The sequence below is a fragment of the Adiantum capillus-veneris genome, chromosome 13, assembly GCF_014529385.1.
Source record: "Adiantum capillus-veneris isolate H3 chromosome 13, ASM1452938v2, whole genome shotgun sequence".
NCBI lineage: Eukaryota > Viridiplantae > Streptophyta > Polypodiopsida > Polypodiales > Pteridaceae > Adiantum > Adiantum capillus-veneris.
In genome coordinates this window covers 111022332-111166510 of record NC_140943.1, presented here as the reverse complement: position 1 = coordinate 111166510, position 144179 = coordinate 111022332, and positions in this window count along the sequence as shown.

Sequence of the window (144179 nt, the reverse complement as noted above, 5' to 3'; positions counted from 1 at the left end):
CTTTCTTCCCTAATGCAAGGGTTGAAATCACATCTCTAAAATCGGGATCAATAGCGTACTCATCTATCATTGAAGATAGATCATTGTGAGTTGCTATGGAAACCGCATTCACTCTTGGCCGTCTTGAGAGTGCATCAACTACTTGATTATGCTTGCCAGCAATGTGAGCAATATGAAAATGAAATTGCGAAAGGAAATTTGCCCACCTCATTTGTTTGTCGGAGAGCTTGGTCTGCGCCATGAAGTACTTAAGACTTTGGTGATCCGTTCGCAGAATGAAAGGATTCCCCAATAAATAGTGCTTCCATGAGTCTAAGGCATGTAGAACTGCAAGGAGTTCCTTTTCATATATGCCTAGCGCTTGCTCAACAGGGTCGAGCCTTCGACTCTCATTGCCTATGGCGTGCCCTTCTTTGAGCAAAACAACTCCAAGGCAATCACCACAAGCATCACATTGGACCTCAAATGGTTTTGAGAGATCCGGTAGTGTAAGCACAGGTTGAAAGATAATCTTTTCTTTAAGCTTTTCGAAAGCATTGTTCTCCTTAGCAGACTATGTATACCTAACGCTTTTCTTTGTTAGGTCATTTAATGGTCCCGCAATTTGTGAGAACTTTTCTATGAAGCGTCTATAGTATGCACACATACCTATAAAGCTTCTTAGTTCATGAAGATTCCTTGGTTTAGGCCATCCTTTTATTACCTCTAACTTTGATGGATCCATTTGGATGCCATCTTGGAGATAATGTGACCTAAATACTGAATCTCTTGCAAGAAAAATTCACTTTTCTTTCGATTAACATAAAGTTTATTCTCTCTCAAAACTTGAAATATTACCTGGAGGTGTTGCTTGTGTTCGTCTAATGAATTAGAGTAGATGATAATATCATCAAAGAACACTCCAGTGAACAGCTTCTCCATCAAGTGGTTGAATGTGGCTGGTGCATTGGTCAAGCCAAAAGGCATGACAATGTATTCGTAAAGACCAAATGTGGTGCAAAATGCGGTCTTTACAATGTCTTGATCAACTATCCTTATTTGATGATAGCCACTTTTTAGGTCAATCCTACTTAAGTAGGTCGATATCATCAGAGAACTCTCAAGTAAAGGTTCGGTAAGGCCGCCTGAATAGCTTCTCCATCAAGCGGTTGAATGTGGCTGGTGCATTGGTCAAGCCAAAAGGCATGACAAAGAATTTGTAAAGACCAAATGTAGTGCGAAATGCGGTCTTTACAATGTCTTGATCAACTATCCTTACTTGATAATAGCCACTTTTTAGGTCAATCCTTTTGAAGTAGGTGGATCCTTGTAGCTTATCAAATAGGTCTTCTACCCGTGGAATGGGAAACCTATTCTTGATAGTGATCCTATTTAGTGCTCTATAGTCGACACACATACGATATGTGCCGTCTTTCTTTTGCACTAATAGAACAGGTGAGCAAAATGGAGATGAGCTAGGCCTAACCATGCCCTTCTCAACTAACTCATGCACTTGCCGCATAATCTCCTCTTGTTGAGCTTGAGAAAATCTATAAGGAGGTTTGTTAGGCGGTGAACTTCCTGGAAGAATTTCAATTTCATGTTCATCATTACCTCATTTAGGAGGTAGCTCACAAGGGATGTCGTCAATAAAAACATCTTGAAACCCCTTGAGAAAATTGGATAACTCTAATTCCTTTTGGTTGCTTTTATTTTCTTTTGCTAAAGCATTAGGTTCATTTTGAGAATCTTTAACAAAAATCATGTACACGGAAATAGAGCTCTTTATTGACTTGTTGAAAGCTGGTGTGTGTACAATGGGGATAGTGTTACCCATTTCCTTAGTATCTATATACATGTCTTTTTCCCTAAACTTAAAGGAGATTCTCCTTTCAAGAAATTTAACATTGGCAGCCAGGCGGTCAAACCATGGTGCCCCTAGGATTACATCCTCATTCTTGAGAGGAGAGATAAAGAAGTCCTCTTTGTCCACATAGCCTTGGACATGAAGCCTCAATTTCCCGATTAAGGGAGTGACTGAAGCTTCTTGCCCCTTGAAGGCACTGGCTGCGGGTAGGACATCTCCCATCTCGTAAGCTTGTATGCCTAGCTTGGTAGCCAACTCTATAGATATAAAATTGTGAGTAGAACCACGGTCAAAGAGAATAAAAGCATCATGTTCTCTTACCTTTCCCCAAGCATGGCATAGAGGAGATCCTTTGTGATGAGTTTGGTGAGTCTCCTCCTCTTGGATTTCAACCAAGGAAGCTCTAGGAGGATCTTGGCGGTTGTTCTTTTGGGGACAAGCGCGGTACGCATGCCCTTGTTCGCCGCACTTGAAACACCGGTTATCCTTACGATAACGCTCAAGCTCTTCAGGAGAGAGTTTGTTCTTACCTTTGTAAACTCCCTTCTCTTTATCTTTGTTGGAGTTGCCCTTAGGAGACTTTTGGAAATTTTCCTTCCCCTTAGGCTCATTGGAACCCTTGTTTTCCGGGGGCTTATTATTTCTTTTAGCCCCCATTTGGAAATTGATTCGAGAGGCCACCATAGTATGGTGTATTACCGCCGATATGGTGCGTGGCCTTTGGGAGTTGACATACTCCGCTATTTCTTCGGTTAAGCCCGCACAAAATTGCTGCTTTTGCTCTCCAAAATCCAACTTTTTAAAGACAGTGTCTTTGAGTTGTAGGACCCAAAACTTGTATACATATTTGTGGATGGATTCATTGGGAGAGAGCTTTAAGCTTCGCCATTCGGTGAGTACTTTGTCTTTGGCATTGGTGGCCAAAAACTGCTTCATAATGAAAGCTCTTAAAGCTTTCCATGTTCTTGGAGCTTCACCGTTGGCTCGTAGGCTAGACCACCATTGCCTGACGGACTTTTGAAAGTGCATAGCTCCATGGCGTAGCTTAGAGGACTCCGTGAAGCCCTCATCTCCAAACGCCACATCAAATTGCTGGATAAAGGCCAAGACTTTGTCTGTAGCACCAAAGGTACTATCATAGGTAAGGAAAGAGATGCTCTTCCCTCCCTCTTTGAATTTCTTCAACTTGGACGACCTCTTCCATGCGGCATAGGATTTCCTATGGCCTCTTCTTTTTGATGGTTCAAAGGTTGCACCATCACTTTCTTCAAAAGGTGAAGAATTTGAAGAAGGTGGGGAAGAGGGTGACCTCTTTCTCGCCTTTTTCTTGTCTTGATCTTCGTCGTCTTCACCATCACTTTCATAAGAGGAAGAGGATGAAGAAGATGGAGAAGAGGGTGTCCTCTTTCTCGCCTTTTTCTTCTCTTGCTTTTTATCATCCCTCTTTGAATTATGATGTGGAGAAGAGTGCGATGGTCTTCTCTGCTTTGGTGGTGATGGAGAGCGTTTAGCCCGCAGTCTTCGTGGAGCCATCTCCACCGAGGTGGCGGGAGACTCACTTATTTCTCGTTCCTTCGATGGAGGCTCTTGAGTTCTCCTTTGGGAAGGAGATGCATCATCAAGAAGTAAATTCTTGATCCCTTCGTAGGGATTCTCTTCTTCTTCCCGAATCGGAGAGAGACCTCTTTTGGTTGTCATAATAATCAATATCTAATTCTCCTAAATGATTTTCTCATATTAAACTGATCATTTAATGTGGGGAAGTGCCAAGGGAGAAAAAGCTAGAATATTGGTTAAGCTAGCAGATCGGCCACAGTAGGGATCCAAAGGAGGGAAAATAGGGATCCAAAGGGGGGGCCATATGCAAAAGAGCCATGTGAAACAATGGGCCAAAAAGACCCTAAGGTTCAGCCCATTAAGACTTCCAAAATGCTAAGGTTCCAAAATTCAAAGGTTGAGTCCAAAGGTCAACCCTAGGGAAAATTGGATGCTTTGTGTGTGCCCTAAAAGTCTTTACACATCCCTACATGGGAGGGGGCGAGCCCCAAAGCTAGGGGATGAGAGAGAAAGCCACACACACACACACAGGCTCCCTTTACACAAAGGGAATGAGGGACACATGTCAGCTTCCTAGGCCAGATGCCCACAAGGTGTGCCCAGTTCCTATTGGAAGACCCTTGAAGTGGACCAATGAGAATTAAGCTAGAGTAAATGTAGTTTAATTAATTTAAAAACATTTAATAAAAGAAACCAATGAGAAATAAGTCTCCTAGAAGACTATTGGGCAGCCTCCCAAAGGGTCCAATGAGCATTCAGAAGCCTCATGGCTTGCCTGATTCCTATTGGCCAGGAGACAAAGGGGTCCAATGAGAGTTTTGTTTAATTATTTAATTATCTAAAGCTCTCACAAAAGGGGAAAGGGGGACACATGTCTAAAGGCTATCACTTATGCTGCTTAATTCCTATTGGCTTGACCTGGGGAGGTCCAATGAGGCAAAAGCCAGACCTTTTTAGCAGCTAGGGCTCGCCCAAGAGAGAGAGGGGGCTGATTTTTGGCTTGGCATTGACACACACACACTCACACTTGACCATGTGTGAAGGAAGAATACTCTATCTCCTCCCAAGCTTTAATGGAGAGCTCATCACCTACTCCAAGCTTGTGAGATAGAAGCCTACATCAACACTCTCTTGGCATGTGGATGCAAATCCAACCAAGAGCCAAGCTTCAATGCATGCTCATCTTCTCTACCAAGCTAATTACTAAGCTAAGCTATGCTAATATGAGTGATTATGTGAGGAGATGTACATCTTTCTCGTAAGATACTTCTTTTTCCTCTCAATCTACTCTCATACCCTGCTAGCTCTCACCATCTTCGAAGGTGTGTGAGGTCTTGGGTCTGAGAACGGGGATAATTCAAGTTGTGTTTGATTAAGTGTTTTGCTTGGTGTATGAAGCTTCCATCTTCATTGCACTAGCTAGTCTTGAAGGAACACAAAGAATTGTATTGTACAATGTCTCTCTTGATGGGAGAAACCATAATACAAAGCCTTTTGGAGGGGGGACCGGCTCCATGCAAATCCGGTCCTCAACTGTTGTCAATAGCTTAATTGCTCTCTCTTTTGAAAGTATTGTCGATGCTATCTAACTAGGTGTTATGTTTTTTTTGTTGCTCTCTCCACCCAAGCACTCTTGTAATTCTCATTAGGAATCTATTCTAATGAAATGCCCACTATGTTCATGCTAATTTCCGCTACACATAAGATTTTAGGCCATTAAATGTTACATTGGTATCAGAGCTCAAGGTTTCTCTTTTCTTGCTCAAGAAGGGAGGTCCTCAAGCTAGCTACAAATGGTTGGTATTATTAATTGCCTGTGAGTAAGTAGAATAGGGATTTTTCAGCCTTGCAGTGCGCCTGCCTTTGTGCAGTTAACGGGGCATCACCGTCGAGAGCTATGGTCTTAATAGTGGAGTCCTACGGGGCTTGCCTATGGCTTAACCACTATTGAGCTATTAGAAGCTTGACAGGAGTCGGTGCTGTTTGGTGTCGAAAGACCCTCTCTTCTATTCCTTGCAATTAATGGTATTCGAGCCGCGGGTACAGTAGCTTGAGTGCTTTTTCTAAAGGGGTAAAGAGGAGTAGCAACTAGGGCTTGAAGTGCCAAAGTACACCTAAAAAGTTTACACCTAAAAGTTGTTAGAATGGCTGACAATAGTAAAGAGAGTGAAATTAATGTTGATAACTTTGATTTTGCTCATGAGCAAGCTACTAATGATGCTTCAATGCTTGTTAACTATCTTGTTTCTAGGCTTCAACAAGCCATGGGCAATCCATCTCTCCAAAGTGAAGTGCAACGGCAGCTCCGTGCTCACGGGATTCTCCAAGCTCATCACCATGACGAGAGAACACCTAGGAAGCCTCCTTGTGAGACTACCAAAAGAGGTCTCTCTCCGATTCGGGAAGAAGAAGAGAATCCATATGAAGGGCTCAAGAACTTACTTCTTGATGATGCATCTCCTTCCCAAAGGAGAACTCAAGAGCCTCCACCGAAGGAACGAGAAAGAAGCGAGTCTCCCGCCACCTCGGCGGAGATGGCTCCACGAAGACGGCGGGCTAAACGCTCTCCATCACCACCAAAGCGGAGAAGACCATCACACTCTTCTCCACGCCATATTCAAAGAGGGATGATAAAAAGCAAGAGAAGAAAAAGGCGAGAAAGAGGACACCCTCTTCTCCATCTTCTTCATCCTCTTCCTCTTATGAAAGCTATGGTGAAGATGACAAAGATCAAGACAAGAAAAAGGCGAGAAAGAGGTCACCCTCTTCTCCACCTTCTTCAAATTCTTCATCTTCTGAAGAAAGTGATGGTGCAACTTTTGAACCATCAAAAAGAAGAGGCCATAGGAAATCCTATGCCGCATGGAAGAGGTCGTCCAAGCTGAAGAAATTCAAAGAGGGAGGGAAGAGCATCTCTTTCCTTACCTATGATGGCACCTTCGGTGCTACAGACAAAGTTTTGGCCTTTATCCAGCAATTCGATGCGGCGTTTGGAGATGAGGGCTTCACGGAGTCCTCTAAGCTACGCCATGTAGCTATGCACTTTCAAAAGTCCGCCAGACAATGGTGGTCTAGCCTACGAGCCAACGGTGAAGCTCCACGAACATGGAAGGCTTTAAGAGCTTCCATTATGAAGCAGTTTTTGGCCACCGATGCCAAAGACAAAGTACTCACCGAATGGCGAAGCTTAAAGCTCTCTCCCAATGAATCCATCCACAAATATGTAGACAAGTTTTGGGACCTACAACTCAAAGCCACTGTCTTCAAAAAGTTGGATTTTGGAGAGCAAAAGCAACAATTTTGTGCGGGCTTAACCGAAGAAATGGCGGAGTATGTCAACTCCCAAAGGCCACGTACCATATCGGCGGTAATACACCATACTATGGTGGCCTCGCGAATCAATTTCCAAACGGGGGGTAAAAGAAATAATAAGCCCCCGGAAAACAAGGGTTCCAATGAGCCTAAGGGGAAGGACAATGTCCAAAAGTCTCCTAAGGGCAATTCCAACAAAGCTAAAGAGAAGGGAGTTTACAAAGGAAAGAATAAACTCTCTCCTGAAGAGCTTGAGCGTTATCGTAAAGATAACCGGTGTTTCAAGTGCGGCGAACAAGGGCATGCGTATCGCGCTTGTCCCCAAAAGAACAACCGCCAAGATCCTCCTAGAGCTTCTTTGGTTGAAATCCAAGAGGAGGAGATTCATCAAACTCACCACAAAGGATCTCCTCTATGCCATGCTTGGGGAAAGGGAAGAGAACATGATGCTTTTATTCTCTTTGACCCTGGTTCTACTCACAATTTTATATCTATAGAGTTGGCCACCAAGCTAGGCATACAATCCTACGAGATGGGAGATATCCTACCCGCAGACAGTGCCTTCAAGGGGCAAGAAGCTTCAGTCACTCCCTTAATCGGGAAATTGAGGCTTCATGTCCAAGGCTATGTGGACAAAGAGGACTTCTTTATCTCTCCTCTCAAGCATGAGGATGTAATCCTAGGGGCACCATGGTTTGACCGCCTGGCTGCCCATGTTAAATTTCCTGAAAGGAGAATCTCCTTTAAGTTCAGGGAAAAGGACATGTATATAGATGCTAGGGAGATGGGTAACACCATCCCCATTGTACATACACCAGCTTTCAACAAGTCAATAAAGAGCTCTATTTCCGTGTACATGATTTTTGTTAAAGATTCTCAAAATGAACCTAATGCTTTAGCAAAAGAAAATAAAAGCAACAAAAAGGAATTAGAGTTATCCAATTTTCTCAAGGGGTTTCAAGATGTCTTTATTGACGGCATCCCTTGTGAGCTACCTCCTAAACGAGGTAATGATGACCATGCAATTGAACTTCTTCCAGGAAGTTCACCGCCTAACAAACCTCCTTATAGAGTTTCTCAAGCTCAACAAGAGGAGATTATGCGGCAAGTGCATGAGTTAGTTGAGAAGGGCATGGTTAGGCCTAGCTCATCTCCATTTTGCTCACCTGTGCTATTAGTGCAAAAGAAAGACGGCACATATCGTATGTGTGTCGACTATAGAGCACTAAATAGGATCACTATCAAGAATAGGTTTCCCGTTCCACGGGTAGAAGACCTATTTGATAAGCTACAAGGATCGACCTACTTCAGTAGGATTGACCTAAAAAGTGTCTATCATCAAATAAGGATAGTTGATCAAGACATTGTAAAGACCGCATTTCGTACTACATTTGGTCTTTACGAATACATTGTCATGCCTTTTGGCTTGACTAATGCACCAGCCACATTCAATCGCTTGATGGAGAAGCTGTTCAGGCCTCATCGAACCTTCACTGGAGTGTTCTTTGATGATATTATCATCTACTCTAATTCATTGGAGGAACACAAGCAACACCTCCAGGTAATATTTCAAGTTTTAAGAGAGAATAAACTTTATGTTAATCGAAAGAAAAGTGAATTTTTCTTGCAAGAGATTCAATATTTAGGTCACATTATCTCTCAAGATGGAATCCAAATGGATCCATCCAAGTTAGAGGTAATAAAAGGATGGCCTAAACCAAGGAATCTTCATGAACTAAGAAGCTTTATAGGTATGTGTGCATACTATAGACGCTTCATAGAAAAGTTCTCACAAATTGCGGGACCATTACATGACCTAACAAAGAAAAATGTTAGGTATACGTGGTCTGCTAAGGAGAACAATGCTTTCGAAAAGCTTAAAGAAAAGCTTATCTCTCAACCTGTGCTTACACTACCGGATCTCTCAAAACCATTTGAGGTCCAATGTGATGCTTGTGGTGATTGCCTTGGGGCTGTTTTGCTCCAAGAAGGGCACGCCATAGGCTATGAGAGTCGAAGGCTCGACCCTGTTGAGCAAGCTCTAGGCATATACGAAAAAGAACTCCTTGCAGTTCTACATGCCTTAGACTCATGGAAGCACTATTTATTGGGGACTCCTTTCATTCTGCGAACGGATCACCAAAGTCTTAAGTACTTCATGACGCAGACCAAGCTTCCGACAAACAAATGAGGTGGGCAAATTTCCTTTCGCAATTTCATTTTCATATTGCTCACATTGCTGGCAAGCATAATCAAGTAGCCGATGCACTCTCAAGACGACCGAGAGTGAATGCGGTTTCCATAGCAACTCACAATGATCTATCTTCAATGATAGATGAGTATGCTATTGATCCCGATTTTAGAGATGTGATTTCAGCCCTTGCATTAGGGAAGAAAGAAGAACCATTTACTTTACAAGATGGTTATCTTCTCTATGGCAATAGACTATGCGTTACTAACTCACTACGTGAGAAAGTAATGTATGAATCTCATGCTCCCCCATATGCGGGGCATAGAGGGATTCAGTCTACCCGAAAGGGAATTGAAACATATTTCTATTGGCCTACCATGAAAGTGAACATACACGAGTATGTTTCCAAATGTGTGGTATGTCAAAAGACAAAATTTGATAGAGGGAAGCAACTTGGATTGCTTCAACCCTTGCCAATCCCTAATTCACCTTGGGAGAGCATATCCATGGATTTTATCTTTGGATTGCCTAAGTCTATCCATGGGAATACGGGAATATGGACGATAGTAGACAGGTTCAGTAAACAAGCTCATTTTATACCTGTCAAAAAGACTATCAAAGCCCATCAAATGGCAACCCTCTTCATTTCACAAATTTTCAAGTACCATGGCTTGCCAATGTCCATAGTGTCGGATAGAGATCCTAGAATGACCAGTAATTTCTGGAAGGGTCTCTTTGAGAATTTAGGAACAAGGCTAAACTTCTCTTCGGCCTATCATCCACAAACTGATGGCCAAAGTGAAATAGCTAACCTAACTATTCTCGATCTACTAAAAGCCTATGTAACGGAAGTAGATCAAAGATCCCAATGGGAGAAGTACTTACCTTTAGTAGAGTATGCTTACAATAACACTGTACATACTTCCACAGGAAAAGCACCTTTCGAGGTAATTGAGGGAAGATCAAAAAGTCCCTTGCTACTTAAGGTACATGGGAAGATCTTCGCTGCAGATGAGTATAGCCGAGACCTACAAGAATCTTTCCAAAAGATTAAGGATGCTATCTCTATCTCACAGCAAAGGCAAAAGGCTGCTGCTGACAAGCACAGAAGAGCCCAAGCCTTTAAAGAAAACGATTGGGTCTTGTTAAAGTTTCCCAAGGCTCGATTAAGGCACACGACGGGAAGAATCCTACGGGCCACCAAAAGTACTATGCTAAACTAGCAAAAAGGTACTATGGTCCCTTCCAGATTCTTAGGCCAATCAATGAGATGGCCTATCAACTTAAGTTGCCCAATCATTGGCTCATACACAATGCTTTTCATGTGAGCCTCTTAAAGCCTTACAAAGGAGAGCCACCTCAAGAACCAACTATTGAAGACCCACCGGAGATCGAGGACCACGAGGAGGTGCTGCAGCCCGAGTCCATTCTCCGACATGAAGACAAGGTATTAAGAGGTGGTAAGACTATCCGACGATATCTTATTAAGTTTAAGAATTATCCTTTTGAAGATGCTAGATGGATGCAGGGCATACAATTAAAGGATAACCTAAACCTTGTCAATGCTTACAATGCTTCCCAAGAGTAAGCAAATGTACAAAATGTTAAAAATGAACAAAATTTTTTGTCTTATAAGACTCTCTTTTTCTTTATTTGTGCACAAAAATGAAGTAGTATGCATGCTTAGATCAAGTTTGCGGAGACGACGTCTCCCAAACACCAAGTAGAGCTTGTCACTCTACTATGGAAGACTGATAGGACTAATGTGCAGACATGCTTGCGGCAGCCTCAGGCTCTCAAGCGCCAAATGGACTAGTCATCCATTATGGAATGATGTCGTAGGGTAACATAGGGATCCTCTACCCGCTAAGAAAAGGACTCATGCATATGCTTTATCTTCTCTACACCATAGTCGAGGACGACTATGATTTTAAGAGAGAGGTAATGTCATAATAATCAATATCTAATTCTCCTAAATGATTTTCTCATATTAAACTGATCATTTAATGTGGGGAAGTGCCAAGGGAGAAAAAGGTAGAATATTGGTTAAGCTAGCAGACCGGCCACAGTAGGGATCCAAAGGAGGTAAAATAGGGATCCAAAGGGGGGGCCATCTGCAAAAGAGCCATGTGAAACAATGGGCCAAAAAGACCCTAAGGTTCAGCCCATTAAGACTTCCAAAATGCTAAGGTTCCAAAATTCAAAGGTTGAGTCCAAAGGTCAACCCTAGGGAAAATTGGATGCTTTGTGTGTGCCCTAAAAGTCTTTACACATCCCTACATGGGAGGGGGCGAGCCCCAAAGCTAGGGGATGAGAGAGAAAGCCACACACACACACACAGGCTCCCTTTACACAAAGGGAATGAGGGACACATGTCAGCTTCCTAGGCCAGATGCCCACAAGGTGTGCCCAGTTCCTATTGGAAGACCCTTGAAGTGGACCAATGAGAATTAAGCTAGAGTAAATGTAGTTTAATTAATTTAAAAACATTTAATAAAAGAAACCAATGAGAAATAAGTCTCCTAGAAGACTATTGGGCAGCCTCCCAAAGGGTCCAATGAGCATTCAGAAGCCTCATGGCTTGCCTGATTCCTATTGGCCAGGAGACAAAGGGGTCCAATGAGAGTTTTGTTTAATTATTTAATTATCTAAAGCTCTCACAAAAGGGGAAAGGGGGACACATGTCTAAAGGCTATCACTTATGCTGCTTAATTCCTATTGGCTTGACCTGGGGAGGTCCAATGAGGCAAAAGCCAGACCTTTTTAGCAGCTAGGGCTCGCCCAAGAGAGAGAGGGGGCTGATTTTTGGCTTGGCATTGACACACACACACTCACACTTGACCATGTGTGAAGGAAGAATACTCTATCTCCTCCCAAGCTTTAATGGAGAGCTCATCACCTACTCCAAGCTTGTGAGATAGAAGCCTACATCAACACTCTCTTGGCATGTGGATGCAAATCCAACCAAGAGCCAAGCTTCAATGCATGCTCATCTTCTCTACCAAGCTAATTACTAAGCTAAGCTATGCTAATATGAGTGATTATGTGAGGAGATGTACATCTTTCTCGTAAGATACTTCTTTTTCCTCTCAATCTACTCTCATACCCTGCTAGCTCTCACCATCTTCGAAGGTGTGTGAGGTCTTGGGTCTGAGAACGGGGATAATTCAAGTTGTGTTTGATTAAGTGTTTTGCTTGGTGTATGAAGCTTCCATCTTCATTGCACTAGCTAGTCTTGAAGGAACACAAAGAATTGTATTGTACAATGTCTCTCTTGATGGGAGAAACCATAATACAAAGCCTTTTGGAGGGGGGACCGGCTCCATGCAAATCCGGTCCTCAACTGTTGTCAATAGCTTAATTGCTCTCTCTTTTGAAAGTATTGTCGATGCTATCTAACTAGGTGTTATGTTTTTTTTGTTGCTCTCTCCACCCAAGCACTCTTGTAATTCTCATTAGGAATCTATTCTAATGAAATGCCCACTATGTTCATGCTAATTTCCGCTACACATAAGATTTTAGGCCATTAAATGTTACATGGTAGTCTCACAAGGAGGCTTCCTAGGTGTTCTCTCGTCATGGTGATGAGCTTGGAGAATCCCGTGAGCACAGAGCTGCCGTTGCACTTCGCTTTGGAGAGATGGATTGCCCATGGCTTGTTGAAGCCTAGAAAAAAGATAGTTAACAAGCATTGAAGCATCATTAGTAGCTTGCTCATGAGCAAAATCAAAGTTATCAACATTAATTTCACTCTCTTTACTATTGTCAGCAGCCATTCTAACAACTTTTAGGTGTAAACTTTTTAGGTGTACTTTGGCACTTCAAGCCCTAGTTGCTACTCCTCTTTACCCCTTTAGAAAAAGCACTCAAGCTACTGTACCTGCGGCTTGAATACCATTAATTGCAAGGAATAGAAGAGAGGGTCCTTCGACACCAAAACAGCACCGGCTCCTGTCAAGCTTCTAATAGCTCAATAGTGGTTAAGCCGTAGGCAAGCCCCGTAGGACTCCACTATTAAGACCCTAGCTCTCGATGGTGATGCCCCGTTAACTGGACAAAGGGAGGCGCACTGCAAGGCTGAAAAATCTCTATTCTACTTACTCACAGGCAACTAATAATACCAACCATTTATAGCTAGCTTGAGAACCTCCCTTCTTGCACAAGAAAAGAGAAACCTTGTACTCTGATACCAATGTAACATTTAATGGTCTAAAAACTTATGTGTAGCGGAAATTAGCATGAACATAGTGGGCATTTCATTAGAATAGATTCCTAATGAGAATTACAAGAGTGCTTGGGTGGAGAGAGCAACAAAAAGCATAACACCTAGTTAGATAGCATCAACAATACTTCAAAAGAGAGAGAAATTAAGCTATTGACAACAGTTGAGGACCGGATTTACATGGAGCCGGTCCCCCCTCGAAAAGGCTTTGTATTATGGTTTCTCTCATCAAGAGAGACATTGTAGAATACAATTCTTTGTGTTCCTTCAAGACTAGCTAGTGCAATGAAGATGAAAACTTAATGCACTAAGAAAAACATTTAGCAAACACAACTTTAATTATCCCCGTTCTCAGACCCAAGACCTCACACACCTTCGAAGATGGTGAGAGCTAGCAGGGTATGAGAGTAGATTGAGAGGAAGAAGGAGTATCTTACGAGAAAGATGTACATCTCCTCACATAATCACTCATATTAGCATAGCTTAGCTTAGTAATTAGCTTGGTAGAGGAGATGAGCATGCATTGAAGCTTGGCTCTTGGTTGGATTTGCATCCAGATGCCAAGAGTGTGTCGATGTAGGCTTCTACCTCACTTGGAGTAGGTGATGAGCTCTCCATGAAAGCTTGGGAAGAGATAGTCTGCTTTGCTTCACACATAGTCTGTGTGTGAGTGTGCGTGTAATAATGCCTTGCAAAAATCAGCCCCCTCTCTCTCTCTCTCTCTCTTGGGCGAGCCCTCTTGCTATGTGCTCTTCCTCAACCCTCATTGGCCCTCCCCAAGTCAAGCCAATGACTATTAAGCAGCATAAGTGATAGCCTTATGACATGTGTCCCCCTTTCCCCTTTTGTGAGAGCTTTAGGTAAACTAATAATTCAATTAAACTCTCATTGGACCCCTTTTCCTCCTGGCCAATAGGAATCAGGCAAGCCATTGGGTTGCTGAATGCTCATTGGACCCCTTGGGAGACTGTCCAATAGTCATCTAGGAGACTTAATTCTCATTGGTTCTTTTATTAAGTGTTTTTAAATTAAATAAACTAGATCTACTCTAGCCTAATTCTCATTGGTCCACCTCCAAGGCCATCCAATAGGAACTGGGTACACCTTGTGGGCATTTGGCCTAGGGAGCTGACATGTGTCCCTCATTCCCTTTGTGTAAAGGGAGCTTGTGTGTGACTTTCTCTCTCATCCCCTACTCCCAAGGATCGCCCCCTCCTATGTAGGGATTTGAAAAGACTTTTTGGGTCACACACAAAGCATCCAATTCCCTTAAGGTTGACCTTTGGACACAACCTTTGAATTTTGGAACCTTAGCATTTTGGAAGTCTTAATGGGTTGAACCTTAGGGTCTTTTTAGCCCATTGTTGCACATGGCTCTTTTGCAGATGGCCCCCCCTTTGGATCCCTATTTTCCCTCCTTTGGATCCCTAGTGTGGCCGGTCTGCTAGCTTAACCAATATTCTAGCTTTTTCTCCCCTGGCACTTCCCCATATTAAATGATCAGTTTAACATGAGAAAATCATTTAGGAGAATTAGATATTGATTATTATGACAACTAGGGTGCACACAAGGCTAGGAAAAGCAAAAAGGGAGGTGGTCACAAGGACACGTAGAACAACCAAACAAAAGGTTATGCATGCCCTTGTGGCCACACCCCTTTTTGCTTGTCCTAGCCTTGTGTGCACCCCCCAAGGCCCGGGGGATTTACCATGGAAAACTTACCGCACTACGTAAGTGCAGGGGAGGGGGTTTCTTCTACAAGTTATATAAGCGTATAAGTTAGGGGTAGACCCCAATAATTTATCTCCCAAGCTTAAAAATAAGGGAGGGGGTATCATATTTATTGGGGGGGGGGGGGGGGGGGGGGGGGGGGGGGGGGTCAGAAAATGGAAAAATGAGAGAAAGTTTTTGTGTTTTAAAATGATTCCCAAAAGAGTTTTCCCTCGAACTTGTTAGTCAATAGTTGCAAAGATACATGCAAGAACTAACACTTCTTTGTATCAATTTCTTGTCTTCTAATTATAGTTCATTTGTTGAGGGATGAAAGCTATAAAGAGTTTGTATAGATGCAAATTTACATGCAGAACTGAACACAACTTTATAACCATGTTTTTTGAGTAATTTAGATGGGTCAAAATTGGACGAGTAGCTAGAGTGCAGGCTAAAGGGGCACATAGTTTGAAAGTCAAATTAAGATACATTGAGGGTACATATAGTTATCAATAGAAATGGATCCTTAGTATGTGTCCAATCACTATGTTGCATGCTCTTTGACTAGTTTTACTCAATTAGATCATGTGAGACCTAAATTTTATATGTAAGATAGGGGTATGATAGTTTTCTACATTGATTGTCGTATAAGCGTAGAAAAAGGGGTCATATTCCCTAATATGAATCGTATATTTGGGGTTTTATCAAAATTGTCCGCTTGCAGGTGACGTCCTGTTTTGTATATAGAGTGAATCCCCCGGGCCCCAAGGACACTTTAAAAGCTCAAAATTTGCTTGATTTCAAGTGTTTAGCTATAAATACACCCCCTTTCCCTCTGCCATTGGTAGATCCAATGGTTGCACATTAGACAAACATCATTTAATTTAAAAACATTAAGAAGATAAAGAACTTAATTGATTATGGACACAGAAGATACAAAACTTTGAATTGATCACGAAAAAAATGTTTGGTTACAAAAGTAGGGTGGGTGATATAAAAAAGATGAGTTTCACTTGGGTTACTGCTTGTGGTCTCGCCTCAAATGACGCGTAAGTTGCATGTCCTTTGGCTGTATAGTCACTCTCTTTGCATGTATGGCACAGAGGTTGGTATCCTCTTGCACATAAATGATGTGGACCTCCACCTAAGTTGCATTAGACGTTAAACAATAAATGTAGTATATGTGTTTACTAATCATATAATAAGTTTGATCAAATAAAACGGCCGTATTATACGATGACATGTCATTGAATTTGACCCTAAGTATTATTTCTTTGCACTTCAATTGAAGATTTCTTTGATCAAAGAAAAACTTTGATCGAGAGTTTATATATGCAACCACCGGTGCCTTCCATTTGCATTTCACACAATCAAGTATCAAATTGTTTGAAAAAAGTAATCCTCTTCTTCCTTTAAAAAATGGAGAATTTAAAAAAATAAAAAATTAAAGATTTTAGCTGTTTATTACATTTTTAAAAATGATATAATTAAATTTTAATTATTATAATTTATAGCAAAGTTTTTTTTGTTGCTAATTTTTAAATTGACTATTTTTTAGTAGTTTTAAAAATTAAAGCTATGCTCTTTGTGTGTTGGAGTTTTCTCACACTTAAAGAGGAGAAGATTAGGTTTTGTAACTATCTATCATTGTGTTGGAGTATATACTCACACTTGAAGATGGGTACGTATCGTAAATAGTGATTATTTTGTGCTAGAGTAAAAGTGTTTACTCGCACTGGAGATAATCAGTTGTTTCACTCAGATTAAGGTTTTACTCCCAAAATTTACAGGTTAAAAGTTTTTGCGAGATGAGAAACTTTACTCGAATATGGACCTGGACGGGATATAAATTAATGTTTATGATTTTTATTTTCTCAGATCTAGGTTGTAGTATTATCTTGTGTTTAAGCTTTATTGCTATTATGTTACACATTTCATACATTTATATAGGTTTTAATCATTTATTTTTGTTGTGTTTGAGTTTATCTTACACTTCAAAATGAATATAGAATCAAGGATTTCTTTGAGTCCTTGTGTTAGAGTGATATACTCACACATGGCAAAAGTTTGACATGGTTTTCAATTGAAGCTTTCTGACCGTACTTGATGTTTATCTTGTACGGTTAGAAGTGCTTCAGTTACGATAATGTTATCACCTTGCTATGTTAGAGCATTTGCTCATGTTAAGTATGGAGCCTGATTTACCCCTTGTAATTTTTTGTGGTAAAAGCGCACATTTGTAAGGCCCCCATTATGAGGAGAAGCCATCGTGCGTGAAGGAAAATCACTCACCGGAAATAAAATTTTCACGCACTTTAGGGGAAACTTTAGGGGCCTTGGGGACGGAAGCCCTCGAGACTTTTTTTTTTCCCTCGCCGGAATATTATGGCCGAGCGGCGATCGAAAAGTGGCCGACGGCCGGTGGTCGGAAGTCAATGGCTGGTGGCCGGTGGCCGAATTCAAAAGCGGATTTGTCTACACAAAGGCGGCCACACATGGGCGGATTGGAGGGTCCGATTTGGACTTATTCACACAAGGGCGGCTACACATGGCTGCCTCTCATAAGAGAGGGCAACCCTTCTGGCCTATAAAAGGAGGCCATTTCTACACACATTTCATAGAGTGAAGTTGATGCAACAAGGTGAGTGTGAGGTGGTGAGAGTGAAGCAAAGCGGGAGCTCCATTAAGGGTATAATCTCTTTGTAAACTACTTCTTGTTTTGAAGTACTAAAGCCATTGAGTGACTGCTTTCCCGTGGACGTAGCCCACATTGGGTGAACCACGTATATCGTGTGTACTCTCTCTCTCTCTACTCTATAATCTCTTGTGTGTGAAATCTATCTCTCTCCATCAAGTAATCTACTCAAATATCTATTTAGCTACGTCTTATTTCCTAACAGCTCACACTTTTGGGAATATTTTTAATTAAAGTTTCTTGGCTGTACTTGATGTTTATCTTGTATCACTAGAAGTGCCTCAACTACAATGATGTTATCACCTTGTTGTGTTAGAGTAGTTGCCTATATTTCTAAGAAGATATGCAATGATCAATACAGATTTTTTTTACAAATGTGATTTGTAAAAAATCAGGATAATGTAGCTACAATCCAAAATTGATCGTCATTAGTAACCATCGTGTTGAGTTAGAGTATTATGCTCACAATTTGAGATGGTCCGATGAGATGAAATATTGTTTAGGGTACGATTCTTATCATTTGTAGGTGTAATGTATGTGAAATTTATTCCAAAGACAGAAACAATGAATTATATTCTCTTTTTGGATGTGTACATACAATGGAAAATTGTTATTGGATACGATTGACTATGTACTATCAAGTTTTTGACATAATCAATTAATAAATTGTGTACTTCACGTGTGTCTAAGAAGGATCAACTTACAAATTACAAATGTCTACTTTTTACAGATCTCTCTCTTGCAACATGGTTTGTGGTCATGAGTGGACGTATGTGCATGAAATAGTGCTAGGACAAACTGTTTCTCACTTGAAGTCCAAATCTTATCACCATGTGTTCAATGGAAATGCTACAAAGATCAAAGAGCATTTTTTCAAAGCACCACGCAATTTCGGGCCTTGTATCTTGTCTCCACAAGACATATATGAAATATTTCAGGATTATGCCCGAAAGTTAAAGGTGATCCTTGAGAGAAAAAGTAAAGGGGCAAGCAAAAGTGATCGTACTCTAGAAAGAGTAGATCCAATGGATGAAGAAGAACCTGTTACAAATGAGGAGAGGGTTTCAATGTGCACTAAGAATAGAGAGCACAATTTTCCTAATCTTTGTTCCCAGAGTGAAGTGCACGGTACAACATCCTTTGAAGTAGGCTCATCTAGTAATGCATCTAATTCGAAGAAAAATTGTATCGATGGTATTGGAAGAGGGATATCTACAGATCAAACACTCCATCAAGATTTTGATAAACAGTGGTTATACATGCTACATTTAAAGTGGACGCAAGTATTTCTTGCATGTGGTATTCCATTCAATGTAGTACACAAATCTATCTTCAAAGATGCATTGATGAGAACCGCCAAAAAAGTATTTGTGATGTTGGATTATAATAAAATGTATAGAGAGTATGTTCACAAAGCCAAAGATGAGGTAGAAAGAAAGCTCAAACGTGCAGTGTTGGAATATGTTCCTACCTTTTGGTGTACTATAGCTTTGGATGGATGGACCAATTGTCAGAAGAATATTTTAGTCAATGTGACGTTGATTTGTCCCCGAGGGTCAATTTTTTCAGAAGCCATTGACACACACTGGAAAGCAAAAACTATTCCCTTTCTTTTGAAGATCTATGAGCATGCCATATCAAAAGCTGAAGGGCCAAGGAATGTAACAACCAACATCAAATGCACAAATGCACACGCCATTACACAACAAAAATGTAACATGCCGTTACACAGTGCAACATTTGCTTTGGATCCAGAATTTCAGCTCCATGAACAATCCTCCAATTCTAAAGTGATGCCTGGTTTCATTATACAAAGGGACAAATCAAAAGCTAAAGATCAATTTTTGGGATTTCTATCTTTGCCTAAATCTAGAGTTTTATGTTTTTTTTAACAAAGGCTCTCTAATCTGGAGGATCAAGTGGCTCTGGCATGCAATTAAGTATGCGTCTCAGAACCCAATAGAGAGAATATACATCCATGGATTTAGAAAAGGGAGGAGGGTTGGTGGAGATGCACTTCGGAGCATCCCAAGGGTAGTCTCGAATGTACTAGAGGGAGAGAGTAGACTTCAGGGTTTTGCAGAGCATCGAAAGAAACATTGATACATTTGTAGATGAAGAGAAAGTTAAACTTCACTCTTCAAATGTGCCAAGTGTATACTTTATTTTTAGCTTTGTCTCTAATATGTAAAGAAAACTATAGTGGATAGCAATACTCTAGATATGTTTGTATATTTTGTCAACTTATGAAGTATGAGCATTCTCATACACAACACAAAGTGACAAACTTCTACCCCATTTCTAAAGTGTGAGGAAGTTACCTCTACACATCATGAGTGGGATTCTACACTCCTTATGACTCTATCTAGAGTGTGACCAATAGGTATACACAACCCAAGACAAAGTGCTAGTGTCTATCTATTCCAGGAGTGTGACTATGTTGACACAATCTTAGAATAGTCCTACGTCTTTGCAAACTAATTCTGTGTGCGAGGAGAACCTCTAGCACAACACATATTAGTAGAAAAAAAAGCTAAAAACAATATTGCAAGAAATATTTTACGTGCTCTTTTGTCTCTGATCACTTTCCAACATGCAAAGAGTATTGAGCACTCTTGTGATCAAAAGCGTGTATATATCAAACGGTCTTCGATCCTTTTTAGAAACACCGTATAATCCAAATAATATATAGAGTTTTTATTATATGTTCGTATAAATGCAACCCAAGCCTCTGTGGCTTCTTGAATCACCTCAAGCGCCATTGCTTGCATTCTATATTGATTTCCATAACTTTGGAGCACCTCCTTCACCGTGTGGGTAGAGAGAGCTCGTCAAATGAGCACCTCGGTTGTCTTCTGATACTGCTGAATTTTTGCAAATGCTCTAGCAGCTTTGCTTCGACAATGGGGTTGTCTTGGGGGCACTTGCACATTTGTTGGTGGGCAATGCTTGGGCTTCTTAAAAAAACTTAGATTTACAAAGATTTACATGCATCATTGTTTGTGCACATCTGTCACACGTGTCAAAGCAAGGGACTTTCCGTACACTGTGTGCGAGTTACAAATGGCTGCAAGCACACAACTAGATTAATCTAGAAAGTTCAAGAGAGCAAGGGTGTGTCACTCACCACCCTATGCTCGCCTTCATGGAGGATTTCTGACCGCGAAGAAGAGGGAGCTACTACCGTGCCACACTCAACCCCCTCGCCACCACCGTGCCGTTGTAATGCTCTCTCTCTCTCTCTCTCGCGTACATGCACACACACACAAGGAGACAAAGAAGAAGATGGAGATGGAGCAAGAGCACTCTTCAATTGCAAAAATGAGAGATTGAGTGATTTTTAGGTTTAGGTGACTTTAATATGAGCTCGCCCATTCACACTTGGGCGCCCATGTTTAGCCAATTAACCCTTGAATGTTCCAGTTAGAGTGCACCTCTCATCAATGATCACTCTTATCCTTTTCCTATTGGACCAACAGGCCTGGTCCATGACTACTAGAAGTGGAAGTGGGTGGTGGTTAATATGCCCCCCTTCTTGATGTAGATTCCACCCTCAGAATATAACAGTGCAGCATTGGGATCCATGATAGGATTAGCAGAAGAAAAAAAACATTGTGAAAGCTCAAAGGCAGCATGTGCAGGCATGCAATAAGTGAGATGCATACATGATATTCTAGGAAATGCAAAAAAAATCATGAATTGTAACATTATCAACTAAACAAGCGTAGTACCTGAATAAAATGCAAATGAGTTAAGGTCTATTAGGTTGACTCTAAGAGAAGTACACAAGAGCTAGGGCTAAAGTAAGTACTAGATTGACCAACATTAATTAAAAAAATGTCGACTAAAGAGTAGTTAGCCCTAGTAATGCTCGTCGGGATCTAAAGACTAGTGATCTTGTCACTTATACCACTTAAGTGTGATCAACATAAAATACAAGGAAATTTGTGCTATTTGCTTTTTTTTTTTTTGGTTGCCATAGTTGCTACAAGTAGCTAGGGGACTCAAGGTCTCAAATACGAGCTGGGAGACTCGAGGTCTCAAATACCAACTTGAACATAAACTAGCCGGGAGACTCGAGGTCTCAAATACCAGCTTAACACATGGACTTCCACAACAGAAGTCACACTTAGGTGGAATAATCTTGAGAGAACTATATCCTCATAGCCTGAAACATTACTAAAGTTACTACAATTAATAGACTATTTAGGAATTAAAGTCAGCAATTAAGTGGCCTAGTTTAGCCTAAGGTCATGATACCTATTTAAAGCCAACTAATAGACCAAACTCAAAGAAAAGACCAAGGTACTAGAAGTTTGAAAAAATTATAGCATCTAAATTGGCAATGTCACAACTTCATAAATTTTATGCATTGTTAGAAACTAAAATGACAAGATGCAAACATGTAATTTTGGAAAGCATAGATAAAAGGAAGTAATACACTTGATATAATGGAGAACATCCATTGTAACATGTAAAGATCCATTATCGTTGTCCTTCAAAGGCATCCTTATCTAGTCACAAACTGCACATAGTCACCACCAAACATACACCTTCCAGAGGCACATCAGTGGGAAAAAAGAACTTTGCTAATCACTAAACTTTAAAACAGAAACACTCCTATCGTATAATCCTACCTACCCTCCATCACTCGAGTGATGAGGATCAAAGTAATTGGAGAGTGGAGAGCTCGGTTGGTAGCTCTAAGGCTAAACCGCCATCCTCATCATCAAGGTAGGTGTAATCCTCTTCGGTAAGGCTGTGTGTCTCATCTGTCCAATCACCATTATCGTCCTCGTCCTCTTCCGTGTAGAATAGTATTAGGAATTTCATGAGGTGTGCATACTCAACCTGGGCAAAAGGGTAAACTTGGGCAATTGGGAAAACTGCCTGGATAGAATAAGGATCTGTCATAGTCAAGAGATGGACCAACCACTCTAACTCCTCAACATTTCTCTCACAATCGAGTGTTTCAACCGAATCCCATTCAGAGGAAATATGAAGATAACATAAAGCATTAGTTGGAATATGTAAAAAGAATATTCGTAAGAATCAACCATATCTGTGAACATAAATAGAGGATAGTTAGGTGTTTGATGATATAGGTTTCTGTTTTAGTGTACCTGATGTGGCATGTGTAGGTTTGGGTCAATGATTTTGATTAGTATTGTGCACACTCGCTCGTTTGCTAATTGCTCTTGCTCTTTACTATATATATATATATATATATATATATATATATGTTTTAAACTAGGGTGGTTAGTTACTATATAGCTATATATATACATTAATCCCTAAAATTGGAAAGTTCAAGGGTCAGGGAAAGAAGGGTAAGAGGGAAATAATTCAATAGGCTAACGTGAATGAAGACTCCCCCCTTCCTTGGGTAGATCATAATTTAAAAGTATGTCATCACCTTTTGGAATCAGTTATTCCAATTGGTAATAGGTGAGGTTTTTAGCCAATAGTTCTCTATTACCTTGGGTGCCTCATTAAGTTGCAAGGGTAGTAAGGTACTCTCCCATGAACGAACTTGAAGTAGTGCATCAGGTAATAATTGAACAATGGGAGGTGTCGAATCTTTTGTAGCTTCATGGAGGTTGCATGTGGTACGTGGAGGTTGTGTAGAAGCTTTTACCTCTATGGATGCATTATATGAGGAGCTAGAAGCTTCATGGAACTCCCCCTTTCCTGAGCTAAGCCGAATAGGTTGGTTTTGCCTTGGAACCCATACTAGCTTTGGAATAGGTGTGTAGCATTCTGTTATCTTTCCCTTCCCATGGTCTTCCATCGGCTTTGGAATCACAAGGTTTGACTCACATGGTTTCATAGTGGATAGGGAAGGACACGATTTACGTTTAGGTACCCAAATTTGTTCATTTCTATCATAGTATCCTTGGGTTTCTAATAGTTGTTTGGGAATCCAACATGATTTGGTTTTCACCTTCTTAACCTGAGTGGACGCCTTCCTTCGAGGGTTCTTTTGTGAATTAACTTAGACCATAGGGGGGTCCGATAACGATACCTTGGGGAGCCATTGATATGTACCCTTGGTCAGATCACGTGGAGCCTTTGATGTAGCACTGTCTATCATAGCCATGGAAGTTGAAGCTTTAGAGAGTTGTGCTACTGGCAAGGATATTGTGACTTTTTGGATTGGCAATATTTTGTTGTTTTTTGTGTTGTGAAGAGGTGAGATTTCAGGTGTTATTCCTTGAGCCATAGGGCCATGAGCAAGTTTCTGCATCGTGATACTCTCGGTCTCCCAATCAATATTACATGTGGCTGCAAACATCCATTTGCACCCCAGGTTTATATTACCCTCCATAGTACCAACAGGCATGACCAAAAAGCTTTGAACCACGGTTCCATTGTCATAAATGATAGGAGTGTGTAGGATTCCAAAAATAGTGGCCGTCTTCTTATTGACACCCTTGACTTGGATGATGCTTGTGGATAGGTGTGGTTTTCCTAGCTGACACCAAACTCCATAGGATAACAAATTATGTTGAGCTCCTGTATCCAATAATGCGTTATATAGTACTCTCCCATAGAGTCTCATATTCCAATTAATATTCATCAATTTCTTCAAAAAATGCTTCCGTGATTCCCAGATTAGCCTCTTGTTGGCGTCTAAGATGTTGTTGTCTTTCTCGAGCCTCAACTCTTGCTTGGATCTTTTTAAGCTCTGCCTGTTCTTTGGATGCTTTCTTTTGATGGATGGCTTGTAACTCTTCGTGGCTTAGAAGATCATAGTACCTTTTGAATTCACTCCCATTGAGGAATCCAATGGTTTCAACTCCATCTAGAGTCTCCACACGAATGGTACCTTGCGGGGTAATTTCACACACTCGATATGGTCCTTTTCCCGCATATTTCAACTTTTTTTTTTGGTTACGCACTCCATACATAAGGACTTTATCACCAACATTGATATCTTTGTTCTTTAGATGTTGGTCAAACCATTTATTCCTTTTATCTTTCTCCACAAGTGCTATTCCTTTTATCTTTCTCCACAAGTGCATTTTGCACAGCCAATTGTCTTTCTTCATCTAACCTCTCAAGGATGTATAAGCGCTCAACTAAAGGGTTACCATCCCAACCTTCTTGTGAAGCTACATTGTTAGAACGTCATCCTAGCATAGGGAGGACATCAACATAATGTCAATCCGAGGAGTAGGATCCGGCTAGGGCATGGAAACACACAAGTGGCTTGTGCGTGCCAAATGGAGGATTAGAAGGTGAAACCTACACACAAAGAAAGCTATGGAGAGGGTATGATGTTGCTACGAGGAGTGAGCACACTACTTACTCTACCATTCGGCCTAATCTCTCATACATAAGCTTAATCATGCACTACTCTCTAATCAATCACTAATCCAACTCTAATCAAGCACACAATGAGCATAGAATAGCATAGAATGACCACACCGGGCACCAACACTCTACATAAGCCTACACACACTTAGGAGCATGCTTAAACAAGAGGGAAATATGAAAAAAAGAGAGAGATTAATCAACAAATCAGCCACTAATCTTTGATTAATCAAGCATTGATTACACCATGAGCAAATGAGAGAGAAGAGGTTAGAGTTTAGCTATTGGCATGAGGCCGAATCGTCCATGCACGCGCGTAGAAAGCTCAAGAACTCCATAGCCATCTCCTTCTTCACAAAGCTTATCTCAAGTGAGTAAGAATCCCCTTTCACATTGTGTCTTTTGAGTTATATACTCTCTAGGCTTTTTAGAAGTGGCCGGGCACCCAAATGGCCAAACTCACTTAATCTGCTATCTGCACTGCCTAGGATCTAAATATAGCTCAATGTTAACAACTTGGAACTCTTGAAGAGCCCAAAACATAATTACAACCCGCATTTGCTGTCATTTGACGGAAAATCCTAAAACTTAAGGGACCGTCAATTGTGACCGTAACTCCATAGATAGTCATCAATTCCAACTCTTCTCTATATCTGTTGCTTGTATTTGCTTCATCTTCATCTTTACTTAGCGTCCGCATCATCTGGCCTCGTTAGCATTTACTAAAAATAGTAAATAGCATCTTTGACTGGCCCGTTTGGCCATTGTTGACTTAGCCACCAAACATACATCCAGACTAGGAATTATAAATTTCCATGGCATAACTGCTTCTTGGCCATATACCATTCTGAATGGTGTACAATTAATAGCCACTTTGTAAGAAGTACGATAAGCCCATAGAGCTGATGTAAGCTTAAAATCCCAATCTGTACGATGAGCCTCAACTGTCTTTGTCAAAATGGAGATGAGAGTTTTGTTGGTACTCTCAGCTTGGCCATTTGCTTATGGATAATAAGGTGTAGGCTTGTGGTGGGATATCATGAAGTCTGATGTGAGTTCTTTTATCACTTCATTTATAAAATGGGTTCCATTGTCACTTCACAAGTTCAAAGGGGCATCCAAAACGTGTGATAATGTTCTCAAATAGAAACTTAGTTGTTGTCTTTGCGTCAGCTTTTCGTGTTGCTTTTGCTTCAGCCCATTTGGTCACATAGTTGGTAGCTACAATGATATATCGTGACTCAATGTTACACGCAACCGGACTAATCAGACCTACAAAGTCTAAGCCTCACTTTTCAAATGGTTGGGCTACCTTGATGGGATGTAGAGGCATCTTATCCTTCCTTTATGGCTTCTTAAAGCGTTGGCATTCATCACATCCCTTCACAAAAAGTGATGTATCCTTGAATAAGGTAGGCCACCAATAGCCTAATTGCAACACCTTTCTAGCTGTTAGTTCCTTTGATAAATGTCCTCTGTCTATACCCACGTGGACTTCTTGTAGTATGTATAAATACTCATCCTCACGGGCACAACGTTTAAGAATATCGTCCTTACCTAGCATGTAGAGAATTACTGCAATGAGAGAATAAGGTTCGTATTCTTTGAACAATTTTTGAGCTATGTCCTTACAAAGCTCTTTGAGTGGAAACCCATTAACTAGAAAGTTCACAATCTTCTCACTCCATTCACGCATGGTCTTGACTAGAAATAAGGAAGTATCGGAAAATTCATCATCGACTCTAGTAGGGGCTTCACCATTGGGTATGCAAGAAAAATGATCCGCCATGATATGTCTTTTACCAAGTCTCACCACAACGGTAAAATCAAATTATCAACCATTGTGTAATTCTTCTTGTGGAACAAGGGTTTATTTACTACATACAACAAGGCTTGATGATCCACATAGAAAACAAACTTGTTGGCAAGAAGGTAGTAGCAAAATTTCTTCACCACGTAAATCATAGCTAAACCTTCCCGCTCTTTAGTGGTGTAGTTTCTCTTAGCATCATTCAGTTGATGACTTGCAAAGCTAATGGGGTAGTCCAATTTATGTTCTCCTGGTTGAGCACCCAATAGCAAAGTATGATGCATCAATATGCACATGGAAAGCTATATTCCAATCGGGTACTCGAATGGGAGCGCTTGTCAATGTTACCATATACATGTGCTAGTGATGTGTGTGAACACACTAGGATCGCTGGGGCATTTTTTTCCTCTTTAGGAGGTTTTTTCCCCCATGCATTTTATATACGCCCATCACTCTAGGGCTATCGATATTTCCATTGCACACTAAGTAACACACTCTCTATTGTGTGCCTTGAGCTTCCTTCATCTTCTCCAAGCTGTGTGAGTTTCTCTGCAACCCTAATTCCAACAATTGGTATCAGAGCAGGTTACGTCCTCCCGGGCTTAGTCACCAGCTGCTCCAGTGCACGCCTACTCACTTTCTCCGATTACAATGCGGTTTGGCGAGCGCTTGCAGGTCGACAAATATTTTGGTACAAATATTATGTATGTCTTGGTTTTGAAAATGTAGGCGATGTTGAGGATGTTGCAGGTCTTGCTGCAAGTATTGCTGCTATTAGAGTTGTTTTGCCTACGGAAGAACAAGCTCGTTGGGATGTAAAGGATGCGTAGGCTCATGCATTGATTGCATTATCTATAAAGCACACCATTATTCCTCACATCCGTTGAGCAAAATCTGCAAAACGGGCTTGGGATATTCTAGCAGGCCTTTATGCAAAACGCAATGAAAATTACTTTTCTACGAAAAGAGTTGGAGTCGAAGATTATGCATGAGGAAGATGATATGGACACTTTCCTTGCTAGTGTCAAGGATATCAATGAGCAACTTATTTCTGCAGGTGAGTCATTTTAGACAGTTCCCTTGTGCAGACTGTTCTTGATGCCTTACCAAATTCTCACCAGACTTTTGCTAGTACTTGGAGACTTATGACCCAAGGAAATCGAGAAGTTTTCAAGTTTGATGCATTATGCACATTGCTATTGCAAGAGTCACTTTTTAGAAAAAACAGGACTAGACAGCGTGCAGTTGAACACGATTTTATTGCTTCTCAAAGAAAGGGTGGTAACAACAATGCAACCACTTCTTATGGTTCTACTGCGAGTGGCAAAACTTCTGTTCCTAATGGTTCTGCTGACAGCACTTCATTTGGCAATTCTGGTGATGAGGTCAAAAAGAAGATTCCATTATTGTAAAGCTAATGATCACTTGATCAAGCAGTGTCCTAAGTTGAAGTCCAAAGAGGCTAAGAAGAAAGAGGATGGTTCCACTGCAAATGTTGTTTCTACTACAAATGCAGCCATTGTTGAGCCTTCAGTGAAAGGAGAATGTGATGCTGATGTCGATGCAGAATGGGATTTTAGCACAGAGTGCACTTACAATACTGTTGTCCATGATGCATGCTTGTCAGTTGCTGCAGATTCACATGTGTGGTATTTCAATAGTGGTGCTACAAAGAACATTACCTCACATCGTGAATTGTTCACCTCTCTCGAGTCTATCCCTCATGGGAATTCTGTCACTTGTGCCAACAATGCCTCTTATCCAGTTCAAGGAGTTGGAAAGATTGTGCTTACTACTGCTAATGGAAGTTCTTTCACACTTGTTGATGCACTTTATGTACCTGGGATCAAGAAGAATCTTTTGTCTGTATCTGCACTTGCTAGACTTGGACTTGTAGTCAAATTTGTGGATGACAGATGTACAGTTCATGATCTCAGTTTTGGTGATGAAACTGTTGCATCTGGGCTTTTGTGCCGTGGGCTGTATAAGCTCACTTTGTATGACAAGTGTGGACAAAATTTTGCAAATTCTGTTGCAGATTCAAGGGCTATTTCAGATGCAAAACTTTGGCATGCACGTTTTGGTCATCTGAATTTTGCCAGTTTGCTGCGTTTGCAGAAATCTGATATGGTTGCTTCTTTGCCACCTCTTGAAGCACCTGTCAAACATGTTTGTGAAGGCTGTATTTTGGGTAAGTTGCAGCGTTCAAAGTTTCCAAAAAATGGTTCAGTTCGGGCCACATGCAAGTTGCAGCTTGTGCATAATGATGTTTGTGGACCCATGCAAACTCCGTCCTTGGGCAATTACCTGTGCGTCGTGACTTTCATTGATGATTACTCCAGGCATGCATGGGTATTTCCGCTTAAAGAGAAGTCCGAAGTTTTTATGTGCTTCAAACAGTTTCTGGCTATGGCTGAAAATGTCTCGAAATGTACTATGGGCACCCTCCGTTCTGATCAAGGGGGGGAGTATATGTCTCATGAATTCAATGCATTTCTGGCTAGTCGTGGGATAAAACACCAAAGTACAGTGCCTTATACACGTAAACAAAATGGTATTGCTGAGAGGAAAAATAGGTCACTTACGAAAATGGCACGATGTATGGTCAAAAGTCAAGCTTTGCCGCATTCTTTTTGGCTTGAGGCCATCATGTGTGCCACTTATGTACTAAATAGGTGTCCTACAAAAGCTTTGCAGTCTATTACTCCATATCAAGCATGGCATGATAGAAAGCCTTCTATTGAGCACATGCGTGTTTTTGGCTGTTTGGCATATGCTTTGGTGCCACAAACACAGTGCAAAAAATTGGATGATAAGAATGTCAAATGTATTTTTGTTGGTTATAATGCTGAAAGAAAAGGTTATAGGTTGTATCATCCGCAAACAAAACGTATTTTGGTTTCACGAGATGTAGTGTTTGTGGAAGATTCTGTTCAGCCCTTGCTGTCATGTACTAGAGACAATAATGTAAGCTCACTAGACATTTATGACACTTTGTTGCCTCTTTTCAGTGGGGGGTAAAAATACGAATGTAAGTTCCAATGAGGCAAATGTACACCCTATGGGGGTTTTTGAAAATGTTACAGATCAGCCAATTATCGATGCAGATGTACATGATGTACTTGATGAGGAAAGGGCTGAAAATGAGCATGCTAGAGGTATGCCAAAATGGCTGGTGCACACTTTACGTGACACTAAATTGGATGCATCTTTGTCCAGTTGTACTCGTTCAGGCTCTTGCCATGCATCTTATGCATCACATTGTTATGCTTTGTCTGTGTCTAGCTTACATGATGTTGAGGAGCCTCTGTCTTTTGATGAAGCACAGAATTTAGAAAATTGGATGGCTGCCATGCAATCAAAATATGATGCACTTATAGAAAATGACACATGGACTTTATGTGATTTGCCTCCTGGAAAAAAGGCCATTGGTATGAAGTGGTTTTACAAATTGAAACGCAAGCCAAATGGTGAGATCGATCGCCATAAGGCTCGACTTGTTGCAAAGGGTTATGCACAGCAAAAAGGCATAGATTATGAAGAGACCTTTGCTCCCACTTGTCGTATGACTACTGTGCATTTTCTATGTGCATTGGCAGCTCATTTTGGTTGGGATGTACATCAATCAGACATTGTTAATTCTTTCTTGAATGATGACATATTTGAGGAAGTTTATGTAACGCAACCTCGCGGTTTTGTCAAGAAAGGACAAGAGGACAAAGTGTGCAAATGTAACAAGGCTTTGTCTGGGTTGAAGCAATCTCCTCGTGCTTGGTATGAGAAAGATGACACTCATTTGGTCAAACAAGGCTTTTGTAATAACAGTCCAACAGAAAGCACATTGTATGTAAATCGTGAGGGTGATGTACTTCTCATTGTGGTTCTTTACGTAGATGATTTGCTGATCACTGGACCCAATGAGAGGCATATTGCTGAATTTAAGGCTGATTTGAATGCTACTTTCAAGATGAAAGATTTGGGGTTGTTGCATCATTATTTGGGCATACAGTTTAAGCAGTGTGATGGTGGTATTGCCTTGTGTCAGAACAGTTATGTGAGACATTGTTATGTAAGTTTGGACTTGAGGATTGCAAACCTATTGCCACTCCCATGGAAACAGGTTTGAAGTCGAGTCTACATGATGTTGGAGATCTTGTTGATGTCAGTCTTTACCAAACTGCTGTTGGCTACCTCATTTATGTATGCAACACGAGGCCATTATTCACTTAGCAATCTCACAGGTCAGCACATTTATGCATAGCCCAGGGTCTAAGCATTGGTAGGCTGTCAAGAGGATTAATCACTACCTTAGTAGCACTTTACATCTTGGCTTGTTTTATCCAAAGGGGGGATCATTGCCACTAGATTTACATGCTTTTTCGGACTCAGATTGGGTTGGTTGTTTTGACACACGAGTGTCCACTAGTGGTTTTTGTTTCATGCTTGGCAGTTCATGTATATCATGGTTGAGCAAGAAGCAACCTACTGTGGCCACCTTGAGTTGTGAGGCTGAGTACAGGGCAGTCTTCTTAGCTACAGTTGAGTGTGTATGGCTCAGATGCCTTATGGTTGATTTGGGTGTTGGACAGAACACTGCCAACACTATCTACACTAACAGTCAGAGCGCATTGGTAGTTGTGAGGAACCCAGTTTTTCATGCTCGCACAAAGCACATTGAGGTGCATTACCACTATGTCAGGGAGAGGCTCTCAGCAGGATAGATTAGCTTGGCTTATGTGCCAACACAGGACAACCTTGCAGATCTTTTCACAAAGGCATTCTCTTGTGGAGAAGCTCAAAGATTTCCACAAAGCTTTGGGCTTAGTCCCCTTTGTGGACTGATCATGTCCTCAGGGCATGGCACTTCCCTTTACTCATGTGCCGACTCTCGTTCACCACATCACTCCAGGGGGGATTTTTTACCATATACATGTGGTAGTGATGTGTGTGAACACACCAGGACTGCCGGGGCATTTTTTCCCTCTTTAGGAGGTTTTTTCCCCTGTGCATTGTATATACGCCCATCACTCTAGGGCTATCAATCTTTCTATTGCACACTAAGTAACACACTCTCTATTGTGTACCTTGAGCTTCCTTTGTCTTCTCCAAGGTGTGTGCAAACTCTGCAACCCTAATTCCAATAGTCAAGGTCTTTTTCAATGGCTCATAAGCATTGCCACACTCTGCGGTCCAGTGGAACTCAATAAGACTCGCTTGTACAAAGGACAAGCTATCTCGGCAAAGTTTAAAATAAACCGTCGGTAATAACCGATATGGCCCATGAACCTTCGAACTCCTTTATAGTTTGCACGTGGTGGAAATTCAACAATGGCTTTAATTTTGCTCTCATATGTGGAAATCCCATTTTTGGACACTATATACCCTAAAATGACTTCATGTTTAACCCAAAATTGGCATTTGAAAGGGTTTAAGGAGATGCGATACAATCTACACTTCTCAAACGCTTTTTGTAAACATGAAAGACGTTCTTTCCAAGAGGAATAAACACAAAGTTCATCTAATAAAGCTTCGCAAAACTCCCTCAAATATTCTCTAAAAGCAGTGTTTATTAATCTTTGAAAGGTAGCAGGGGCATTCGTTAAGCCAAAATCCATAACACGAAATGCAAACACTCCAACTTTGATTATTAAAGCCGTTTTAGCTTGGTCCTCTAGTGAAATTGTGATTTGATTGTATCCAGAGTACCCATCTAAAAAGCTATAAGCTTCCTTTCCTACAAATCTCTCAAGCACATGTTTTCAATATGGCAAGGGGTAATGGTCCTTCCTAGTGGTGGCATTGACCTTCTTGAGATCCACGCACACTCTTAGTTTCCCTTTTTTTTTTGGCACAATCACTATCGGAGAAACCATTCTGAGTGCTCAATAGGGTATATGAATTTGCATTTCACAAAAAAAATTAATCTCTTCTTGAACGATCATTGCATATTCAGGATTCATTGGGTAGGGTTGTTGCTGAACTGGTTTAGCCATGCTATCCATGGGGATTGTGTGTTGCACCACGGAAGTTGGAATACCTTGCATATCATGATATGTCCAAGAAAATATATCCCTAAATTATTTGAGAAGTTCTTTAAGTACACCCTCCTCAGTCTCTGTCAGATCTTGGGCAATGAAAATAGGTTTGGACTCTTCTTTTGGGTCTGCTAACTCTATTTCCTTAACTATCATTGGACCATCATAAACTCCATTGATTCCATCGATAGGTTTTCTTTGAGCCTTTGTATACACAACCTTACGTTCCTCTGTGGTATAGGATTTGAAATGTGCAGGTGCATGGTGTAAGTCTGTGGGGTCCTGCTGTTCTGTGGATTGTGATTTCACTTCCGATTACTTTTGTTGTTGAGCTAACTCTCAATTTTGTCATCTCCTTACGGTACGGATCAAATTTGGATTCTCTGTAACCTCTAGTTGTGCGATGTCAATGGGTTGTGGACTACACCACATAACGCTTTGAAGGTATTCACCCCAGTTATCTATCAACTTCCGATGACCATCACATGCCCCTATATAATTAAGCCATTCTGTGATAGATTTCTTTTCATTTATTCTAGCACGTACATATGCTCAATATCTTTGCCTCATATATCTCTTACTCTTCTTGTCTAATTTTTTATTACAGTCAATCTATAGTGAAGAGTCACTAGATGAATCGCTACTTGTGTCTTTTGCTCCCTTGGATAGATTGTCATCTAGGGTACCACTAGGCTCTGAATGGTTTGTCTCCACATTTGTACTAAGATATAACTCAGATTCTTTGTCCTCAGAGTCAATTTCAATTGATGATTCTAACCCCAAATCATGTGGGCTATAGTCTTGTGAGACGCTACTGGTTCCAATGTCAGTCAAAACTTCGTCTTGTAGTCATCAGAAGCTATATGCATTGCTTTTAGCATATTTAAGGGTACGAGTGGTGGCATTTGATCCCCCTCAAGTGTTACCCATGTTTCCCCAAGTGTCTATGGTTACTGCTAAGTGGACCCAATCCACATTGTCCGACTCAGTCATCTCGGTTAATACATCCATATAAGGAGAATCTTCCCCAACGTCAGTGTCCACTTTACATGTGTAACAATACTGCAATGGGACCGAGTGAACTGTGGTGTAAGATCTATGATCAATTATAAACCTGTTTTCTAGAGGATGTGCTCGACCAGTTACAAGATCCACTTGAATGACAGAATCTTGGAGCTGCAAGTAGACATGGTTTTTAGACCAGTCATGTACCATTTTTGCTTCCCTCATGAATGAACATTCTAAGATCATCTCAAATGCCATAGTGTGCTTGGAGAAATCCATAACAATGAAGGTATTTCTTATCTTATGTCCAAAGACCTTGATATTGAGATCTTCTAGCATCAAAATAGGTTTAGCAATAGACCCATTGGCCATCTTTACTACTATGGTAGTGGTCCCAAGGTGAGGTCTCCCATAGTTTCCCAGCAATTTTTAGTCACAATGCTAACCCCAATGCCACCATCAAGGATTCCCTTCACAGTTAATTCCTTAGTAGTGATTGGTATGGTTGCATTGGATTCATCACCCTCAAATTATTGTCCCCATTGGTTAACAGGTATTTCTACAACAGGGTTCTCATCTAGGTTGGGTTGTGGATCTAAGTGTTCCTCCTCTATTGGCATCTCCCTAGCTCCATCCAGCTGTGAAAATTATGGTAGCCTGATCTTCAGTTCTACATTGAGGAAAGCTCGAAGAGCTAAGAATAGCTCGGGGTCTCCATATATTTTGGACATGATGGTGGTTCTAACTTCTAAAGCCATGAAATCCATCCATTTGGAAATATTTAACGGCACCTTTTGGGCTTCAGTCCCTTGACGTAGGGAAGATGGGATCTCCATTTCTTCGATAGGGTCAGGTAGTCCGTCTGTAAACATTATTTTCAACAAGAAGTGAGTACGCCTACTTTCCCATGACTTTAAGTCACTTTCTTCTTGGATGATACTAGGTATGGCTTGGGGTCTATGGACTTTGTGAGGTTGTTGTTGTGTAGGAAACAATGTGTCTATAATCTAGATCTGCCTAGGTGCTGGTTCTAGATCCCTTTGGGTATCTTCTACTAAACTCCTTAATTGCTTGATTCGCTCAATCTCCTTTATAGGGTTTGGATAAGTTCCTATCTTCTTCTTGGATCTTGGCCATTGTGGCTCATGAAGATCTTCCTTGTTGCTTTCTTTCTTAGTGGTCGTTTTGGTCTCCATGGTTTCACTTGAATCAGAATCCTCCTCAGTGTCGTTCATATATATGGGGTCGTCACCAGTCCCTATGTTGGCCTTTGAACTGGGGTTTGACTTTGCTTCTTTTTGCGATCTCTTCCTGTGTGTTTTCTTCTTCTTCTGAGATTGGGCAGTTGATGCCGTGTCTCTTTCCAAGAATATAATTTTGTTTTTGGAGCATCAATCGTGTGAGTACATTTACTGGTACCACAGGTGTACTTTGTGATGGCTCCTCGGTAACCTCAATCAAGTTTGATGTCATGATATTTGGTGCATTTGGATTATTTGGACATTGGGCAATCAAATGATCTATGCCACATTGATTACACATGAGTATCGGCATTGTAGACGTCCTCGCTTGATTGGTTTGCATTAGTGTGGCATTCTTTTGTAGCCTAAGAGGACACTCGGCCACATGATGTGGACCTCCACACTCATAGCATTGAAGAGGTGGTCTCTTAGCAGTGTAATTTATATTTTGGCCTCTTGCAGTAAGAGTAGCTACTTGATAGACAAGTTTGACTTGTCCCCAATAGTCCTCCATGTAGTATTGTGGACTTTCTTCAAGTGCATCAATCCCATAAGCAATATTAGGGTATATATCTTCCTCACAGACTTTCGAACAAGCGATAGAGGACTCGCAACCCACTTGATTCACAGAAGTGATTCTCAAATGTGGTGGTTGTAGTCCTAGCACAGGAGGTGGTAAGGGTGTTGTTTGAACAACATTTTGGGCCCTAGGACCATGTGTTGTTACGTTTGTTCACGAGGTGGGTTCGGCATCAATGCAGGCACTCGAGGTGTGTCTGTCCATGCTAAGGTTGGTCTATTGGCCATCGCACGCATAAATATTATACAATCCTTAGCTTGACAACCATATCTCCCACAGGCATTGCAATTCCCATTGAATTTTACTCTTAAAGTAGGGTATTCACTGGTACTATGTAGACCATAGCATATTGAGCACCATTGTTGCTTCCTTCTTGGATACATATGATTGCTTTGCGGAGCACGATTGTCTCTAAGACTCTCTTGAATGGCCTTGGTGAAATCTGCCAAAGTCATCTAAGATATCTTTGGCTCCTTAGCAATAGGCTTTAGGGTCATTGGTTGATACCCCGATGCTTCCGAGCTAGTAGATTTAGGCTCAACAAACACTCTTTCTCCTTGAATCATTAAATGATCCTCCAATTGGATCGCATTTGTGGTGACTGATTCCTAGTGGTGATACCTCTAATGACTAGGCCATTATAGATATTCTCATGTCGTAATCCCCTAATGAATCTATCAAGAAATTGATTATTATTGAAGCACTCATTTGGATTACAATGAGAATTCAAATGCTTCAAGCGACTAATAAAGTCTCTCACCAACTCTCCTTCCTCTCGTTGGGCTTTCTCGAGCTGAGAGGCTACACCCCAAAGCACTCCCTCTCATATATATTCTTTCAAGAACAATCTCCTAAGAGTAGGGTAAATCTTTTTTTCTTCCACCCTTAGGGTTCTATACCAATCCCCAGCCTTCCCACTTAAGGTTAGGCTTATAGCATTACTCTTATGTAGGTCATTGTGTTCTCCTAGAGAATCACATATTTGTTCAAACACTTTGATATGCTTTCTCACATCCCCGTCTCCACTAAATTTTTGTTTGAGCTTGGCTATTTGTACTGCCTTACTTCTAGGCTCTCTATCAGGCATGTTACGTATATTCTCAGCAATAGATCGACCAATGGTTTGAGAAAATGTTGCCAAATGTCCTAAATAAGCAGGTATAGTGACCGCATGTGTAGGCACTCTCCTGGAACTACATGTGAGATGGGAGTTGGCCTTGGCCTTGGCATACGCACGGCCCTCGGGTCCCATACCTCGTATGGTGGTGTACCACGTGGTGATCCAAGGTTCATTGGTATGGACGTAGGCATAGCCGGTGCTGGATACGACATGTTATTGCTAAATGGTATGGCCCCACTTGAATAAGAGCTCGGATAATGCCATTGTGGAGTGTAAGCCCTTGGCATAATTGGGGGAGTGAGAGCTACGTGGGCATGAGGTGCAACAGGTACATAGGCTTGATGCACACCTGCAGGTATTGTTGGGGGCACTGTGCTACTAGGTAGCACTGCAATGCTAACAAACGAGGTCCAAGGTGTACTTTTTGTACTCATCATCACCGGAGTAGGTATCGTAGCCGTAGTGTCTCTGAGAGATAGATGAGCTAGATTTGGAAAAGCAAAACTACTACTTGTGGGTTTATACTGTACCTAAACTCCAGGCGACATAATATATGAAGGTCCATTGGACTCACTAAAGGAATTTCCATCTGTGATAGTGTCGGTTGTCTGGCCTTGCCCATAAGGCCCCTTAAAGGAATGTTAATCCCTTGGTTTTGCCTCTCCGACTGGATGATGCTGTGGATGACATTGCAAACGATCTGTTGCCGCTCCTCTAGACTTGTGGCTCTAGAAGTAAATTGTACAACTTCTAACCAACCTATATGGTATGTGTAACCCATGTATAGGGCAGTCAAGGTTTCAGTTTGTAGGTCATATTACCAATTTCGGTTGAGAAATAACCCTTCCAGGCCCGGTGTACTAGAGGTTTCCCTTGAGGTGGAAGCATTGTTGTTCCCCACAGTTTGACCCACATTGCCTACTAACTCAGAAGCTCTTGATTGCTCAATTGCTATGCCAGTTGTCCCAAGGTTCTTTCCCTTCATGGCTTGGCGTTGTTCTAGGAAACTCTCCATTTCCCTCTCCCTAGCCGCTTGCATATAGCGCTCAACTTCTTGCACCTCCGCAAGACTCCTACCATCGGGTAGTAGAACTTTGGGGGGTGATTGCTTTGCAGGGTCTTCCATCAAAGAAGGGGGTAGGATATTGACACTCTTGGGAAGTATAGGCTCCTCCTCAGATACCAAAGGCAAATCTACCTCTCCCTCACCTTCGTTAACTTCACTAGCCGTAGGTTCAGAGCGAGTAGCTTTACTAAAGGTTTCTATAAAGCGACTAAACACACTAGATCATGGCTGTGGGGCCCATACATGTATGTTTTCATTTACTTGCTTGGGGTTTGGTGTAGGATGCCCTTTTATAATATCGTAGTCAGATGAAGAGTCACTAGCCGCTATGTTTGGGTCTTGTGTTGTACTACCTTGGGTCTCCGCCAAAGGGCCCGGAACCTAAGGTAGGTGGGTATTGAGAACCCGCGTAAGTCAAAGTGCTCGCTAGTTTCTTGACCTCTAGAACACAACCAAAGCAAAGATGAATGTGTCTTTGGTACCCTATAAGCATCGGCGAATACCCTCAAAGGTTAACCGCTTGATTTTTTGGGTGTTTTGCACCCCGTTTTCACTCGTTTTTTGATGTTTTTTAATGTCTTTTTACAATCGGTTTTTGGATTAGAGCGTGTGATAGCTCAAAACAAGCGTATTGCTCAGGTGGTTGTGGTGTGCTTTACAACATAGTGTCCAGTTACACAAGCTTCAATGGTCCTCAAAAGGGTTGATTTTTACTTAGGCGTCAGGCTAAAATAAGTAAGTCCAAAGGGTGATTGAGGCCTGAGCATGGGCTTGGGATTGGGCTTGGGCTTGGGGAATGTTCCTGATCCCCAGGTCCTTCCTTTTAAATAAATCTTATTATTATTATTATTATTATTTTGGATAAGGTCACCCAATCGCGTTGCGCGTGCGCCACACACACCTAACCTACCCTACTTGCAACTAATAAAGCTACTGTTATACACTGTTTAACACAATGCTACAACAATTAATTAACTGACAAATCTACTTACTGCACCTTACAGATCTAACATTATAGATCTAATACCTTATCAACAAAAAACAATACATTGCAACAAAAAAATCTAACACCTTATTAATAGAAAACACTACACTGCAGCAAAAACAAAGGTCACAAATCCTTCTTAACAGCCACACACCTTCTTTCTTTACCTTTCCTACATCTCACATTGCACCACAAAGAAGGATAGAGTCTATTCGAGCTTAGTGCAGGGCATCTCCCCGGCAACTGTGCCAAAAATGTGCGCATTTGTCGCACATGTCAAAGCAAAGGACTTGCCGTACACTGTGTGCGAGCCACAAATGGCTGCAAGCACACAACCAGATTAATCTAGCAAGCTCAAGAGAGCAAGGGTGTGTCACTCACCGCCCTATGCTGAGCTTCGTGGGGGATTCCTCGCCATGAAGAAGAGGGAGCTACCGCTGTGCTGCGCTCAACCACCTCACCACCGCCGTGCCATCGCAATGCTCTCTCTCTCTCTCTCTCTCTCTCTCTCTCTCTCTCTCTCGCATACACACACACACACACTCACAAGGAGATGAAGAAGAAGATGGAGATGGAGCAAGGGCACTCTTCAATTGCACAAATGAGCAAATGAGTGATTTTTAGGGTTAGGTGACTTTTATATGAGCTCACCCATTCACACTTGGGCGCCCATGCTTAGCCAACTAACCCTTGAGTTTTTCCAGTTAGAGTGTGCCTCTCATCGACGATCACACTTACCCTTTTCCTATTGGACCGACAAGCCCGGCCCATGACTACTAGAAGTGGATGCCGTTGGTTAACATTGTTGGCGGTGCTGCCTCCTCTAGCTCCTTATCGTTCTCCTCGCTCATTGCCTCCCGATCTTGTGCTTTAGGGGAAGCTCCTTGCCCACATGATAATGTCTTTCTTACCACTGACACTTGTGTGTGGTGGGATCTCAACATGTTTCCAAAGGAGCCTTTGTCTCTAACTCACTGCATGTATGCATCACTCGAGCTTGAGCCGCCCCCTTGCTTGTGCTTGTTGGCATGGTGGCTATTTCCTTTCACTTGAGGATGATGATTCCTCTTCTTCTTCCTGCCATGGTCCAACGTGCTGTTTGAATCTTTGATGTGGTGCCTACTCTTGCTGTAATTGTTGCTCTTGTGTCTGCCGCTCATGAGCCCGTGATGAGCCCTCTCTGTAACTACCTTGCCCAGAGCTTGAGGAGCACCAAGAATTTCCAAGTGTTCACGGATGTTTTCTTGTGTTTTTAAGCCACGCCAAATTCTCACAACCTTAGAGAGTGTTTTTGTTAGCAGGGGGATTCTCTTTGGTGGTTTGTTTGGTGTGTGCCATGGGGTATGGTGGGAGCTCACCTATGGAGAAAAATGAAGTGACAATTGAGTGGATCTTATATTTATAAGGGCCCATTTTAGAAGGTAAAAGAACTAGTTGAACATCTCTTACAATACCACCACCATGTCGAGCATTTTTAAAGTATGTCTCCCTAGCTCGAAAATGGGACTTCTCCTTGCCTTGAGTGCTAAAAATCTTAAGAGAACCACATTTGTGCTAAAAAATGCTCCATGTGAAAACAAGATATGTTGTGAGAAAATGATGCAAATTATGAAATGAAACAATCTCTTTTAATAATTTCACTATGTGACATGACTAACCATGTAATGTGTGATGTTATTTTCACCTTAAGCAAGGGTAAAGATCTTGGTGAAATCCACCAACACTTCTTGAAACGATTGGCGTTGCTCCTCTATTGTGCTGGCAAGACCCATAAGCTTGACCATTCTACAAAAGTATCACAAACTTGCTTGGCTTGTTTGTAAGCTCCCCATTTGAGTCATTGTTAGTAGTAGCTTTACATAATTTCTTCCAGAGTTCCCAAAGGTTAGCTGCCTTGTGGTTAGAGTTGTTTTGAGCGTCATGCGGGCATGGGTTTCCCTGTGTTGCTTTCTTCAAGAAGTGTCTGGATCATGTCCACTGATTGACACTTTTTGGAATATCTCATGGGCCTCCCCTGTGTCCTTTGCTCCTCATTCCCTACCTTCATCTTCGACATCAAAATTACGATGCAATGCTTCATCTCCATCCTCTTGCCATGGAAGCATTGACTGTCCTTTGCAGAGTTCTTTTGTGCTTTTGTATGTTATGTTTGTATCTTTAAGTGCAAAATGGACAAGGATAGAGTGAAGAAGCCCCTTGTTTACAACTAAGAAAACACTTTATGGTCTTTAAGTCCCCACCCAAGTGCCACTCCACATCAAAGCTACCAAAACCCTCAACCTCCAACTTCTCACCTGGAAGTTGAGAGTGTATTACTTTTGTAATCGATAGAGTTCTCTAAAAAATCCATGATAGTACTCCATTGGTCTCTTTGGGCACCTCAATAGCATCTAACCACCCACCAAATGTCTTTCTATGATTGCACACTGAAAGATTGGGTGGGAATGACTCAATTGAATCCCTTTGCTTGCTTTACAACATGGCTTCATTCATTAAAGTGACACTTAACCTCTCTAACCTTTGACCTTTCATTATTTGACACTCATTGAGTTTCAATACAAAGGTGACCTTTGTGCCAAGCACTACAAAGCAACTAGAGGCAAGACCTTAGACTTCAAAGTCTCTGATAAGAAGAACACAACCAAAACTAAGAAGTATATTGTGTCACCTTCTTGAGGTAGCTCGTAGAATATAAGCATAGCTTGTTGAAGCCTTCTGAGGGCCACAAAAATATTGTTCCATGTTGTGTAAGGAAAGCCCTTCTTCGAAGGTCTTATTGAGTGTTGCCTACCTTTTTCTCTTGCCTTTGTTGTGTATGAAGCTTAAAATGAAGCTGGCATTGTGTCCTCTATGTGTAGGTATGTCCCAATGTGGGAGAACACATCTTCATTTGTTGCCTTCTTTGGAAGGTCGACCTTGTGCAGAACGAGAAACATGTTCTCCACAATGCCATTCTCTTGCAGAGTATCCTTTAGGAGTTGAAAAATAGCCGTGTAGGCTTTTGTGTTGACCACAGCCTCATTAGAAGCGCGTTTCACATCATCTTCACTAACCACATTTGCCAATTTACACATAATCTCCTTAGTGGAGTGCATACCTAGTGTTCTTCTCCCCAGGTGAATGTGAGATAGAAACCACATCGTTGGTATTAAGACAACTAGTGAGAAGATTGACTCGATCATCTTGGCTTATTCCATGGCATGCCTCTTGAAAAAAGTTTGTGGAAACCAACAAGATAAATGTTGGGAAATCGTGTGAAGTAGAAACGTCTCTTGCATGTGAAGAAAAATCACCTTGTGACTGTCACTTGTTGTTTGTGTTCTCTACCCGTATGTGCAAGTGTTTCAATGGATGAAAAGGCGCGCTTGCATTCTCTTGTACGAGGGGTTTCTTTCAAATGTGTGATGGTGTTACCAAGATTTATAATATGGGCATCCTTTTCCTGCATTTGTTGTTGGAGAGTTGCAACCTCCCTCTCCAAAGAGGCAATACTCTCTTGTAATGCTAATGCCTTGAGTTGAAGAGCTTGACATTGGTGCATCCAGGAATGCAAAGAAGCACCTACACACATAGACAACCGCTTGTAATATCCTAACAAGCATGCTTCTCCCCTCCAAAGATATTGAAGTAATGTCAAAATGCTATCAAATGATGAATGAAAGTGGCTTATAGGTTTGTAAGATACAAATGGACATCCACCCAGATGTCAACATTCATCTCACCAGCGACGTGACGCTTTTGATGACCTCAGCTCACCCTCACATGTAGCGTTCAATGAAAACTCCGTGGGCAAGCATATATGTACGCTTTTGGTGTACAAAGTAGTGGTGGTGGAGGCACACAATTTGTGATGTCCATGAGCACCATGGGAGTTGATGCGTGAGGAAGCAAAGGATGAAAAGAGAGAGGGAGGGGAGGAAGAGGAGAGAGGGAGGCAGGGAGGGAGAGAGGAGTGAAGAGGAGGAGAGAATAATTTTTTTTTAAAGGAAAAAAAGATTTTTGAAAAAGTATACTTTTAGTGTTTGTAGGTCAAAAAAAAGATCAAAAATGATATTTTTGATATGCATTAGGTCTCCCCAATCTTAGAAAAATAAAAAAATTCTTTCAAAACTTATTGAGTGCATAAGTGAAGGGTGAGCTTAGGAAATGAAAAGACAAATGAAGATGGAAAGTCAAAAGACAGATGAAGGTGAAAAGTCAAAAGACCTTTTGTGTCCATATAAAGAGGTGTTTCTCTTCTCCTTCATTTTTCCTTTAGCGTTTTCTTCTCTTCTCTTTAGCGTTTCCTTGCACTCTCTCTTCTCTCTCTTCTTTCTCTCTCTCTCTCAAAATGTTGTATCCATCCTTCCAAGATAATACTATTGCAAATCTATGTGCTTAGTCATTGCCCGTTGCTATGTGCTATGGACTAGCGCATCGTTTTTTTTTTTTTGAGGGAATCTTTGAATTAAGAATACCTTTTGATTTTTTTAAGCCATTAGGAATACCTTTTAATGCATATATGTTGGGGTGAAATTTAAGTAAAAAATAAGTAAAAATAACTTAAATTTTTTGGCTCTAGTTATGCACAATTTTGTTGATGTGACCACACTCCTTTACTCCCTTCACTTTCAAAAAGCTAACGAGAGAATGGGACCTAGTCCTAGGTCCACATCCTACATGTGCCTTAAAAAAAGTCTAGAAAAACCTATTGAAAACTAGCTTCTTGAATGCCCTTATCCCCTTAACCCTACACAACATTAGCCTTAATCCCTAAAAATTAGGATTCCTATAAGTCCCATGCAAAGTCCATATACATGCAAAGTTAATATTTTTTCTAATGATAATCAACTCACTATTAGGCAAAATAAAGGACAGCATCGTAATTAGCCATTATACACCATCTATTTTGATTGTAATGCTAGCCACATACAACAAGAGTGTCGTAACATCCCTCCCAATAGGAATAGCACTTCTCCTAAGTTGCTCAATAGAGAATCAACTAGACCGTGAGTGATGAAAAGTGTGGAGAAGATCTGAACTGTCTTGAAAAGAATTTTCAAACATCCATTAAGCATCTTCTCTAGAGTGGCCTTTAAAAGTCAAAAGATAGTGATTTGTAAATTGTACCAATGCGTGTAGTGGTGCTCTCATGATCAACTATTTGGTCACCGATGAGTTGCTCTCTTGATCTACAAGCAAAGGTGGATCTTCATAAATATGATATGTAGATAGGGGTCCTTAAAAGGATTGGAAGAGAATAATGTGGAAAGCATTGTAAATGTTCTAGCATGAAGGTAATTCTAAATGAAACAAAACATAATTTATTATAGCAAAAATCTTGAATGGACTATATAAACAAGAAGAAATCTTTACAAAAATATTTATATCAACACTTTTAATTCTTTACTGTTTAATTCAAATCATAACATAATCACCTTCTTTAAACTCATGTGCTTTGCAGTTCTTATGAGCATGCTTAGTGTGAAGTTCTTGTGAATGCTTGATAGAAGAATGAACACTTGCATAAATGTCATGAAAATTTGCAATAAAAGAATTTGAAGTATGCATAATGCTGGAAAGATGTGAAGCATGAGTAGAAAGAGAGTGACCATACACAATATCAAATGGAGATTTATCTGTAGAAGCAGAGTGAGTGATATTGCCATAAGAAAAATATAAATTATGTAGATAATCGTCCCATTTCTTTGATTGAGAAGAAAAATAAGCTTTTACCAAATCAATAATGGTTCAATTAGTGACTTTTAGTTGACCATTAGAATAGGCCATTAAATCCTCTATGTCCAACATAAGACGGTTTGTGCAACTCTTCAATGAGTAAAAAGAAAAATGGTTTTGTGACACACAATTTTTGCTTAAAATAAAGACATTTTTCTTGTATGGTATATTCTGGAAATATGTGCACAAAATTGTCAAGCGTATACAACCATGTGGTTTTGAAATCATCATCTTGTGCATAAGTATCGAGCATAGAATCAAATGATGTACACGTAATGGTTGATAGATTATTAAGAGAGGGTCTTCAACTCAAAGCATCAGCTAAAACATTCTCTTTACCCGGTTAATATTGAATGTTGAGTTAAAAACTTTGAAAAAGCATCCCACTTAATATGCATATCATCTATTAAGGTTTGAGATAGTAAATACTTGATACTTTGTTGATTAGTTTTGATTATTAAATCAACAGCCGTTAAATAATTTTTTCCATATTTTTAAAGCATGTACTACAAAAGTAAAGTCTTTGTTATATCTAATGAACTTTAATTTTGAAGGTTTCAATGTATGACTCTCAAATGTAAGTGGATGGTTACCTTGCGTAAGAATTGCACCAATACCTTTTCCACTAGCATCGGCAACAACAAAGAATGATCTATCAAAGTACAACATTCAAATGTAAGTGAATGGTTATCTTGCATAAGAACTGCACCAATACTTTATCTACTAGCATCAATGACTACAACAAAAGATGATCTATTAAAATCAGGCAATTATAGCACAAGTGCATTAGTTAAATTATTATTACATACAATGAATGAGCTTTCTAGTATATCCATCCATACATAAGGAGTGTTTTTCTTTAACACGGTAGAGTCAAATAACAAAATCTATAAGCAAAATTATGAAAAAAAATCCTATAATAACTGCAAAGACCAATGAAAGAATGTAGCTCATGCAGATTTTTGGGTCTAGGCCATGACTAAATAACTTCAATTTTCTTGAAATCTACATGTATTCCCTTTCCCAATACCATGTGTCCCAAATACTCAATTTCAAATGTGGAAAAATGAAGTCTTTTCAAAAATGAGATATAAATGGTTTTGTGAAAGAAGATCAAACATACATGCTAAATGTTCTTTATGCTCTTGTTGAGATTTATCAAACAGCAAAATATCATCGAAGAAGACAATGATGATCAATGAAAATTATGTTCATCGTACAAGTGAAGGTCGCTGGTGCATTTTTCGGACCAAATGGCATGGTAAGAAATTCATAGTGCCCTGTTTGTGCTCCAAATTTAGTTTTGTAAATATCCCTAAAATCAATTTTGTTGAAAATATCAATGTGCATGTTTTGTAATTGAGCGGTAAATTTTGTTACCAAAAGCAATGACTATGTCTCGGTGTGTTCACTTTCAAGAACATTAAGCTTGTTTATTAGTTTTGAAGAGAAGAGCATTGGAAAAGTCTCTTGTGGACTTGGCACAATTCAAAAGTTGAATTCTATAAAATGGAAGAGTCCAGTGTTTGTCTTTTTCCAAGTATGGAAAAACCCTCTTATGTACTTGGCACAATTCAAAATGTTGGATTCTATAAAATGGAGGAATCCACTTTTGTCCTTTTCTCATTAAGAATTTAAATCCTTTTACTAAATTGACTTTTTCTTTTTCACTCAAATAAGAAAAAAGACTTTTCTTACAAAAGTACCTCATTATTTTACTTGTCTTACAAAGTACCCTTTATCTTACTTGTCTTACAAGAAGTACTTGTAAGAGTGTAAGAAATTATAAGAGGAGACTTGAGATGTAAGAAAAGCATGTGAATTGTAAGAAGAGGCATGAACCCTATCATTTTTGCTCAATTAATTCAACACTTTCCTTGAGGATCATCATAATGGAAACGTGAAGAGGCTAGTGGAGTAGTCTCATTATCCAAACACCTCTTCCCTTTCAAGGCAAAAGAAGCTCTCAAGGGACTTGAAGATACGTACTCCTCACCTGTTCTTCGTGAATTCATCTTTGAAGAAGGAGTGAAGTTCAAAGAGAAGAAGAGGCCCTCCTCTCCCAAGTTCATCATCTTTCCTACTATCTATCATAGTCAAGAAGATTAAGAGAGGTAAGTGCTTAAACTAAGATATGCAAGGAAACCCTAGGCCTTGTTATTTATTAGGAATTTTATTATGCCTATATTTTAATGCTAAAAAAATTATGAAGAGGAATTCGACTCTCCTTCCTTGAAGGATTAATTAGGTTATCTACAATTTAACACATGCATAATCATAAATAAACCCTAGAAATTATTTCATTAAAGTAGATAATAGTTAATAAGTAGCATTCCTCATGCATGGTCATAAGTAAGGAAAAAGACCACAAAATTAATCTCACTTGGAAGTATTTTATTCAATTTAGAAGATAGCACAAAAATTTAAGGAAAGAAGCATGAAGAATAGTACATAAGATAAGGTTGTAAACACTTACATAATTGCATAAGACTTATCATCCATTCTTAGTGAAGTTTCATCTCACAAACTTCTAAGAATGGTAGATAGGTTGTGGAAGCATTGTCGCACTCACATAACCTTACTTTCCATTTGCAATAAGGTAGTTCATGACCATAAGGACTAGGAAAGTTCAAGCACTAGGCTCTTTGCATTCTTCATGCACAACATTGAGCAGGAAAGAATGCATTATAATATTCTCATGAATAAGGCACTTGTTGAAAAAATACACTTATGGTAGAGTGGAAGAAATGCACTTAAAGTATATCTTTTGTCAAAGTAATGCATTTAAGGTAGCGTAGAAGATGTCCCACTATGCATAATGTACTACTAGTACTTTGATTATTCTTTTCTTTTTCTCTCAAGTTTGTGTTTATCTGGGATTTAGGGGGAGTAAGGGGGGATGGCTCTTACGGAAATGCACCGTAGGCAACCCAAACTGGATCTCCCACAGCTTCCATGGAGATGGCCCATGGATTGCATTGGATGGAACAAAAAGGGGATTATGTATTAGTTAGGCAAACATGCAGTTAAACTATAAGATGAAGATGAAACAAAACCATAAATACTTTTATTTTGGTTTATTGAGCTTCAAAATATAAATCAGTAATCCTTTCTTCAAACCTTTAACTAAACGGCCAACTTTGACCACTTTGAAGGGATTTTCAAAAATATTTTCCGGCTCTACCTTGTACTAGGACTTTTTCGCCGCTATAAGTTCAAAAAAGATATGGTCCCTTCATTGCAAGGGATTTCTGCTTTATTCATACTTAACCAATTCATCCCTAAAATTCCTTGAGACTTGCCCGTTTTTACGGATTTGAAACTTTTTGGTTGGTTTGATGATCTTCCAACTGAAAATCTAGATCTACGATTTGTTCATCTACACGAATGGTTGATCCATTTTCTAAGGAATCTTAAAACTTGCATCTAGTGGGAAGAGCAATTACTTGCAATCCCTTTAGGGCATGTTTCCTTTTCTTAACAAGAGCGAAACTTGCACAATTCTGAGACTTACAAAAGATAGGTATGTTCTTCATAAATATTACACTTCAAGAGGATTACCAATACAAAGACATGGTATGTTTCAAAAATCTTACATTCCAAGTTAAATGTCGGTACCAAAGTACAAAATATTTGGCTCTTCTACTAAGTAAGAGTACATCTCAACTCAAAAGTCTATGAACTTGAGGTAAATAAAGCCTTATAATCTTGATAAAAAATATGGGGTTGACCACAAATGGTCTCTTCCATCTCTTTCCAAGGAGAGTGCAAGAAAGGCCCCTCTAAGGTTCTCTAATTTGGATAGATGTACATCTTTTCATGTGGCAGGCTAGATACTACAAGTAGAAATTTGCTTGCAAAATTTGGGGCAAAATATTTGATAATACAATATCAACTGGGACCCAATCCCAACTTCTCTCTCATCATTGTACCGTAAGTTATTTAGAAAGTGTACTCCGTCGCATAAGGTTATCAGAGTACCTTCATTTTCATTAGTGGTTTTTGTTGGAATTAGGGTTGCAGAGAAACGGACACAGCTTGGAGAAGATGAAGGAAGCTCAACGCACACAATAGATAGTGTGTTACTTAGTGTGCAATGGAAAGAATGATAGCCCCAGAGTGATGGGCGTATATACAATGCACGGGGAAAAAAACCTCCTAAAGAGGGAAAAATGTCCCAGCGGTCCTAGTGTGCTCACACACATCACTACCACATGTATATGGTAACAAATCCCCCCTGGAGTGATGCGATGAACGAGAGTTGGCACAGGAGTAAAGGGAAGTGACATGCCCTGAGGACATGATCAGTCCACAAAGGGGAGTAAGCCCACAGCTTTGCGGAAAGCTTCGAGCTTCTCATGAGACAATGCCTTTGTGAAAACATCTGCAAGGTTGCCTGTGTTGGCACATAAGCCAACCTGATCTCTCCTGTTGAGAGCCTCTCCCTGACATAGTGGTAATGCACCTCAATGTGCTTTGTGCGATCATGAAAAATTGGGTTCCTTGCAACTACCAATGCACTCTGACTTGTCCAACACCGAAATCAGTCATAAGGCGTCTGAGCCATACACACTCAATTGTAGTTGTGAAGACTACTCTGTACTTAGCCTCACAACTCGAAGTGGCCATAGTAGGTTGCTTCTCGCTCAACCATGATATACATGAACTGCCAAGCATGAAACAAAAACCACTTGTGGACACTTGGGTGTCAAAACAACCAGCCCAATTTGATTCCGAAAAAGCATGTAAATCTGGCAGCAATGATCCCCCCTTGGGATAAAACAAGCCAAGATGTAAAGTGCCACTAAGGTAGCAAAAAATCCTCTTGACCTCCTGCCAATGCTTAGACCCTGGGCTATGCATAAATCTGCTGACCTGTGAGACTGCAAACTGAATATCTAGCCTCGTGTTGCATACATAAATGAGGCAGCCAATAGCATTTTGATAAAGAGTGACATCAGCAGGATCGTCAGTATCATGTAGACTCAACTTCAAACCTGTTTCCATGGGAGTGGCAATAGGTTTGCACTCCTCAATTCCAAACTTACATAGCAATGTCTCACATAACTTTTCTTACACAAGGCAATACCACCATCACACTTCTTAAACTGTATGCCCAAATAATGATGCAACAACCCCAAATCTTTCATCTTGAAAGTAGCATTCAAATCAGCCTTAAATTCAGCAATATGTCTCTCATTTGGTCCAGTGATCAGCAAATCATCTACATAAAGAACCACAATGATAAGTAGATCACCCTCACACTTTACATACAATGTGCTTTCTGTTGAACTGTTACGAAAGCCTTGTTTGACCAAATGAGTGTCAGCTTTCTCATACCAAGCCCGAGGAGATTGCTTCAGCCCATATAAAGCCTTGTTACGTTCACTGTCCTCTTGTCCTTTCTTGACAAAACCGGAAGGCTGTGTTACGTAAACTTCCTTAAATATGTCACCATTCAAGAAAGCAGTAACAATGTCTGATTGATGTACATCCCAACCAAAATGAGCTGCCAATGCACATAGAAAATGCACAGTAGTCATACGACAAGTGGGAGAAAAGGTCTCTTCATAATCTATGCCTTTTTGTTGTGCATAACCCTTTGCAACAAGTCGAGCCTTATGGCGATCGATCTCACCATCCGGCTTGCGTTTCAACTTGTAAACCCACTTCGTACCAATAGTGTGCGCTCCTTGCTGCACTGTCGAAGCAAGGGACTTGCCGATACACCGTGCGCGAGCCACAAATGGCTCCAAGCACACAACAAGCCTAAACTAGCAAGCTCAAGAGAGCAAAGGGTGTGTCACTCACTGCTCTACGCTCGCCTTCGTGGTGGATTCCTCGCCGCGATGAAGAAGAAGCTGCAGTCATGCCGCGCTCAACCGCTTCGCCGCCGTCGTGCCTTCGTAATGCTCGATTGCACACACACTCTCCCTCCCTCTCTCTCTCTCTCACACACATACACACACACACACACACAAGGAGGTGAAGAAGAAGAAGATGGAGATGGAGATGGAGCAAGAGCACTCTTCTATTGCACAAATGAGAGAATGAGTGAATTTTAGGTTAATTTGGCTTTTATATGAGCTCACCCCATTCACACTTGGGCGCCCATGCTTAGCCAACTAATCCCTTGAATGTCCCAGTTAGAGTGCGCCTCTCATCGGCGATCACTCTTACCCTTTTCCTATTGGTCCGACAAGCCCGGTACCTGACTCTACCAAATACATAATACACGTCCGTCATAGGTGATGGGGTGTCCGTGAGCCGTGAGGGTTATCATGCCCCCCTTCCTGATGTAGATTCCGTCCTCCTAAGCTATTGAGTTGAAGCTCGTTCGTCGAGGTGGAAGAGCATTTGAGATGAATGTCCTTAGCCTTCTTGAGTCACTGCAAAATCAAACAACATTGGCACAGTAATTGCATTCTCATAAGTGATTAAAAAGCATATGCAGTTTTAGGTAGACAAATTGATTGGTAAAAGAATTTCAAACAATTTGTCATCAATGAACATTAAATTGCAATGTAATCAAATGCATAAACAAATGTAAAGGTAAAAAATTAAACAAGTGTTGAGCCAGCAGATGCTCACACTCATCATTTTGTAACCATTGATTGTAATAAATGTCTTTCCGACATTAATTTTGATTTGAGCCATTCATTAAGTAACGGGACTCAATTGAGTTTCCAGCTTGTAATCCCGAAGTAATTTCACTTGCTGATGTAATTAGTTAGAGATGTTCTCACCTCCAAGGCTGAGGTATATAAGCCAAAGTTTTTGTAACCTAAAGAGGGCAGATTATTAATCAAAGTGAGTTTTTTGAGCGCCGTGACTGTGTCTGAGAGAGAGAGAGAGAGAGAGAGAGAGAGAGAGAGAGAGAGAGAGAGAGAGAGAGAGAGAGAGAGAGAGAGAGAGAGTCTTATCTACTTGCTACGCGAGCTACGGAGCCGCCATTGGAGAAGCGACACCGCCATTGTGTTAGCAACGGCGAGAGCTACGCAAAGATACCAAGAGTGCATGCTATCGGCTTCTATGTGTGGTAAGTTCCTACGAGCTTCGGTGTGAGTTTTCTTCCAACTCGTGTGTCGGAATGGAGCGTGCAGCATATCTATAGAACCACAACGAGTAGAGCTACACATTAGTACCATAGGGGTCAAGTTTCAATCACCTGTATTTTTTGGTCTGTCTTCATACGTGTTTACCGCACGGAGTGGTTATAGGTTGATTTTGCAGTTCAAGTCTTTAGGGTGTTGTTCTTACCTAGTGTATAGACTTCCCCTTGAGTTTGAGATCGATTCAATGATTCTAGATTCTGTTTCGTATAACATTCGTTCGCAGTACGGATTTCAGTCACTTGCGTATTTTAGAACTTAGATTTGATTTCCTTAGTAGTGATTGTCATTAGAAGGTCGAGTAGGTGATTTGAAACCCACCTAGTTGTTTCCATGTGCCTGCGGGTCAAGCTCTGTCCTCGTCTGACAAATTCAGTTGTTGGTTGAGTTCTCGCTATTTAGCTTCCGCTAGCGGCGTAAGCGCCTTAACATTTGGCGCCGCTGCCGGGGACGAGAGCCCTAAGTAGGTGACCTTAGACTAATCCTACGAGGTGAGTCGTATAAACTACTTTGTATACTTTAGTTAGAAAAGATCTAGGAGTGGTGGACTCCGAAGATCTCGAGAGATACTAGGAAGTGGGGTATTCCTGGGTCTTTCGTGTTGACAATATTTTTAGTTTAGCTTAGATTTGTTTGTTGTTTTGTTGGTGTTGAGTAGTTGTTGATAGAAGAAGAATTTTCTAGTCCGTGAGTGGCAGTGGATCTCTTTAAAATCACAATTACCAAACCCATTTTATGATTAGGAATAACTTAGGTAGGACTTCATTTGATTCTGATCTAGAGCTAGTAATCATTGGAGTATTTGCTTGATATGGTTGATTGCATGTTAGATCACTAAACCGTCGAGTTAGTAGTGAAACTTGTAATAAACAAAAGTCAGAGAAATTTTCTGTGTGTATCTGGGAGTTGCTGAGCACTTGACAAAGCTTTAGGAAGGATTCTGTGCCAAAAAACTGGAAATCTGCAACTTTAGACATCATACGCGTATGATGTCTAAATGACCAAACAGAGACCAAAACAGAAATTTTGACTTTACCAGAGTGTTCAAAAGGGGGGTTATACCCTAATTTCAACTTAAAACAAGAGCATTAACACTCAAAGAAATCCAAAAAGACAACCCGGAGTCCAAGAAACGTAAAGAATAGGAAATTTTGGATTCAGATCTTGTTTTTACATTCAAACCTGACAAAAACACTTGAAACTCAATTATAAACATTGGAGAAGGCTTAAAACCAAGAATAGTGAAAATCTAGGACAAAAGACATCATACGCGTATAATGTCTTTTAGCACATCCACTGCTTATTTTTTATATCTGACCTGACAAGATTGTTACAAACACTGTAGAAAGCATACATATCAAGTCTTGACCCAAATTGATGAAAAAGACATCATACGCGTATGATGTCTTTTACCTAATTTTTGACATATTTTGATACTTTGCCAACACAGATCCATTGTAATAGTTGTCTAGAGGTTATATTTCAAGTTTCATCCCATTTGGATCACAATTGACCCAAAACAAGTCAAAAGAGGAAAATTGCCAAGAAAAGCCTAAATTAGCCATAACTTGCTCAAACAGAGTTCAAACTGAATTTTGTGAGTGGATAGAGCATAAGGGGGCTACTGAGAGTGAGCATAACCAAAATAGTCCAAATCTGTGAAAAAAGACATCATACGCGTATAATGTCTTTTTCAGCATAATTGCAACAAAATTCTCACTTGATGAAACAGAAGTTGTCCAACTGACAAGATTAAACAATTGACCAAGTATCAATCAGTTTGGATCAATTCTGACCACAAAAACTTGGGAAAACAAATTGCCGAGACGGAAAAGTTAAAGTCCTTTAGGGGAATTGATGAATTTGAGATCGGGCAGGAATCTCCAGAATAACCAACCAAAACAAGGGGAACAAGCAAGTGTCATATCAACCGAGGGAAGTGTAAACCAAAGTTGGGTGCAACCGTTAGAGCCGATCTTTGAAGGAAGTGTTTCTGATACTTCTTCGGAGAGATCTTACGAGATTTTCACCGAACACTTGGAACACTTGAACCTGAACAACAGAGAAAATATGGCAGCAGAATCATCAAACCCTTCCGCCACAATGAAGCTATTGTTCATAAAATACCAGTACGACGATGAGCAAGGTGCCAAGATCTACAAAGATGGAATGGACCGCTATTGTGTAAAGATAGAAGATAGACCTAGTGAGTTCAAGGACTTAGTGCCTGTGAGCTATAGCGGAGATAGATATCTAGATGACGAGGGTACCATGTACTTGGTAGTCCTAAACCCTAACATTGTGGACAAGTGGGGATTGATAGGCACCAAAGCCAAAGTAGATGAAGAACTTGAGGAGAAAGCACCAATAATGAACTTCCCTGATGCAAGGTTAAGAATAGAGAATGAAATTACAAGGATCAACACTGATAACATCTATGTGGGGCTATACAAATATAATAATGGGGAGCAAGATCTCTATTATAGATGTGAAGAACCCTACACCGGAGAGTTGACAGACCAAAAAAGACTTTATGTCTTTACCTACACAGAGGGATCGGAAGTGAAAATTGCCGCTTACGACAAGTATGGGAGGCAATACTCAACAATGGGCAAGAAAGAATTACAAGGATATACATACTTTGGGGGACCACTACATCAGTATTATGTTACTTCTAGCTCACAAAGACAAGCACCAACAAATGGAGTGCAAAACCCAATGACAACAGGAGGACAAAGAACTCAAGCTGCTGACTCTTTCAGTCAACCTCAGTACTCGAAGCCCGGACCAATGGGATCATTACATTCCAGAGAGTCAATGGATACGAATCGAGGTAGTGCAGTTCTAATCCCCACGTATACCACTCCAGGTCCAAGGTTCGAAGCGGAACCATCACATTTACCTCCTAGTAGTAGACTCAGGGCAGGGGAACCGACAAGGGTAACCCATGAAGTCCATGATGCTAGAGAAAGCTTTAGCCGGGACACAGGAGCAATGAGATTGGTAGCAGACCATAGACGTATGAGACCATCTCAAGTAGCCAAGTGTATGCCAAAGAAGTATGGTGGTTCAAGAGATCTGTATGCACATGTGTCAATCTTTAAGCAAGTCTTAAGAGCTGAGCAGATAACTGATTTCCATACACAATACGAGGGATTTGGTCTTACTCTAGAAGGTACGGCATTGACATGGTTTCAACCACTGAACAGAGGGGGATTCCATGAAATTGACCATTTGCTAAGAGAGTTTACTGAGGAATTCTCAAAACGAGAGATTAAACACAATACGGTCTCACAAATATATGCTTTTAAACAGAGAGAACACAAAAAAGTGAAGGAAGCTTCACTTTGCTTCAAACAATACATTGAGAGATGTCCAGTACGTGAATGACCACAAGATGACAGACTATCTGTTCTCTTTATTGAAGGATTGAGAAACGACACTCTCAAGAAGGACTTGCACTTGAAAGCTTGTACAAGTTTTGAGCAAGTAACGACAGAAGCATTGTACTTAGTGGATAATTGTACGGTTTATGGAGAGGTGTCAGCGGATACAGATTTTGCATCCAGTAGCTCTTCCTCCGTAGCGAGCGAGACTACCACTAAAAATAACGTTCAAACAAAAACCATGCTAAATGTAGAGCAAATGATAGAAGATGCTCTAAAAAGGATGGCACCATACCAAAAACCATTGCCAAAACCACTGAAATGGTGTGCTATTGAACAAAAATGGACAAACCATCCAACAGAGGAGTGCTATTACAACAAAGGGTATGTAAGGGAGAGTCAGTATGCACCTCCTGCTCAATTAGCACCACCTCAGGTACATCTAGTACCTCGATACCCAACGGGAAATGTACCAGGACCTATGGGGATAGAAAGACTGCAACCGGTATTGGGACAACAACCACCTTTACCAGGAGCAAGACCAGTGGGCATTAGATATGCACCAACCTTAGAGAATCAGGAAGAACAAGCCTTAGTGCCTGTTCAAGCCTATTATGAATAATCTGGTGCACACATGTCTCCAACTGTGTATTACCCACCAGAAGAACCCAAACAACCAGAACCATGGGGCATGATTGGGAATGTTGGAACACCAACAGTTACAAGTGCTTCTGATGAAGAGAGATACAATTTGGACGCAAGAACATTGATGTTCATAGCTCATGGAGGGTTAACAGGACAAAGACCATCCTATCCACAAAGGACGAATCAAGTGGGACCAAGACCAGCACTAGGACCCTGTTACAAGTGTGGAGGTGACCATCTGATGAATGTTTGTCCACATACGGAAATCATTAGAATTAACGCTTATTGTACTGAGTGTGGGGTTACTCACTTCATTGAGGATTGTTCAAAGAATCCAAACAAAGTGCAAAAGACGACATTGAATATGCTAGAAACTATTCCTACCAACAGTGGGTCTGAAAATGAAACTCTGATACCAATGCAAGTTGTTACTAGAGCTCAAGCTAAGAAAACCACTAGAGAACCTGAGAATGGAAAGTTAGCAACTGAAGTGGTTAGTCAAGGACCGCGGAGTCAGAGAAACACATGGAAAGCTAGAAAAGCACGCATGAAGTTGAGAAAAGAACGTGAAGACGCTATTCTAGCTGAGGAACTAAAGAAAACTAAAGATAGATTAGAAAAACTTGAGAGTCAAAACGGGAAACGAGAGATGAGCCCGGAAAGAACGAAACAAAAGAGTATCAAAGAGACAACGAGCAAGCTCAGGGGGATCAGTGCTAGTTGACAAAGTACACGAACCATTGGACGCACTGATGAGAGCTTACGAAGCTAGGTTAAAGAACAACCAAACACAAGAACAGAGGTGGATGACATACCCAAACGCGGAATTGGAAAAGCAGAGACTTGAAATGTGCCAGAGAATGATCGAGACTGCATAAGCCTTATTAGAACCACCAAGAGAAACAATGAATTGTGGAACGGAAAACCCAATTCACCAAGAGACTATCATTTCACGGGTAGCTGAAAAGACTCCCAGTGCACAAAAGCCTGAAAATACACACAAGGATGATCGCATAGTATTGAACACAACCGATCAGGAGATAGAGAGTTTTCATCCAGTCATACAGAGGTCTTACGGAAGAGATGAGGATTACAATGAATTTTGGAAACAAGTGACAGAGGCAAACTTTGCAAACGAGCTAAGTTGCCAAGCTAATCAGACAAATTGGGAAAAGGACATCAGGAATCCTCCCATAGTGGAATTTGAGGCAGGATCTCAAGTGGACTTGGATCTGCAATCTTACTGGGGAGATGGGGGCTCTGTTAGAACAATGGAGAGCAAACCTCATTCACTGAATACCTTACCTTCATACTTAGGAGAGTATGAAGCAAAATACGAGATTAGAGCACTTCCCTCACGAAGAATTTCATCAGAAAAAGTCATGGACTCGCAAGGATTGATAGAGATCTTGTCACTACAAGTGGCATGCACTATCACTCTAGCTGAGCTTTTGAGGCTAAGACCACATATGTGGACCACTGTAGGAAAATGCTTGGAGAAATTTGGGATAAAAGACCCAACATCGAGACTGCAAGAGGGTTTACAAGAGCTGAGCAAACCACAAAAGAACGCTAAGCCTGTACCCTTAAACAAGGTCGGAGAGTATTGCGAAGGTGAAGAGGGGAATACAACCTTACCAATTGAATTCCAAGGCGTGAACACGATGGCAATACTAGACAGCGGAGCTGGGGTAGCCGTTGCTACAAAAGAAATCTGGAAAAAATGGGGGAAACCAGCAATAAGGAAGACTAGGTTGAAACTCCAATTAGCAGATGGACACATGGAGAAACCTATGGGGTTATTAGAGAAAGTCGTAGTGACTTCTTGCGGCATTGAATACGAACATACTTTTGCTATTGTCGATTTTGGCAAGGAGAATAACTATGATATCATACTGGGAAGACCATTCATGAGACAGTTGAAAATGGTCCAGGATTGGGGCTACGATCACATATACCTGAGAAATATGGAAACCACTACACGTGTGAACCTGAAAGACCATAGCTACAAAGATGTGAACCGAACACCGTAGAGGAGTTTGATTCAGCTACTTTGGCGGGATCCGAATTTCCAGCTTGGTTAGGTAAGCCCAAGGAGTTATGGATGTGTGGAGCCTCGAAATGTGGAAGTCTGAGGCGAGAAGAATATGTTTTAGAAAGGGCTATCGAAGACGAAACTTATATAGGAGAACCCTTTCCAGAGGACACGCTTGAACCATTAGAATGGACACACATTCTAGCAACCCTAGATGTTTGTGCAATTTTGGATGGTCCCACAACAAAATTTTGCGACAAGGACGGGTACGACGTGGTTCCGTACTTCATGTTGAGAACTGTACTCGAAAAAGAAACTGAAAAGAACGATACACTGGAAAAGGAAGATGAAGAAGAGGTGTTTCACGACATTCCCGATCATCCAGAGTGGGGAAATGAAGCAGACAACGAGTCAACGGACAATTCAAGCGGAAACGAAGAAACTATAAAGGATGTCAGATTTTATGATTTTCCGAACCAAACTAAACAACGCCAGAAATGCTATAGAGCAAAGAGAAAAACAAAGGGGGTTAGAACCAATCCGATGCCTAGAATAAGAGGAAAAAATCAATTCCTAATGCTAGTAAAGGTGGAAGATTGTGTTAAGGACAAGATTTCTGGAAGAATGAGAGGCAATGATCAAAAGAGCTTACGAAAAGACAAAAGAAGCTCAAGAAATCAAGTTCAAAGGAATGAAACAAAAACTGAAACAGAAAAATCAGAAAAGAACAAGCGCAATAGAGAACACACGGAGTCCAAGTTAGAACGTAGAAACAAGTACAGAGAGCTCAAGAAAACTCTGAAAGAAGTTTGGACGACAGAAATTGAGAGTGGAGAGGACAAAAACGCCAAAATCAAGGAAAACATGGATGTTCCCTCTCACTACAGGAAATTCACAATAGAGGATAGGAAGGTGGTATTAACCCAACCTATTCGAGAGAGAAAGGCGAACGAATCTTATGACGGACCGGAGGATGCAAAAAAAGTTGATTTAGCCACAGATTTGTCTCCAGGCGAGGAAGAGAGACTTTTGAGTCTTCTCAGAGAGTACAGGGATGTGTTTGCATGGTCTTATAAGGACTTAAAGGGAGTTGACCCATCGATATGCCAACACACAATCCCACTAAAACAAGATGCAAAGCCTAGCAGACAGAGACCATACACATATAATGATACATTTGCTAAGCGAATCAAAGAAGAGATAGATAAGCTAATGGAAGCTGAATTCATATACGAGATTGAACACACCGATTGGGTATCTCCAATTGTGGTGGTACCCAAGAAGAACGGAAAACTCCGAGTGTGTGTCAACTTAAACAAAGTGAATGCTGCAACAATCAGGGACAATTATCCGTTGCCGATAACTGATCATGTTCTAGAGCGTGTATCAGGGAAAACAGCATACACCTTTCTTGATGGTTTTTCAGGATATAACCAGCTAGCCATAGCACCGACAGATCAACATAAAACAGCTTTTGCAACAGAGTGGGGAATTTATGCTTATCGGGTTATGCCTTTTGGTCTAACCAATGCTCCCGCAACCTTCCAGAGGCTGATGACGCATGCTTTCAAAGAATACTTAAGGTTGTTTCTAGAAATATACATGGATGACTTATGTGTACATTCTCTTATGAGAGATGAGCATCTAGAACACCTAAGAAAAGTATTTGAGAAATGTAGGACATATCGCATTTGTCTCAATCCTGAGAAATGTGTGTTTATGGTCCGACAGGGCATAATTCTGGGACATATTGTCTCACAAAACGGAATATCCACGGATTTAGAGAAGATAAAAGTTATAGTGGATATGCCTAAACCAACCAATGAGAAACAAGTACAGAGCTTTATGGGACATTGCGGATATTATAGACAACTCATTTACATGTACGCTATAATAGGCCAACCACTTTACAGGCTAATAGTGAACTTTGAATGGACAGAGGAGTGTGAGGAATCATTCAAGAAATTGAAAGAGGCACTCATTACTGCTCCAGTCTTGAAATCACCAGATTGGGAGAAGATATTCCATGTGCATATAGATGCTTCGGCATATGCAAAAGGATGCATTCTGGCTCAGCCAAAAGAAGGAAACATGGATTTTCCTATCTGTTACGCCATTCGACAGCTCAACAATGCAGAGAAGAATTACACCACAATAGAGCGAGAAGGATTAGGAATGATATATGCTGTGAAGAAATTTCGGCATTATCTTCTAGCCAACAAGTTTGTGTTTTTTACGGATCACCAAGCCTTGCTCTACCTAGTGAATAAACCATGCAATACCGGGAGAATAGTGAGATGGTTCATTATCTTACTGGAATTCGACTTCACGGTAGTAGTAAAGAAAGGAAAAACACATCTTAGAGCTGATCATCTTTTCGCGATTGACGAATGGAGAAGACCCTATAGGAGTAGATGACGACATTGCAGACGCGTACTTGTTCAACATAGAAATGATACCGAAGTGGTCTCAAAATGTCATTAGCCTATTAACCTATGGAGGAGAGTTTGATAGAAGAGAATACAACCAGAAACATATTGCTATTCAACAATCCAAGAATCTTCAATTGGTTGCAAGAAGGTTGTATCAATTGGGAAATGATCATGTTTTACGACTATGCATCAATCCTGAGGAATATAATATATATCTGTGCGAAGCACATGTTCAGGAATGTGCATTTCATTGTTCAAGAAGGAACACATATAGGAATTTGTTACAATTGGGAGTCTATTGGCCAGGAATGAAAGAAAGCGTACATGAATATGTCACTGTATGTATTGTATGTTTATCAAAACCGCCAGCAGAGTATTCGACATTATATCAGATAATGATCGCTCCGGAATGGAGTCAGTATATTGTTGAATATCTCACAAATAGAACTTTCCCAGAAGGAACGTCAAAAGCTCGTCAGAAATCTGTAGAGACAGAAGCTAGAGATTACACTTTGATAGGAGATCAACTCTATAAGAGAGGTAAAGACAACCAGCTTAGGATTTGCGCATCAGAGTCTGAGTATGTGATAATCCTGGAGCAAGCTCATGGAGGAGTAGGTGGAGGCCATTTCTCAGGTGATAAGACAACAAAACTTGTCTTAGACGTAAGAATATGGTGGCCAACATTACATATGGACGCTGAGGAATACGTTAAACGGTGTGATGACTGTCAGTGGACCAAAGTACCACTTCAAAGAGATGATATGCGGCTTAGACCAATGATGGGGGCAAGAGCTTTTGCAAAATGGGGGATTGATTATGTCGGACCCATTTCACCTCCTGCATATAATACTCATGCACAATACATCGTTGTGGCTACAGACTATCTAACAAAGTGGGTCGAAGCAAAGGCAACTCAAAAAGCAGATGCCAGGACCACGACACAATTTCTATATGAATACGTCTTTGTACGATATGGATTGCCAATAGAAATTGTGAGTGATCGAGGCACACATTTTATAAATGAAGTGATAGAGATCCTTCTAGATGAATTCATGGTAGTCCATAGGAAATCAGCCCCGTATCATCCACAAGCAAACGGACAAGCTGAAGCAACAAACAAAACCATATGCACGGTCCTTACGAAGATTGTATTTGAGTCGAGAACTGACTGGGACCAGAAGTTGCATTCAACATTATGGGCATATAGGGTAGCATATAAAACATCAATAGGAACGACCCCATATAACATGGTTTTTGGGCTAAATGCTATCTTACCAATAGAATTCTTGATTTCAACCTTAAGGGTGGCTAAGGATCTAGAGTGGACAGGACACGAGCTTTCTAATAGAATAGATGACCTGGAAAAGCTAGACGAGCTTCGCCTAAAAGCAGTAGCTTCTATCTACGCTCAAAAAAGGTGACAAAAGGAATTTTTTGATAAGCATGTGTGGACTAAAGAGTTTAAGGTTGGGGACTATGTCCTAGTTTACACTCTGAAACAGCATGCTAAGAAGCTTAAAAAACGAGGGATGGGACCTCTGGTGATTAAAGATCTATCACCAAGTGGAGCCGTCAAGCTTGCTACATTAGACGGAGAAGAAATGCCCAATTGGATTAGTGGATGCAGAGTGAAAAAGTATCTTTTGCCACTAACCCAAGACATGCTTCTCAAAATACATCAAGAAAAGCTGCGTGTCCAGAAAAAGAAAAAGATTGTGGAGGAAGCGCAAGCCGAGGCGAAGGAAAGAATGGAGAAAAGAAGACTACTACGTCAGAAACAACGCAATGAAGGAGCAATACGAATAAACGCAGTCAGTATAACAAAAATGGATAATGACAAAGAAGAATCCATCATTGAATGCAAAGTAGGAACCAACCAAATCAAAGCCAGAGCACTATTGGATTCAGGAGCTCAAACTAACCTACTTTCACTCAGTTTGTATAGACAATTGACAAATGACACTAAATTACAAACTGCCAAGCAAGAGTTAAAGAGTTACTCTGAGAATTCAATCAAAACTGTCGGATGCACAGTTTTACATATACAGATTAACCAGTATGTGTATCCTCATATGTTTTACGTGGTTGAAGACCAAGCTACACAACATCCATTATTGCTAGGACAACCATGGCAGAAGCAATACAATGCAATGATTGACTGGAGTTCTAAATCAGTGCTTATCAAATACGAAGGTGAAAGTCAATCAGTTAAGTTCACCAAAGGAGCAGAGCCAACTCCAAAGGAAGAATCCAAGAACAAAGATAAACAAAAACCAAAGAAAAAGAAGAAGCAATGGAAACCAAAAGTTTCTATACAACTGGATTGCTCTTCGACGAGGAACTCTCAACATTGGATAAGGAAGACAAGCAATAATATAACAGCTCAACCTTGGGAAAAAACGGAGTCAAAGTTGGTATGGAGACCAAAAAAGGTTGTGCCAGAGAACACAAAGGTGGAAAACAGAGTCTTCAATACCAGACAACAGAGTGATTCCAGACAATCAAGGACAGTGAAACAGATCTGGATTCCAAAGAAGTTCATGACGGCACAAAGCTATAGCAAGAAAATTTGGATCCCAAGGATTTGTAAACAGAAAATCCCTTCAGTACAATCCACGAAAACTCCTAGGTATTTCAAGGCGAGGAAATCAACACAAAGAACAAAGCAGGTTTGGGTCGCAAAGAGTTTGTGGCAAGCACAAGCGAAGCGGAAGCAGATTTGGATTGTGAAAAAGAACAACAAGGTAAAGAAGAATCCATCTACTGAATCTACTACCGAAGTGCCAAAACCAACCCAAAACCCGACCACCAATCCTTCAATCAAACAAAGAGCAGCTTTATTGGAAAGACTGTTGTATCATTGCTCTACAATTGCATTGGGAACTTATGACCAAAACAACTACAATGCTTCGCCCACAGACACTTCATAGTCGTCCAAGAGGACTCAGACTAGGAGAGGGGGAGGTATACAGGTATACAGGAGCTACAAAGCAGCTACAAGCGACAAAAAACAAAGAAAAACAAAAATTATATTACAACGGCAGTGTCTTACATGATTTCACAATTTTTATGTTTGATTGCGGATATTGATAATATTTATGCCCTTATATACCTTGTTTTGCAACAAGAAGAGATCAAATGATGAATTTGGGTCTCTAGACGTGTAAATATCACTAAATAAGAGTGTTTTTGGAGCTAAAAAGTGGAAAAAAGTGGTAATCCAAGTCCAGAAATCACAAATAAGTGTATATTCATATACGCAGGGTTACCAGCTATTTATTGTGTATGTTTGGAATTTTTTGGCTTCAATTTGCTATTTTCCTTTATTTTTATGATTTTTTTGATAAAAGTAAAAGAAAAATAAAAAAGCAGGTGAAACGAGATCAAAAAAAAGAAAAGAATAGATGGTGATGATCCTAATGACAAGGGCAACCCATGGTAAAAATTGAGTACAATTCGGGAAAAGTTGCGGAAAGCCCGAAATGACAGAATTTTGGCAAAGTGGACAGATTTCTCAAAAAAAGGTCAAACGGAGTCCAAATTGAGAAATTTCAAATCCTAAAGTGCATTTCACGACGAGATAGGAGCACATGTCAAATTTGGTAACAAGTGATCCAAGAAGTCCAAAGTTAAGTATTGTTTACTTCACTTACATGCTCATTTGCACTATTACCCACTTGGAGAGAGCAAAGAGCACATAGAAGCATCCAACCTTCGACAGCCTTCTACGACTGCTACGAGAGCTCAGAGGACACCAGACATGAGAGGTAGGCTCATTGCCATAAGCTTTTGATGCTTATCATTAACTTTTGTCGCGAAAACTGAGCAAAACCAAGAAACAAGAGCAGACGGGGAATGCGGTAGAATGCTAGGTAGTGGCACAACCGCCTAACCAAACCTTGCAAGAACTTATAGGTGGGTTACCCTAGTATAGAAGATGGGTTTCTAACACTCAAAGCTCGAGAAAGAACGACTGGAAAAACCCTAGGTCAACAGAGCCTGCAAGAGGCAAACAGGAAAAAGTTGTCGAAACGACACAAAACTTCTCAGGAACTTAACAACATCGAGGGCAATGCAACCATGGAGTATCTCCAGGTTTGGACCACCAAAAGTGGGTCAAAACAACCGATTCGACGACAGACACACAAAGCGTCATTTTGGCATAACGGCTGAAATTGACGACCGAATGAAATGAAACTTCACAAGCAGCTTCAAATATACATGGATGACTTATGTTTGCAAGCAAAACCCAAAAGAAAGCTGATTCACTTACCGATGGTGAAAAAGACGCTTTCGGGCAACCAAAAGGAGAAAGATGGAGAACGGGAAGCCAAAGTCAAGTTCAACCAAATAGATGGCTTCACAACATATCCAATGAGCTGGAAATGCAACTCTCGAGAAGAAAAGTTGAAGAAATTCAACTCCAAGGCAAAAAGACGACTTCGAAGACTGAAATGCCTATAAGGGGGCTTTTTAGCTAAACTAATGACTTTGTTGTTAAACACATCTACAAGCTATCTGGAACCAAAAAGCACCATTTTGACACAAAAGACATCATACGCGTACGATGTCTATTTGCACTTACAGAGCCAAAACTGCTCATTTGTCATCATACATCCATTATATATATCTAATACATGCTACATATGAAATTTGGAACCATTTGGTCAAGAGGATCACCCCAGTAGCCCAATTGAGGGAAAATCCTTCACCTAAAGCCTATTTTTGGCCCAAATCCAACATACTCAAGTCCAAACCAAGATTTGAGTAGAGACAATCCTTCATTAGTACATGGGGAGTCCACAGAACCAATCCCATGCAAAATTGATGAAAAAAACATCATACGCGTATGATGTCTCCAGAGCCAATTTTAGCCCAAAATCTATCCAAACTTCATAAATCCACTGAATAAGCCTATCTAAAGCCAAATCCAAGCTTATAGAGAAATTTGGTCTAAAAATACACTAAAAGACATCATACGCGTATGATGTCTCACTATGTGATTTTGGCACCTTAGGGCTTCAACCACAAAACAGAAGTGATCTACATGCCATTTGAAAGTGAACCACCAAGTTTTATTCAATTTGGATCATAAAATCCAATTCCCTTTCAAAATTTTGCCAAGAGCCGGAACTGGACTAAATTGGCCAAAACTTGACCAAATGGGATCCAAACTCAAATCCAAGCATATGATAATCATGTATACACTATCAGCTACAAGCACAACCAATATGAAGTCATTTTGACACAAAAGACATCATACGCGTATGATGTCTCCAGCATCATTTTGAGCCCATTTTGCATATTTTTTCACCTACCTTGCATCCTTAGGCCCTGAATAGCTCATGTTTCAATTTTCAAGTCATTTGGATAGTTAAAAGCTTCACTTCGGCTTTCAGTACTAAAAAGACGCTAACTTCTGAAATTGGAGTTACAGGATCCATGGATTCCACCAAGTCATTAGCAACGAAGAGAAAAAGACCGACAATCAAAGATGCTATTGCAGAAGCGGAACCCTTTGACATTCCAGCAGAAACCCTCAAGCCAACCAAAACTTGGGTGGAGGAAGCAGTATTGGAGAAAGAGGGAATAAAGATCTACCAGGGGACTTTCAGAGATCCTCAAGGGCAAGCGGTGGATGTACCGATGATCCCACAGGAATTGGTAGATTATAGCAGGTCAGGAGACATCAGTAGGTACCTGGAAAGGGCAGACTTGCACAGTTTCTTCACCTCGAGACCATCAGGTGTGGATACAAGAAGAGTGTATGAGTTGGCAACATCCATTGAGAAGGATGGAAAAGCCACATTGACAGCCATGGATGGAGAGAAGGTAGAAGTACAAATCATTCCACAGCTAATTGCAGACGCATTGAAGCTGCACAACAAAGGGAGCTCGGTCAGGGAAAGAAGAGAAATCATAGAGGTCTATGGGCCCAAGAAACAGAATGCGACCTATGGAGATATGGCGGACCCAAGAGTGGCAACCCTTTGCCGAATGTACAACCAATTTCTTCATGTTTGCAGTAAAAGACCGCAAAAGTATATGACACCACCCCATGCCATTGCGACCACCATCACATGGGCATTAAAGAGCAATATGCCAAAAGAGGTGAATTACGCTCAACACATCCACGAGCAAGTAATTTCCATGCACAACGAGAAGCCAAAATACATAGGAGGAGCGGAAATTCTGGCAAGAATAGCTTATGAAGCTATTGGAGCTAGAGATCAGTGGCCAAAGGCTCCCTCCCAGAATGAGTGGCTTAGAGAAGCCGACGAGGAGGAAGAACAGCCCGAAGTACCCAAGAGGGCATCCACAAGAGCACGCCGGAAACTAGAAGTAGTTTCAGAACCTGAAGAGGATGTGGACGAGCCACTTAAGAAGAAAGTAAAGAAGAAGGTTGCTCCCAAGCAAACCCAAAGTCAGAAAGCGGCAAGGATGGAAAGATTAATGGAGCAGTTTAGAGCGAAAAGAGCTCTAAAGGGTGACTTTGAAGAAAAGTGGGTGCCAGACCCCACTAAAGTCGGAACTAGCTCGGCCAGGCTACATATTGATCAATACGATCAATATATTAAAGCTTATGAGGAGTCAGAGGCTATTTTGGAGCAGCAACCTGTCGAGCCATACACTGAAGAGGAGGTACAGCAATTAAAAGCTGAGCTGAAAAAAGACGACAAGGGGAAAAGGAAAGTAGATGAGTCTACTAAGCCTCAAGAGAAAGATGGGCAAGCCGACAAGGGGAAAGCCAAGGAAGCTGAGGACAAACATCCCTCTATGACTGATGTACCAAGCCCGAAGAAGACGGAAAAAATTGTGGAAGAGACCACAGTAGAGGTGGACACAAATGTTTTGGAAAAGCTAGAAGCCGAGACCAAAGAAAAGAAGATAGATCCAGTTCAGCAAAAGAGAAATGATTATGAGGATCTGGTAGAGATAGGATACACCGAAGAAGAGGCCCTTGAGGCAGTTTATGGGATCACCCTACAAAAACAAGATGAACGGAGAGGGACGGAGAAAAAGACAAAGAGTAAAAAAGAAAGTGAAGAGAAACTGGACGAACCAAAAGTACTAGAAGAGCCAAAGCCAGTGGAGGTGGTGGCGGAAAGAGCTTTAGAGTTGATAGATGATGATGAAAAAGACATGCACATGGTGCATGAACTGCTCAGCAAGATAAAAGAAAGGTCCAAGGCAAAGGAAGTAGAGATTGAGACAACCAAACAAAGGGAAGCAGAGTTGCAGAGAAATTTAGAGAATGCTATGACTGAATCTGAAAGTCATAAAGCATCACTTTATGACGTGGAAAACGAGAGAGACGGCTTGGTACTCCAGCTAGCCGAGGCTTCAAGAGAAGTAACAAGTGCACAGGAAGCAAGGGAGCGGATAGAGGATGAGTTGGAGGCGGCTAAGGATGAGCTCATTGAGCTAAGGGAAAGAGTCGAGCTCCAAGAAAGAACAATCACTAGACTCAGGTCTACCCCTAGAGCTAGCAGAGCAGGAACCGAACAAGAGGGAGCTATCGTACCAGTTTTGGAAGACCAGGTCCGAAGCTTACAAAGAGAGCTAAGATTAGAGCAAGTGCAAAGGTTGCACATTGCGGAGGGATCATTGGCCGTAGAGGAGAGGCTCACATTAGAAAATCAAACACTACAGACAGAGAATGAGGCCCTCCGCAAACAGCTCCAAGATCTACAAGAGCAACAAAGAAAAGAGACAGGGACACCACAAGAAGAATCAGGTGGAGCAACCATAGAGCTACCAGAAACTGGAGAGGCAACCACAATTGAAGATCCAGCCCCAGCTCAAGAGGTGGCCTCGACTTCAAGAAGTCTGAAGAAGAAGAACAAAGGCTCCATGACCAAATAGAAAAGTCAGCAGAGGAGAGTGCCAAGGCGGAAATGGAATGGGAGAGGAGACTCCTAATCTCCATTAGACTTCAGGGACTAGACACAAAAGTGCTCCATGAACAGTGGATGCAACCCAGCCTGCCTTTCCCTTTGATGAAATTTGAAGTGCTAAAGACGAAAAAGAGAATAGCGGAGGAGCAGTATGTCGCTCTTTACGAAGGCGACATCACAAAGGAGGAACAATCAAAGAAGATAGTAGATTCACAACCTAGATGGAGGAAAGGTTGGCTGAACAAATACCCAGCCTACCTCATCTACTTGGTGGAGGCACCAAAGGAGATTCGGGAGGATGCAACCTTCTGCCCGGTGCCAAGAGTCAGAAACTGGAAAGAGCATGGTAGGATTGCAGAAAAGAAGCCAAATTGGCTTAATTATCCCAGGATGCCAGGACCAAAGGCAGGAGAGAGAATAGGTAAAGCCTACATGGTGAAAACCCTAACGGGCACCATCAAGATCTTTACTGGCTCTCCTGACCTTTCATGTCAGATGCTCAAGAAAATCTGCAGGACTCTCTTAGCTTGCATTGAAGTGTTCGCGCCAGATAAAGCCACGACCTCGAGTCTACTATCGACGGCCGACACGGTGACTGATATGATGTACGATCTTTCATTGCAGCCTTCTCCAAAAGTGTTACACCTCCTATACCAAAGGATTATGTTTTTGCCTAGCTTCCACATGCAAACATTCGAAGAAGCTTTCTACACCGGCTTTTTCACCCACGAGAGCAAAATATTCGGCCCAACCTTGACCATCGACAACCTACGATACGAATCACATTTACAGATGCTCAAGACGACAGGACTTTATTGACCAAGCATAAAATTCATGTCAGGGACGACATGAACGCGGAGGGGGGGAGTGTTGAGCCAACAGAGGATCACACCCACGTTTTTGCTCACACTCATCATTTTGTAACCATTGATTGTAATAAATATCTTTTCGACATTAATTTTGATTTGAGCCATTCATTAAGTAACGGGACTCAATTGAGTTTGCAGCTTGTAATCCCGAAGTAATTTCACTTGCTGATGTAATTAGTTAGAGATGTTCTCACCTCCAAGGCTGAGGTATATAAGCCAAAGTTTTTGTAACCTAAAGAGGGCAGATTATTAATCAAAGTGAGTTTTTTGAGCGCCGTGACTGTGTCTGAGAGAGAGAGAGAGAGAGAGAGAGAGAGAGAGAGAGAGAGAGAGTGAGAGTCTTATCTACTTGCTACGCGAGCTACGGAGCCGCCATTGGAGAAGCGACACCGCCATTGTGTTAGCAACGGCGAGAGCTACGCACAGATACCAAGAGTGCGCGCTATCGGCTTCTATGTGTGGTAAGTTCCTACGAGCTTCGGTGTGAGTTTTCTTCCAACTCGTGTGTCGGAATGGAGCGTGCAGAATATCTATAGAACCACAACGAGTAGAGCTACACATTAGTACCATCGGGCTCAAGTTTCGATCACCTGTATTTTTCGGCCTGTCTTCATACGTGTTTACCGCATGGAGTGGTTATAGGTTGATTTTGCAGTTCAAGTCTTTAGGGTGTTGTTCTTACCTAGTGTATAGACTTCCCCTTGAGTTTGAGATCGATTCAATGATTCTAGATCCTGTTTCGTATAGCATTCATTCGTAGTACGGATTTCAGTCACTTGCGTATTTTAGAACTTAGATTTGATTTCCTTAGTAGTGATTGTCATTAGAAGGTCGAGTAGGTGATTTGACACCCACCTAGTTGTTTCCATGTGCCTGCGGGTCAAGCTCTATTCTCGTCTGACAAATTCTGTTGTTGGTTGAGTTCTCGCTATTTAGCTTCCGCTAGCGGCGTAACCGCCTTAACAACAAGTCTGGGGTCGCTAATTTGATGGTCGAAAGGCACTAGAGATCGAATATTAATACCATGGGTAAGCTTCTTAATTTTCTCTGGTCAATTAAGTTGTTTAATCGCGAGAGCCAAGTATTTCATGTTCGAGGGCTGACTAGAGGCTATACTTAGAGGACCTTGTAGTTAAGCTACGATAAAAGGAATTGCTCATGAAATCATCGCCTGATTGATTACCTTTTCTTTGACCCCCCAAAGTGTTTTCACAGTGATTCAATTTGATGTGTGTGCTTATTTTGTATGCCTTGGGTTTTTTGCTTTTCAAGGAAAATGCGCCCATACTGGGAACCTCTAGGGCTCTCGTACCATAGGCAATACATGTGAGTGAAGTACCAAATCAACTTGAGATTTCTCTTCCAGCTTAAGATTTTACAGTGTGGCACTTTTAATTTTTGTTTGTTCATTTTCAGCATTTTAATTTTGTAACTTTGGGGGGTCATATAACACTGATACACCTCCCCAGGCTCATCACACTAGTAAACTCCCTTTATAATACTTAAGATAAAGGTCAATAGGGTCAAGACCACTAGAAAGCCCTAGTACATTTCACACAATGCTGCCTAAATCGGATTAAGAACCTAAGTAACCATTGATTATTAGGAAGGCATTCCCCATGGTATTAAGAGAAGATCTCTAACACCTAACTTGGTCAAACTAGCTTAGTCGGACTGCTTGATTTTTAAACCTAGACAAGTGATTATGACAAAAAATTACATTGAATTAAATATTTGTTACTAAGCAAATGTGTTGGATATTATCCTACCAATCACAATTAAAGCAGACAATCATAGATGCAAAAAAGATAAGGGGCAATGCTAATGGACAAGAAACACCTGTTTGTGTCGATGGTCGCGCTTAATTTGAAGAGTGAGTCGAGATAAAGATTCCATGAAGGTCCAAATCCTATCAATAGCAACACGCTCCTGTACACACGAGGAAACAAAAGGAATACCTCCAGAGGCACATTAGTGGGAAAAGGTACCAACACTTATTGAACACAACAAAAAACATAAGGAACCCTAACCTAATTATTTGCACTCCCCCTAGAGAGTCAAGGGAATAGGATATTGTAGAGGTTGGGGGGAAACCCTAAGGCTAAACCCCTATCCTCGTCGTCGAGATAAAAAAAGTCATCATCCATGAGACCATATGTGCCATCCGTGTAGTCCTGTAAATTTTCTTCTTCATCATAGGTGCCCATGTTTACTAAGAAGGTCACTAGACGCCTATAGTCATCTTGGTCAAAAGGGTAGGCTTGTGCAATGGGAGAAACGCTCTCTACTAAGTATGGATCAGATGTGGTCAAGAGACGTATCAGCCATTCTAACTCCTCAAAATTCCTCTCAGATGCTAGCGTACCTATCAAATCCCATTCACATGCAAGCACTGGAAAGACCATGTGAAATATTTGTGCAAAGTAACGAGGGTACCTCTCACCCAAGGCAGGAGTGGATGACTCTAGCGTACTAGCCATATCTATACACGCAAATAGATGATGGTTAGAGTGCAAATATTACAAGGGTCGTGTTCTTGTGCATAATTTGTTTTTATGATCTTGTGTTATGGCTCTTGCTCTTTTACTTTTTTATGTTGTTTTTGTGAGTATAAGGCTTTATATATACATTCCCTAAGATTGGAGATTAAGAGGTCAGGGAGAAAGGCTGAGAGGGAAGCAAGTGAATAATGGATGTCCACAAACACTTCCCCCTTCCTTGGGTAGATCATACCGTTTGAAATGATGTCGTCACCCTTTGAAACCAATTGTTCCAGCTGGTAATAGGTGAGGATTTTTGCCAGTAGTTTTCTATTACCCTAGGTGCCTCTTCAAGTTGCAAGGGTGGTAAGGTACTCTCCCAGGATCGAACTTGAAGTGGTTCATCAGGTGATTCTTGAACACTGGGAGGTGTGGATTCTTTTGTAGCTTCATGGAGGTCCACTACTATAGATGGAGGCTGTGTAGAAGCTTTTACCTCTATGGATGAATAACATGAGGAGCTAGAAGCTTCAGAGAACTCCCCCCTTCCTGAGCTAGGTGGAATAAATTGGTTTTGCCTTGGAGCCCAAACTAGCTCTGGACTAGGTGTGTAGCATTCTGTGATCTTTCCCTTCCCAAGGTCTGCCATTGGCTTTAGCGTTACACTATTTGACTCATATGGGTTTGTTGTTGATAGGGAAGGACACATTTTACGTTTAGGTACCCAAATTTTCTCATTTCCATCATAGTAGCCTTGGGCTTCTAATAGTCGTTTTGGAATCCATCGTGATTTGGTCTTGAATCTCCTAGAGCGCGCTCTTGGTTCTCCAGGGAAATTTTTTCTTGAAATGGATGGGAGGGTTGAGGTAGTTGGAAGTAAGGCTTTGGGGACCCATTGATATGTACTCTTAGGTCGTGCAGGTTGAGTACTTGCAATATTACTGCTTGCTGCAACTACAAGTGTTGAAGTGCTAGGTTCATGGGTAGCCGACAAAGATGAGTTAACCACCTTGGCTTGTGAATGTTGGCTATCCTTCAACTTGGCTAGAGTTTGCAACGTAGGTGACTTTGCTTGAATGATAGGGGTAAGAGTCGGTGGTCGCGTCGTGACACTACCAGTATCCCAATCAATAGTGCATTTGGTTGCCAACATCCACGTGCGTCCCAGGTTTACGTTGCCTTCCATAGCTCCCGTGGGCATGACTAGAAACCTCTGCACTATGCTTCCATTGTCATAGACAATAGGGGTCTGAAGGACTCCAAGAATAGCAGTTTTCTTTTTATTAATGCCCTTGACTTGCATTGTACTCAGGGATAGGGTCAGTTTCCCTAATTGACACCAAACTCCATAGGATAACAAATTGTGTTTAGCTCCCGTATCTAATAAGGCATTGTATAGTACTTTCCCATAGGGGCTATTTAGCTCAATTGGGTATCGTAGGGGTGGCTCAGATTCTAATGAGTCGTCATCTGTGTCCTCGAAAAATGCTTGTGTGATTCCCAGATTAGCCTCTCGTTGGCGTCTAAGACGTTGTTGTCGTTCTCGAGCCTCAACTCTTGCTTGGATTTTTTAAAGCTCTGCTTGTTCCTTGGTAGCCTTCTTTTGATGGATGGCTTGCAACTCTTCCTGGCTTAGAGGATCATAATATCTTTTGAATTTACTCCCATTAAGGAATCCAATGGTTTCAACTCCATCTAGAGTCTCCACACGAATGGTACCTTGCGGAGTAATTTCACACACTCGATATGGTCCCTTACCAGCGTATTTCAATTTCTTCTTTTCATTACGTACCCCGTACATAAGAACTTTATCACCAACCTTGATGTCTTTATCCTTTAAATGGCTATCGAACCACTTCTTTCTCCTATCCTTCTCCACTAGAGCATTTCGCACAGCTAATTGCCTCTCTTCATCTAGCCTTTCCAGGATATATAATCGCTCAACTAAGGGGTTACCATCCCAACCTTCTTGAGAAGCTACTCAAAGACTAGGAATGACAAACTCCCATGGCATAACTGCTTCTTGGCCATACACCATTTTAAACGGTGTGCAATTAATAGCAACTTTATACGCAGTACGATAAGCCCATAAAGCTGATGTAAGCTTTAGGCCCCAATCAGTGCGATTAGTCTCAACTGTCTTTGTCAAAATGGAGATGAGAGTTTTGTTGGTACTCTCAGCTTGGCCATTTGCTTGGGGATAATAGGGTGTAGACTTGTGGTGAGATATCATGAAGTTTGATGTGAGTTCTTTTATTACTTCATTTATAAAATGAGTTCCATTGTCACTCACAAGTTCAAAGGGGCATCCAAAACGTGTGATAATGTTCTCAAAGAGGAACTTAGCTGTTGTTTTTGCATCCGCCTTCCGTGTTGCTTTTGCTTCAGCCCATTTGGTTACATAGCCGGTAGCCACAATGATATATCGTGATTGCGTGTTACGTGCAGCCGGACTAATCGGTCCTACAAAGTTTAAGCCCCACTTTTCAAATGGTTGGGTTACCTTGATGGGATGTAGAGGCATCCTATCACTTATTTGTGGCTTCTTGAAGCGTTAGCATTCATCACATCCCTTTGCAAAAAGTAATGCATCCTTAAACAGAGTGGGCCACCAATAGCCTGACTGTAAGATCTTTCGGGCAGTCAACTTTCCTGAAAAGTGACCACCAGCTACGCCCATGTGTGCCTCTTGTAGAATATATAAATACTCATCCTCGCAGGTACAACGTCTAAGAAAATCATCTTTTCCTCTCTTATAGAGAGTTCTAGCGAGTAAGCAATAGGGTTCGCATTCCTTGATTAATTTTCGAGCTATATCTTTTCGTAGCTCTTTGGATGGAAAACCATTAACTAAGAAGTTAACAATGTTTTCACTCCATTCAGGCATTGTCTCAACAACGAACAAAGGAGTACAGGCAATTCATCATCAACTTCCGTAGGAGCTTCGCCATTAGGGATATGAGATAAATGATCTGCCATGACATGTTTTCTCCTAGGCCTCACAACAACGGTGAAGTCAAACTCAAGAAGAATTAACAACCATCGTGTAATTCGACCTGTGGAACACGGCTTGTTTACCAAATATAGCAATGCTTGATGATCAACATAAAACACAAACTTGGTAGCAAGAAGGTAATAGCGAAATTTCTTTACTGCGTAAATCATAGCTAGACCTTTGCGCTCTGTAGTAGTGTAGTTCATCTCGGCATCATTTAATTGGCGACTTGCAAAGCTAATAGGGTAGTCCAATTTATGTTCTCCTGGTTGAGTTAGAACACACCCAGTAGCAAAATTTGATGCATCAATATGCACATGAAAAGGTACATTCCAATCAGGTGTTCGCAGGATTGGAGCACTTGTTAGGGCCTTCTTTAATAACTCATAAGATCGATGACATTCTTCCGTCTAGTGAAACTCGATAAGAAGCTTGTACAATGGACGCGCTATCTCGACAAAGTTTAAAATAAACCTTCGATAATAACCAACATGGCCCATAAATCTTTGAACCCCTTTATATTTAGTAGGTGGTGGCAAATCGGCAATGGATTTAATCTTACTCTCATCTGTGGATATCCCGTTCTTGGACACTATATGCCCTAGAATGACTCCATGCTTAACCCAAAATTGGCATTTGAAAGGGTTCAATGAGATGCGATAAAATCTGCACCTTTCAAATATTTTTCGTAGATATAACAAATGCTTCTCCCAAGAAGAATAAACACAAAGGTCGTCTAGGAAAGCCTCACAAAACTCCCTTAGAAATTCTTTAAACGCAGTGTTTATTAATCGTTGGAATGTAGCAGGGGCATTTGTTAAGCCAAAAGCCATAACACAAAATGCAAACACTCCAAACTCTGTGATAAAAGCAGTTTTAGCTTGGTCCTCTAATGCAATTGTGATTTGATTGTAACCAGAGTACCCATCTAAAAAGCTATAAGCTTCCTTGCCCGCAACTCTTTCAAGCACATGTTCTGAATATGGCAAGGGATAATGATCTCTCCTGGTAGCTGCATTAACTTTCTTGAGGTCCATGCACACTCTTAGTTTACCATTCTTTTTTGGCACAATGACTATTGGAGAAACCCATTCTCAGTGCTCAATAGGGTATATGAATCCACATTGGATAAGTTTTTCAATCTCCTCTGTACAATTTTGGCGTACTTAGGATTCATTGGATAGGGTCGTTGCTGGACGGGTTTAGCAGTGTTGATCACGGGAATCGTATGTTGCACCACAGAAGGTGGGACGCCCTTCATGTCATGATATGTCCAAGCAAAGATATCCTTGTATTCCTTGAGGAGCTCCTTAAGTACAGCCTCTTCAGTTTCGGTAAGGTCTTGAGCAATAAAGACTGGTTTAGATTCCTCACCTGGTTCTGCTAATTCTATCTCTTTAACTACCACTGGACCATCAAAGACTCCACTGCTTTCATTGGTAGGTATTCGTTGGGCCTTGGCATACACAACCTTTCGCTCCCCCGTGGTATAAGATTTAAAATGTTCAGGGGCCGTATGTAAGTCAGTAGGCTCCTATCCTGACGGAGACCTTTCTTTTAGTTCTGCCTCCTTTTGTTGTTGTGCTAACTCTCGGTTTTGACGTCTTCTTATAGTTCGACTCAATTTCGGCTCTGTAACCTCCAATTGAGCGAGGTCAATGGGTCGCGGGCTGCACCACATGACACTCTGGAGATGTTCACCCCAATTGTCTACTAGCTTTCGATGAGCATCACATGCCCCTAGATAGCTAAGCCATTCTGCAATAGATCTTTCCTTGTTTATCCTAGCTCTCACATTTGCTCGATATCGTCGTCTCTTATATGACCTTTGTTTCTTGTTAAGGTTTTGATTTTGGTAAATGTTTGAACTCGACTCGCCTGATAGGTCTTCGCTTGTATCTTCTTCACTATCATATAAATTACCATAGATGGTCGTACTAGGCCTTGAGTGTTCAGTTTCTATACTTGGTTCACTCGATGTTTCTTCAGGTTCTGAATCCATTTCTCCCTGAGATTCCGTTTCTGCTGTGTATTGGCCTGAAGCCTTTGAGGAATCATCGGTTTCACTCTCAGGTAGGTGTGCCTGTTTCTTATCATCGGATGTTACATGCGCTACACCTAACATGTTTACTGGCGCAATGTGTGGTATCTCTTCCCCATCTGGTGTTACCCAGGTTGTTCCTCTAGCTCCCCATGTATCTATAGTTGCCGCTAGGTGTACCCAATTGACATTGTCTGACTCAGCCATTCCGGGTAGGATATCCATATAAGGAGAGTTCTCCCCAATAGCCGTGTCTTCGTTACATGTGTAACAATACTGTAATGGAGCTGAGTGAATTGTTGTGTCTGATCGATTATCAATGATGAATTTATTTCCTAGAGGATGCGTTCGACCACTTAAAAGATCAACTCGAATGACAAAGTCTTGGAATTGTAAGTAGACGTGGTTTTTGGACCAGTCATGCACCATTTTTGCTTCCCTCATGAATGGACGCCCTAAGATCATCTCAAATGACATAGGATGCTTGGAAAAATCCATAACAATGAAAATCTGCCTTACCTTGTGTCCCTAGACTTTGATCCTGAGATCCTTTAGAATTCCAATAGGCGTAACAATAGATCCATTAGTCATTTTTACCACTACGCTTGTGGCTTCAAGGTGAGGTCGCCCCATAGACTCCCAACAACTCTTTGTCACCATGCTGACTCCTGCACCACCGTCAAGGACCCCCTTTACAATTAATCCTTTAGTAGTGACTGGTAGAGTAGCATTAGATTCATCACCTTCAAAGTATTACCCCAACTTGTTAACGGGTACTTCAATTACAGATTCATGTCCCGCTAGGTCAGATGGTGGTGCTAAATGTTCCTCATCATTCATTACCGAGTCAGGTTTGTTCATATGTGAAAATTGTGGTAATCCGGCTTATAATTCTCCATTGAGGAAGGCTCGAAGAGCTGAGACTAGCTCGGGATCTTTATATAGTTTGGACATGATGGTGGTTCTAACTTCTGAAGACATGAAATCCATCAATTTGGCAACATTTAATGGCATCTTGTGGGACGTAGGACCCTGACAAGAGAATGGTGAAGATGGAATCTCCACTTCCTCAAGGAGGTCGGGCATTCCCTCATTGAACATTCTCTCTAGTAGGAAAGGTATGTGTCCACTTTCAGATGTCCTACCCTCACTCTCTTCCCGAATGATAATGGGTATAGCTAACGGCCTGTAGTTCTTGTGAGGTTGAACTTGTGTGGGAAACATTGTGTCCAACATCTGGATATGTTTGGGTTCAGGTTCTAATGTTCGTTGAGTTTCTTCCACCAAACCCCTCAGTTGTTGGACTCGTTCAATTTCCACTGTTGGGTTTGATAGGTTCCAATCTTTCTCTTGCAATTCTCATTTTTTGTCTCTCGTTGCTTATCTTGGGAGTTTGCAACTGGGTGGTTTAACTTTGAATACTCTTTTGGTGTTCGTCGTAATTCCCCCTCGTGATCCTCTTCACTGGCTTTTTCCTTTGTAGTAACAGTTTTGGTCTCCGTGGTCTCTATCGAATCTGAGTCATCCTCAGGGTCATCCATATACACGGGATCCTCTCCTGTCCCTATGTTAGTCTTTGAACTAGGTTTTGAGCTAGAAGCATTAAGGGATTTCTTTCTTCGTGTTTTATTCTTTCTTGCTCGGCCAATGACTGCAGCATCTCTCTCTTCGAGGATGTAATTTTGCTTTTGGAGCATCGACCGTGTGAGTGCATTCACTGGTGCTATGTTTATAGTTGGTGGTGTCCCATCAACAATCTCTATTATGTTCAATGGTGTGATTTTCGGTGCGTTTGGATTGTTAGGACACTGTGCGATCAAATGATCTATGCCACAACAATTACAAATGAGTATTGGCATTGCCAATGCACTCCCTTGACTTGTTTGCATTAGTGCAACATTCTTTTGCATTCTAATGGGGCACTCAGCTACTCAATGTGGTCCCCCACATTCGTAGCACTGAAGAGGTGGTCTCCTGGCAAAACTATTAATGTTTTGGCCTCTTGCTGCTAGCGCAGTAGCTTGATATACCGGTTTGATTTGTCCCCAATGGTCTTCCATATAGTACATGGGACACTCCTCAAGCATGTCGACTCCATAGGTGATACTAGAGTCTATGTCCTCTTCGCAATCTACATAAGTACTAGATGACTCGCAACCTATTTGGTTCATAGGTGTAACTCTTGGATGAGGGGGTTGCAGTCCTAGCACTGGAGGTGGCAACGGTGTGGTTTGGACCACATTTTGGGTTCTAGGGACCATGTGCTGTAATGGCAACTGTTGCTCCATGGGTGGGGTAGGCATCAATGCAGGAAATCGAGGTGAGTCTGCCCAAGCTATAGGCGGTCTATTTTCCATGATGCGTTTAAGCATTAGGCAATCCTTCACTTGATGGCCATACCTACCACACGCGTTACAAGTCCCGTTAAACTTTACTCTAAAAGTAGGGCATTCACTCGTAGTATGTGGCCCAAGCAAATTGAGCACCATTGTTGCTCCCTTCTTGGATACATATGAGTGTTTTGTGGAGCACGATTACCCCTAAGCCTTTCTTGGATGGCCTTGGTGAGATCTGCCAAAGTCATCTCAGATATCGTTTGCTCTTTCACTATTGGCTTTATCTTCATTGGCTCATGCCCTGACGCTTGCGAGCTACTAGACTTCGGCTCGGCGGACACTCTTTCTCCTGCAATCATTTAATTATCCTCCAATTGGATTGCATTCATGGTGACTGCTTCCCAAGAGGTGATACCTCTAATGACTAGGCCATTATAGATACTTTCATGTCGTAGTCCCCTAATGAATCTATCGAGCAATTGGTTGTTGTTGAATCGCTCGTTTGGATTGCATCGAGAATTCAAATTCTTTAGGCGACTAATGAAGTCTCTCACGGATTCACCTTCTTCTCGTTGGGCTTTCTGGAGCTGAGAGGCTACACCCCAAAGTACTCCCTCTCGTATGTATTCTTTTAAGAACAGTCTCCTAAGAGTAGAGTAGATTGTTTTCTCTTCTACTCTTAAGGCTCTATACCAATCTCCAGCCTTTCCGCTTAGGGTCAAACTCAAAGCCTTACACTTATGTAGCTCATTGTGCTCTTCCAAGGAATTGCACACATGTTCAAAGACTTCCATATGCTTTCTAGCATCTCCGTCTCCACTGAATTTCTGTGTGAGCTTAGCTACTTGAACTCCCTTGCTCCTAGGCTCTCTATCAGGTGCACTACACATGTTTTCCGCAATAGAGTGACCGATAGTTTGAGCAAATGCTGCCAAATCTCCTATTTGAGTAGGTATAATGGGTGTATGTGCTCCTGGAACCACATGTGAGATGGGAGTTGGCCTTGGCCTTGGCATACACGCGGCTCTTGGGTCCCATATTTCGTATGGTGGTGTACCAGACGGTGGTCCAAAGTTTACAGGCGTGGCCCTAGGCAAAGGGGGTGCCTGATATGGCATGTTATTATTAAATGGCATGGCTCCACTTGTATGAGAGCTTGGATAATGCCATTGTGGATTGTAAGCTCTTGGAATAATCGGAGGTGTAGGAGCTACATGAGGTTGAGGTACGACAGGTGCACATGATTGATACATACATGTAGGTATAGTTGGGGGCACTGTGCTACTAGGCATCGGCGCAGTGTTAACAAATGAACTCCATGGTGTACTTCTTGTCATGATCACCACTGGGATATGCATGGTAGCCGTAGTGTCATTAAGAGAAAGATGAGCTAGATCTGGGAAGGTAAAGCTGCCACTTGTGGGTTCAGATTGTACTGAGGCTCCCGGCGAAACAACATATGGAGGATCAAGGGGGGCTCACTGAGGGAGTCTCCATTTGTGATAAGGTTGGTTGGTTGGCCTTTCCCGTATCCAAGAATCTCATTAGGCCTGTTGAAGGCATGTTGATCCCTGTGTTTTGTGTTTCTAACTCGACAATCCTATGGAGAACATCACAGACTTTCTGTTGTTGCTCATCTATGCTAGTAGCACCCGATGTGGATTGTAGAACATCTAACCAACCCACATGATAAGTGTGTCCTGTGTACCGATCAGTTAAAGCTTCTGCTTGTAGGTCATACTCCCAATTTTTGTTTAGGAATATCCCATCTAGGCCTGGCGTGTTGGAGGTTTCCCTTGAAGTGGAAGCATTATTGCTCCCCATTGCTTGCCCCTCCGTGACTGCTACCTTGGGAGCACTCGGTTGCTCGGCTGCCATGATTGTTGTCATAGGAGCCTTTGCTTTCAGGGTTCGAATTTGTTCTAGCTTTCGTAGGTTCTCAATTTCCCTCTCCCTTGTTGCTTGCATATAGCGTTCGATCTCTTGCACTTCGGCAAGACTCCTACCATCGGGTAGTAGAACCTCAAAGGGAGATAGTCCTAAAGGATCAGGAGGTGCAGTGGATGGAACATTCACATGCACACTCTCAAGAAGCATAGGGTCTATTTTAGGCATGAATGACGAATTTACTTCCCCACTCCCTTCATTTATTTCATTAACCGCATGTTCGGAGCGAGTAGCTCTACTAAGGGTCTCTTTTAAGCGGCTAAACACGCTGGACCCGAGCCGTGGGCCCATGGCATGCATGTCTTGACTCTAAATATCAGGGTTTGGTGTAGGATACCCCTCCATGACTTCGTAGTCAGAGGAAGAATCACTAGACGCGATATGAGGATCTTGGGTCGCGCTACCTTGAGTCCCGACCGAAGGTCCAGAACCTAGGGTGGAGGAATAATGGGTGCCCGTGTAAATGGAGGCACTACCAATATGCTCGTGCTCTAACACTCGTCCAGAGCGTAGGTTCATATGACTTCCACACTCTAAGCGCGTTGGTGAGTGCCCGTGAAGGCCGCTCACTTAGTTTTTTTTTTTAGGTGTTTATAACCCAAGTTTTTCGTTATTCTTGGTTATTTTTTGTAACCAAGCCACAAAATATGGCGTGTAATAGCTCAAGACGAGCGTTTTGGCTAAAGGAACATGCCGTGCTTTACAGCTCCCTATTCGGCTACGTGAAGCCCTCGAAATCCTAAAAATAGTCTTTATAGTCCTCGAAATCCTAAAAATAGTTTTTAAATATAAAAAGGTGTATAAACTATATTTTAAAACTGAGGACTAAAGTCTCGGTTTGAGCTTGGGCTTGGGGAATGATCCCCAGCCCGATCCTTCTTTTTAATTTTAAAATAAAAAAATAAAAAAAATATATATATATATATATTAAAGTTGCTACGGCCGCGCCGCGCACGCGCGCACACACACACTTGACCTACACCTAACTTATCTACTTACAGCTAATAGAGATACTGCCACACACACTCCAACACTGTTTACACAGTACTACAGTAGCTAACAGATCTACAAAACTAACCTTAGAGAACTAGCATTGAACCTTATAGAACTAACATTCCATAGCTAATACCTTAATTCTTACAGTACATTGCAAAAAAATTGTAACTCCTTCTTTACAGAAAACAAAAAAGACAGTACAGTGTAACAAAAATCTTCTCCACACAACCACACACCTTCCTTCTTCACAAATCCTTCTCCACACAACCACACCTTCCTTCTTCACAAATCCTTCAATTGAAATTGCATCACAAGAAAGCGTAAAGTGCTTAACCGAGCTTAGTGTAGGGCATTTCCCCGGCAGCGGCGCCAAAAATGTACGCTCCTTGCCGCACTGTCGAAGCAAGGGACTTGCCGATACACCGTGTGCAAGCCACAAATGGCTCCAAGCACACAACAAGCCTAAACTAGCTAGCTCAAGAGAGCAAAGGGTGTGTCACTCACCGCTCTACGCTCGCCTTCGTGGTGGATTCCTCGCCGCGATGAAGAAGAAGCTGCAGTCGTGCCGTGCTCAACCGTTTCGCCGCTGTCGTGCCTTCGTAATGCTCAATCGCACACACACTCTCCCTCTCTCTCTCTCTCTCTCACATACACACACACACAAACAGGTGAAGAAGAAGAAGATGGAGATGGAGATGGAGCAAGAGCACTCTTCTATTGCACAAATGAGAGAATGAGTGAATTTTAGGTTTAGTTGGCTTTTATATGAGCTCACCCCATTCACACTTGGGCGCCCATGCTTAGCCAACTAATCCCTTGAATTCCCCAGTTAGAGTGCGCCTCTCATCGGCGATCACTCTTACCCTTTTCCTATTGGTCCGACAAGCCCGGTACCTGACTCTACCAAATACATAATACACGTCCGTCGTAGGTGATGGGGTGTGCGTGAGCCGTGAGGGTTAACAAATGTCCTTTTTTCCAGGAGGCAAATCACATGGACGTTTCTATAAGTGCATCATATTCTGATTGCATGGTAGCCATCCAATTTTTTGAATTTTGTGCTTCATCAAAAGACACAGGTTCCTCAACATCATGTAAGCTAGACATAGACAAAGCATAACAATCTGATGCATAAGATGCAGGGCGAGAGCCTGAACGAGTACGACTAGACAAAGGTGCATCCAATTTACTGTCACGCAAAGTGTACACCAGTCATTTTGGCATACCTCTAGCCTGTTCATTTTCAGCTCTTTCCTCATCAAGTACATCATGTACATCTGCATCAATAATAGGCTGATTTGTAACATTTTCAGAAACCCCCATAGGCTGTACATTTTCTTCATTGGAACTTACATTCGTATTTCCACCACTGAAAAGAGGCAACAAAGTGTCATAAATGTCCTACATAGTACATGACAACAAGGGTTGAACAAAATCTTGCGCAAACACTACATCCCGTGAAACCAAAATGCGTTTTGTTTGCGGATGATACAACCTGTAACCTTTGCTTTCATCATTATAACCAGCAAAAATACATTTGACAGTCTTATCATCCAAATTTTTGCGTTGCGTTTGTGGCATCAAAGCATATGCCAAACAACCAAAAACACGCATGTGCTCAATAGAAGGCCTTCTATCATGCCATGCTTCATATGGAGTAATAGACTGCAAAGCTTTTGTAGGACACCTGTTTAGTACATAAGTGGCACACATGATGGCGTCAAGCCAAAAAGAATGCGGAAACGCTTGACTTTTGACCATACATCGTGCCATTTCCATAAGTGACCTGTTTTTCCTCTCAGCAACACCATTTTGCTCAGGTGTATAAGGCACTGTAAAGTAGTGTTTTATCTCGCGACTAGCTAGAAATCCATTGAATTCATGAGACATATACTCCCCCCCTCGATCAAAACGGAGGGTGCCCAAAGTACATTTCAAGAAATTTTCAGCCATAGCCAGAAATTGTTTGAAGCACATAAAAACTTCGGACTTCTCTTTAAACAAAAATACCCATGCATGCCTGGAGTAATCATCAATGAAAGTCACGAAGTAAAGGTAATTGCCCAAAGATGGAAGTTGCATGGGCCCACAAATATCACTATGCACAAGCTGTAACCTGCATGTGGCCCGAACTGAACCATTCTTTGGAAACATAGAATGCTACATCTTACCCAAAATACAGCCTTCACAAACATGTTTGACAGGGGCTTCACGAGGTGGCAAAGAAGCAACCATATCAAATTTCGGCAAACGCAGCACACTGGCAAAATTTCGATGACCAAAACGTGAATGCCAAAGTTTTGCATCTGAAATAGCCCTTGAATCTGCAATTGCATTTTAAAAATTTTGACCACACTTGTCATACAAAGTGAGCTTATACAGTCCACGGCACAAAAGGCCATATGCAACAATTTCATCACCAAAACTGAGATCATGAACTGTACATCTGTCATCCACAAATTTGACTACAAGTCCAAATCTAGCAAGTGCGGATACAGACAAGAGATTCTTCTTGATCCCAGCTACATAAAGTGCATCAACAAGTGTGAAGAAACTGCCATTTACAGTAGTAACCACAATCTTTCCAACTCCCTAAACCGGATAAGAGGCATTGTTGGCACAAGTGATTGAATTCCCATGAGGGACATACTCGAGAGAGGTGAACAATTCACGATGTGAGGTAATGTGCTTTGTAGCACCACTGTCGAAATACCACACATGTGAATCTGTAGCAGCTGACAAGCATGCATCTTGGACAACAGGATTGTAAGTGCACTATGCACTAAAAGCCCATTCCACATCAACATCAACAACACAGTCTCCTTTCATAGAAGACTCAACAATGGCTGCATTTGTAGTGGAACCAACATTTGCAGTGGAACCACCCTCTTTCTTCTTAGCCTCTTTGGCCTTGAACTTAGGACACTGCTTGATCAAGTGATCATTAGCTTTGCAATAATGGCAGCGCATGGTCTTTTTGCCCTTATCACCAGAATTTATGGATGAATTGCTATCAACAAAAGCATTAGGAACAGAAGTTTTGCCACTCGCAGCAAAACCATAAGAAGTGGCTGCATTGCTGCTACCACCCTTTCTTTGAGAAGCAATAAAAGCCTGTTCAACTGCACGCTGTCTAGTCCTATTTTTTCTGGAAAGTGACTCTTGCAACAGCAATGTGCATAATGCATCAAACTTGACAACTTCTAGATTTCCTTGGGTCATAAGTCTCCAAGTACTAGCAAAAGTCTGGCAAGAATCTGGTAAGGCATCAAGAACAGTCTGCACAAGGGAACTGTCTGAAATGACTTCACCTGCAGAAATAAATTGCTCATTGATATCCTTGACACCAGCAAGAAAAGTGTCCATATCATCTTCCTCATGCATAATCTTCGACTCCAACTCTTTACGCAGCAAAGCAATTTTAGCCTCATTGTGGCTTGCATAAAGTCCTGCTAGAATATCCTAAGCCTGTTTTGCAGATTTTGCTGAATGGATGTGAGGAACAATAATGCGCTTCACAGACAACGCAATCAATGCATGAGCCTACGCATCCTTTACATCCCAACGAGCTTATTCTACCGTAGGCAAAACAACTCTATTAGCAGAAAATCCTTGTAGCAAGACCTGCAACATCCTCAACATCGCCTACATCCTCAGAACTAGGACGTACATCAATGCCCTGCACAATATTCCAGATGCCCTTTGACACAAGAACGTGTTGCATCATATAAGCCCACATAGTGTAATTGTCCCCATCCAACCTGTCCTCAGCAGCAAACATCTTGAAGACATCTATGTTGGTGTCAGCCATGGTAAATGTTGCACCTGATGTGAAAACTACCCGAAAATAGGAGAAACGGAGCAAGAACAACACGTGCTATATAGCAGAAACCGTAGAGGACTGTAAGGCACCTATTATGCAGAAAATTGCACTGACAAAAATTTTGCACAAAATGACGAATTGCCTGTGCAGACTTGCCTGTAGTGGAAACGGAGGCCGAAATGAGCCCGAGTCAAAAATCTGAGCAAATATTTGTCGACCTGCGAAGGCTTGCCAAATCTCACAAACATGTGAGAAAAAGAGCAGGCGTGTGTTGGAGAAGTTGGCGACTAAGCCCGAGAGGACATAACCTGCTCTGATACCAATTGTTGGAATTAGGGTTGCAGAGAAACGCACACAACTTGGAGAAGATGAAGGAAGCTCAAGGCACACAATAGAGAGTGTGCTACTTAGTGTGCAATGGAAAGAATGATAGCCCTAGTGATGGGCATATATACAATGCACGGGGGTAAAAAACCTCCTAAAGAGGGAAAAAATTCTGCGGCGGTCCTAGTGTGTTCACACACATCACTACCTCATGTATATGGTAACAGTTTTCCATTTCCTAGTGGAAAAGTCACTTCCTTTAGGGAAGAAAAGCTCGATAAAGTGACCCAACATGGCTTGCTTTTTTATGGACTTGCTAGTTCCATTCTCTGACGAGCTATCATATCAACTTATTCTTGAATATTGTGGGCCATGTGTAATTTCAAAATAAGTCTTACAAGTCTTATCTCTATAATTTAGAGCTCTATCTTAGGTTCATCATCACAAGAAACCTCTTTAACAATACCTCAAAAATCAATCCTGCATGTGGTGGCTGGCTTACCCTATCTTGTTCCTTATTGTTGAGCCTCAAGAAAAAAAAAAAGACATGTAAAGCTCCATAAAAGTTCTATCCATTCAACTTTCATCTGTATTTACACAAGTGCATTCATAACTATTCCATTAAGTTCCAGTGTATCAAATCCAGTTTTCTAGTAAGTTCCAAACCATCAAATCTAGCTTTACCCCGCATTTCCCACTTGCTCAAAATCCAAGGTCAACAAGATAGGTTCCATCCCACCCCAATACAATTAACCAACCATGCTCTGATACCACTTGTGAGGGCCATGTCTAGGTCTAGCTTCCCCTAAACACTAGACATTAATCCCACTTGGAACCAACATCGAGATATGTTCCCTCCTGCTCTCCAATGCCAGCCCAAGGGGGTCTCAAAACAATCCAAAACCTTTCAATTTCCCTTATGCGGATATCTCTTCCCTCGTTTCTCCCTAGTTCCCAAAGTCACCAAACTAGGTTGTGATGTCATTCCAAGGGCGGACTACTGAAGCACCCTAGTGATCCTCCTTTTTTCCTACTCAGTGTTGGGCACGGTAGTTGTCATGTTCCCCTAAGAGGAGTGTTGTTACTTACTACTTGTAATCCCTCAAATCCCCATGTTTTCTATTTCCGTTCCCATTTTGTATTACCTTCCCACGTGGAAGACTTAATTAGAGAAACATAAAATTTGGTGATCAATTCCGGCCAACTAACCCTCCGGATCCACTCGCCCACCGAACCTTTCGGTAAGTGTACATTTCCAAGGTCATTTTATCCTACTAGATAGACAAATTTGAAAGCAAGTAAATCAATTGAAGACCTGTGAAACAGTTCACAACATCATGTAACTATTACATGTAACTATTCTCGCCTTTCCAACTTGTTGTATTTCTTAGGTATACAAGAAAACACACATATACCTTGTCATCCTTCCTCAACATGTCCCAGATGACTAAGGTCTCTACTGTTTCCCCACGGTAGCTCCTTCACAAAAATTCCAACTTAATTTGTGTGGGAAAGGCTTCATCTTTAATTTTATGTTCCTTTTTAAATTACACTCGGAGGTGGGTCTACAATTCCGAAATGGGTTGGACAATCGGGATAGCTCATATGGTTCCTAGCCTTTTCAGGTTCATTTTTTTCCATGTAAGCAATTCATACAAGTTCCTTAATTATGCACATTTTCCTCCCAAATCCACGATTCTTAGATCGTCCAACATTTTCCTTCCCATTGGCATCGGGCCTACCCAGAATAGGCCGTTTTCCAACGACTTCGCGGGTATACCACCCGACCGGGCACCATTCATTCGAATCCAGGATATGATCGAACATCGAGCTCGACAAAATCAGACACTTCAACAGTTACTGATTCTAACCAGACAGAATCACTCTTCCTGTTGAAGCCCCCATGTATTCTTGGTCTGGCCTTATTTCAACCAATCAAAAGGAGTAAAAGCAGTAAAGTAATACTATCAATTCCTATGTATTGCATGGGCTATCCTAGTCCAACTCTCTCAGGTTCCTTTTCATCCTAGTGTAAGACTTTTGTTCACCTTCATTGAATTATCAATTCCTTTATACCTAATCCTTTTTAGCTACACAATCAGTGTCGAGTCCTGGGACAAGGATCGAGATATTCCTAAGAAAGTGTATGTGATTGCTTGAAAAATAACTAGATATCTTTAGTATTACTAAAGGAAGAAGGAAATAAAAATATTCAAAAGTGTAAAAAGGTGGGAACGACCTGATAAATGCACACTTGCAAGGGTATGCAACAGTTTGCATGCTGCTTTCAATTGCTTGAAATGTATTTTTTGATTGACATGACTGGAATATTGGTTTCTAGTATCATAGTACTATCTTCAAAACGTGCATTTATTAAATGGTTCGGTGGGTGGGTGGATTCCGGAGGGTTAACTTGTCATTAAGGATAAGTTGAGATCTTATTATAATCAAGAAACCTCGATGTTGATGGGTAAGTAGTTATCGTTGCCTACAACTTTACATCATGAATATTAGGCGCATCACCATTTTAACGATCTTTATAGTCAAGATTGTCTCATTCCACTTTGAATGCAAGAACTAAGACTTCTAGTACTTGTCACCAAGAATACACTTGAAGAAACGGATTGCCAAATTTAGATCATAAGTGAAAGTCTTAAAAGAACAAGCGATAGACACAAAAGTTAGCTAATCTACATTGATCTCAAAAAAAAAAAAGAGAAGAAAGAATCTTTTTGAATCAAGCCAAAAGAAGTTACAAGAGGTTGGGGAAATACAAGAAGTTTACTGTTATGAGAAGTTGAAAGTAAGAATGTCCAGTAAAAGGATGTTGCTCACAAATTCATACAAGGAATCGAAGATGGATACACCTTTCAATTACTTTAGCAATAAAGTTAAAAAAGAATTGAAGACTTTCATGACCAAAGAATTGAAGCAAGAAAGGTAAATACTATCCTTTAAATTACCAAGTTGAAAAATGGGTACAACATTTATTTTTTCATGATACGCCTTACATAAAGAGAAAGGGAAGTTCTACAAATCATTAAGATTGTCCATCATATGATCAGAGAAGCAAGAGTCACAAGCAGGACACATATCAAGCCTTTCATCCAGAGGAAGAATTCATTGGATGATTGCCACACTAACCTCTCTAGTATGAGGTGAGAAGTTAAATGGGCCTCTAAGAGGTAATCCAAAGCGAGGGTAAAGACTTATTTTATGGTGTGGAAGGAATTGTGCTAACAAGAAAAGGCACTTAGAAAAGCCATGGTTGGATGTTCGCATGACACAATAGAGTCGGGGTCACAGACCCAAAGCCCCCGTCACCATGGGAAGTTGATTGTTGCAAAAGTTATACTGACCTCAAAGCGTCACCCTTGCAACGTCACGCCATGATCGCCACATGATCTGGGTGGCCAATAGAATACCATAACTCAGGAAATAGTAGTTGCCTATACCTCGCTATGAATTCTCTTTTTTCAACTTCATTTGTATTCTGCAAGTGTGTAATACTAAAAGATAAGATTAAGTCGTGTTCCCATGATGCCATCAGACAAGAGTAAAGAACTGAGAAAGAAACTAAGCTATGAGAAGACAAAGCTTTCAAAGAAGATTTATAAGACCAAGTAAAGAGAAAGCAAGTATGATGTAGCTTATATAGAAGGAAACAATGGCTTATTGACGAAGCCACATCTAAGATAAGAATATCAAGTATAGTGATTCAAGGAGGACATGACAAGACAACAAGACTTCTATATAAAGATTAAAGAAGTGTAAGCAAGAATAACAAGTTAAATCCCCACACGTGTCCATGACCTATAATCAATGTAGTAACTTCACTCGAGCTGAGGACCGAGCTGAGGACAAATCTTTCTTTTTGTTGGTGGGGAGTTTGTAAGGTCCCTCTCGAAAATTGTACAAGTCACCAAAAGCAATGACTATGTCTCGGTGTGTTCACTTTCAAGAACACTAAGCTTGTTTATTAGTTTTGAACAAAAGAGCATTGGGAAAGTCTCTTGTGGACTTGGCACAATTACAAAGTTTGATTCTATAAAATGGAGGAGTCCACTTTTTGTCTTTTTCCAAGTATGGAAAAAGCCTCTTATGGACTTGGCAACAATTCAAAAAGTTGGATTCTATAAAATGGAGGAATCCACTTTTGTCTTTTTCTCATGAGGGAAAAATCCTTTTACTAAATTGACTTCTTCTTTTTCTCTCAAATAAGAACAAAAGACTTTTCTTACAAAAGTACCTCATTATTTTACTTGTCTTAACAAACACAAGAAGTACTTGTAAGGAGTTTAAGAAATTATAAGAGGAGACTTGAGATTTGTAAGAAAAGCATGTGAATTGTAAGAAGAGGCATGATTAATTGTAAGAAAAATCATGTGAAGTGTAAGGAGATGTAAGGAAAAACATGTGAAGTGTAAGAACAAGCATGAGAAGTGTAAGAATGTGTAAGAATAAGCATGAGAAATGTAAGGATATGCAAAAATAAGCATGTGTTACAACTAGTTCTAACTAGAATTGAGTGGATTTGTTAGCTCAACTAGTAAGTCAAAATCTATAAGATCTTTGGAGTCCATTGCTATATAAGAAGCCTCTTTTTGGAGAGAAAAGAAGGAGATACATTTTTGCTACACTCATAAGATCTCCCAACACCATAGCCTTCTAAGAACTTCATACTTTTCCTTTGGGAAATTCCTAAAGTCTCTCCTCATCTTACATGCATACATAGTCTAAGCTATGGAGTCTTGAGCTTCATCTTCCCCTTAACCTTGCCCCTTACTTCCTAAATCTTGCTAAGCTTTGCCTAATCTTGGTAAGGTTTACTTTTTTCTTGAACCCTTATCTTTAGCAAGGAACTCTCCCTTCCCAATCATACCTCGCCTTTCTTAGGATAGCCTTCGTTTTTACATTAGTGATTACATAACTCTTACTTCCCTACCTTTAGCCCACCTTCCTACTAGGGTAGACTTATCTATCCTCTCCATTTTCCTAAGTTTTTCTTGATAATACTCAAACCCTATCATTTTTGCTCAATTAATTCAACACTTTCCTTGAGGATCATCATAATGGAAACGAGAAGAGGCTAGTGGAGTAGTCTCATTATCCAAACACCTCTTCCCTTCAAAGCAAAAGAATCTCTCAAGGGACTTGAAGATACATACTCCTCACCTGTTCTTTGTGAATTTATCTTTGAATAAGAAGGAGTGAAGTTCAAAGAGAAGAAGAGGCCCTCCTCTCCCAAGTTCATCATCTTTCTTACTCTCTATCATAGTCAAGGAGATAAAGAGAAGGTAAGTGCTTAAACTAAGCTATGCAAGAAAACCCTAGGCCTTGTTATTTATTAGGCATTTTATTATGCCTATATTTTAATGTTAAGAAAATTATGAATAGGAATTCATCTCTCCTTCCTTGAAGGATTAACTAGGTTATCTACAATTTAACACATGCATAATCATAAATAAACCCTAGAAATCATTTTTATAAATTAAAGTAAATAATAGTTAATAAGAAGCATTTGTGAGGCATGGTCATAAGTAAGGAAAAAGACCACAACATTACCCTCACTTGGATGTATTTCATTCAATCTAGAAGATAGCACACAAATTTAAGGAAAGAAGCAGGAAGAATAGTGCAGAAGATAAGGTTGCAAACACTTACATAATTGCATAAGACTTATTATCCATTCTTAGTGAAGTTGCATCTCACAAACTTCTAAGAATGGTAGATAGGTTGTGGAAGCATTGTCACACTCACATAGCCTTACTTTCCATTTGCAATAAGGTAGGTTATGACCATAAGCACTAGGAAAGCTCAAGCACTAGTCTCTTTGCATTCGCACAATTCTTAGACTTACAAAAGAGGGGTACCATCCCACCCCAATACAATTAACCAACCACGCTTTGCTATCACTTGTGAGGGCCATGTCTAGGTCTAGCTCCCCTTAAACACTAGACATACCTCCCGTTTGGGACCAACATCGAGACAAGTCTCTTCCCGCTCTCCAATGCCAGTCCAAGGGGGTCTCAAGACAATCCAAAGCCTTTCGATTTCCCTTATGTGGATATCGCTTCCCTCGTTTTTCTCTAGTTCCCAAAGTCACCAGGCTAGGTTGTGCTATCATCCTCAGGGCCGACTGCTGAAGCACCCTAGTGATCCTCCTTGGTTCAAGGATGACAACTCCTTTTTCCCTACTCACTGTCGGCACGGAAATTGTCATGTTCCCCTAAGAGGAGTGTTGTTACTTACTACTCGTAATCCCTCAAATCTCCATGTTTTGGATTCCCCTTCCCATTTTGAATTCCCTTCCCACGTGAAACATAAAATTTGGTGATCAATTTCGCCCATCTAACCCTACAAATCCACCCACCCACCGAACCTTTTGGTAAGTGCCCGGGGCGGTCACTTTTTAGAATGTGTATGATATCACGTGAGTTAACCGGAGAGGATTATTAAGAGACCAAAATGTATAAAAATGTATACTTTTATGTATACATTAGAGGGGGGTGGGGGTTTTTTAAATAGGCTCACAGTGTAAGTATAGTATGTATATTGGGGTATTATTAATTACCTCTTGAACTCACGTGATATAGGGATCTTTTTATAAATGACTGCCCCGGGGGTAAGTGTACATTTCCAAGGTCATTTTATCCTACTAGATAGACAAATTCAAAAGCAGTAAATCAATTGAATAAATGTCAAATAGTTCACAATATCATGAAACTATAACATATCCTTGTAATTTAACTATTACATGCATGTTCTCGCCTTTCCAACTTGTTATATATATTAGGTATACAAGAAAACACACATATACCTTGTCATCCTTCCTCAACAGATCCCAGATGACTAAGGTCTCTACCACTTCCCCATGGTAGCTCCTTCACAAAAATTCAAGCTTTATTTGTGTGGGAAAGTATTTATCCTTAAATTTAAGTTCCTTTTTAACTGACACTGAGAGATGGATCTATAGTTCGGAATGGGTTGGATGAGCGGGATAACTCATATGGTTCCTAGACTTTCCAAGTTCAATTTTTTTTCATGTAAGCAATTCAAACAAGTTCCTTAATTATGCACATCTTCCTCCCAAATCCACGATCCTTAGATTGTCCAACATTTTCCTTCCCATTGGTATCAGGCCTACCCGGCTTATGCCGTTTTTCAATGACTCCACGGGTTTACCACCCGACCGGGCACCATTCATTCCAATCCAAGATATGAATAAACATCGAGCTCGACAAAAGCATACACTTCAATAGTTATCGATTCTAACCAGACATAATCATTCTTCCTGTTGAAGCCCCCAGGTGCACTTGAAAGTAAGAATGGCCAGCAAAAGGATGTTTCTTACAATTCATACAAGAAATCAAAGATGGATACTCCTTTCAATTACTTTTGCAACAAGAGTTAAATTTTTTTTGAAGACTTTGAAGACCAAAGAATTGAAGCAAGAAAGAGAAATACTATCCTATAAATTACAAGTCAAAAAAAGGGTACACCATTTATTTTTTTAAGATACGCCTTACATAAAGAGAAAGGGAAGTTCTTTAAATCATTAAGCATGTCCATCATATGATCACAAAATTAAGAGTCACAAGTAGGACACATATCAGGCCTTTCATCTAGAGGAAGAATTTGATGGCTGATTACCACACTAACCTCTCTAGTATGAGGTGAGAAGTTAAATGGGCCTCTAAGAGGCCGTAAGCCAAAGTGAGGATAAAGACATATTTTATGGTGTGGAAGGAACCATGTTTACAAGAAAAGGCGCTTAGAAAAGCCATGGTTGGATGTTCGCATGATACAATAGAGTCCGTGTCCCAGACCCAAAGCCTCGATCACCATGGAAAGTCTAATATTGTTGTGAAAATGATCTTGAACCCAAAGAGTCACCCTTGTAACATCACTCCTTGATCTTCACACGGTCTGGCCAACAAAAGACCCTAACTCAGGAAATAGAAGTTGCCTATACCTTGCTATGAATTCTCTTTTTTCAACTTCATTTTTATTATGCAACTGTGTAATACTAGTTGTCATGACTCGATCAGATAAGAGTAAAGAATTAAGAAAGAGACTCAGCTACGAGAAGGCAAAGCTTGCAAAGAAGAGTAATAAGGCTAAGTAAAGAGAATGCCATTATTTTGTAACTTATATAGAAGGAAACAATGGCTTTTTTATAACAAAGCCACATCTAAGATAAGAATATGAAGTTTAGTCATTGAAGAAAGACTTGACAAGGTAACAAGACATCTAAGATAAGAATATCAAGCATAGTGATTCAAGGAGGACACGACAAGACAACAAGACTTCTATATAAAGAATAAAGAAGTGTAAGCAAGAAGATCAGTTTCCATGACCTATAATCAATGTAGTAACTTCACTCGAGCTAAGGAAGACTCTTTCTTCTTGTTGGAGAGTTTGTAAGGTCCCTCTCGAAAACCCTACGTCACCAAAAGCAATGACTATGTCTCAGTTTGTACACTTTCAAGAACACTAAGCTTGTTTATTAGTTTTGAAGAGAAGAGCATGGGAAAAGTCTCTTGTGGACTTTTGGCACAATTCAAAAGTTGGATTCTATAAAATGAAGGAGTCCACTTTTTGTCTTTTTCCAAGTATGCAAAAGCCTCTTATGGACTTGGCAACAATTCAAAAAGTTGAATTCTATAAAATGGAGGAATCCACTTTTATCTTTTAGGAAAAATTCTTCTACTAATTAACTTTTTGTTTTTCTCCCAAATAAGAAATAAATACTTTTCTCACAGAAGTACCTCATTATTTTACTTGTCTTAACAAATTATCATTTATCTTACTTGTCTTACACTCCTTACAAGAAGTACTTGTAAGGAGTGTAAGAAATTATAAGAGGAGACTTGAGATTTGGAGAAGCCTCTTTTTGGAGAAGAAAAAAGGAGATACATTTTTCCTACACTCATAAGCTCTCCCACCACCATAGCCTTCCAAGAGCCTCACACTTTTCCTTTGGGAAATGTCTAAATTCTTTCCTCATCTTACATGCATACATAGTCTTAGCTATGGAGTCTTGAGATTCATCTTCCCCTTAACCTTGCTCCTTACTTCCTTAAGCTTGCTAAGCTTTGCCTTATCTTGGTAAAGCTTACTCTTGTCTTGAACCTTTCTCTTTATCAAGGAACTCTCCCTTCCCAATCATACCTCACCTTTCTTAGGATAGCCTTCCTTTTTACATTAGTGATTACATAACTCTTACTTCCCTACCTTTACCCCACCTTCCTACTAGGGTAGACACCTATGCCCTTTCAAGGAAAAATAATATCTCAAGGGACTTGAAGATACGTACTCCTCACTCGTTCTTCGTGAATTCATCCTTGAAGAAGAAGGAGTGAAGTTCAAAGAGGAGAGGCCCTTCTCTCCCAAGTTCATCCTCTTTCCCACTATCTATCATAGTCAAGGAGATTAAGAGAAGGTAAGTGCATAAACTAAGCTATGCAAGGAAATACTAGGCCTTGTTATTTCTTAGGCATTTTATTATGCCTATATTTTAATGCTAAAAATTAATGAAGAGGAGTTCATCTCTCCTTCCTTGAAGGATTAACTAGGTTATCTACAATTTAACACATGCATAATCATAAATAAAGCCCAAAAATCATTTGTATAAATTAAAGTAGATATTAGTTAATAAGGAACATTCATGATGCATGGTCATAAGTACGGAAAAAGACCACAATATTACCCTCACTTGGAAGTATTTCATTCAATTTAGAAGGTAGCACACAAATTTAAGGAAAGAAACATGAAGAATAGTGCATAAGATAAGGTTGTAAACACTTACATAATTGCATAAGACTTATCATCCATTCTTAGTAAAGTTGCATCTCACAAACTTCTTTAAGAATGGTAGATAAATTGTAGAAAGATTGTCCCACTCACATAACCTTACTTTCCATTTACAATAAGGTAGTTCATGATGACCATAAGCACTAGGAAAGTTCAAGCACTAATATGTTTGCATTCTTCATGCACAACATTGAGTAGGAAAGAATGCATTATAACGTTTTCATGAATAAGGCACTTGTCAAACAATACACTTATGGTAGAGTGGAAGCAATCCACTATGTATAATGCACTACTAGTACTTTAATTATTCTTTGCTTTTTCTCTCAAGTTTGTTTTTATCTGGGATTTTGGGGGAATAAGGGATGGCTCCTACGGAGATGCACCGTAGGCAACCGGAACTAGAACTTTCACCGCTTCCATGGAGATGGCCCATGGATTGCATTGGATGGAACAAAAAGGGGATTAAGTATTAGTTAGGCAAATATAGCGTTCAACTATAAGATGAAGGTGAAACAAAATCATAAACATTTTTCTTGAGACCCGTTGTTTTCCTCTAAGGGACACTGATTGTGTAGCTAAAAAGGATTTTGTGTAGCTTAAAAGGATTACATACAAAGAAATTGATAATTCAATGAAGGTAAGGAAAAGTCTTACACTAGGATTAAAAGGAACCTGAGGGAGTTGGACGAGGATAGCCCATGCAATACATAGGGATCGGTAGTATTACTTTACTGCTTTTGATTGGTTGAAATAAGGCCAGACCAAGAATACCTGGGGGCTTCAATAACAAGAATGATTCTATCTTGTTAAAAATGGCAACTGTTGAAGTGTATTTTTTTGTCGAGCTCGATGCTCATTCATATCTTGGATTGGAATGAATGGTGCCCAACCGGGTGGTATACCCGTAGAGTCGTTGGAAAATGGCTTGATCCGGGTAGGCCCTATGCCAATAAGAAGGAAAATGTTGGACGATCTAAGGATCGTGGATTTGAGAGGAAGATGTGCATAATTAAGGAACTTGTTTGAATTGCTTACATGGAAAAAAATGAACATGGAACTTTGCTAGGAACCATATGAGCCAATCCGCTCGTCTAACTCATTCCAAACTGTAGCTCCACCTCTCAATGTAAATTAAAAGGAACTTAAAATTAAGGATAAAGCCTTTCCCACACAACTTAAGTTGGAATTTTTGTGAACGAGCTACCATGGGGAAGCGGTATAGACCTTAGTCATTTGGGACCTGTTGAGGAAGGATGACAAGGTAAATATGTATTTGCTTGTATACCTAAGATATATAACAAGTTGGAAAGGCGGGAACATGCTTGATAAGTGTACATTACAAGGATATGTAACAGTTGCATGATGCTGTGAACTATTTGACATGTCTTCAATCGATTTACTTGCTTTCAAAATTGTCTATCTAGTAGCATAAAATGACCTTGGAAATGTACACTTACCGAAAGGTTTGGTGGACGGGTGGATCCGGAGGGTTAGATGGCCGGAATTGATCACCAAATTTTATGTTTCTGTAAATAAGTCTTCCAAGTGGGAAGGGAATACGAAATGGGAAGGGGAATAAAAAATGTGGGGATTTGAGGGATCACAAGTAGTAAGTAACAACACTCCTCTTACCACGGGAACGTGACAACTGTTGTGCCCGACACTTAGTGGGGAAAAAGGAGTTGTCATCCTTGAACCAAGGAGGATCACTAGGGTGCTTCAACAGTCGGGGCCCTGGGGATGATTGCACAACCTAGTCTGGTAACTTTGGGAACTAGGGGAAAACGAGGGAAGGGATATCCGCATAAGGGAAATCAAAAGTTTTTGGATTGTTTTGAGACCCCCTTGGGTTGGCATTTGAGAGCAAGAAGAGACCTATCTCTATGTTGGTCCCAAGTGGGAGGGATGTCTAGTGTTTAGGGGAAGATAGACCTAGACATGGCCCTCACAAAAGGAATTCCCAAAATCACATCAATACCATGTAGTGGTGAAACCAAAAACGTAAGTGTATATGAAAAGGATGAGTTAATAAAAGGATGGGTATCAAAAACAGAGAGTTGAGTTAATAAAAGGATGGGTATCAAAAATAGTCAAATAGAAAGAGTTGTGCCAATTGTGCAAAGATGAAATCATGGCTACTATTATCATCTAAGAGAATTTTGATATCTTCACCTTTAACTATGCCTTTCACTTTGAGTAAAGTGTGTGGAGATATAGGAATAACTAGAGAATGCATGTCATTGGCATCATATTCAAGATCATGGCCCTTACCATAATTGGCTTCAACTTCATTATCATTGAGAATACATCTTTGATGAGGTTAACAGTTGCACCATTTGGGTGGTTGTTGTTGAATGGTCTTTGGTTGGGATTTTGTGTGACTCCATGGGGTTGGCCATTGGAATGACCATTACTCTTAGCAGTGTTGGAGATGGGGAATGAGGAACACACCCAGCACACAAATCAGATGCCTCTATATAGCCCACGACTTCCAAGAACCCCTGTCCCCTAGTTATCACACACACAGACACTCAATTTGCTAACCACTATACTGCCCATGCTCGTACCCAACCAACCTTTACTACACACACCCAATTTCAAAGCTTATCATCATGGATTTTGTCTATAGCCTTCTAGAGCACCTTCAATCATAGACAAATTGACCCGATACACTCAAACACTTACATGATCACTGACATGCCCAAATGCTTTTAGGACTTATGGCATACACACATTCCCCTACACACCTCTTGGCATACACAACACCCACATAGGAAGCACTCTCACACTCATCACACACCGCAAGCTCACACATAAGACACACTCACATAGCCCTTCAACCAGATATGCATGAGAGAAAGAGAAAATAGATAAGACTGAACCAGAGAAGACTTAAACGAGCACCATGATTCTGAAGGCTATAACTACATCAATTCAACTGAATAGCAAACCTCTTGGCATACACACCATCCACATAGGAAGCTCTCTCACACTCATCACACACCGGAGCTCACACATAAGACACACTCACATAGCCCTTCAATCAAATTGGCATGAGAGAAAGAGAAAATGGAGAAGACTTAAACAAGCACAAGGATTGTGAAAGCTACAACTACATCGATTCAATTGAATAGCATACAATGATAGATTTTACATGCTTGGCTTCCACTGGCTCTCCTTTTTTCCACATTGCCATGCCCTCCTTAATTGTAGCACCATGCAATATCTTCTCTTTGCTTCGTGCCCTTCCAACACCACACATGTACCCTTCGATCTTCCACTCCCTTTTTGACCCTCCAACACCCCTTCTCCTTGATAAAGGATCTCGCATCCCATCCCTTTTCTCATGCTCTTTGGCCCACTTTTAGCGCTATCGTTACTTACTTCTGCACTTGGCAACTAGTGGTGCCGCTCCTCTTCTCCAATAGCGCCTCCTCTTTTGCCATGTAACTTGCTCCCAACCTCCCTTTTATTGCACTCGGTCCTTCCCTTGCTCGTGTTTGGCCTTTGGCTGCCATTGTAGATTTTTTCTACTCATGGACCTCCCCAACATGTGGCTCTCACTCGGCTCGTTCTAAATATTGGACTCTTTGGGATGTGGCACACCCCAAAGTCTGCCACATGTCACATGTCACAATCGATCAAGCTGGTTGCCGATGAACTTGCATGACTTAGTTTTTTTCCAAGGCAGCAAGGGGGGGGGGGGGGGGGGGAGGGGAATGTTCTAACCAAAAAGGTGATTAAACATGGGAGGGTTTGAACCCTAGACTTTGCGTTCAAACTCAAATGCTCAATCACTAAGCCAAAAGTTGTTCGGTGCTCAGCCCCTACCTGTAAGTGCTTTTAACTTAAAGTGCTTAATATTAGTGAGTTTAAATGCGCCCACATAGGGGAAGGGGGGGTCTATGTGTATGGGCCCCCCTCCTCCCCCCCCCCGTGGGCATAGAGTCTAATATCTAGATAGATGCCTCTCAGTCCTCAGATGCAACTGGCACTCTCCTTTTGCAACCCTCAAAGGCTCTCCCCAACCAATGCTCCTGCTTTGAAGGCTTCAGCTCACAAAATTCTCCTTGATTTTGTGTAGTGCCACCATTTTTAGTCTTGGCCCAGCTATTTGCAGCCTTGGCCCACAACCTGCTCTCCCAAACGGCCCCCAAACTTTTCAGCGGTGGCTCCTCCTAGCCCCAACTTCTTGTAGCAGCGGCTTGTAGTCTCCGTTTTTCCAATGTTCTCATTTTTTTTCCATTGCTACTAGCCTTCTTTTGGCACTCACCACCTCTATTTTATTTTTACAAAAATCTACTTCAGTCCCTCATCACACCTTGTGCTTGCATATTCGACCCCACTTTTGTAAAAATATCTAGCTTAACCTCCTCTCACACGCACTGCATAGATCCTCTTCCATCCATGTCAAAAAATGCATTTTTTAAACTTTCCCTTCACCTTAGAGACTTGTTGCATGTACCCTTGTTCATCCTCGTGCATTCCTACGCAAGCAGTTCCTCACAAAAACTTATGTTCCTCATCCAAAAGCTGAAGCGTTTCTGACACTTTTTTATTCTTTCAAGTACATGTAGATTACAATGTGCCATCCACTTGAAAGTGCTTTAAACTACCTTCAACTAGATTTTACAAAAATGTATGGCCCTTTAAGCCACCCAAAAGTTATCAAGACATGCTTATGTATGTAGTTTCAATATCATTGACCACCTACAAGTGCTATCTAAACCACTAGCAAGTGGTTCAGAACCTTTTCCAAACCACTTTCAAAGCACTTGCAAGTGGAGGAGAAGACCTAGCAAGTGGTCTAGAAGGCCTTTGCAAGTGCTTTAGAACCACTCGCTTGTATACATAGTTTTGATCTCATAGACCACCTGCAAGTGCTATCTAAACCACTAGCAAGTGGTTCTGAACCACTATCAAGTGCTATCTTAACCACTAGCAACTGGTTTTGAATAACTAGAAAGTGCTATCTTAACCATTGCAATGTCGGTGGCTCTTAACCACCGACAAGTGTTATCTAAACCACTATCAAGTGCTATCTAAACCACTAGCAAGTGGTTCTGAACCACTGGAAAGCGCTATCTTAACCATTGGCAAAAGGCTATCTTAACCACTCCAAGTGGTTCTAAACTACTGGCAGGAGGTTCTTAACCACTAGCAAGTGCTATCTTTACCACCAGCAAAAGGTTCAGAACCACTGGCAAGTGCTATCTTAACCACTAGCAAGTGAACCACTTGCTAGTGGCTACCAGTTTACATAATGCAAATGGTTTTCAACCACTTGCATGTGGTCCACAATTCACAAGTGTATAGCTTGCACTTATGCCCACTAGCCGCTGACTTTTATCTTCTACAAAATCCCTAAGAAAAACTCCTAAAACAATTTAAAATCAACTTATAATAAGACATCTTGCAAGGCACACAAAAAAATGGTCAATTGAATAGAAAATCATGTTTCTACATTAGAAATCGGATTAGAATTCTGCAATACAATGTCAGTTTTTTCCCCATCTTACAAAACAAAAGAAATCCTCATCATGAGTTACACTATCAAACTCATCATGGGTATCTACATACATGATCACATATACACAACTCTTAAGATTTTTGTTGAGATCGGAGATCAAAAGGTGGCCTTTTATAACGTGGTTGTGAAGGTGGTGGAGGCAGCACTTTGCCTTTTCCGCTTGATAATTTTTCCCTCACAAATTCATTGTTTCAAAGTTGCTGCCACCTTCTTCTTCTAGCATCCAGTTTACAAGCAGTTATCAGCTCCGATCGATTATTTGGTTTCTTCCACTCATAGACAAATGGCAAAACTTCATGATGCATAAACTTTTCCCATTGGTCTTTCGTCCGGTTCTTTAGAGAAGGAAAGATAACATAGGAGTCTTCGTCGTTCAAGAAGCAACTGAGATATTTGTCATCTAGCATGAGGGTGTTATCTTTGCTGAATTGTGGAAACTATTTTCAAAAAGTGCCTAAGGCTAGAAAGAGCGTTTGTTCCCCTTGCTCGTCCAGCCATGAGCTTCTACTACATGCCTCCTTTGCAATCCACCCATTCAAGCACCTGCACGCCTCAGGCAAGCACAATTCTAACCTCTTTTCCAGGTCTTGGTAGGGGCTTGTGTTCCAGACGTACACTTCAACAATCTGGCTAGCCCCAAGAAAAAACCACTCTGCAAAATGGTACACATAGTGGTTCAGATTATTGTCTTGCTTCACCTTCCAAAAGTGCAGCATGTCCACGTTAGGTGGGCTCGGTCCCTCTCTCTTGTTGTGAGTGACAATAAGGAGATCATTAATATTAAAAATCAAGGCAGTCCTATTATCCTCCAAAATGTGAGGGACACGAAATTGAATTACTAGGGATGTCTCCCGATCAAAGTGCCCAGGCCTTCTTGAGGACAATGTCAGTGCCCAACATTACCAATCACTTGTATTTTTACTACAGTGTCCACAAAACCACACCCAATAAATTGTAGTGAAGATTGACACCATGTGACAACAAATATATCTTATATTCAAGATAAATAAATAGCACACAAAGCACATGGAACTTAAACTTTTCGATGTGCACGGGTTTTGGGGGGTCTTAGTACTTTTCTTTGGATTTGGATTATGCACTCTTCTTCATGCTGTCGCTTGCGTTTCTTCCTGAGGGTATTTGCAATTACTAGTAATGTCTCCACATCCTCTGCATCCTCCACTTTATCCACGGTTTCCAATTCTGGGATCACAATAAGGTCTAGGGGAAAGAAGCCAAAATCCGCTCGAACAAAAATGAAACACTCCATATATGCACTTCATTACCAAAATTTGCTCGAACAAAAATGAAACACTACATATATGTCCCAGATGACTAAGGTTTCTACTGTTTCCCCACGGTAGCTCCTTCATGAAAAATCCAACTTAATTTGTGTGGGAAAGGCTTTATCTTTAATTTTATGTTCCGGAGGGTTAACCTGTCATTAAGGATAAGTTGAGATCTTATTATAATCAAGAACCTCGATGTTGATGGGTAAGTAGTTATCGTTGCCTACAAATTCAAATCATGAAGATTAGGCGCATCACCATTTTAGAGATCTTTATGGTCAAGATTGTCTCATTCCACTTCGAATTTAGGAGCTAAGACTTCTAGTACCTGTTACCAAGAATACACTTGAAGAAACGGATCGCCAAATTTATATCATAAGTGAAAGTCTTAAAAGAACAAGCAACAGACACAAAAGTTAGCTAATCTACATTGATCTCAAAAAAAAAATTAAAAAAATCTTTTTGAATCAAGCCAAAAGAAGTTACAAGAGGTTGGGGAAATACAAGAAGTTTACTGTTATGAGAAGTGCACTTGAAAGTAAGAATGGCGAGTAACAGTGCACTTGAAAGTAGGAATGGTGAGTAACAGGATGTTGCTCACAATTTAATACAAGGAATCGAAGACGTATACTCCTTTCAATTACTTTAGCAAGAAAGTAAAAAAAAAATGAAGACTTTGAAGACCAAAGAATTGAAGCAAGAAAGAGAAATACTATCCTTTCATCCACTAAGAGTACCTAAGAATTCATTTTTTTTCGTGAGGTGCAAAACCATTCTTGCATAAACTCCCTAGAGATGTACCTTTCAACGTGAATTCCCAACTTGATGGGACAAATTAACAAAACTCAATGTGCGCTCCTTGCCGCACTGTCAAAGCAAGGGACTTGCCAATACACCGTATGCGAGCCACAAACGGCTCCAAGCACACAACAAGCCTAAACTAGCAAGCTCAAGAAAACAAAGGGTGTGTCACTCACCGCTCTACGCTCGCCTTCGTGGTGGATTCCTCGCCGCGATGAAGAAGAAGCTGCATTCGTGCCGCGCTCAACCGCTTCGCCGCCGTCGTGCCTTCGTAATGCTCGATCGCACACACACTCTCCCTCTCTCTCTCTCTCTCTCACACACACACACACACAAGGAGGTGAAGAAGAAGAAGATGGAGATGGAGCAAGAGCACTCTTCAATTGCACAAATGAGAGAATGAGTAAAAATTAGGTTTAGTTGGCTTTTATAGGAGCTCACCCCATTCACACTTGGGCGCCCATGCTTAGCCAACTAATCCCTTGAATGTCCAAGTTAAAGTGCGCCTCTCATCGGCGATCACTCTACCTTTCCCTATTGGACCGACAAGCCCGGTACCTGACTCTACCAAATACATAATACGCGTCCATCGTAGGTGATGGGTGTCCGTGAGCCGTGAGGGTTAACATGCCCCCCTTCCTGATGTAGATTCCGTCCTCGGAAGCTATTGAGTTGAAGCTGGATCGTCGAGGTGGAAGAGCATTTGAGATGAATGTCCTTAGCCTTCTTCAGTCACTGCAAAATCAAACAACATTGGCACAGTAATTGCATTCTCTTAAAAAGCATATGCAGTTTTAGGTAGACACATTGATTGGAAAAAGAATTTCAAACAATTTGTCAGCAATGAACATTAAATTTCAACGTAATCAAATGCATAAACAGATGTAAAGGTATAAAATTAAACAAGTCTGGGGTCACTAATTTGACGGTCGAAAGGCACTAGAGATCAAGTATTAATACCATGGGTAAGCTTCTTAATTTTCTCTGGTCAATTAAGTTGTTTAATCGCGAGAGCCAAGTATTCATGTTCGAGGGCTGACTAGAGGCTATACCTAGAAAACTTTGTAGTTAAGCTACCATAAAAGGAATTTCTCATGAAATCATCGCCTGACTGATTACTTTTTCTTTGACCCCCCAAGGTCTTTTCACAGCGATTCAATTATGATGTGTGTGCTTATTTTGTATGCCTTGGGTTTTTTGCTTTTCAAGGAAAAGCGCCCACACTGGGAACCTCTAGGGCTCTAGTACCATAGGCAATACATGTGAGTGAAGTACCAAATCAAGCCAGGATTTCTCTTCCAGCTTAAAATTTTACATTGTGGCACTTTGATTTTTTGCATGTTCATTTTCAGCATTTAAATTTTGTAACTTTGGGGGGTCATATAACATTGTTACACTCCCCAGGCTCATCACATTAGTAAACTCCCTTTATAATACTTAAGCTAAAGGTCAATAGGGTTAAGCCCACTAGAAAGCCCTAGTACATTTCATACAATGCTGCCTAAATCGGATTAAGAACCTAAGTAACCATTGTTTATTAGGAAGGCATTCCCCATGGTATTAAGAGAAGATTTCTAATACCTAGCTTGGTCAAACTAGCTTAGTCGGACTGCTTGATTTTTACACCTAAACAAGTGACTATGACAAAAGATTGCATTGAATTAAATGTTTGATACTAAGCAAATGCGGTGAATATTATGCTACCAATCACAATCAAAGCGGACAATCATAGATGCAAAAAAGATAAGGGCAATGCTAATGGATAAGAAACACCTGTTTGTGTTGATGGTCGTGCTTGATTTGAAGGTTCCATGAAGATCCAAATCCTATCAATAGCAACACGCTCCTGTACACACTAGGAAACAAAAGGAATACCTCCAGGAGGCACATTAGTGGGAAAAGAGAACTTCGCTAATCACTCAACTCTATAACAGAAACGCTCCTATCGTACTAATCTTACTTACCCTCCATCACTCAAGTGATGAGGATGAAAGGTGTTTCATGGCATAGGTTTCTGTTTCACTGTACCAGATGTGACATGTGTAGGTCTGAGTCAATGTTTTGACTTTTATTGTGCATACTCGTTTTCTAATTGCTCTTGCTCTTTTTTTTTTTTTTTTGTGAGTATAAAGCTTTATATGTACATTCCCTAAGATTGGAATTGAGAGGTCAGGGAAAAAGGTTGAGAGGGAAACAAATGAATGATGACTATCAGCAAACACTCCCCCCTTCCTTGGGTAGATCATACCGTTTGAAATGAGCTTGTCACCCTTTGAAACCAATTGTTCCAGTTGGTAATAGGTGAGGATTTTTGCCAGTAGTTTTCTATTACCCTAGGTGCCTCGTCAAGCTGCAAGGGTGGTAAGGTACTCTCCCAGGATCGAACTTGAAGTGGTTCATCAGGTGATTCTTGAACACTGGGAGGTGTGGATTCTTTTGTAGCTTCATGGAGGTCCACTACTATAGATGGAGGTTGTGTAGAAACTTTTACCTCTATGGATGTATTACATGAGGAGCTAGAATCTTCATGGGACTCCCCCCTTCCTGAGCTAGGTGGAACAAATCGTTCTTTCTTTGGTACCCAAACTAGCTCGGGAGCGGGTGTGTAGCATTCTATGATTTTTTCCTTTCCACGATTATTGATTCGTTTTGGATCTACGGGATTGGGCTCACTTGGGTCAGGTGATAGGTAAGAGCACAATCTACGTTTTGGCACCCAGATTTGATCATTTCCTTGATAGTAGCCTTGGGCTTCCAATAGTCGTTTAGGGATCCATCGCAACATTTTCTTACTTTTCTTGGAGCGAGTGGTACGTTTCTTACAAGGCTTCTGCTTTTTAGCACTAGTTATGGTCACTAAAGAAGCTTTAGGGACCCACTTGTATGTTTTCTTCGTTACATTAGGATGAGTCTTGTGAGAAGCGATATGCATTGCTTGTAGCATATTTAAGGGTATAGGAATTTCATCCCCCTCAGGTGTTACCCAGGTCATCCCCCTATTTCCCCAAGTGTCTATGGTTGATGCTAGGTGGACCCAATCCACATTGTCTGATTCCGTCATACCCGGTAACACATCCATGTAAGGAGAATCTTTGCCAATGTCTGTATCCTTCTTACAAGTGTAACAATATTGTAGTGGGGCAGAGTGAACTGTGGTGTCAGAGCGATGATCAATAATGGTTTTACTCCCTAAGGGGTGTACCTTACCAGTCACCAAATCCACTCTAAGGACAGAGTCTTGGAATTGCAAATAGACATGATTTTTAGACCAATCGTGAACCATTTGTGCTTCCCTCATGAATGGTCGTCCTAAAATCATTTCATATGACATAAGGTGTTTAGAGAAATCCATTACAATGAACGTATGTCGTACCTTGTGTCCTAGAACTTTGATCTTAAGATCCTTGAGCATCCCCATAGGTTTGGCTATGGTACCATTTGCCATCTTTACCACAATGTTAGTAACACTGAGGCGGGGTTTTCCCATGGATTCCCAACAATCTTTTGTAACGATGCTAACTCCCGCACCACCATCAAGAATTCCCTTTATAGTTAATCCCTTGGTAGTGATGGGTAGGGTCGCATTAGACTCGTCGCCTTCAAAATACTCCCCTAATTCGTTAATGGGTACCTCGATCACAGACTCGTGTCCATCTAAGTCAAATGATTGCACATGATTTTCCTCATCAATCATAATCGAGTCAGGCCTATTTGGTTGCGCAAACTACGGTAATCCCGTTCGTAGCTCTCCGTTAAGGAATGCTCGAAGTGCAAGGAATAACTCAGGATCTCCATACAGCTTTGCTATGATCGTGGTTCGAACCTCAGAAGACATGAAGTCCACTAGTTTGGCAACATTCATTGGCGTTTTGCAGGGTGTAGGTCCTTGACTAGGAACTGGTGAGGATGGAATCTCATATTCCTCAATGGGATCAGGTATTCCTTCGTTAAACATCCTTTCCAACAAGAAGGGTGTATGCTCACTTTCTGATGTCCTGTCCTCACTCCCTTCTTGGATGATACTAGATATGGCTAACGGTCTATGGTTCATGTGGGGTGGATGAACTTGCGTGGGAAACACTGTGTCATGAATTTTGACCTGCATGGGTTCTGGTTCTAGTTTCCTTTGAGTCTCCTCCACTAAACCTCTTAGATGTTTCACCTGCTTAATCTCGTCTACAGGGTTTGGGTACGTCCCAATCGTCTTTTTACGATTTTTCCCTTTTTGCCCTTGCGATTTATCTTGGGGGTCTTGGATTGGATTTGGAAACACTTGTGGTGTTTTCAGAGGCTCTTTATGGTTTTCTCTTATTCGGTTTTCATTTGGTTCCATGTTACGGTTTTCCTTGTCGGTCTTTCCCTTTGTGGTATTGGTTCTAGTCTCCATTGTCTCGACTGAATCTGAATCATCCTCGAGGTCATTCATATACACGGGGTCATCTCCTGTTCCTATGTTTGTTTTGGAACTTGGCTTTGAATTTTCCGTATTCTGCGACTTCTTCCTTCGTATCTTCTTTTTCTTTGCTTGGATAACTGACGCAGTACCTCTCTCTTCGAGGATATGGCCTGGCCCTTGAAGCATGGACCGTGTAATCGCATAAGCAGGTGCGACGGGTGGTATTGGCGATGTCACACTAGCAATTTTGACCAAATTTAGGGGTGTGATTTTAGGCGCATTTGGGTTATAGGGGCATTGGGCAATCAAGTGATCTATGCCACAACGATTAAATGTGAGTATTGGCATTGCAGACGTGCTCCCTTGATTCACTTGCATCTGTGCAGCATTCTTTTGCAGCCTAATAGGGCACTCCGCTGCTCGATGTGGTCCACCACACTCGTAGCATTGAAGAGGTGGCCTCCTAGCCTGGGTGTTGATATTTTGACCTCTGGATGCGAGAGCAACAGCTTGATAAACCGCCTTGACTTGTCCCCAACAATCTTCCATGTAGTATATAGGACATTCTTCCAATGTATCAAGTCCGTAGGCAATACTAGTGTCTATTTCCTCCTCACAACCATCTGCATAAGCATTAGATGGCTCGCAACCCACTTGGTTCATAGGGGCGACTCTTGGATGCGGGGGCTGCGGTCCTAGCACAGGAGGTGGTAACGGTGTAGCTTGTACAACATTTTGAGATCTAGGGACCATGTGTTGCGGTAGTTGCTCAACAGGTGGAGTAGGCATCAATACAGGAGCTCGAGGTGCATCCGTCCAGGCTACAGGTGGTCTATTTGCCATCATACGTTTGATCATTAAACAATCCTTAGCTTGGTGACCATACCTACCACATGCATTGCAAGTTCCATTAAATTTTACTCTAAACGTAGGGCACTCACTAGTGCTATGTGGACCTAAGCAAATGGAACACCATTGTTGCTCCCTTCTTGGATACATGTGACTATTTTGAGGGGGTCGATTATCCTTAAGAGACTCTTGGATTGCCTTGGTGAGGTCTGTCAAGAATGTCTCAAATACCTTTGGCTCATTGGCAATGGGCTTTGCAGTCATGGGTTCATACTCAATGGCTTGTGAGCTAGTGGATCTCGTGTCAGTAGACACCCTCATGCCTGCTATCATCAAGTTGTCCTCTAATTGGATTGCATTGGCAGTGACATCTTCCCAGGTTGTGATACCTCTAATCACTAGTCCATTATAGATTCCTTCATTCCTCAACCCTCGAATGAATCGATCAAGCAGTTGATTATTGTTGAAGCTCTCATTTACAGGGCAACGAGAGTTTAAGTGCTTTAGACGACTAATGAAGTCCCTTACTGACTCTCCTTCCTTACGTTCGGCCTTCTGTAGCTGAGATGCTACACCCCAAAGCACACCTTCTCGTATGTACTCCTTTAGAAACAACCTTCGAAGGGTAGGGTAGATTGTTTTCTCGTCCACCCTTAGGGTCCTATACCAATCTCCAGCCTTCCCACTTAATGTCAAGCTTAAGGCATTGCACTTATGTAGTTCGTTGCGTTCCCCTAAGGAATCACATACTTGTTCAAACACTTCAATGTGTTTCCTAGCATCTTCGTCCCCATTGAATTTTTGCGTGAGTTTGGCAATTTGTACTGCCTTACTTCTAGGCTCTCTATCAGATGCATGACGCATATTTTCCACGATAGATCGACCTATGGTTTGAGCAAACGCTGCCAAGTCACCTATGTGAGGAGGTAGGGCCGGTGGAGGTACTCTTGGAATCATATGTGGGAGAGGAACGGGTACCGGTCTTGGCATATGTGTGGATGATGCAGGATATGGAACATAACCGGGCATAGGTCCACTCGGATAAGAGCTAGGGAGCGGCACTCGAGGAGCATAAGCAAGTGGTACAGTTGGAGGTGTGGGGGCCATGTGTGCATAAGGGGCTAAAGGCACATATGGTCGAGGCCCCATATTAGGTACTACAACACTAGGTAGTGGCATTGCGCTAACCGTAGATGTCATCGGTACATTCTCTGTTAGGCTTATCCCTGGAGTGAGCACTGTGTTTTCCTTAATAGAGGGTTGAGCCAAGTTAGGGAAGCTAAAGTTTTCGCTCGGAGGCTCAGATTGCATAGAGACCCCAGGTGAAATGACGTAAGATGGGTCCATGGGGCTCATTAGAGGAGTCTCCATTTGTGATAGAGTAGGCTGTTGAGCCTTGCTCGTATCCAGAAATCTCATGGGGCCAGTTGAGAGTATATTTACCCCTCGGTTTTGCCTTTCTGATTGAATAATGCCATGGATAACATTACAGATCATTTTCTGTTGATCTTCGATGCTCGTGGCACTAGAGGTGGATTGTACAATCTCTATCCATCCTACATGGTAGGCGTGGCCAGAGTGTAGATCCGTCAACACCTCAGTGTGGAGGTCGTATGTCCAATGATCATTAATGAACAATCCTTCTAGAGTCGACGTGTTAACGGTTTCTTGTGAGGTAGAAGCAATATTGCTTCCCGTGGTTTTACTTGTCACCAACGGTACTCTAGAGGGAACTTCTGAAGGGGGCAGCTCAACAGGGCCTTCTTGGTAAGAAGTTGGTAGGATATCCACATGGACACTCTTTGGGGGTGTGGGGTCCACGTGCGATGTGAAAGGAGAGTCCACTTCCCCACCCCCTTCGTGTGCTTCATTTGCATCAGGTTCCGAGCGAGTAGCTCTACCTAATGTTTCCATGAAATGGCTAAACATACTAGTACTAGGCTGTGGAGCTTCGGGAGGTGCATGGCCTTCTCTCTCAGTGTTTTGGGTAGGGTATGCTTCCATGATTTCTGAGTCGGAGGAGGAATCACTAGCGGCTATTTTAGGGTCTTGGGTGGTGCTACCTTGTGTCCCCGCTGAGGGTCTAGAGCTTATCGTGGATGGGTAATGGGTGTCCGTATGACCAGAGGCACTACCAATGTGCTCGTGTTCTAGCACCCGCCCAGAGCGTAAGTGCATGTGCTTCTGATACCCTAAGGTGTCAAAAAGCTGCTCTAGGAGGCCTTGTGACTAGTTTTTAGCGTGTTTTTTGTTTGTTTTTTTGCTATATTTTTTAAAGCGTGTCGTGGAATGGGCCGTGTGATAGCTTGAAACGAGCGTATCGGTCAGAGGGTCGTGCCGTGCTTTACAGCCCTCCGTTTGGTCACTCTATGCCCTCGGAATCCCTAAAACTGTCAATTTCCAGTAGGGAACTAGGCCCAAACTAGAAAGTCTAAGGGTGCAAGTGGGAAGAGAAAGGAGGAGAGTGGAGGACTTGTCCCACATGCTCTCATTCTCTCTTGAGGGAGTAGGGTATATATATAAGAATGAGTCTAGTATATATCATAGGACTGGGGCTTGGGCTTGGGCTTGGGCTTGGGCTTGGGCTTGGGAAAATGATCCCGATCCCGATCTACCTTTTATACAAACCAACCCGTCCATTTTAAGAGTCACGTTTTTTATTTTCGAAAATATCGCCGCCGCCCACTCGCTCGCGTTTTTAATTTCCGAATTTTTCCCCTTTTTTAAATATTTTTTTTTCTCAAAAACTTTTTTTTTTTACATTTTTTCTTTCTTGTTGATGCAGAAAATACAGAAATTGAAAAAAAGGCAGAAATGCAGAAATTGCAGAAATTGCAGAAAAAACGCAGAAATTGCAGAAAATTGACAGAAATGCGAAAAATTGCAGAAATTGAAAACGCCGAACTTGAAAACGCAGAAATTGCAGAAATTGAAAAACGCAGACAATAGCAGAAATTGAAACTTGACAGCAATTGCAGAAAACGCAAAAAAACAGAAACCTTCCACACACTCCTTCCCTGCCTTTCCTATGATAGAAATTGCACCACAAGGAAGCGTAAAGTGCTAACCGAGCTTAGTGTAGGGCATATCCCCGGCAGCGGCGCCAAAAATGTGCGCTCCTTGCCGCACTGTCGAAGCAAGGGACTTGCCAATACACCGTATGCGAGCCACAAACGGCTCCAAGCACACAACAAGCCTAAACTAGCAAGCTCAAGAAAACAAAGGGTGTGTCACTCACCGCTCTACGCTCGCCTTCGTGGTGGATTCCTGGCCGCGATGAAGAAGAAGCTGCAGTCGTGCCGCGCTCAACCGCTTCGCCGCCGTCGTGCCTTCGTAATGCTCGATCGCACACACACTCTCCCTCTCTCTCTCTCTCACACACACACACACACAAGGAGGTGAAGAAGAAGAAGATGGAGATGGAGCAAGAGCACTCTTCAATTGCACAAATGAGAGAATGAGTAAAAATTAGGTTTAGTTGGCTTTTATAGGAGCTCACCCCATTCACACTTGGGCGCCCATGCTTAGCCAACTAATCCCTTGAATGTCCAAGTTAAAGTGCGCCTCTCATCGGCGATCACTCTACCTTTCCCTATTGGACCGACAAGCCCGGTACCTGACTCTACCAAATACATAATACGCGTCTATCGTAGGTGATGGGTGTCCGTGAGCCGTGAGGGTTAACACTCAAAGAACTCCTTAATGAGTATTTAAAAGCTTCAAAGGCAAAGGAGGATAAAAATCAAGACTCTCAAACTACTTCAAGTGTAAGTTTTGGGGGTCCATTTATGTTAACTAAAACTAATTTAGAACTTGTTATCAGATGACCACTAATTTTGCCTTTGTTCTGGTCAATGTCATAGGTAGTCAAATATAAAAAATGTCAAGGAGTAATCAAACTACTAGAAGGTTCTTGAGCTTAAGGTTAGACAGGAAGTGGTACCCGAGTGTGTGAGTTCAAACGATATTACTAAAGCTGAGAAAAAACATTAGGAAGAGGATGGTATCTAGGAGGGCCTCTTTATTTTCCATGAGCTTATGGAGGTGATTAACATTTTGACGAATAGGTGTATGCCATGTGTGCAAGAATGGTGGGTGTGTAAGAGATGTGTAAGAGTGATCAAATGATGTAATTTTTCCCCCAAAAAGGAGGTGGGCAATTTTATGTTTTTTGACCTTCCATAACTTCCACATATGATCTCCAATTTGAGCGAAGATCATAGGTTTGCATTCTATGCATTGAGCTCTTCCCATAGATATGCCACATGATATGGTTTTACCCACTGGATTTTAAATTCCATTTTGAGAAAAAATTTGAATTCAAATAAACTAGTTGTTTTGCCTATTTGAATTCAAGAGGTTTCTTTGGATTACTTTCTTATACTAAAGGTTTGACTTTCTTAAACTTCCAAATAAAGAGTCCTAATTAAGGGTGCAAAATCATAAGGTCTAAAAGGATCCTCCAACAAAAAGTCAACCACCAAAGACGATAACAATGGTGACTTCTTAGAAGGCAAGCAATCTTGGGGTTGATCATGGTACCTAAGAACACGTTCTTCATATATAATGGAATGAAACCATTTTGGTAGTGATAAACCCTTAACAACAAGGTACTATGACTTTTCATAGATGAAGAACAAATACTTTATGTAATTGAAGTATAGTTGTGGTGACTTTGGGCCTACATGCTATTGAATAAAGTCACCAATAGTGTTGTAAGGTTGATGAGACTCCACAAGACCTCTTTAATAGTTTATACCTTGCCCGGAATTCATGATTCAAAGGTCAATGGTTATGGTTACTTGTAGACAAAATGATCTTATCATATATCGATAGCTTATGAGGATTTTTGTCTAGGGGCAATTATGCCAAGGCATACTAGTATGGAGGTACTATTTGGAGAAATATTCTAGAGTATGTATTTACTCTAAACCAAATCTAATTAACCATAAGCTATGAGTACTAGGACACTTACAAATTTTTTAGTGTGTGGTAATTAACATTTAACGGGAGGGAGAAATTTTTGAGGGTTCTCATTGTTTTACTGGCTAGTAAATTTTCATCAAAATCATCCATAGTTGATGATCATGTATTTAAATTATTCGTAGTTGATGTCAATGAAGTGTTGCTTCTCATTTGTAGAGTTGATGATGCCTCTCTCTAGTTAGCATGGCAAGATATGAAATTCTACTTGCAATGCTTGTAGACTTGCATTTGGGAAAGTTTGAGGTCTCGAATTTGCCCTGTAAGAAATGCTAGAGAGAGATAATACTTTACACTTTTGGAAAAATAAACAAGCTATTTTAAAACTTGAAATCACGGAAAAACCTTTAGATTTCACTAGGTGCACGAGATGATACTTTTTGGGGGCCCACATGTAGTGTCGTTTTCAAATCTCTTGGGAATATGTCCCTTTCCCCAAAAATTCTCCCTCCCAATTCACCCGTGTTTCTCTTTTGGTCTAAATTCCCTCTGCTCATTCTGTCCTTTCTCTACACCTTTCTCTGTATTTTTCTTTGCATCATATCCAAATCATCATCTTCCCTACATCATCTCCATGAATCCTGCTAAAAGAGGTATCTATCATCTCCATGTCAAGTATAAAGAAGAATATTCCCCTCTCTAAAAAAGAAATAGGCTTTGTGAAACTCCTCCTTCTGCCATAGAAGCATTGAAATTAGAACAAAAGAAGCACATTGATCTATGGATAGATGGTAGATTGTATCCCATAGACCTTGCACCCCACCATTCTTCAATTGTTTTTCATTGATGAAATTTGTAGGAGATGGTATAAAAGGGCTATTAGGACATTAAAAAAACCTTGCAGCAGAGAGGGACATTCTTAAGCTAGAAAACTGTTTTGCTAGTACGGTTCAAGGATTCTCTTAATCATCAATCTCAAGAAAGCAAGGAGAAGGTAAAGAACCTCCAATCATTGTCAAACATAGTCATAAGAAAGAGAACAGATATTGGACTTAGAAAACGACAAAGGAAGTTGAATAATATTGAGAGTCTCAAGCAAGGAGGTGGAGGTTGTAGTAGATGAATCAAAACAGTGAGGTAAAATTGTTATTTTTTTCCAAATTGATATCTGTTTTGCAAGTTGATATCTTTTTTTCCAAATTGATATCTGTTTTGCAAGTTGGTATCTTTGGGTGCTATAGTCTTTCCTTGTGTTTACTCAGGTGCTTAGTTCAGCGAGGCTGCTCACAAGGAAACATGAGAGGTGCATCACAATCATTTTGTGAAGTGATTCCACTTGTTCTTGTTGGCAACCTATTGAATGAAGAAAGATTCAAGGTTGCTAGGCAAAATGCATCAATGGATTTTTGAAAAGTTCTACTTTGGACAAAGATGAAGCTCAAGGCACTTTGAACAAAGTTGGAATCAGTAGGGCAAGTTACCAAAAGCTATTCAAGCTCATCAATAGAAACCTGAAGAAGTAAAGAGTGAAGGGGTCCTTGCTTCCAAAGCCATCAGTTGTTCAATAGGCCAAGATCAAAATTAATTCCAAAGTCATGGAGATGCTTGGAGAGCCTTTTCAAAACAATTACATATATCCTAGTAAGAAGAAAGACCTCAAGTTAACTCTTTCAATAATATGTTCTTTGACTTGAGAACTTTGCAAAGGGCCATGATAAAATTCTATGATCTTCAACATACTGAGGTGAATGGGCAAGCCACTTTTGTCATCAAATTAGATGAGAGTGAAATTTTCAAGGGTAGAAAGCTTGAGAGAGTCTCAATAACTCTCATGAATAGAGCTCTTCATACAACATAGGGAAAAAATACACTAAAAATTTTAGTGTGCAGTCAGAGAAGAACATTTGGTGGTTGGGTGCTTTTGAGGTTGATACTGAAGATTTCAATGTGTTGAATTGGGTATTCCACCAGTGGAAGGCATTGCACAATGTTGTGAAGGACCATGGAGTTGATGGCACATCAAGAAATGAAAAGAGAAAAGTGTAGGAAGCCTCGGATACATTATTTCCTTACTTTGATAAAATTCGTTGGGGAAGGATGACCTCTCCAACTTAAGAAAGAGTTGAACACATTCAAGAAAGCTATAACAAGTGCTTGGAGCTTAGAGCACTTCACACACTACATGGTAATAATTATGAATTTTTACTCTACTAATTTGCTTTAATACTTGCATAAGTTGCAATTATCTAACAATCACACTCTTTGGTTTGTAAAGAAATATGGAATCTTTTCAATTTGGTCTACTAATTTGCTTTAATACTTGCATAAGTTGCAATTATCTAACAATCACTCTTTGGTTTGTAAAGAAATATGGAATCTTTTCAATTTGGTCTACTCAAGCTATGTAGAAGTCCCACTATCAGGGGAGAACCAAGTTTTTCAAATACACTTAACATGGTGGAGGAGCTCAAAAAGCTAATAGCTTGTTTGAAGTATTCCAATGGTTTTATGTGTGGCACAGAACAAGATCACAAGAGACTAAAAAATTATTTGGACAGTTCTGATATTACTACAGCTATAGAGGAGTATACAAAAAAGGAAGGATGCATATAGTAGATTATCTGCAAGTGAAAGGTTTTTACAATGACTTTCCACTAGAGAGAGGCAAGGAAGAAAATGGGGGATAATACAAGGATCATTTATCTACTTGAGCCACTCATCAGGGTTTTCATTTTTCCCCCTCCGCTTCAAGTACTCCTACTTCTTATAACCCTGCAACCACTTCAAGTCACAAGAAGAGGCAAGGATATAAATGGCCATAGTGCCAAAGTATGCACTTCTTGAGACCATAAATCCTGGATCAAGTCCAAAAAATATAATGGATTCTTTCTTCTCAAGGAGTATGATTTTGCCCACTCCAACTCTTATTGGATGTGAACCTACCACCCTTGACAGAGCCACTAGTGCAAGTATGGGGAGACTAGGTGATTGGGACAGCTTCATGTGGTAGATAGATTTTTTTCTCCTTATTGATCTTCCCAATGTAATGGCCAAAACTTTGATCCCTCTTCACATACAAAGCCCTGGAGCCCTTCCCTCTCCCTAGAAACTTGTTAGGATCTAAAATATCAACCTATGCAAAAAACCCACTAAATTCACTTAATAGAAAGGATGTGTTACTAAAATTTCAATGGCCAAAATAATGTTCTTGCAAAAATTATATATAGTTTTTTAATTTTACCTTAAGGTTTTAATCATCTTCAAAAATTTCTTCTTTCCATAGGTCAATGGAAAAACTTGGCTTATTCTCTTTTCTCTCTCTTGGGATCTCTCTGCCCATGTGTTCAATCTTCAATTTTTTTTGAATTTGTTGGAATTCCTCATCTGTGGGAAGCCCTTGCTCTTCATAGCTTTAAACAACACTGAGCACGTGCTCTCCAGCATGGGACTGATCAATAAACTGCTTAGATTTTGTATCAAGTAATGATAATGGGCATGGTGTACTGTAGTCAACAAAGCCTTTATCATGATCTACTACTGCGCCAAAATAGCAAGGGCGTAGTCCTCTCTTAGATCAGAGAGATTTTGTATGTCTTGTAGCATCAAATACTTCATATTGTTTATCTTTTAGGTGGGCATGGTTGTTGTGCATAGCAAGGGATCAAGCTCTTCCAGTGGAATATGGATTGACTCCTCCACTTTGGTGATGTTCCTTGCCTTGAATTCTGCAACATCCAAGGTCTCTTTGCTTTCAACCCTGTCCATTTCCTCTCTAAAATCTTCAGGTCTTTCCTCCATATCTTGGAAATTGACATCTACTATATTTTGCAGAGATTTGGTCTCTCCTTCCTCTACTGGAACAAGAGTCAAAAAGAGCAAAAATTATATATGTTCAATCACAAGCTTGCAACCATGCCTTCCATGCCATTGACAAGGGTTGTTGGCGGATATGCCGCGAGCGGACGCTAGCATATCAAGAACAAAACCAACAACTCTATGTCATCCAAGGATGAAGCTTAACCCGTAGACACATGGAAACAAGGAGATGGATGTCAATCACTGTCTCGACCTTCTAAGACAATCTCTACTCAAGGAAATCAAATCTAAATTTCTATGCACTAGTGAATACAACTCAACCTACAATGCTCATGCTATATGAAACTAGACCAAACACATTTGAAATGTCATGAAACTCATAACAAACACTCTCCTCACCTTATGGACTCTGACTTGATATCCTACTTCAAACCACCTTGTGTGACAATCACGTATAAAGACAAGCAGCAAAATGCAGATCATCGCTACCCACAGGTATATAGAAATCACCAAACGGACACATTGTTTGCAAGAAAACTCACCCAGAAGCTCGTAGGAGCTCACTTCACGACAACACTAGAATCGTGCAAGCTTCACGTTGGATTGAAGCCCTAGTTGTTGCTAACGCATTGGTGGTGTCTCTTTCGAGATGGAGGTTCCATAGAGCGCATAGGGAAGAAATTGTAAGGTATATATACCACTTTTTGACCTTAATGAAAAACCTTTTGTCATTCTTAAAACAAGTTTGAAGTCTGTGAGTGAGCGTATTGTGTACGAGAGAGAGAGTGTGAGCTTCATCTTGACACTACATGTGCTCCGGTGGGGTCGGAATCGAGTGCGAAGAAGTGCAGCGTGTTGCCCCCGACAAGAGCCACGTGTCGATACCTACATTGTGCGCGTACGGTACGGTTTTGCGAGCTCCTTCTACGAGCTTCATCGGGTGTTTGGGTGAGCATACGTTATCCGATTTTGCATTGCATCATATCCACGCATTCACATTGAGTAGAACTACACATTAGGCACTTTAGATTTTTAAAACGAAGACCTGTAGATTTCGGCCAGACATCCTACGTGTTTCTGCACCAGGTGTTTTGGGTCGGGATTTTGGTTCATAGACCTTAGGGAGAGCGACCTATTGGTATTAGTAGGGTCTCCTTCAAGTTCTATGGCGTTTTGAGATTGTTTGATGGGTGTTCGGCTCTAAACAGCGTTGTAGGAAGTTTCCTCTTATGCACTCTTGAAGGCTGTGACTTAGACAATTGGTAGAGACCTCTGTAGGAATTAGTTAGGAGTCGGTCGAGTGTAGGTTGACACCTTATGCTTGCTTCCACGCGCCTGCGGGTCGAGCTTCGTCCTTAGCTAACATTACATGTTAGGTGAGTTCTCGCTGTGCTGATGTCCGTCGCAGCGTATCCGTCCAACATTGGGGCTTTAGCAGCTTCAAGTAATGACTCGTACCTTATATTTCCCAAGGTGATTGTGGGGCCAAATATTTTGATGTCATAAGTAAAGCAGCCGGTGTAGAAGGCTTCCTCAAAATCTTGCATGTGGTAGCTTGGTAATAACATTAACCTTTGATATAATAGATGTAACACCTCCAAGATGGCTTGACAAATCAAATGTCATTGTGGTGACACTGTCACCTGTTGACAGGAGGGTTGAGTCCATAGCTTTGGATGATGCAAACACTTCAATGCAAGCTAGTAGGGTTTTCCCTGTTTTCCTTATCATCACGCACATCAAGTCAGGGGAGCTAGTGAAAATTTTAATGGTGCGCTTTAGGGTTTTCACCATATAAGAGACACTTATTATCTCTCCTTTCTTGGGCGGTGGCATAGATGGGTAATTAAGCCAGGTGGGATGTTTCTTTAAGATTATGATGTGGTTTGCCCATGTGCATACACAAGGAACTCGGCAAAATAGAGTGTCATCCTTGATCATTTTGGGGGCTTCCACCAAGTACTTTAGAAATTTGGGGTACTTGAAGAGCCACGCTTTTCTCCACTTTGGTTGGGAATCCACTATCTTCTTTGCAGTCTCTGCATCTCTGATGTCTCCCTCATACAACACTGGCTTTGTTGCTTTTGCTTCGACTCTCTTCTTGATCACCAGCACTTCATACTTTAGGAGAGGATATAGGAGTGAAGGTTGCATCCATTCCTCCCTAAGCACATTTGGGGCAAGCTCTTGGACTCCTACATAGTGTAACATTCTTGTCTCCCATTTCAAGGTTTCCTTGTGGTCTTTAGCTGTGGACTTTTCGATGAAAATTTGGAGGCGTGTCTCCTCCTCTGTAGTCAATGATTGTTCTGCTTCTTCCTGTGTCTCTAGATGTTCTTCTTGGTGTTGCAAATCTTTTGCATCTTCAGGAACTTCCAAGGGCTCATCTCTGGTGTTAGTCCCTAGATCACTGGGCCTCAATTCTGTTTCTTGTGTTATTGCTTCGGCTATGTCTTTTTGGTTTTGTTATCTATTTCTGAGAAAGTATATCTTTCTTTGTAGCTTCTTCTGCTTGGTCTATCCATATCTCTTGTAGGATAGCTAGTGGCAAAAGGGAAAATGGTTTCAGAAACTCAAGAACCGCCACCAAACATTGATCGGCCCGGAGCAATTTTTATGTATGATAAGAAAACAACCAGGGTTCCAACTTATAACGAGAACGTGGGAATCTACAAACATGAGAGTGAGGGTATAGTCTCTTACTTTCATAGCAAAGAACCATACATAAACGAATTAAGCAAAGACAAGGTTCTTTACTTATTCTCTTATGAAACTGCTACGGGGAAGGGCATAGTTTTTGTTGATAGATACGGGCGACAATACCAACGTATTCTCCCAGAGGAGGTAGAGAGGGCAACAGGACCAGGAGCATCAGCAGAGGCCCCTAAGGAAGTGCCAAGAGCCACCTACACCCCAAGCAAGTCAACAAATCCTTTTTCAGATGAGTATGACGCAACCTCACATTCCACCTGACTGCAAGCATTCAACAACCAAGACCAATCCGCAAACCAACCATCATTGCATGCATGGCTTCGACAGAGTGCAACAATGGAACCAGACCGAAACCAAGATGGTTATCAAGACGCACGAGGGCTCAGGGATTTTCAAGAACCACCACTCTATTCAAGGTATCAGGCAGAGAGTAAGCCAAAGACACAAGGGTCAACAGAGCCTGGAGGACCACCCATAGAACGAGTTCGAAGAGAAGAACCACCTCCAGTAAGAACCGTTAGAAATTATGGCTTAGGAGCACCATTGGGAGAGGAACCAGCCTATTACAGAAGGCCTGAGGAGGTATATCGATTAGGACGGGGTGATCCAATGATGAGGTTTGTAGAGCATCGAAGAATTAGACCTTCTCAAGTGCAAAAATAGGTAAACAAGAAATACACAGGAAGCAGAGACCCAAGAGATCATGTTGCAGCCTTTGTGCGTGTAATTAGAGCCGAAGAGGTGTTAGATTTTCCTACCCAATTTGTAGGGTTTGGACTAACCCTAGGGGATGATGCTGCCACTTGGTTTGACTCCGTAGAGCGTAGAGACTTTGAGTCGATGGAGGAAGTGTTTGACGAGTTTATCGAGGAATTCTCACAAAGGGGAATAGCTCATAATACCGTCTCACAGATCCATAAATTCAAACAGAAAGATGGAGAATCTGTACGAAAAGGTAGCCCTAAGACTAAAAAGATATGTTAAGTTCTATCCTGTTGAAGAACTGCCAACTCTGTCCAGACTTATGTTGATATTCATCGTGGGACTAAGGAATGCAGATCTCCAGAAAGACTTACATATGAAGAGGAGCACGACGTTGAATGAATTGACCAAGGAGGCTCTTTACCTTGTGGACAATTGTGCGGTCTACAAAGAAGGGGAGTTCAAGGACCTTGATGACGATTCGTCTTCACAGCAAAGTGGAAACAAGTCTTCTAAGATAGCACCGAAAGGAGAAGTAGCGGTAAACCAGGAGCAGCTTGTAGATGAAGTGCTAAAAAAGATCAACTTGTACGCCAAACCCCAGGCTAAATAGCCCAAGTGGTGTGCTATTGAACAAAAATGGACAAACCATGGGACCGAGGAATGTTATTATAACAAGGGATATCTGAGAGAGAGACCTTACGCTCCCCAAGCTCCAGTAGCTTCCCCTCAAGTTCCATCGATGCCTAGATATCAAGCAGGCAATTTACCAGGACCTGTAGGAGTAGAAAGACCACAACCGGTGTTGGGGCAACAACCACCCCTACCAGGATTACGACCAGTTGGTATAAGATACACACCAACAGTAACTGAATCAGAGGATAAGGCTTTGGTGCCTATGCATGCATATTATGAAGATCCCAATGGATATGCGGCAAACCCTGTCTATTATCCACCGGAAGAACCCTCGACACCAAAACCATGGAGCATGATAGGAAATCAAGGACCGCCAACTGCTACACAGACAGCAGGAGAAGGAAGATATAGCCTAGATGAACGAACATTGATGTTCATAGCCAATGAAGGCATGGGCGGACAGAGGCATGCTTACCAACAAAGAGGAGCTCAAGGAGCACCTCAACAACCCAAGGGACCCTGTTACAAGTGTGGTGGAGACCATTGGCTGAGAGACTGTCCTCATGATGAAATCATTAGAATCAATGCGTATTGCCCAGAATGTGGAATTACTCATTTGATTCCCGATTTCCCTAAAAACCCGAGCAAAGGAGCAAAAACCACCTTGAACATGTTAGAAACAGTACCTTCCAGCGGAGGATCGGAAAACGAAACAATCATACCTATTCAGGCGGTAACACGAGCCCAAGACCAAAGAAGGACGAATGAACCCATAGTTGAAGAACCAAAAACCGATGCCCAAAGTTCAGAAACGAAAATCAGAGAAGCACTTGGAAAGCTAGAAAGGCACGTAGGAAATCCAGGAAAGAACGAGAGCAAACAGCCCTATCCGAGGAGTTGAAACATATAAAGGACAGATTGGAGCGGTTAGAGGATCTAGCTAGCTTAAGCTCACACACCACAGCAACCGTAGCACCCAAAGAAATAGTAGAGCCCAAGAGTGCAGGATCAGGAGTATCTGTACTGGCGGACAAGGTAAATGAGCAGTTGGATGCGCTTCTAAAAGCTTATGAAGCTCGACTTAAAAAGAACCAAACCCAGGAGCAAAGGTGGATGACTTATCCATATGCAGAAATAGAAAAAAAGAGGTTGGATATGTGTAAAAAGATGATCAAAATGGCTCAATCATTGATGGAAGACCCGCTGGGTAAACCTGCAAAATGCCATGAGGCACCAGCTCCAACCCCTATCCAACCAACTTTAGAGAAACATGTGGAAACAAAGGAAAGACTCACTAATGCCTATGAGTCTATAGGAGAGCCTATCATAGTGCCAAATACCACCGATGGGGCAAGTAACGGGTTCCAGCCTAAAATATTGGCAGAAATGGGTAAGGACTGTAACGGTCTAGATGATCTGTGGAAGCAAATCCGAGAGGCCAACGAGGCTAACAGGATGAGTAACCACATGAATAGCGCGAGAAAAGAAACGAATGTGATCTTACCTCCTATTGAAGAATTTGAGGCGAGGTCGCAAATGAACTTTGAGATACATTCACAAGCGGGAGACCAAGGATCAATTAGTTCAGGGCACAGCCAACCAGACTCATTGAGAACTTTACCCTCTTACTTGGGAGAGTACGAAGCCAAGTCGGAAGTGAGAGCAATCCCATCTCAAAGACTTTCTTCTAACAAGGTGATGGATTCGCAAGGATTGATTGAGTTGTTATCCACTCCGGTGGCATGCCCAATCACGTTAGCAGAACTCCTAAGGTTAAGGCCAAATATGTGAACCATAGTAGGAAAATGCCTAGAAAAATTTGGAGTGAAAGACCCCACCTTGAAGCTATAAGAAGGGATCAGAGAGTTGGACAAGCCTCAACTAAACACTAGGCCAGTACCATTGAATAAGGTTGGAGAATATTACGAGGGAGAAGATGGAAACACCACACTACCGGTAGAATTCCAAGGAGTAGTTTCCAAAGCTATTCTTGACAGTGGAGCGGGAGTTGCTATCGCCACCAAGGAAATCTGGAAAAAAATGGGAAAAACCAGCTTTGAGGGCTACCAAAATAAAACTGCAATTGGCAAATGGGTTCATGGAGAAGCCTCTAGGACTCTTAGAAAAAGTGATTGTCACTTCGTGTGGAATCGAGTATGAGCATACATTTGCAATAATCGATTTCGACAAAAAGAACAATTATGAGATCATCTTGGGACGACCATTCATGCTACAATTGAAGATGGTCCAAGATTGGGGTTATGACCACATATACCTCAGACATGGCGAGACAACAGCTAAAATACACCTGAAAGACCATAGTTACAAAGATGTGAACCAAACACTTGTGGAAGAGTTTGAGTCGGCTACAATAGTAGCATGATCAGAACTACCCGCATGGTTAGGGCAACCAAAAGAGCTACGGATGTGCGGAGCTTCACATTGTGGAAGCTTAAGAAGAGAGGAATGCGTCTTAGAAAGAGAAATTGAGGACAAGGAGTATATTCCGGAACCTTTCCCTGAAGATGCCTTGGAACCTCTAGAATGGGAACACATACTAGCAACATTGGATGTGAGTACCATTACCGACAGTCCAACAACAAAATTTTGCGATAAGGATGGCTATGATGTGTTACTCTATTACATGGTAAGTGTTATACCAGAAAAAGAGACGGTAGAACCACCAGAACAAGAAGAGTTTTACAACTCCTCTGAACATTTGGAAGTAAATGATGATGCAGATAATGAGTGTTCAGACACCTCAAGTGAGCGTGGAAATGAAACCGAGAATATCAAGTTTTATGATTTTGCTAATCAACACCCTAGACGCCAAGAACGCTATAGGAGAAAACGAGCAGGAAACAAAGAGAGAGAGAACCTGATGCTCAGAATAAAAGATAAAACTCACTATTTGATGCTTGTAAAAGCAGAAGATTGTGTAAAAGATCAAATATCAGGAAGATTCTCAAAAAATCAAAAAGAAAGAACGCGAGAGGAAATAAAACAGGTACGAAAAGCTAAAACCGAAACAAAATCACAAAAATCTCAAAATTCAAAAAAAGAAACAACAAAAGACCAGGAGTGGACCAAACTGGAGCGTAAACAAAAATTCCAAGAACTGAAACGGTCTATGAGAGAGATATGGACTACTGAAGAAGATAGTGATGGTAAAAGGGAGTTAGAAAAGGGGAACATGAATGTACCATCACACTATCGAAAATTTACTATTCAGGACAGAAAAATCATAATGACACCACCGGTCAGGGAAAGAACCAACCAAGAATCTTACGATGGACCTGAAAATGCAAAAAAGATAGACCTCGCAAAACCAGGTGAAAAGCCTCAGCCGGTCTATATAGCTAACGATTTAGAGCTTGGGGAGGAAGAATAGCTAACACAACTTCTCAAGAAGTATAAAGATGTGTTCGTTTGGTCCTATAAATACCTCAAAGGAGTTGATCCATTGATATGCCAACATCCAATTCCTTTGAAATCGGATGCAAAACCTAGCAAACAACGTCCTTATACATATAATGACACATTTGCTAAACGAATCAAAGAAGAGATTGATAAACTTATGGAAGTTGAATTCATCTATGAGATTGAACATACAGATTGGGTGTCACCCATTGTGGTAGTTCCCAAAAAGGATGGAAAACTGCGAGTGTGTGTAAACCTCAAGAAGGTGAATGCAGCAACCATAAGGGATAATTATCCCTTGCCAATCACAAAACATGTACTTGAGCGAGTGGCCGGGAAACGGGCTTATTCCTTTCTGGATGGGTTTTCAGGATACAACCAACTTGCAATAGCAAGGGAGGATCAACACAAAACAACGTTTGCCACAGAATGGGGGATTTATGCGTATCGAGTTATGCCATTTGGCTTAACTAATGCACCAGCCACTTTACAAAGGTTAATGACTCACGCATTCAAGGAATACCTAAGAATATTCTTATAAATTTACATGGATGACCTGTGTGTACACTCTCTCCTAGGAACATATTGACCATTTGCAAAAGGTCTTTGAAAAGTGTAGGACATATCGAATCTGTCTTAACCCGGAAAAGTGTGTATTCATGGTTAAGCAAGGCCGAATCTTAGGACACATTGTCTCAAGAAATGGCATAACCACTGACCTAGACAAATTCAAAGTCATTGTAGACCTACCCAGGCCTACTAATGCGAAATAAGTGCAATCCTTCATGGGACACTACGGATATTATCGAAGATTCATATACATGTATGCGGTTATCGCACAACCTCTGTATCGTTTGCTAGTCAATTTCGAGTGGACCGAGGAGTGTGAAACTTCATTCCAAAAGCTGAAGGAAAACCTTATATTAGCACCTGTACTAAAGGCACCAGATTGGGAAAAGATATTCCATGTGCACATTGATGCTTCAGTATATGCCATTGGAAGTATTCTAGCTCAACCTGGAGACGGAACAATGGATTTTCCGATTTGCTATGCGAGTCGACAGTTAAACAGTGCGGAAAAGAACTACACAACCACCGAGCGGGGAAGGGTTAGGAATGATTTATGCTATAAAGAAATTTCGGCATTATTTGCTTGCAAACAAATTTGTGTTCTTCACAGATCATCAAGCTCTTTTGTACCTGGTAAATAAACCTTGCAATACAGGGAGAATCGTACGCTGGTTTATTATATTGCTAGAATTTGACTTCACAGTGGTGGTCAAAAAGGGTAAAACCCATCTACAAGCGGATCATCTTTCAAGAATACACAACGGGGAAGCTCCTGAAGGAGTAGATGATGACATACTAGATGATTATCTTTTCAACATTGAAATGGTACCCAAATGGTCTCAGGAAATTGTTAGCGTTCTTTCCTTTGGAAGTGGGTTTGATAATACAGAAAGTATGTCCAAACATCAAACAATGCGACAAACAAAAAACTTCCAGTTGAGAGTAGGACGGCTGTATCATCTTGGATCAGACCTAATCCTACGATTATGTATAAATCCGAAAGAATTCGAGTGCTACCTTGAAGAGGCACATGTCCACGGTTATGCATTTCATTGTTCAACAATGAAGACACACCAGAGACTAAAACAGTTAGGGGTTTATTGGCCAACTATGTATGCGGACACACATTCTTATGTTACCAATTGTACTATATGTAGTGCCAAACGACCAGTGGATCACGCAACTTTGTTTTAGGTAAACATAGCACCTGCATGGAGTCAATATATCATTGACTTCTTAACCACCAGGATGTTCCCTGAGAACATCACAAGAGCACGGAAAAAAGCTATAGAGTTGGAAGCTCGCGACTTTCAGTTAATTGGGAACCAACTCTATAAGCGAGGTAAGGACAATCAACTTAGAATTTGTGCAAGTGAAAGAGAATACCTGCTGATTCTAGAACACGCACATAGCGGAATAAGTGGAGGTCATTTTTCGGGCGATAAGACGGCAAAAATTGTCTTAACCGTAGGAATTTGGTGGCCTACATTGCACATGGATGCTGAAGAGTTTGTAAAGCGTTGTGACGCATGTCAACGCACCAAGGTGCCAATAAAAAGAGGTGAGATGCCATTACGGCCAATGATGGGAGCAAGAGCATTTGAAAAATGGGACATTGATTTTGTGGGACCTATAACACCCCCTGCATACCGCACCCATACCCCATATATCATTGTGGCTAAGGACTATCTCACAAAATGGGTCAAAGCCAAAGCAACACAAAAAGCTGATGCACGCACCACGGCACAATTTTTATATGAGAATGTTTTTGTACGTTACGGGTTACCAATAGAAATAGTCAGTGACCGTGGAACACATTTTCTCAATGAAGTCATTGAATATCTGCTAGAGGAATTCATGGTCATACATAGGAAATCCGCACCATACCATCCACAGGCCAATGGGCAAGCTGAGGCCACTAATAAAACACTATGCACGATTCTCACTAAAATAGTGTTAGAATCAAGAACAGATTGGGATCAACATCTACACTCAACACTATGGGCATATAGGGTAGCTTACAAAATATCGATAGGAACAACACCATACAACATGGTGTTTGGCCTAAATGCTATACTACCCATAGAGTTTTTAATTCCAACTCTACGAGTAGCAAAAAGCTTAGAATGGACAAGGCATGAGCTCTCTTCAAGAATTGATAATCTTGAAAAGCTAGATGAACTACGCTTACGAGCTGTCGCTTCAATCTATGCTAAAAAGAGAAGACAAAAGGAATTTTTTGACAAACATGTGCGTACCAAAGAGTTTAAAATAGGCGATTACGTACTTGTTTATACCTTGAAGCAACATGCCAAGAAACTTAAAAAGCGAGGGATGGGACCATTTGTGATTAGTGATCTATCACAAAGTGGAGCTGTCAAGCTTGCTACATTAGCAAGTGAAGAAATGCCAAACTTGATTAGTGGATGTCGACTGAGGAGGTATCATCTACCACTCACACAGGAAATGCTCCAACAAATTCATCAAGGAAAACAAAGAATGAAGGAAAAACAGAGAGTATGGGAGAAAGCTTAAGCCGAAGCACAAGAACGCATTGCAAAAAGACGGCTTCTGCAACGACAACAACAAAGTGGACCACCATTGCGAATCAATGCCATTCGACTGACGAAGTTGGAGGAGGAAACGATGGAGCCAATAATTGCTGTCAAAGTGGGCAGAAATCAAGTTGAATCAACAGCCTTGCTTGATTCGGGAGCTCAAGCAAATTTGATATCTTACGGATTATACCAACAGCTCAAAGTCACAGGTCAACTTCATCCTACTCCTCAAGTGCTGGAAAATAGCACATCACACCCGTTGAAAACATTGGGATGGACTATATTGCATATACAGATACATCAATATTTTTACCCACACAAATTCTATGTGGTGACAGATGAAATCACACAACACCCAATGAAAGCACACAACACCCAATGATGCTGGGGCAACCTTGGCAAAAAGATGCTGGGGCAACACCCGATGTGGTGACATATGAAAGCACACAACACGCAATGATGTTGGGGCAACCTTGGCAAAAAGAGTACAATGTGCAGATAGATTGGAAAGCAAAGGTAGTCAAAATTCAGCATGCATATGAACAACAGGTGATAGCTTTTGCTCAGCAATACAAGCATGATCAACTGCAAGCCATACAATCACTAGAAACAAAGCCAAAAGATCAAATGCCATTAAAGAACAATATGATACCCAAGACAAACAATCAGGTAAAAGCCAACCATGCTAATTAGAGACATATAAAGTCACCGGTCGCAATGCAAAGATCTAGGTTACCAACACAAGGAAAACAAGTATGGATGCGGAAGGATAGAAATGCCATGGCGGACAAACAACAATGCAACAAAAAGATTCCACCGAAGCAGGAGGTTCAACCACAAAAAAAGGTCATAAAACAGATATGGATCCAAAGAAAATGCTTAGCCATAACCCAAATGTAACTCACATTTGGATACCAAAGCAAAAGCAAAAGGAACTCCCTTCAGTACAAGCAACAAAGGAAAGCAGACAGCTGCATTTCAAAAAGGAAAACCGACATATGTGGATGCCAATAAAAGACAAACCAGTGGCAAACAAGAAAGAGCCAAACCATCTACAAAAATCGGCAGCAACAAAATAGAAATGTAAAGCAATGGCCATACGGCCCATAGCCATTACGGCCTAGCCAATTCTATCCTTAGAAATAGCTACGACTCCATCAACAGTGTCGGCAAAGCAATTGCCGTTTACAAAAAAGACAATTAAACAGAGAGCAGTAGAGTTACAGTTGTTACTTGCAAAGAAAGCAGGAAACCTCGACGGTGAATTCCAATAAGCATCTTGCTTATTCCCTTCTCTTGCACAGCATTAATTTTTCCATGCATTGACCGAGTATGCATAAAGTAGGGCCACATTAATCGGCTAGGCATTAGCACAACTTTTTCAACCTATGCACGGCACATACTCCGACGCGATACCTTGTCGTCCGGGAGGACTTGGGCTAGGAGGGGGGGAGGCATTCTAGAGGCACTCTCAAATGCGGAACCAATAACAGAAACAGCAAAAAAGGGCATGATTTTCGACTATTTTAAGGGTTGTTGTTTGATTGCAAAATTTTTTGGAGTAACCCAAGTATATATGCCCTTATACAGCATGAAGCTACAGGTATATGGGGCCAAACACCAAATCAAGCCCCTAGGTGTGTGTATATAAGTAGAAATAGCCATTTTTCATGCAAAATATTGGTAAAACGGAGAAATCCAGCCATAAAAATTGCATGTGAGTGTATATAATGTGTTGTGGTGATGTTTGTGACTTATTATGATTTTTGGGGATTTTCAAGGATTGATTTGCTATTTTTCTTTTAATTTTGCTAATTTTCGGCAGAAAAACTTCAAAAATACAAAAAGTAGGTAAAAAACAGTCATAATGAAAAACAAAAAATATGGGGATGATCAGTGACTATAGGACAACCTATGGTACAGTGGGGGTGCAATTATGAGACTGGAGCGGAAAGCGTGTTTTGGCCAGGTTTTGACCGAAACACCAAATTTCTGGTAAACAGAGCAAATGGAGTCCAAATCAAGAAATTTTTGAGCGTAAACCGCATCTCACAAGAAGATAGGAGCATATGTCAAATTTCATGAAAAGTGGTTCGGGGACCTCCATTATAAGAAATTTTCACTCCATTTTTAGCTCATTCTCACTATTGACTTTGTGGAGAGAGCTTCTGCCACCTAGAGCGGATCGACCTTCCAGCAGCTTCTACGACGCGCACGACTACCCGACGAGCTCCAGACATGAGATGTAGGCTCACCACCTTGAGCTTTTCGCGCATGTTTGTCATTATGTCGCGAAAACTAGCATAGGGGTTACACACAAAGCGGGCGGTAGAGACCTACAAGTAGAGACGGCGGCCTAACGGCTAACCCGAAAGCAACAAGAATTCATCGGCAGCTTACCTTAGTCTAGGAGACCAGTCCTGGATGGCCAAAGGCAGTAGGAAACCATCGGGAAAAACCCTAATTCCCAGAAACCCGCAAGAGGCCACCAAATGGGAAATCGGTGAAACAGTGACCAAATGCTACCAAAATTCATGGGTAGGAAAATCTCGACATGCTCAACAAGTCTATATGAACCGCATGACCAAAAAGTGACCCGAAGCGGCACTAAACTACGTCATCAGACACACAAAGCGTCAAATTGCCCTTGCAGCCAAACCGCAAGTCCGTTTGCCACCAAACTTCACGAGCGGCTTTCCTAGACCATCAACAGCCAAGTCCTATGGTGGTAGACCACCACAAATCATCAAAGGTATGTAAACGCAACCACGGGTGCTTCTAGAGCGACAAATTGCCAAATGGAGCTCCGGTGAAGCCAAAGTCGACAAAAACCATACGGCAAGGATCCCCAAGGGATCGGGAAGCTATGGAGACCAACATCAAGAAATTTCATCGCCAAAAAGCACTCCAAAAGTCAGAAAACGGCTTGGACGCTGTGAAGTCCACACAAGGAGTTATTCTCTATCCATTTGACTTTTTTGTTGAAAGTAGGCTCAAAAGGGACTTAGGGGGGCCAAGGACAAGCACTGGGAGCACCAGCAATGAAAAAATCACCAGGAGACATCCTACACGTAGGATGTCTCAAGGGCACTTTTTGGCACAAACTCCAACATTTTTCATCATGCACATGTTTTGAATGACATTTACAAGCTATACACCAAGTTTCATCACATTTGGACCAAATTTGACCTCATATGCATGGAAAAACGCAAAGTTAGGGCATAGAAGCAATAATGGGCCATGGACCTACCAAATCTTGTCCAAATCCCATGAAACTTGCACAGCACATTCACCAACACATCAACAAACAATCTATGTGGTCGGGGAGAAAAAATGATGAAATAGACATCCTACGTGTAGGATGTCTATTTGACCTTTTTGACATGCAAGGGATGATTTGTCATTCCAGATCCAATCACCTCATCATCAGGAGCCCATATATCAAGTTTGAAGCCATTTTAATCACTTTTGACCCCCAACACCCTCAAGATACACTTTTTGAGCCCAAAAACACCTCACAGAGCCTTACAAGCATCAAATCTTGTCCAAATTCAAATCCAAGAACAGGGCCATGTTCCATAGGCCAAGGACAACCCACAAAACAAGTTTCATGTCATTTTGATGAAAAAGACATCCTACGCGTAGGATGTCTCCAGCATAAATTTAGCCTTCTGTGCAAAGAATGACATCATGGGAGCCAATACCATGGTGCAATGAGCCCATATACTAATTTTCAACCCATTTGGACATCAATTGCTACCTATGATGGACATTCTACCCAAATTGTGACCTAAATCCTGAATCAGCCCAAAAATCCACTTTTTGATATTCAAATTCAAATCCAAGCATATATCCATGTTCCATGAGCCCTACACTACCTGCATGTCAAGTATGAACCAATTCTGATGAAAAAGACATCCTACGCGTAGGATGTCTAGATGGAAATTTTTGGCCAGATTTGCACTGTGAGCACATGCACAGCTTCACAAGTTCTTTTTAAGCTTTATTTTCAATTTCAAGTCATTTGGATAAGTAAAACTCAGTTTCGCAGCTAATATGGAAAAAACGCTAACTTCGGACTACTGAGTGCAACAGGATCTATGGCAGCCTCGAAGTCACCAGCAAAGAGGAAAATAATGACCATCAAGGATTATCAGGACGAAGTGGAACCCTTTGTCATTCCAGAAGGAACACTAAAGCCCACCAGCACCTGGATACAAGAGGATCTGTTAGAGTCCAATGACGTAAAGATCTACCAGGGAGTGTTCAAAGACACTAAAGGCAATGTTATAGAGCTACCAATGCTGCCGAGAGAACTCAATGAGTTTGTATGAAGCAAGATGGCCGGCTACTTGGAGAAAATTGATCTCCACAACTACTTCGAAGCAATACCGGTGGGGGTGGACATCAAAAGAGTCTGGGAGTTTGTAACAAGCATCAAAGAGGATGGAGTGGCCAAGGTAACAGATTTACAAGGCAGACCAGAAACAGAGATAATAATCACTGAGCGGGTTGTAGCCCATGCACTAGACCTCTCCAATGAGGGAGACAGTGTAACAAAAAGAAGGGATGAAGTCAAGGTGTACAAAGAGAAAAAGGAAAATTACACCTTTGAAGACATTGCCAATCCAAAAGTGGCAATTATGAGTGAGTTATACAACGAGTACTTCCACATGTGCACGAAGAGGCCACAGAAGTACAGGATGCCGCCAGGTGAAATTGCCACAACGTTCACTTGGGCAATGACAAAAGGAACCCCAAAGATAATCAACTATGCGGCATATATACATGTGCTTCCACATGTGCACGAAGAGGCCACAGAAGTACAGGATGCCGCCAGGTGCAATTGCCACAACGTTCACTTGGGCAATGACAAAAGGCACCCCAAAGATAATCAACTATGCGGCATATATACATGACAGCTTAGTAAAGATGGGCAACTAAAAGCCAACCTATATAGTGCCAGGAGAACTGATCACCAAGGTGGTTTATGGGGCACTACACGCTAAAGGAAGGTGGCTTGATCCCCCATCTCAGAATGATTGGCTGAGAGTAAAAGAAGACAAGGAAGATGAGTTGCAAAGGGCACCAAGGGTGGCTACGAGACTGAAAAGACGGCTAGAGCCAGTTGAAGAGGAGCAACCCGAGCAGAAGAAAGGAAAGAAGGAGTTTGCTCAAGTGCCGGCCAAAGAAACAAGGTCTCAGAAAGCGGCAAGACTAGAGAGGCTGATGGAGAGTTTTCGAGCGGAGAGAGCCCTCAAGGGTGACTTAAGCGAACTCTGGAATCCATCTCTAGAGTCTATGTCTGGATTGTCCAGAAGAATGCAAAGGGACCGATTTGAAGATTATATCAAGAATTTCGAGATTCTTGATGCTGCAGCAAAAAACATCCCTCATGTTCCTTTCACAGAGGAGGAAGTACAGTAGATAAGGCAGAAACTTCTGGATGAGCAAGAGAGCCAGGAAAGAGAAATAAAAACAAAAGCAGACAGGGACTTAAAGGGCAAACCTGCATATTTACCAGATAGCCCTAAACCCAACCCACCGCCCTCACCACTTCCTAGCAGCCCTCCACAGGAAACGAACGAGGCTGAGGACAGACAAGAAGAAAGGCAAGCAGAAGATCAAGAGCAAAGACAAGAACCTGAGCCAAAAGAAGAGACTAAGCTTGAAACTGAGCAAAAAGGATTAGATGAGGCTTACTATGCATTTTTGGACCTGCTAGCTGCAGGCTATACGAAGGAAGAAGTCGCCACAGTCACATTCGACTTGGCGAGGACAGGGCCTAAAGAACAGATACAAGGCATCAGGCTAGTGGAGCTAAAAGAAATTGCTACAGACACGGTAGACCTGCACCCGCCCTCCAATGATTGGGACGTGATGATGACAAAGCTAGCCGGATTGAGGGCACAATCCATGGCTTCAGAGAAAGAAATGACAACTCTCAAAGCCACTAAAGAAAAGATCAAAATGAAACTACATTCTCTGCAGGCACAAAGCCAAGGCCAAAAGGAGCAAGAAGCCGACCTACAGGCCAGCTTTGGCAAGGGATCTACAAAACTGCAAAGCAATGGAAGAAGCGAATCAGGAAGCAACAAAAAGAATACAAGCAGCTGAAGAAGAGTGCCAGCAGCTCAGCAAGTCATTGTGAGATGCCGAGAAGAAAGAGATAATGTGACACTACAACTGGCAGAAGAAACGAAAGAAGTAGAGGCCATGAGGAATGCCAAGGAAAGAGCAAAGATAGAACAAGAAGCAAGCCTGGATGAAGTCCTTGAGCTCAAGGACCAACTAAAAGTCAAAGATCAAACCATCCAGAGGCTGCGAGCATCACCTGCTAGAGTCAGAGCTATGAGCTCGACTCAAATCATGTCTGAGAGCCAACTCTATGAAGAGTAAATGCAGGAACTTCGGAAAGGGCTGACTCTCGAGAAAAAGCAGAGATTGATGATGGCTGAAGGTTCTATAGTCATGCAAACTAGAATGGAAGAGGGCCAAAAAGCCCTGCAAGAAGAAGTGGAAAACATGAAGATAAAGCTCGAGGAGGTGGAAAGAATAAACGCTGAACTTAATAACCTCCTCGTGAATATGGGAATCCAAAATCTTATCGAGGATAGTTATTGGGAAGACAAAGAATTGTCTTCGTTCGCATAATTCCTGCGGAATAACCTATATCACTCCTTCCAATCCTACCTCTCAGTGGAAAAGCAAACACTCCTCAGGCAAATTGAGGAGTTGAAAGGCCAGCAAGGAGGAGAGGCAGAAAGCTCAGGGCCAGCCGCCAATGAGGGCATCAACCTCAAAAATGTGGCAGATCCTGTGGACACACCTGTGCAAGAGGAAATCATAGCAGGATCCTCTCAAGAGCCACAGGATCTAACACAAGAAGAGGAGGAAAAATTGTGTAAGGCAATAGAGGAAGATCTCAGAGAAACCACGAAAGAAGCCTTGGAGTGGGAGCAGAGGGTCTTCAAATTTATGACCATTCAGAAGATAGACGCCGGCAATCTCAGGCGCGAGTGGCTTCAACCCTCTCTCCCATATCCATTGCTGAAATATGAGGCAGCTACAATAAACAAGCGGATCAGAGAAGAGCCAGTTGTACCTCTCTACAATGCCGACACCTCAAAGCCAGAAGGAGTTAAGCTTATTGTGGATTCTCAGCCAAAGTGGAGGAAGGCTTGGCTTACAAAGTACCCACAATACCTAATCCACTTGGTAGAGGCACCTAAAAATATCAGAGACAACCTCAGCTTCTGTCCTCTACCAAGGGTTAGGACGTGGAAGGCACAGGAAATTTTGCAAAGAAGCCAACCCACTTGGCTGAACTACCAAAAGCTGTCGGGCATGAAGGCAGGTGAGAGAATAAGTATCCAATACATGGTGAAAACCCTAACGGGCGCCATAAAATTGTTCACTGGCTCACCTGACCTTACATACATTATGATGAGGAAAATCTGCAGAACCATCTTAGCAGTGTTCGAGACCTTCAAGCCAAGACAGGTGACTGACAGCATCTTCTTCTTCCAGGATACATACAAATGCACCTATGATCTGTCAGGTCAGTCTTCCAAGGAGGTGATACATGCGTTGTATCAAAGGACCATGTTTCTACCATCCTATCACCCCCAGGATTTTGAAGAAGCATTCTATACATGGTTCTTCACCATGAATACGGACATTTTTGGCCCAACAATGCTGAACCTACATGCCAGGTACGAATCACTGCTAAAGATGCGAGAAACGATAAGATGAAGCAGCAGATCAAGGCCATGTCGGGGACGACATGAGCAGGAGGGGGGGAGTGTTAGAAGCTGGACACACCCCACGGCAATAACTACTCGGAGGATTATTATTTTTTGTAATTATTCATTCATTAGGGAAAACCTGATTTTTCACCTTGTAATTATTGGGATTTACAGAAGTTTCCAGATTGTATCCCAGTTTTGATAGTTAGATTGAGTAGATGGTTGATTTTGGAACATTAGGATTTGAGAAATTGTAAGGTATATATACCACTTTTTGACCTTAATGAAAAACCTTTTGTCATTCTTAAAACAAGTCTGAAGTCTGTGAGAGAGCGAGAGAGAGAGTCTGAGCTTCATCTTGACGCTATGTGTGCTCCGGTGGGGTCGGAATCGAGTGCGAAGAAGTGCAGCGTGTTGTCCCCGACGAGAGCTACATTGTGTGCGTACAGTCCGGTTTTGCGATCTCCTTCTACGAGATTCATCGGGTGTTTGGGTGAGCATACATTATCCGATTTTGCATTGCAGCATATCCATGCATTCACATTGAGTAGAACTACACATTAGGAACTTTAGATTTTGGAAACAAAGACCTGCAGATTTCGGCCAGACATCCTACGTGTTTCTGCACCAGGTGTTTTGGGTCGGGATTTTGGTTCATAGACCTTAGGGAGAGCGACCTATTGGTATTAGTAGGGTCTCCTTCAAGTTCTATGGCATTTCGAAATTGTTTGATGGGTGTTCGGCTCTAAACAGCGTTGTAGGAAGTTTCCTCTTATGCACTCTTGAAGGCTGTGACTTAGACAATTGGTAGAGACCTCTGTAGGAATTATTTAGGAGTCAGTCGAGTGTAGGTTGAGACCTTATGCTTGCTTCCACGCGCCTGCGGGTCGAGCTTCGTCCTTAGCTGACATTACATGTTAGGTGAGTTCTCGTTGTGCTGATGTCCGTCGCGGCGTATCCATCCAACATTGGGGCTTTAGCAGCTTCAAGTATGACTCGTACCTTATATTTCCCAAGGTGACTGTGGGGCCAAATATTTTGATGTCATAAGTAAAGAAACCGGTGTAAAAGGCTTCCTCAAAATCTTGCATGTGGTAGCTTGGTAAGAACATTAACCTTTGATATAATAGATGTAACACCTCCAAGATGGCTTGACAAATCAAATGTCATTGTGGTGACACTGTCACCTGTTGACAGGAGGGTTGAGTCCATACACTTCAATGCAAGCTAGTAGGGTTTTCCATGTTTTCCTTATCAACACACACATCAAGTCAGGGGAGCTAGTGAAAATCTTAATGGTGCCCTTTAGGGTTTTAACCATATAAGAGACACTTATTATCTCTCCTTTCTTGGGCGGTGGCATAGATGGGTAATTAAGCCAGGTGGGATGTTTCTTTAAGATTATGATGTGGTTTGCCCATGTGCATACACAAGGGACTTGGCAAAATAGAGTGTCATCCCTGATAAATTTGGGGGCTTCCACCAAGTACTTTAGAAATTTGGGGTACTTGAAGAGCCACGCTTTTCTCCACTTTGGTTGGGAATCCACTATCTTCTTTGCAGTCTCTGCATCTCTGATGTCTCCCTCATACAACACTGGCTTTGTTGCTTTCGCTTCGACTCTCTTCTTGATCACCAGCACTTCATACTTTAGGAGAGGATATAGGAGTGAAGGTTGCATCCATTCCTCCCTAAGCACATTTGGGGCAAGCTCTTGGACGCCTACATAGTGTAACATTCTTGTCTCCCATTTCAAGGCTGCCTTGTGGTCTTTAGCTGTGGACTTTTCGATGAAAATTTGGAGGTGTGTCTCCTCCTCTGTAGTCAATGATTGTTCTGCTTCTTCCTGTGTCTCTAGATGTTCTTCTTGGTGTTGCAAATCTTTTGCATCTTTTGGAACTTCCAAGGGCTCATCTCTGGTGTTAATCCCTAGATCACTGGGCCTCAATTCTGTTTCTTGTGTTCTTGCTTCGGCTACGTCTTTTTGGTTTTGTTATCTATTTCCGAGCAAGTATATCTTTCTTTGTAGCTTCTTCTACTTGGTCTACCCACATCTCTTGTAGGATAGCTAGTTGTTAGTTGGAGCCCTTTATGTTCTTTTTGCAGCTCTTGGTGTTCAGCCTTCATTCTTTCCTCTATGGATAGGGACCCTTCTACCATATGCATTCTTTGTCTTTGTTCTAGCCATAATTCCTTTTGGAGAGCAGTGATTTGTGCTTCCAAGGCAATTGGAAAACTTTAAAGTGTTGGTTTATTTCCTTTGAATACCTTGTACACCCTTGGAAGTGGTTAATCTCAAATGGTATCCCTATTTCTGATGTGATCTATACACATAGTTAGGAATTAAATAGACTTCTTACCATATCTACTTCAAATCCTTGCATAGGCAGAACTATCATTAAGAACTATTGTCTCTATCTGTGTAGTCATGAGATAAGGTTGTCCCAATATGAGCGGATAAGAAGAATGATCATATTTAAAAAATTAGTGGATAAGGTTTTCCCAAGATGAGCAGATAAGGAGAATGATCATACACAAAGAATGTTGTTCATCACTTTCATCACGAATTTTCACTTTGACATTGGGGCAAGCTCCACAAGTTGAAGATGATTTTATTCATTATCTGGATGACATGCAATCTGCAAATGCTGCTTGGATGGAACTAGAGAAAGTGTTTGATCTTAAGGCCAAATACTCCAAAATGAGCCTTAAAATGGAGTTGTATTCTCTTTCAATGCGTGATGATGAAAATATTGTGGCTTTAGCTAACAAACTGAAAAGCATCCACACTCAACTAATTTATATTGAAGCTCATGTCCCATATGAAGATCTTATAGCCGTTTTTCTGAATAGCCTACTTGCAAAATTTTGTCAAATTGTCACTATTTTAAAGGAGAAGGATCTGCTGCCTTCTTTGGATGGTATTATTAACTCACTGCAGGAAGAAGAGAAACGAGTACCACAAATTAGTTCTTCGTACTACCGACTGCATATGTAGCTCGTGGTTGCACTTTGACTGCAAATTCAACTAGGAATGTAGCTTCAACTAGGCCTACTACCAGCACTAGACCTTGTGCGATATGTGGATGCAACAATCATCAAACCAAGGATTTTTTTAGAAAAAATCCTTGCATCCACTGAGGAAAGACCAATCATCCTTTGGATAAATGCTTTTAAGAAGAATAAGCGAGAGATCAACACGGTTGAAGGTGATGAAGATGGTGACGCACCAATGCTTCTTGTAGAAAGTGATGTCCTATAGTTTTTAGTTTGTCTTTATGTTTTCTTTATGTCAGTCATTTGTCAATAAAATGTATGGGTTATAGACATGCCATGAAAATAAAGTGGTAAGACCACCCTTTTGTTGTTTGGTCGAGTTCTGGTATGTCTCATAATGATAGTTGTTTGAGGAAACTGCACACACACACCTATGTTATTTTCAAGGGGGGACTTCTACTCATAGTTTCAGGTGATTGGACTCTGCCATGTTATGTATCAATTCCATAGTCGATGGTTTGGGCTTGAGGGGGGGGTTGTTGGGTATTCAAGCCCGGGTCAGTGGCATCTACCTGTGGGAACACCGCTTACAGCATGCAAATGAACCTTTAGTTTGTGAGTGCATGGATGCAGTGCGCGTGTGCAGAGAGTGCGAAGGGGAGAGAGAAAGACAGAGAGCAGGACACAGGATGTGGGTGGAGCTCCCAAATCTCACTATGTGAGTACCATGTGAGAATGTGAGTGAGAGCTCCTTATTCTTTGTATGTATAAAGAATAAGGAGATAAATGTGGGCAACCAGACACTGGCCGGCGGACACGAGCAAAGCACGGTGAGGCACACCGCCTTTACCTAGCATTCTCCCACTAAAGGCTGTGTGCCGATAAGTGGCGAGAAGACTAGCCTACAACTAGTATATACAAGAGGTGAGAGAAGACCGCTCTCAACCTATGCCCACTGGCTCACTCTGTAACCGCTCTAGTGTAGAAGCAACATGCATACCACTACGGCTAGAGCTACGATGACACTCCTTATGCATGTATCAAGTGACGACATGCATGGCTCCACAATGCACAATGCTAGTGTCAGTCATCGCACGACTGACAACTCCCACTGCAAATGCACCAACCGCATAAGCAAGATCAGGTCTTGAGACCAAAAGATCAGACACGAGAGACCCAAAACCCAACGAAACATGCACTATGTGTGCCAACCTATCCCTATCAACAACCTCAGTACCATATGCATCCTCATCAGGAACCACCTGACTATGCATCACCATGTCAGCATTCTCTGGCAAAGGCATATCTGCTGAGAATGACTGCAAAACCAAAAAATTAGCACCACTGCAATCACACACAGCTGTCTGAAGGACACTGTCGCCCTCAAACGTATCAAATGCATCATAGAACAATGCATCGGTCTCTGGCTCAACTGATGTCATCTCAACGGATGACTGACCGAGGTGTGCATCCCCAGAGATACCACTGTCTGCGTGAACATCACCACAAGACAGATGCACAACCTATTTTGTCTCACATGAGCCTGCCTTCTCTAATTGCCTAACCTCAGTAGGCACACACACAACTGTCTCACTACTCTGCTGACACAAAGGCAAGGCAGCATGCAACCCACTAGCAAAGGAAACCCGTCTCTGCTGTCTACATGGCTGCAACAATGTCACAGACACAGTGCCATCTCTCACGTGACTAACATGCATCAGATATGTGTTATCAACACTAGCACCTTTAGCTAAAACAAGTTGTCCACGATGCAAACTAAAACCGTGCTCATCTAGCACAACATGGCACCCACTGTCTCTCAACTGACTCACGGAGACCAAACTCCGAGTCAAACTTGGCACATGGCGAACATGCCTCAGCACTAGCATTGCTCCACTCGGCAATGATATTCGAACATCTCCTGCACCAACAATGTCATGGACTGAACCATCAGTCAAGCGCACATGTCCAAGCAAACCGCTAGCATACGAGCAAAAGTACTCGTGTCTCGGCGAGACGTGAAATGAAGCATCAGTATCTAGCATCCACTGCAAAGGTAATGTGCCATCGCATGACATGAGAACCTCAGGAGTAAACATGGAAGCAAGAACGACCTCACCGTTGTGTGTAGCCTCATACACAACATCTGCCTCCGATGTAGTCAAAGCTGAAGCATCCAACCTATACTGACGTTTGCGCTGTCACATCCTGCGAAAACAACGCCTCTGAATGTGTCTTGTGTGTCCACAATGCCAACAAGTGTGCAGTCTCCGTCTCTGAGACCTACATCTCGCTCTAGGCGGATCTCTGGACTGTGAGGTGCCATATCTCTGACACAACGACTGCCATAAATCTCTAGTTGTACGTGCATGCATAACTATGCAATAGACTGACTCTACTAGGCTCAACATAATCGTCGACCGCGCTAGTGCATCCAAGTCCTCCCACGCACTGTCAGACATGGACTCTAGCCTCGCATCCTTGCCCTGCAGTGGCAATTCCTGGCCCAAGCAAGTCAATGCATCAAGCATATGCGAGCTCCACCAAGCAAAATTTGACCCATCAAATCTCGTAACAAAGATCTCAAACTCTGACGTGCGTACTGCCATGTCTTGCAACCTGTACAACCAAAGAGCAGTAAAACCAATCCAAAAAGCTGTCGGAAACCACACAATTGAGACAGAACCAAAAGACCAAGTGCGGAATAGCTCGATGCACAAAGTACGCAGAAGGTCTCCCACTAGAACCACAATCTGCGGGCAAAAGAGATGGATGTGGAATACACACCGCAATCCAAACTGCCAAACACTATGGCAAACAATGCTCGAGATAACAAAATTGTCCCACCCGAGAGAAAACCACTGTCTCAAGCAAAGAAGGTGACCAAGAGGTCAAGCGCACTAGCCTCTACAATAGGCATACATATTTGGCAAAATTTTGGCAGAGTCTCCTCTGTAATGGAGCAAAAACTCAACAGTAAATCGCAATGGATACAACAACAAATGGCCAATACGGGAATGTACTCATCCGGAATCACCTCACAAAGTCATACATAGAGCCAAACGCTCTAGCCAGAGTATCACTCAACGGCGCTACAAATGACATACATATGTGAGTGAAAAACTACTGCCAAAATGTGTCAATGAATGACCAATGTGCCATATAACCATAGCATACACAAATCCTCACTCCTACGAGAGTGGGTACAAGAACACCAAACTGTGTCCAAACTGACAAAACCTCTCAATGTGAGAGCCAAGCTCGATCACAAACTATGGCAAGTAATCTCCAACCACTATCCCACAAAGCATACACAAAGCAAAAGCTCAAGACACCTGTTGTGTCGAAACCGGTATGCAAGCCAAAACACTGCAGAAGATGTCCTCAACTGCAAATGGCAACACCTGTGGGAGTACTAGACTCAACCTGTAGACGGGAGTCAAAACTGGAAGCTCCAAATGGCCGAGCACACACAGCTCAAGACCAAAAAAGCAGATCAAAACATGCTCGCAATGCACCACCCAAAAGGAAAAACACTGCACACAAATCCTGAATGCTATAAGCAATCGCAATCTCGATCGCACCAACAATGCGCAGAAAACTCCTGGGAAAATTTTGCCAGATTTTTGTCAGTAAAACGGCCACAAAAACAGTAACCAAACTGACTGCACGTTCAAAACCATGAGCAACCAAAGCGCATCAAACCGCACTCCAAATGCATGCACCAATCTCCACACTTTGCATACATCATTGCAAACACCTGCAAATCTAGTACACAAATATCTGCTCTACCTGTGACTGCCAAAAAACATGCTCGAGACATACATTGTCGAGCTCAAAATTCAATCACACTAGTCTCCCTGAGCATCAAACCATATAACGCATCCATTGTATCCTCCCACCTATGAGGAAACTTGCAGCAAATATCACTCTCACATTTGAGAGCAAACCATGTGTGGAATCCTCGACACACAATAAACAACTACTGCTGCAGAAAATTCAGCATTCAGAATTTTAAAATTCTGATATGACGAGCGCGTCCGGAGCATGCCAAAATCCCAAGGTAGACTCTTGGATCACATGTATCTGAGTCCGAGTGTGAAAGCTATGCCAAAAAGCTCCGTTTCGACCCAAAAACGTAGCATAAACTGCCAAAAGAGGGCTGAAAATGCAGCTCCTCAACCGTAGCTCGAATGAAGTTTTTGATGGCTCGAATGGCTTCAAAAGGGGGGTAAAACGCCAGAACGCCTAGTGGAAACGCTCTCGAAAAGCTGAATTTGCTGATGCCGAAGTCAAAACCCTGTTTGCACTCTTGAAAGTGCGCGCACGCGGAAGCGATTTCGGGAATGAAACCAGCTTTGATACCAGATGTGAGTGCGCGGATGCAGTGCACGTGCGCAGAGAGTGTGAAGGGGAGAGAGAGAGAGACAGAGAGCAGGACACAGGATGTGGGTGGAGCTCCCAAATCTCACTTTGTGAGCAACATGTGAGAATGTGAGTGAGAGCTCCTTATTCTTTGTATGTATAAAGAATAAGGAGATAAATGTGGGCAGCCGGACATTGGCCGGCGGACACAGGCAAAGCACGGTGAGGCACACCGCCTTTACCTAACATAGTTACCTTTTGAGTTTGCATGGCAAGCATTGCCATGTAGTGTAAGTTTTATTTTTTATAAACTTTAATGAAGCATAGCGTTAGTTTTTCTTGGAGAATACTGTATTGAGTCTCTCTCTCTCTCTCTCTCTCTCTCTCTCTCTCTCTCTCTCTCTCTCTCTCTCTCTCTCTCTCTCTCTCTATTGCATCCTCCACGCCATGTTTGCAAGGCACCATCCTCCCTAGGCCACTACTTCATCAACACATATATTAGGGTGATTGAGTTCTTAAAGACTTCTATTTGATTAGTTTGACAACTCAAGATGGTTAGTTTGACCAGAAATTTGAAAGGATATATAAGAAATCATATGGGTATTTTCTAAGGGATGGATACTTGCAGAAGTATCCAAAATAAAGGGATTGTGCAGCACAAAGGGTGGTTATGCATAAGGAGACACAAGAGGTGCTTACTAAGGAGTTTCATGAGAGTTTTTAGGTTGGATCATGGGTGTATATGCAACCTTTACAAAATTAAAAAAAGGTATTGGTAGAAAGGTATGTGTAAGGATATAGCTAAAATTTGTGGATTCATGTATTATTTGTCCAATATATTCCAATGTGAGCCATCATGATGGGCTACACTGTACTTATCCATTGTCTATGCATTGCAAATGGGTAGTTTATTTAGTAAGTAGGCCTTTGGGAATGTGGAAAATGCGATACATTGTGCTTCTAAGAGAGGACTTGACTAACTAAGTGGAAGTTCATGCATTGAGGATAAAGAGAATATGCAAGTTTTTCTTGGAAGATATCATCTACACTCTGGGTGTATTGAGAGAATAGTTGTAAACAGGGGTTAGTTAGATGCATAAGAACTTGTCAAAAAATGGGTGTAGATTGTGTGTACAAGTTAATGATTGTGCAATGTGGAAAAATGTTAGTGTTTGATCATGTAAACTGCTTTAATTGTCAACTTCAACATTGTCAGAGTGTCAAGTACAGAAATGGTGATTTTGAACAAAGTGTTGGTGTCAAAAGGAGTTTGTGAACTTGTTGTATCTCAAAAAATGCAAAAAAATGCTTCAAAAGTG